Below are 144,179 nucleotides of genomic sequence, written 5' to 3' on the forward strand. Positions count from 1 at the left end.
TCAGGAGAGTAGAGAGTTTGGCCTACAAGGAATTCCATCATGAAGATGCCATAGAAGATCATTGGATGAATGCCACAAATGACTATGATCTCCACATAAGGGACTATTGTAGGATAACTTTTTATCTAGCAAAGAAGGCTCTCAAACTAGACATCCCAAAGGAAATAAGGCAATAGGATTCATGGGAGCCATCACATCCCTTGTTCAACTCAAACAAAATAGGAGAGAGGCCCATTATGAATGCCAAGGTTGATACAAAGGAGGGTAATGATATTAATCATTAGGCAAGGCACATAGTTAGAATGACTAAGGATTGGATAAAGAAGCCTTTTTAGCTTGATCTAATACCTAACACTGTTATCTTTCATGCTTAAGCTCGCCCTGAGAAAGGTAGAGGGAGGAAAGTTACAATTCCTACCTTTGTAGCCTAGTCTCCCATTAGGCCAGAGATAGTATACCAACTTGATCACTTGGTTTGATACTACCATCCTCTAGAGAGGAAGCAAAAGAACAAGAGGAAGAGAACCTCCCCTCAGAGGATTCAAACAAAACAAGGTGAAGCACAAGTACCTCTTCAACAATAGGAAGAGAGTGTACAAGGGTCTAAGGATACTGGTGTTTTCCAAGTCCAGGATGACCCTCAATTGCCTCCCTTTGTGCCTATCCAATCAGAAGAGGGAGAGGGTCAAAAAATTCCCATTTCTCCTTTGCAACAAGAGCCACCATCCCCTTCTACCTCCACAAAACCAAAGAGGATCAAGATTTGAAAGAAGAAAAGCCAAAGGGTGACATGGAGAATGGTGCCTTTTCCATCTATTCCTGAGACCATTCTATAAGGGGAAGAGGAGGAAGAAGAGGAGATAGATGAAGAAGAGTAGCTAGAAGAGAACCCAGCTAGCCAAAGTCATTGAGCAAGAAAGGAGAAGAAGTATCACGAGTACATCGCCATCCACCCTAGTAGGACCCCTAGAAGTTTCTTCTTCAAAAGATGAAGTACAAAAGTGGCTAGATGAGAAAATTGAAGAGGGTGATGACATTTTGAAAATATTCGATTTTGATTTTATGCCTATTGGTAGATAACTACTTGGGGATAAGATCAGGGATACTCCTATAGGTGAACCTCAACAAGAAGACTAGATGCAGATGCTACTAGATTCACAGGGTCCTGATCTTACTCCCCCATCTCCACCACAAGTTACATTGGTAGATAAGGGATTGGTTACCCCTCTGCCCCAAAGTTCAGAAGAGGAGTAGGTTTAGAAGGAACCATCACAAGGAGAGGAACCAAAACAAAGGGTCACTGATGAAGTGTCAAAGGAGACCCAAATGGTGGAATATTCTCAACCACCTTCCCAAGACACTGAGAAGCAAGATACAAGGTCTACTCAAATGGAGGCTACAAAAGAAGAATCCTCGTAGAGGGAAACAACTCCAAGGAGGAGTGATAAGGGGAAGGAGGTAGTAGAAAAAACCCCTTCATCCTCAAGAAGAAGGTCTTCAGATGAGCACATCCCAAGGTGGCTCCAAAAGGAAGTAATGAGGAGTACCAAACCTAAATTCCATGCTTTAGAGAAAGACATTTTTGAGATTGTAGAGATTTTGAATAAACTTGAGTCCCCATCACATGAGGCAATACCATTGGCATTTGTCACCAATACACAAAACCAGGAGTTGTTTGCACAAGCGATCGTTCCTCCTGAAGGAACAGATGTAGAAAGCCTTGGTCCCAAAGATTATCAACTCAATGAGACCATGCTTGGGAGACCTATATAGGATATAGCCTAATTAATGGTGACCATGGGGATTAAAGAAGTCTTCAAGAGAATGGGGTAGGATGAGGTCAAACTCCAAACACTTCAAAGGCAAATCGAGATCCTAAAGGGATACTTGGCCGAAGTGGTTGGTCCTCTTGATCTTAAGCATCCTAAGGACACATTGAATACCATTCTTAGAGAAGGGGGAGCAATGCATATTGATCCATTTTTGAATGCCTATTAGCAATGGTGAGAAAGTTTTAAGGAGAAAGGTATTTTAATTATCATGGGAAATTTGAAGTTACTGCATGCTACACAAGAGAATGTGAATAAAATCATAGCGATTATGAAGCAGGACTTCAGTATTATAAATGAAATAGGGCCTAGAGTAAGGATTTAAAAACTCAACAAGCCATAAAGGGTCAAAGGTATCAGATTTTGATTGATATATATATATATATATATATATATATATATATATATATAGGAGAAGAGTTAGATATGATTGATGATTGGATAGAGAAAATAGCGGATAGGTAACTGGTAACTGGTTCACCCCTTCCCTCTCAGTTACTCCTCTTACATTTCCATCAATTGGTATCAGAGATTTTGGTGCCTATAGAAAAGGTTTCAAGGACCTAAGCTAAAAGATCAAGATGTCTGAATGAAGAGAAATTCCCAAGCTGAACAAAGATAACTTTGAGGCATAGAAGGAACTTATCAAGTTTCACCTAGGAACCATTAGTGATTCAAGTTTGAAATATCTAGAAAATGATTACAAGGCTCGTACTAGAACATTAATTGTGGTGGACATTGCTGAAAAGAAAAATCATAAAATTATGATGATTGACATTGCATAAGCTCTTAACTATGTTGAATTTGATGAGGTCAAAGGATGTGCTAATACTCATGACATGTGAATGAAACTAAAGGATATCTATGGAGGTGACAATAATGTGAAAAGTTCTAAAGTAGAAAGATTGAGAGGTCAGTTTGATCAAATGAAAATGAGAGAGGATGAAAACATTGCAAAATATGTTGAGATAATCAAGGCTAGTGTCAGTGCAATCAGAGCCTTTGGAGGGACAATTGAAGATGTAACAGTGGTAAGAAAGGTACTCATAACCCTTCTTCCTATCTATGGAATTAGAGTGTCTATTATTCAATACATGAGATGTGATCCAAATAACAAGATAACTTTGGATGTTGTAGTTGGAAGATTGACTACATTTGAGCTAGATAACTATGATAATTATACTCCTAGTTCTAGAAATCTTGAGTCTACATTTGAGCCAAGTTATAAATCAAGAAGAAAGCTAAAAAGTCTTGTTTTATGGCTAAAGATTTAGATAGTAGTGATGATGATGAAATGGTCTATATTTCTATAAAAGATGAATCTGGTGATGAAGAATATAAAATGACACTTATCTCTCATGTTAGCAGAATGATATGTGGATTATTGTTAGTAGTTGCTCACATCATATGACTAGTGATAAGACAAAGTTTGAATGTTTTGAACATTATGATGGTTAAAGTGTAAGATTTGGGAATAATGAACCACGTTGAATAAAATGTAAAGGTTTTATCTCACTAACCAATGAACTTAGATGTGATAATGCTTAATTGGGTGGAAGGAATAAAGCGTAATATACTAAGTCTAGCATAGTTGAATAACATTGGATTCAAGGTAAAATTCATGAATGAGAAGGCCAAGTTACTAGATGGAAAAGGAAATCTAGTTGGGTCTAGCAACCAAACAAAAGGTAACTTATTCTACCAAGACCATTGCAAACATTCATGTGTTATTTCTCAAGTAGAAGAAAGATGGTTATGGCATAAAAGGTTATATCATGTGAACTTTAACAATTTGATCAAGATAGGAAAAAAAGAAAGAATGTGAGCCATTAATAGTTTGAGGAAACTTGATATGGGCCTATGCAAAAATTTTCAAATTGGTAAGATGGGCAAGAGAAGTTTCAAAAATAAGAACTATCATTCTGAAGAAATCTTGGAGCTAGTTCATACTGACTTATGTTGACCTATTGGAATTGAGATCTATAGTGGAGATAAGTACTTGATTCATTTTGTTGATGAATATTCTTGAATGATGATTGTAATGTATCTAAAAGATAATTTTGAAGCTTTTCAAAAGTTTAAGTGGTATTTGGCAAGAGTAGAAAAGGAAATAGGAAAGAAGTTGAAGTGTTTGAGATTAGATAGAGGTGGTGAATTAATTTCCAATGAATTTAATGAATTCTGCACTAAAAGAGGAATCAAAATACAAGTATCAGTCTGTAGTACACCACAATAGAATGGTATAGCTAAAAGAAGGAATAGATCCATCATGGATTATGCAAAAACTTTGATGATAAATAAGAATTTTGCAATCAAATACTAGAAGGAAGTAATTAGTACAACACTGCATACCTTGAACATAGTAAAATTGAAGAAAGACTCAAATCAAACTCCTTATGAACTATGGTATGGCTACAAACCTAATGTAAGTTACTTGAAAATATTTGGTAGAAAATGTTATATTTTGAAAGAGACTAGGAAAGGTAAAATTGATTTCTAAGGTGATGAAGGCATATTCCTAGGATACTCCAGCAGAAGTAAAGCATGTAAATATTTGAATTTGTCTACTCATAAGATCATAGAAAGTGCACATGTGAGGATTAATGATTTTATAGAAAAGAATGAAGAAGAGAGCAATAAAGAACCTAAGGATTATAGAAAATTTATTTACTATGAACCTAATACATTGCCAAATCTAATTGGAAGTCAGCAGACTTCATCTTTTGAGTCTCCAAAATCTCAAGAAGCACCTAAGTTGCATCTAGTGCAACCCAAGTCATAGTTTGATAAACCAAGTCATAGTCTAAAGGACTTAAGTTTCAATTAGAAGATGCAAAGTTGTAACTAGAGAAAATTGAGTCTGTAGGACTCAAACCATAAATAGTGGGACCCGATCTTGATAAAAAAGATCATGGAAAGGCTAGTGGAAGAAGTTCCATATCCAAAGTACCTATGTTGGAAAGATATGTCAAAAGGAAACATGCACCTGATTAGATCATTAGAGACAAGTTAGATGGTACAATGACAAGAAATAAATTGAAAAGTACATGTTTTCATATTGGATTTGAACCTAGATCGGCTAAAGATGCTTTGGATAATGAAAGTTGGATTGAAGAAATGAATGAAGAGATAGAATAGATAGAAAGGAATAAGACTTGGAATCTTGTTTGTAGACCTAATGATAAAAATGTAATTGGCACAAAGTGGGTTTTCAGAAATAGGCTAAGTGAAGATGGAGAAATTTCAAGAAAAAAAGAAAGGTTAGTATGCAAAGGTTGTTCTTAAGAGGAAGGTATTGACTATGGTAAAAAAATTCTCTTGTTGCAAGATTATAAGGTATTAGGACCTTACTTTCTTATGCTACATATACAAAATTTAAAGTTTATCAAATGGATGTGAAATCTACATTCCTAAATGGAATTCTTGAAGAGGAGGTCTACATAGAACAACTTGAAGGTTTTGTAGATCTAAACAAAAATGATACGGTTTGTAAACTACATAAAGCATTGTATGGTCTAAAGAAAGCTCATAGAACTTGGTATGAAAGACTTCATAACTATTTGATGAAGATTGGTTTTCAAAGGAAAAATGATAACAATAGCCTATACATCAAAGAAGGACCCAACAAGAAGATTCTCTTAGCAGAGATCTTTGTGGATGACACATAGTTTACTAGAAATGATGACTTTTGAAAATATTTTTTAGAAGAAATGAGTAAGGAATTTAATATGTCAAGGTTTGGAGAAATCAAATTCTTTTTTATCTTGTAGATTCAATAGAAGAAGGATGGTATCTATATTGCTCAACCTAAGTATATCAAGGAGATATTGAAGAAGTTTGGAAGGGAGGATTCAAGACTAGTTGGAACACTTATGTCTACTAGACATAAGCTTACTAAAAATAATGATTCCAAGGAAGTAGATCAAACCACATGTAGATCAATGATTGGAAAACTACAATATTTAGTGCATACAATGCCTGATATTGCATTAGCAGTTGGTATGGTAGCAAGATTCTTAGAAAATCCTAAAGAAAATCATATAATGGAAATAAAGAGAATCATGTGGTATCTAAAGGGTAATAGAGACTATGAATTATGGTATAAGAAAGGAAGCACTTTAGACTTGAAAGAATTTACTAATGTTGATTGGACACAAAGTGTTGATGATAGGAAGAGTACCAATAGTGGAGCATTCTTTCTTTGTAAAAGACTAGCATCTTGGAAAAGTAAGAAGCAAAATTGCATTTCTCAGTCTACAATAGAAGTAGAGTATCTTACAACATCTATTAATTGTTTCAACATTGTTCAGTTCAAGCAACTATTGCTAGGTATGAAGGTAGAGATCAAGGATCTAGTGGTTATCTTCTGTGATAACACCAATGCAATTGATATATCAAACAGTCCTATATTGCATTCCAAGACCAAACACATTACAATAAAATATCATTTTTTTAGAGAATTAATGCATGATAAAGAGGTAAGATTGGAATATGTGATTATTAAAGAAAAAATTATAGACAGATCCACTTAGTCATTACCCAAAGATGCATTTTTGCATCTAACAGGTAAGTTATGGGTTATTCCCCTATCTAAAGCTCACTAAATAAAGTATAGTGATGCATCAACCAATGCATGTTGAGGATCAATAAAGTTGATGTAGCATTGAAAGGGTAGATTGCATATAAATTTGTACATGAGATACATTAATATTCACCGATTATTGACTTTGGCATGAGATGTCAAAGAGGGAGAGTTTGACTATCATATGAAATAAATTTTCTAAAGATAGAGAGTTTGTATTTCACAAAATTTTTATTAAAGATTTCAAAGAGGAAGATCTTGGTTTGATATCAAAAAGGGAGTGCTTACTATCAAAAGAAGGCATTGAAGAAAAAATTTTGTAATAGAGGGAGAAAATGAAGTCAGAGGGAGTTCCCACTAATAGAGGGAGCTCTCATGGATGCGAATCAAAATGAAACTAAGGATATTTTCCTACCATAATTTTGTTCTAAAATTTTATTCTTTAATGACATGTTGTGTTCTCATCAGTGCCAAAGAGGGAGATGTTGAAAACAATTGATCAATTGTATATTTTCTTTGATGTTATACAAAATGTCATATCTTTACCAGTCATTTTATATCAAGCTCACTCGAGCAATGATGGCAATTTCCTATGTCTGTCAAGAATTCCAGTACTTGCCAAGTTCACAAGTCAATGTCTACCAAGTTGACTTAGGTTTCAGATAGAAGTTAGCAGAAGTTGAGTGTTAATTGAGCTCACTCAAGTAACAAAGGAAATTTGCATAGAACTAGTATTAATCAAGCTCACTCATCTACCAAAGGAAGTTTGTGAAGATATAGTGTGAATAGAGATCACTTGGTAAATAGAGGAAAATAATTTTTGAGTTAGTGTCTACCAAGCAAGATCAACTAATGAAGGATTTTCTAGTTTTGGTTTATTGAGTTAAATGGATTTGTTTGTTGGTTTCAGCTAACTAAGGAGATAAATATTGATTATTCTAAGATATATTCAAGCTGACTTAATAATGTGTATGATATAAGGTAAAGTTGAAGATTGAATGTATGAGTACATGGAAGAATAGAAGATGCTAAGAGGAAGCAAATTAGAAGGATAAGAAGAATATCCTTGAGGAGCTGTAAAGATACATTTGATCAAGAAGGATCAAGTATTTGAGCTAGAATTGGGATATGAAATCAAGTCATCTCATTATTACTCTCCAATCATTCTAGTAGTGATCTAAATCTCTTAATAGAGTTGGCTTAACAACTATTTGTAAATCCTCTAACAAGGTGACATTCCTAGATAAAGTGTCTAAAGACCTCTAAGAAGGCCACTCCTAATAGGGTGATTAAATCATCTAATAGGTCACACCTAACAACATGTTTTATAAACCTTTAATAGGGTTGGCTCCTAATAGGGCTCACTTTAGAAAACTAAAAATTAGTAAATAATTGCAATTGGTGGTCTTTCCCAAATTGGGTTTTCACATTAAATCTTGATATTATTTGTGTTCATGCTATTTCTTTTATGTGTATGCAACTAAGTTAATTAAGGTTAAACATAGATAATATCCTAAGATTTGCATGTTAAGCATTTTCCATGTTAATGTTTTTATTGCAATGGTTTCCAAGTTATAACATATTACCAGTATTAATTGAGTGCCTATGTGTTTACTGAGCTTAAGTGATTTTAGTAGAGTTTATGCTCTATGCTAACATCTAAAGGTTCTAGGATTTATTTTAGTGGTAACTGATTCATCCCTCCCATCTTAATTACTCCTCTTATATTTACAACAAGAACATCTTTTTATTATTATTAAGTTCTTAACCCAAGAAGAGTCATTTTTGTGATTGTTAGATCTTAGCAAATTGATGAGTGTCACTTTCTTGCTTTTTGAAGATGCATGAACTTTATCTAAAGAGAGGAAGCAATGACTTGACACTTGTCCCTGTGGCCCCTCTTTGGTTTCTAATAAATATAAAATTATGTATCTTTTGAGTTGTTGATCAGATGTAGATCAATGCTCATCACATTTTTTCTTGTTAGAGATGCACAAAGATTAGCCAAAGTGAGAATGCAAGGTAACGCCACATAGAAATTGTAGGGCCAACATATGAAATGAATTTCCAAAAGTCACTATCACTACAAGTCTCTAGATGGCAAGTTTTAATTTACTATGGATGCAAAAAGGTCATCAACAAAGTCAGTGCAACTTCATGGCTATTAAGGTTAAATGTCAAGTTTAAGTTATGAAGAGGCAAGAAGTTGATTGTAGGGTCATACTCTTACAAGTAAAGACAAAATTGAAGCCACAACCCTATTAAGAGCACAAGGATCTAATATGTGGGGTCTAATGGAGTCTTGTTTTAAGTGGTACCTAACCAAAAGTCATCCAAAGGTAGGACCAACACTAAAAGTAAGGAAGGAAAGATCTATGGCCCATGTTTTAGGTTGTTTTAGATTCAACAAGAAGCAAACATGTAGCATCCTTTGGTCAGAAATGTTAGCAATGGGACCTAATGAATTAGAAGTACCTACTTGATGATTGGTCCATGTTTGCAAGGTGTAAGAAGAGGCCCATAAATAAGAAAACATAGTAACTCATTTTAATAACCATTAGATGATAATGAATCAAATGGTATAAATCTTATTTTGGGCCTAAATGTTCAAGGAAAATAAGTTCTAGAGAAAATCTCTAAAATAATGACACATGTCAACATCCAAATGAAATTTAGGCTGATTTTAGCTAAAGAAGTCTTGTTTTCTCAAATTTCATGAAAATAAGACACATGGCATTCAGAGGTAGAGATAGTGACATTAGCCAATGAAAAATGGTGAAATCTCATGGATTTGCATGACTGGATGTTAGAAATGAGATAAAGCAAGGTAGTACCATATGGTGTTAGGGACTAGCTCAATGCTAATGGAGCAAGTGACAGGGATAAGGTGAGCCAATGAAAGAATTCCACATGGCACCCAAGTGGTGATGATAGTGTAGATACAGACCAATCCCATGGTGACACATGTCAAAGCGTATTCAAAATCGAGTTGACCTAGATGCAAAATTGGAGGAAAAGTTGAAAGGTCAAAAAATAGTACTATTTTATTCTTTTCTTTGTTTGAATGTAAAAACAATTTTAAATCAAAGAAAACTATACTATAAGCTTTTATCTTTAGGAAGAGTTAAACTTTTGCACAAATATAGACCTAAGAACCATGACTAAACTTGGTATTCAAATGGATGACCTAGGCATTTCTGTTAAGCTAGTATATGACTATCATATAATGATAGAAAGTTCTTGGAATGAACTTTCAAAATTTGCAATTTTTTTTTTGCATATGGAGAAGTATATGTGATCTATTATGGGTTTTGTCTAAGATTCTTTTTTTTAAACTATATTTTGGTATGGTGATTCAAACTTGGTTTTTGGTAAATTGGTGAAGTGGGTGTGTGCCAAAGTTAGTGGAGATGTAGTTGGTGATGTTTTTTTACTTACAAATTAGTCTAGTGAAGGATTTATCAATATTTTAGATGCATATTTGATATTTTTATCAGAGTAAGGTTTTCTCATCAATTAGAGGAGATATTTTGAGCTTGTTGAAGCTTAATGATGAGATTCCATTCATATTTTGATTGTAGAGAGAGGAAAAATGTTTTGCAGCAATAGGGGATGGAGATTCAAGTAGACATGTGTCACTTCTAGTTCACATCTAGGATTTCTTCCTCTCCTATATCTTTCTCCTTCCTTTCTTTCTTGGATGTTCAAGGTTCTTGGATATTTTTCCACTGCTATGATACCACATATTAGTTTGAATTTATTGGATATTTTAAATTCACTATTGTGATACCACCTAGGGCTGGTTCCCAAGTTTTGAGCAAGTTTTGAGCTAGGTTTCCATGATTCTTCAACATTCTCTCTTGTATGAACAACAATAATAAAGCTAATATAGATAGTTGTAGATCATGGAGTTATTTCTTTGTTATTTACATGCATGTTAATGTATTATTTCAAACAAATGAATATAAGGAACAAAAAACTTCTTAGTTTCATTCTGATTCTCATCTCCTATCTCTATTATCTACAATTTTTTGTGGTTTAGGAAAAAAGAACTTAAACCTGCTTACAACTTTTTTAAGTTGTATGCCTCAATATACTTTTTTGTTGGAACAAAAAGCCAAATAAATGGTTGATATATTTGATAGGATTCCAAGTTTTATGAGAACATATCATGAGTATGAGCATTTTTATGAACACTGATGTATGATTCACAAAGTGATATGATAGATCTAATTTCTTGATGTATGGGATATGTCACTAATATCAAGGATGTATGTTTGTGATCTGTGGAATTTCTCAATAAATAAGGCATTGATTAGTTACAAGATCAACATTTTATTGATGTTGTGTATTTGGGTTTTGATGATATCAAACTTAAATCAATTATCCACTTCCCTTTTCATTTAAGAGTTGTGTTGATGTAAATGCATATTTACTATTTAAAATTACTTAAGTTTACATAGGTTAGTACATTATTTTATTATATTGCATTATTTTATTATTTTATTTTGTGAGACACTTAGGAGTTTGTGCACCTTTTTGAGTTGTCATGTTGACAACACAGAAGTACGCAACTCTAATTCAGCACATGGTGTCTATAAAATTAGAGTTTGCATCATTCACTGAGTTGTCATGTAGACAACATAGTTATTCACACTCCCTTTTAGCACATATTGTCTACAACATTGATTTCCATGTTACACCCTTGTAGGCTTATCATCTTATCATTGCACTTACTTCCGTGCTTAATGGAGGGTAACCCATATCTAGTGGACATGTGCCTAGTTGTATGACTTATCATGTAGCTGATTCTGAGGCATTCTAAATGTATCTGAGATGCATTTATATATAGACACTCCTAGTGCACTCTTAGCGCATATTGAATTAAATACATTATTATTCTAATCATACTCCTTTCTGGTCTACAATTGTCCTTGTGTTTGAGTTCTTAGTTCTTGGGTGAAGTTTTCCCTGAGGAAAATTCTTAGATGGTACCAAAGCTAGGATATTTTCTCTTCACATAGCTATTCAAGTCCATTGTTGCTTCAATACCTCAGCCTGAATCTAGAGTATTGTAGAAATTAGGAGCGTCTAGAGCTAGATCTAACCTCACCATTGTGTCCAAAACATTTATTTAGTGAAGATTGACTATAAATTTGGCTACATTAGCCCAAAGTCAACCGTGAAACAATTTTTTTTTGCAAATTGGCACCTAGAGGCCTTGATTTGCAATTTGGGTATGGTCATTTGTAAATCTATTTGAGTAATTTTTCAGGTCTGTAATTTTTTCTTTGTATTTTTTGACTGTATTATTTTGAAAAAAAAAATTCCCTCTAGGAAAGTAGCAGAGAAATTTTTTGTAGGTATTGGGCCATCATATCCTAGCCCTGCATAGAGGAATATTTCTTCATCATTAACGAATTTAATTGGCAAGCATTATTTTCTGTCAAATTTCCTAAACTATGGCCAAGCTAAATCTAGCTTCAATATTCCACCACTGAATCCAACATTTCTAACCTTATTGGCCAACAAGTTTAACATAACTGGCAGACCCTCTCACACCAGTAGACTATTCTTTCTTTAAATACAATGTGGCCTTCTATATTTATAATGCATAGAGGCTCACCCCACCACCAATGTGGGATTAAACCCACAAAAAATTCTAGCACACGTGAAATTTATCTCCAGCCCACAGATAGTCTTCAATTTAGCATTGTTTTAGAAAAAGTTGATCATGATCTATTCCTCCCAATGATGCTTTTTAATTTTTGGCCACACTTTCCAACTTTTTTGGAACCACGCGGTGCTTCCTGTAGGCTTCCTACTCACCATAACAACTGTACAACCTAGACATGTGGTAGCTATAGTGTGAAGAACACACAACATGACCACTCCATGGTGGATAGTGACAAAAAACATAACCTATGGCCATGTCTTTGACACACAGACAAATCTGCAAACAACACTTTAGATATCCTACACATGGTGTACAATCAACTAAGTGCCATGTGGAGCCTAGCCAGCTACTGACTGTGCACTTCTATACTTCCATGTAGCTATCTTCATATGCCTACCACATCATCATATTTGTACAATGCCATGTGCCATGTATGTATTGTACGGACAGTCCAGTCACCCTGACATGTCACAAGACCACTAATTTTTTTCTGATGTTATCATTTCACTAGGTTAAATTTGATGACTATTTGACTATCATTCCTAGTCATTTTTCAACTACTGCAATGGTTGTTTGACCATCAATTTTAAGCTAGCAATTTTCCTTCCAGACCCCTCTCCACATTGCTTTTTGATTTGGTAGATTAACTTTGCGAGCCCATAACTCAATCATTTAGACTCCAATTTATTAGTCTTAGAATGGTTTTGACATTTGAGTGTCAACACATTTAACCACTTTCTACATTGAAGCTAAGTACACTATGTATGCTAAGCCACAAAAGGTGTCGACTCAGAATTCTAACAGGTGCCAAGTGATATATAGGTGTCGAGTCACAATTGATGCCAAGCAAGTCAGAATGCTTCATATACCAAGTGAGATAGAACTATACATGTGCCAAGCAAGAAAAAATGTAATAGGTGCTGAGAAAACCAGGATAGTATATGTGTCGAGTAACACATAATTAGCATATGAGTTTGTGCCCTCACAAACTTAGATGTAAACCATTTTTGGAGCTGACATAGAAGGATTTCAAAGGATGATAAGGAGAAGAACAAATCTTTTATATTTCCAATGCAATTAGCATGGAACCAATCAAAAAAATGGAGAAGGCATCCAACCAATGAGAAAAATGCAAGAAATGAGTGGGAATTCAAGATTCAATATGGGTCGTAGATCCATACCTAACCCTAAGTCTTTGCAATCTTTAGAAGGAGGATGAAAACCCCATTGTGTGTGTGGATGAGAATAGTGTATGGGTAAACTATAGTGAAATTTAGTGTGAAGTGTGAAAGACTTAGAGGAACAAAGCAACAATTACATATCTAGTTGATTAGAACAAAGCAAGGGATATAAATAGATATCAAATCAAGAAAGGATCACATCAAAGTGAGTAGATCAAGTTCCTAAAATCAGCAATTGAAGATTGTAAGCAATCAGGTCAAAGGATTTCTAATACTCTCTTACCATTGTATTAGGTAGTGAAAATCCTATGTTGATAGGTTAGCTTAACAACTATTTTGTAGATCCTTTGAAGAGGTGATTAAATCCTTTAATAGGGTGACACTTCATGTAAAGTGCTTGTAAATCTTCTAACCAGGTCACTATTGTCACAGTGTAAAGCCTTTAATAGTGCAGGCTTTTCACAAAGTAGACCATTAAAAGTGGTCAAATAATTATTGCTGCAATGATTTTTGTTGGTGTCATCCCCACCCTAGTTTTACCTTCTTATTCCTGGAGGATTTCTGGGTTACCAAATTCTAGTGTCATGTATTTACTTGCATGTGTTTACTTTATGGCTATTTGATATGTTTACATGCATGTAGTTTACTTTCAATTTTTTTTTTTATAAGGATTTTGAAAAGGATAAAGTGTTGTACTTTTGATTCACCCCCCCCCCCCCCCCCGCTCTCAGAAGTACTCTTCCCATTTTGAACATTCCAACAATTAGTATCAAAGAACTCAGTTCTCACACGAAAAAGCCTAATAGCTTAGAGAAAAGGTTTGAAGATGGAAGTCTTCAAACTTGGGAAGATCATAGACAATCAAGTGATTGATGTGCACCTCGCTCTACTCAAATTGGAAGAAGCTAGAGAAGAATTGAGAAAGTCCTTAAAAAGAAGGAAGGATATAGCCATAGCTAAAAATGACATGCACTACAAGGAGATTGATACCACACAAGTGTTTTCCAATGGAGATTCCAAGGAATTTGATGTAGCAATAGCTGAACTGATGGAGAAAAATAGAGCACAAGCTGAAGAAATCATAATACTTAAGCTTGAACAAGAGTCATAAGCCTTAATGATTTGTGAAGTGACTGAACAAAAGAAGAAAGCCATTGAAGACAAGGCCATGATAGAAGATGATAGGAGAACTCTTACTAATAGATTGGAGGAGAAGACAATTGAGTTTGAAAGAATCTCAAATATGTAGCTAGACACCTTAAGTTAGATGATGAATGCTCATCATGAACTAAACATGAAGGACATTGAGATCACTACATTGAAGATACAAAATGATCAACTACAAAATGAATTGAAAAGAGAGGAGATAGTAGAAAGCTTCAACAAACCCAATGAGGCTATCAAGTACTTTGAGAAACTATTGAAATCACCAAGGGCTACTAGTGATAGTTTAGGACTTGGTTGCAGTAGCACTAAGCAAGGAGAATCATCCAAGACTGCAAAAGAAAGGAGCAACAAAGGTAAGAACACTAAATCTACTTGTCATTCCTATGGTAAAAAGGGACATACCTCTAATATATGTAGGAGCAAGAATAGTCATTAACATGATAAGCCTAAAAATGCAAGTTTTTGTCATAAGTGCAAAAAGTAAGGACATCAAGCACATGAATGTAGAACTAAGACCATGAGGATACCAAGATTTGAAGGTCGCCGCTACAACTACAAGATGTATGGACATAGAGCATTTGAATGCAGATCAAAGACTATGTGGACACCTAATTAGCCTATAAAAGGAAACAACCATGCACATCACTACAACTAGGATTACAACACTAGGTATAGCTGTCACTACTGTTAGGAGTATGGACACATTCCTGAAAATTGCATGACACATTTTAGAGGAAATTACAGTAGATGGTTAAGTCAATATACATGTTTGTGTTGCTTGAAAATTGGTCATATCAGTAGGAATTACCCAACAAAGTCAAAAGAACCCAAGATAGAAGTCAACAAAGGAAAAGAGAAGGTTGATGTTGAACAAATAAGAGGAAAAATGAACAAGACTTGGATGAAGAAAGATGAGTGAAGCACATCAAATGGAGAGATCACTTCACCCAAGAGGTCAAGTGATCACATCTCATCCAACTAAGAAAGAACAGGTATATGGGACTAATATAAAAAGTTATTTCATACATCATTTCCAAGATAAAGAAGTACTGCAAGGAAGAAATTTGCATGAGAAAAGATGCCAAGTCAAATTTTAAAGTTTTTGCAAATACTGTTGAACTGTCCTCAGATGCCGAGTAAAGCTCCAATGGATCTCGAATTGCTAATAGTGACTGAGTTGATGGTAAAAAAAATACAATGGGAGCTAAGTCATGTTGAACCCTTCAAGTGTTGAGTTTACAGCTGTATGACACTAAGCATTTAATGTTAGATTTTGATAGGTATAAGGTCAAATTTTGATCATTTTCATGCCATTCAAATGTAGAGAAAAGATGAGAAAAGAGTAGGAGTGATCATACAACAACTTTGAAGCCATTTACATTGATCTCAATAATGATTTAACATATATTTTAATGATCTAAGGTATTTATCAAGTGCCAAGCTATGCAATGTTAAAGTTTTAATACATTAAAACCCTAGTTCAGTATAATGGATTCTAGTTCAAGAAACCCCAAAGGAAAGGAAGGTCATGAGGTCCAATTAATTAGCAATGAGGTAAAAAAATCCAAGTTTAGGCAAATCCCTAAAGTTACCTACAAAAATGATCCAGTTGGTGCATTATCCATAATCCCACCAAAATTTGTTATGGTACATTATGTGAGGAAGTGTTATAACTGTAAGATAGGAGTAGTAGGTGATCTTGAAATATTCTAAGCCTATGATAAACTATGTGAGAAAAAAATTTTAAAGGAAAAATTCTGAATTGTTGAGAAAAAGGGTTTGACCAATGCCCTAGTTTACCCTACTGCTTTCAAAATTGAATGGATACAAATTGTCTTGAGTAGAATTCATAATGGATGTTTTTGGTTGGAAACTAGACCAATAAAGATTACAAAAATAATAGTGCATAGGGCTATGGGTTTCCCAATCCTAGATTGGCCTAAGACCCTATGCAATGATTCCAAAGAGATTATTGAAAGGAATACATGAACCAAATGGAATAAGAGGGCTATGACTATTGACAATATAACTAATGCTCTTCCAGATTTTTCTATAAGAGTGATTTCACATAAATTCTATCAATCTAGCAAATTGAACAGTGTGCCATGTATAGCTTTTGATGTAGCATACAAACTGGTAAAGAAAGATCACACATATGATCTATCAAAACTAATGTTGCAACAAATAAATGAAAACATAGGAGCAATAAGGAGATCAAAAGGTGCTCAATGCAAATTTGGTTCAATTCTTATGTGTATATTCTTTTATGTCATGGAAGAGTTTCCTTATATTGGAAAGGTGAATTGGAACCCTAACAAAACTACAATTACACAAATTAATGAGTTCATTGATCAGATGGGTGATAACTTTGAAGCCCATATGACAAGCTCTTTTGAGGATTTTAAGAAATCTATGAAGTAAAGGATTAGAATACCAATTTCATCAGTGGAAAAAAACATGAATGACATATGCTTTTTGGTTGACATTGACAACACCTACATCCAAGAAGCAATACCAAGAGTAAGATGGCTAAGGCCATTGAGATATGAGCTTGATATAGATGAAGCCTTAGTAGCAATCACAAAATTACTTGTAGAAGAGATAGATAAGGCAACTCCTCACTTTGGCACATATCATGTTGTCAAATCAAAAGTTGAAACTGAACTAAAGATAGCCTCTATTATTAAGAGGAAAGATAAATTAGTAAAGAAGATAAAGAAGAAATTTGGAGCAAATATTGAAGGAGAAGCAGGTGGTGAAGAAGAAGAAGAGAAAGGGAAAGGCCCAATGGAGTTGATCCAGGGCTTAGGAGAAGACAAAGAGGAAGGTGCTAAGGAAGAAGAAGCCAAGGAAGCACCTACACTAGCCAAGCAAAAGAAAAGAAATGCAAAAACTTAGCCTCTAGCTTAGCCCAAATCCAAGAAGGTAACTAATCTTGTACAAGCCAAGCCAGCACCAGCAACAAGAGCTACTACAAGGGCATCTACACAAAAGGCCAAGGAACAATCAAAAGAGAAAAAGAAGGCTGGTAAATAGACTGAAGAATTGCCCAAAAAGAGAAGAAAATATGTGGCACAACCAGACATAGATGATGAGGAAAGAATAGAGTCAGAGGATATAAGCCAATTTAGAGTGGTAAGTCATCCTCCCAAATTTTCCTTAGACAAAATTTGTGAAAATGTTAGTAATGCAGATTTGAATGATTTGAAAAATCTTGATTTCAATAAGTTAAGTAGAGAAGAATAGAATAAAATAGAGGAATTTGTGTATGTCATGATGGCTAAATTTAAGAACACACCTCTAGAATTAGACAATACCATGCCTAAAGAGGTATATGAAATAATTGAGAGTAAATGGCACTATTGCCTAAAAATGGAAAAGGAGATCAGAGAATCTACCTTAGCTCAAGTAAAGCCTAACATGACAAGAGGTCAAATAAAAAAGGCTAATAAGAAACATAGTAGAAAAGTTGCATCTAAGTATAGAGCCTTTAGCATCTTACAAAATAAAATTAAAGATGTAGTAAATAAATCCACACAATTGTGGAAAACAATTTATAAGATAACTAATGAAAAGGATGAGGAGACAAATAAGGCAAAGACTAGTGCCAAGGAAAAGATAGAAGAAAATAAAATAGAAGAGAAGAAAGGAGAGGAAGAGAAGAAAAAGGAAGCAATAGCAAAAGAAGATGAAGAAGAAAACAAAGAAGAAGAAGATAAGGGAAATGGTGAGGAGGAAGAAACACAAAAAGGAGAAGAAATGGAAATAGCTAAACAGTACTAAGAAGAGGAATAGAGTTTGCAAGACACATAAATGCCACCTCCTAGCCCTCCTCATGTAACCATAACACCCAAAGAAACAATAATTATTAAGGATGTTTCTAACAATTCAGCTCAGAACATCAATCCCCTAACTATAGAGGATCTCTCCAAGATCTTTCACCAATCCACTATACAGGCATAGTTATGCACAAACCCTATATTGGTGAGTGTAGATGAGCTAAAAAAGGTAGTAGTAGAACCACAAAGAGAAAAGGTGAAACCAAAGGAACCACCTTTCACCTATACAACTACTAGCACTAAAATTTTGATGCTTCCACCACCTATAGCAGCATGTGATACTTTACAAAAGCCAAGCATAGAAGAAGGGAAATTTGATGAGAATGAGTAGGCCACTATAAAGACATTGGTAGAACTACCAAAGATAGGCACTCCTATAAAAACCCTTCAGAAGCTAAGCACTAAAGCCATTCCTTTGCAAATTTCAACTCCAGGCTCGAGTTCAACCAAAGTGGCCAGGGTACTTCACTATGGAGACCCTAAATTAGATGAAGATATTATAATACCTACCAAAGACTCCAAGACCATCACCATGGATCAAATAACTGAAATGAAAGATGCATTAAATAGAAGGAAGAGGTAGGAAATACTCAGAAAGGAGTACAAACCAAAGCAAGTACTACATGAGATTAAGGACATCTTTATGGATGCCTTTAGCTTGCAGTCACTAAATGACGCAAAGCCCATCATAGAACAACTATCTGATATAGTTGACTAGGTGACTAGTGAAGACTGGGATACAAATTTTAAACTTATGGAATGGTTTGAGAGAAATTTTTAGGGGAAAGTGAATGAGAAGATATCGAGTGGTATAGCACTTGAAGTGGTAGAGTTGGCCAAGAAAATTGAAAAGGTCAAAGCTGTACTTGGGAACATTTTCTCATTGTACAAGAAGCTATGTGATTTTTCCAACTTCACACAAAAAAAATCAAAGGATATTGAGCTTGGAAAGGAATTTTAAGATTTCTAGCATGCAATTGGCAAAGAATCCAGCTCAAAGTGAGAAGCATTTTGCTCAATTGCTTCACACTCAAAGAGAGTTAGCTACATTAGAAAGTGAAGAGGCAAATATAAAGGCCAAATTAATGCAGATTCAATCCTCCATAACCCCACACTTGGAGATCCTCCACAAGGAACAAGTCTATGTTGAAACTATCTTAAAGAAAGATCCAAATCTTTCTACATTGGATGGACTTGTACATCTTGCTACAAAGACTACCATCTAGCACAAGTCACTAAACATTGCTTTGGAAAATTGGGATGCAACTCTAAAAATAATAATGGAGGTAAACAACACATTTTTGGAAAAATATGGTATTACTCCTTAGAACCCTTTGACATAAGTATAAAAAAGGGGGAGATAGATATAATTTTTAAGGGAAGAAATAATGATATGGAAGATATTTCTAAAGGGGAGAATACAAAGTTTTGACTACATTCTTTCATGGGGAGAAATAATGTTTAAAGATAGAAATCAGCACACAAGTACAAATTATAGAAATAGGGAAAAGGAAAAGAATATTAGGGACATTCAACACAAAATTTTGGTTGCAAAGAATGTCAAGACACAATCAGCTCAGGGAGAGTAATGAGGTATTTTTTAACAACTTTTGAAATTTTGTACATATGCAAAATAGATTAGATAAGGTCATAAGGACAGATTAGTAATGTTTAGTTAAGTGTTTTTGAAACTCATGTAAAAGGGGGAGATTGTTAGTCTTAGAATGGTTTTGACATTTGAGTGTCAACACACTTAACCACTTTCTATATTGAAGCCAAGTACACTATGTATGCTGAGCCATAGAAGGTGCTGAGTGACTTTAAGTGCTGAGCATTATATAGATACTGAGTGATATATAGGTGCCAAGTCATAGTTGATGTGGAGTAAATTAGAATGCTTCATATGCTAAGTGAGCCAGAATTATACTTGTGCCAAAAAAGAAATAATGTAATAGGTGTCGAGCAAACTAAGATAATATATGTGTTGAGCACTAGTAGTCCAGTATGTGTCGAGTAACACAAAATCAACATATGAGTTTGTGCCCTCACAAACTCATCTTTAAACTAGTTTTGGAGCTGACATAGAAAGATTTTGAAGGATGATAAGGAGAAGAAAGAATCTTTTATATTTCCTATGCAATCAGTACGCAACCAATCAAAAAAATGAAGAAGGTATGCAACCGATGAGAAAAATGCAAGGAATGAGCAAGAATTCAAGATTCAATATGGATCATAGATCCATACCTAACCCTAAATTTTTGCAATCTCTAAAAGGAGGATGAAAACCCCATTGTGTGTGTGGATGAGAATAGTGTATGGGTAAACTATAGGAAAATTCAATGTGAAGTGTGAAAGACTTAGACGAATAGAGAAGCAATTACATATCCAATTGATTAGAACAAAGAAAAGGATATAAATAGATATCAGATTAAGCAAGGATCATATCAGAGTGAGTAGATCAAGTGCCTAAAATCAATAATGAAGATTGTAAGCAATCAGGTTAAAGGATTTCTAATACTCTCTTACCATTGTATTAGATAGTGAAAATCCTATGTTGATAGGCTAGCTTAACATCTATTTTGTAGATCCTTTGAAGAGGTGATTAAATCCTTTAATAGGGTGACACTTCATGTAAAGTGTTTGTAAATCCTCTAAACAAGTCACTATTAACATAGTGTAAAGCCTTTAATAGGGTAGACCATCAAAAGTGGCCAAATAATGATTGCTATAGTGATTTGTGGGTATCATCCCCACCCCAGTTATACCTTCTTATTCCTGGAGGGTTTTTGGGTTATCAAATTATGGTGTCATGTGTTTACTTTATGGCTATTTGATATGTTTACATGCATGCAATTTACTTTCAATTATTTGTTTTAAAAGGATTTTGAAAAGAATAAAGTGTGGTACTTCTGATTAACCCACCCCCCCCAGCCCCATTCAGAAGTACTCTTCCCATTTTGAACATTCCAACAAAATTTAGGTGCAATTTTTTTTGAAATTGGGTAGAATTTCTTGAAATTTTTAGTGGTGTGTTCTTTTCTAGTTTTGATGCAAGGATTTTTCAAAAATTATTTTTTTGTTGACTGTACCTACTTAATCTTGCATTCTGCAATTTCAAATGCTCCATTCGGGCATATCTGGTCACTTTTTTAGGTTCCATTTTTTTAAAAGTGTATTTTTTTGTCTACTTTCTAGATCTATAGTTAGATTCTAGGGTTATGTGGACAAAAATTTCACTTTTAGAACCAGGGCATTTTTTGCATTGTAAAGCTTTGATTACTTTTTAGAATTATACATCTAAGCTATAGTTCTTAGTGAGAGATTTGGGCCTTAAAAGGTAGTTGTAAAAGTAAAATTAGAACATCCACTTTGTTCATTTTGACAACTATCCCATTTTACACACACAAAAGTGCCAAAATAATCTTTTTTGGAAGGTTCTTTTGATTGAGTGAAAAGGGGGGGGGTCTGTAATGTGTTTTTGTGACTATCTTTTGTGCTCTTTTATTTTTTGCATCATGGGTTCATTTAAATTTCCACCTCTAACTTCATGAAATTATTCTACTTGGAAAGATATTGCATGGAGTAGATTAATGGAAAAAGGTTATAGTCTTTATTTTGATGGTACAATTACCAAACCTACTGATGCTAAAGAACTCATTGAATGGAAAAAACAAGACCAGCAAGCTTTAGGATTAGGACTTGTGTACATAGAGATCTCTTCTTTCAAATTACTAGTTTCATGGAATCTAAACCAGCTTGGGACAATATTGAATCATTATATGGTAAGGTGGATGAGGAAAAGGGATTTTAGATTGAGGACAATCTACTTCTCTTGGATCCAAAGGACTTTAACACAATTCAAGATTACATGAACAAAGCCAATGAATATAGGGCACTACTTTAAGATTGTGTAAATCTCATGAAGCATGAAAATTTGATTCATCACATCCTAAAGAGGCTACCTTTAGATTATTCTTCCTTTGTTTCGAGTTTTGATACTCATAGGTTGACCATGGGAACTACTTACCGAAAGCCTACATTTGATGCATTTGCAAAAATGTTGATTGTTGAACAAAATCACTTGATGGATTTAGGACTTCTCATGACATCAAAGACCTAAGCCTTGGTGGCTTGTGATGAGCACCAATCAAGTCAAGGAGGGAAATGTTCTAGCAAAAATAAGAAGAAGTAGTAGAATCATAAATCAGAATCTGAGACACAATAGTCCTCCTCATAGCAAGGGAATTCTTCTTCCAACAAGAAGAGAAGTAATGAAAAGAAGGAAAAAAAAATTTTGTGCATATTTCAAAAAGCCAAATCATGATGAGCATCATTGCAAGACTAAAAAAATCAATGAGTTGGAAAACCTACTCAGGAACAACAAGATTCAAGTGCTAGGTACTTCCAAGGATTCAACTCCAACCTCTTTGAAGGGAAAAGGGAAAGCACTTATGGCAAATACAAGTTCTTCTTTGGAATGGATACTTGACTCAAGTGCCTCCTATCATATGGGTTCTTCAAAGGGATATTTTTCTTCATTGAGTAGTCAAAGGTACCACACATCTTCTTGGGAGATGATACTAAAATGGAAGTTCAAGGAAAAGGACATGTGAAAATGGAAAATGGGGAATTCAAAGATGTTCTCTACATTAACCTTAGCTCGAATCTCCTCTTAGTTTACAAAATCACTCACCTTGTAGATGGTCACAAAGTTGAATTCTTTCTAGATTCAGTGATGGTACACAATCTAAGAGATGATTCATTGGTTGAAGTGGGGAAAGTCAATGATGAAAAGAGGCTTTATTCCTTTGCCCACTCTATGCCTAAGTCTCCTTCTCAAGCCTTCTTGACTCACTCACATTCACAAGTCAACTCATGGTATGAGTGGTTTGGTCATCTTGCCTTCTACAATCTTCAACAAATTTTTTGAAAACACATGGTCAAAGGTCTACCTAACATCAAATTTTCTAAGGGTGAGTGTTCATCATATTCAGTGGATATGCATCTTGAAGAGAAGTATGATAAAAGGAAGTCTTCTAGAGTACTAGTTGTTCTGCAATTGGTTTACGTGGTTTTAGCAAGTCCTTTTGCAGTGACTTCATTCATCCAAGGCTACTACATCCTTACTTTTGTTGATGACTTTTCATGATTCACATGGGTCCACTTCCTTCATCACAAGAATGAAGTGGTTGATAAGCTTCAAGCCTTTAAGACTCATGTTGAACACAAATCAAGAAATCCATCAAGGTTCTATGGATGGAAAATGAGAATAGTTATGCGGATTGAAGACTTAGGGACTTTTGCAAACTTGGGAATTGATCTTTAGAATCCACTAGAATTCAGTCTACACAAGATAGGTGTTGTAACTATGAGGATTAGGACTCTCAAGACCATGGAAAGTTGCATGATAAAAGCCAAGTCTCATGATTCAACACTTGAAGTTGAAGCCATTAGCAATGCTACTCACATACTTAATAGGTCTCCTCATAATGCCCTAGATGAGAAGACTCCTTTTGAGGCATGGTGTAGTAGAAAAATAATTGTGAGTCACCTTAGAGTCTTTAGTTTTCTAGCATGGACAAAACTATCTTCCAAGGGATGTGAGGTACTAGTACCTAGACCTTGTACTTTCATAGGATATGAAGACAATGTAAAGGCTTATAGACTTATGGATCCAGAGACTCATGAGATCTTTGTGGAGAAGGATGTTCACTTTGAGGAAAGTTCACCTAGTGTATCATATACTTCTCTTTGCACTTCATACATAGTGGGAACTAATAGTGACACCAATAATAGTGCTTCAACAAATTTAGACACATGGGGTTCTATCAATAGTTGCATCAAGAGATCATGTCATCAATAACGTCCACATGTTTACGTTGCCATAGTGAATGGTCCAACATAGCATGGTAAATGTTGTCTTCTAGCTCTAGCAATAGAAGACAACTACATGGCATACATTCTAGGTTTGTTCATGGAGTCACACACTACATATTTGGGAGACAACCTTAAGGACTTACATCTTCTCATTGATGTCAATGATCCTTCTACAACTGTTATGAGGGCCCACTCGGACCCTCATGTCCATTCTCTACATGATCAATCTTTACAGGTTGGCATTATTGTGGATCCTTATCAACAATAGTTGTTAGAGGTCTCTTTGTTAGTTGAGAAGACACATGGTTCATTGTAATAGGTTTAACATACATCCTAGCCAGATCTACATTTTTTCTTTTTAACACAATTGGAAGGGGAAACCACTAGCATCAACACAAGGATACTTGAGTAGGTTTTAGGACCACCATATATCTTTAGGATTGTACCTTTTCCATTGTTTCTTCCAAAGGGGAGGAACATCATTCTACACTCTTGGACCAACTTCTTCCTTGGAGCGGATTTCACTAACAAGCACTCTTAATTTTTTTTTTAATTCTTTCTTTTGGGGGGGGGGAGCTACCTTGTCTCTCTTCCTCTTAATTCTTATGGGGGTAACTTTTTCCTCTTATGAATTTTTGTCTCTCTCCTTCTTCACATTTGTAGATACTAGATGTATGTCATAATGGAGGTGTCTTAATTACTCCATCCATCCATGCATCCCTATTCATCTCTCTTTTTGGGGGAGGGATTTTCCCACGAGGTTTTCCCTCTTTCTCCACTTTATGAGAGATTAAATTTTCATTATGTACATGGGTACCTAACATGGCCTTATAGTTGGGACCCATCATGCATTTCATTCTAGTTTTCATAAGCTTAAGGGCATTCCCCTAAGTTGCACTTAAGGGGGGGTGTTGGCATAAATACATATTTACTATTTACACTTACTTAAGTTTACTTAGGTTAATGAATTATTTTATTATTTTATTTTGAGAGACACTTAGGAGTTTGCACACCTTTTTGAGTTGTCATGTTGACAACACAAAAGTATGTAGCTTTGATTATGCACATGGGGTCTACAACACTGGTAATGCATTATTTTATTTTGAGAGACACTTAGGAGTTTGTACATTTTTTTAAGTTGTCATGTTGACAATACAGAAGTATGCAACCCTAATTTAACACATGGTGTCTACAACATTGGAGTTTTCATCATTCACTGAGCTATCATATAGACAACATAGTTATTCATGTTCCCTTTTAGCATGTGTTGTCTACAACATTAATTTCTATGTTACACCCTTGTAGGTTTATACACTCATCATCACACTTACTTTTGTGCTTAATGGAGGATAACCCATTTTTGGTGGACATGTGTGTAGTTTTCTGACTTATCATGTAGTTGATTCTGAGGTATTCTAAATGTATCTCAAAGGCCTTTATACATAGGCACTCCTCGTGTACTCTTAGTGCATATTGAATTGAATACATTGTTATTCTAATCATACTCCTTTCTGGTCTATAGTTGTGCTTGTGTTTGAGTTCTTAGTTATTGGGTAAAATTTTCCCTAAGGAAAATTCTTACAAGTTGAAGGATTTACCCTCACTTAGCTTGGCAAGTTCATAGGTAATTTTATTGGTTGTTTCATGTCTATGTTATTTCCATAAGCAATAGAAGAATTGGGATTTCAATCTGCTTTATCCATATTCAAATATATGTTTTGGCAACTAGTGCCATATGAATGAATATGAGGTTCACCCACCTAGGTCTTATAGAACTTGAAGAAGAAGGAGTATAGCCTTATAGTTGGCACTAGTTTCTTGAATAGGTATGTTGAAGATGAGAATTAGCTACCCCTAGATGCATTTTCTCCTATCATTGGGTTACTGAAAAGATGTTAATTTAGGAGCCAAAAAAATGGCAACTCTATAGGGGAATATGTAAAGTAATTTATTGTTAAAAGTATTAGAATAATGTCTATGATGATGGTTGCAACTTTAGTAATATTAGTCCTAATAGCATCCAAAGGATGGTTAGGACTAACTGGTTTTAAGTTGTGTAGCTCTCTTTTGTGTATAATTGAACATGTGTTGTATAGTCATGATATGTCTAGCTTAGTTGTTTTGGTAGCTGGCTCAGTTTTGCTGATGGTCTTGTTAGCTTGAAAAACCATCTATAGATGTAGTTTTGGTAGCATCTAAATTTTGGTCTGATGTAATCTGAAGTTTTTTTATCCTCTATGATTTATATAAAAATAGTACTAGAATCTCTAGTATAAATTGCATATTTTAGTCATGTATCTTAGCTATGTTTTGACCATTCGATTCACCAAAAAAATGGTAACTCTATTGGGGAAGTATTGAATCTTAAAAGAGATTAAAAAAAACTAGAAGAAAGGCATGTGAAAAATTTTCTACAACAAAAAAGTTGTGAGGTGTTTTCAATCTCTTTGCTAAAGATTCATGTCTCCCAAGTATTCCTTATTCTTGACAGTAGTAACTTTGAAGATTGGTGATAAATGATTTTATAAAGACCACTTGTGAGCACTCATGTTTTAATCCAAGTGACCATAAAGTGATGATGTAGATTTATAAGTTAAGGAATATAAGTTTCCTTCTCTTTGTCAAGAGTATGAAATTCCAAGGTTGTATAATTTTTTTTAAATACCTCTTGTATGTTTTGAACCATTATGTATATTGTCCAAGCTGGGAAAATCTTCTCTCACTAAGTGAGTGGTGAATTGAAGTTATATTTCTATACTAGTGCATTGTGAGGTTGAAGGTATTGTGAAGGATAGAACAATTGGAATACAGATTTGAAGAAATGATCTCAAGTTCGTGACAATGGTTGAAAAGATTATGTGAGATGTTGTGTAAGAGTTACTAAATTGGGATAAGATTTGAATCTATTTTTTTTTGCAGCATTGAAGTGGTTTTCAGAACTCACATTTTAAGTTTTTTTCCACTTTCATGAGATTTATTTTCCATGAAAGTAAGTTCTAAACTTTTTTCTCTATCAGGTGATGTCTTTAGCACTAAATAGGAGAGTTGTTTGATGCATCTCAGCATAGTGTATGAAAGATAGATTCAAAAAATGTGTTTACATGTTGAAATATGTTGGAAATTGAATTGATAGAGTTTTCAGATATATTGCAAGTAATAAATTTTGAAAGTTGTTTTGGTGAGTGAGTTGTAAGCTTTCAGAGAAATGTCAAATTTCTTTTCACCTAGTATGTAGTCCATTGATAAAAATTGTAGACCTATCTCTGCCAAGAGGTACTTTCCATTATACTTTGATGGCATTCATGGTTTCCCAAATACCATGCCATATGATCTTAGAAAGAATTTGCCTAAGTTTAATGGGAACCAGTTGGATTCAACAAATCATCATGTTTAAATGTTTAGTGATTTGATTGGTGATTTAGAGATTTCTCATGAAGTTGTGCATATGAAATTATTTTCTCAAACCTTTTAAGGTGATGCTATTGATTAGTTTTCCCTTTTTCCAATATCTTCTATTTCATTTTGGGAGTGAATTGCATTCAACCTTCATGGAGAAATTTTGGGAAAGAATAAGCATATCTGATTCTTTTGAGAAGTCCTTGAAGATTCAAATTAGGAATGAAAAATTTATGCTTGAATTTAATATCAGATTTGCAAGAGCCTTGAATTGGTTTCCTAAAAAATGTAGACCAAATGATCAAGTGTGTTTGTATTTATCTTGATGCATTTGATGAAAAAATGAGCTATCTATTAAGGGATAAAGAACACAAGACTTTAGGTCAGGCATTCATGATAACAATAGGGATTAAAAAAAATATAAAGTATGGACTCACCAAGAGTCATTTGTCTAGAAAGCTTTGCTAAGAAGATGAAGTCACGAAGAGAAACCAATGTCATGTTGAGTGTTCAAATTCAAATCAACATGTAGGTACCTCTACTATTGTAAACAATCTTGTTGAAAATTCAGATTTAAAGACATGTGAAGATGAATTCTCTTTGTTGCAAAGGAGATATGATCCTATTCTTGCTAAACATAATGCATATGTTTTAGTATTACAACAATAGATGATAAAGTTGATTCACTTGATAGGTTACATATGCAAGAAGTAATTTCAGTTGCTCCTCCTATTGAGGATTTGCCTTATGTTGAGAATGTTACTAATCATGAAGTTGAAAGACATATATCTCAGTCTTATAGGAGTGAAGAAGCTGAAAGTTATGTTTTAAGTGATCAAAACAAGGTTGTTGATCTAGTATGTCACAAAGAAGCATCATGTGAAAAATATGATGAAAGTGATTGCTTGAGTCAAGGTGAGGACACTGATAATGAATACTCCTCTTCATATGATTCTAATGCAAATTGGGAAGGAGAGAGCAATGATCAAAGCGAGTACTCCTATGCAAGTAGAGGTATGAGTTCCCTTTCTAAAACTGAAAATTAAGTTTCATCTCTATGTTATATGAATCAACTCGAGGTTGAAAACTTTGAAGAGGGTATGTCTACACAATATGAGGATAAGGAGATCATTAATAAGGATAAATTACCTAGTTGTGTAGAAGAATATCATGAGGTTGCATGTAGTTGTAATCAGAATTATGAAAGTGATTCCAAAGCTAATGCATCAACACCTATTGATAAGTTTAGAGATGATTAGTGGTCAAGCCATATGAATCATTTTCAAGAAGACAATGCAAGTAACTTTGATCTATATTCCACATGCCTAATTGATGAAGTGGATGGTGTGTCTTCATGTAATGATTCTGATTTTTATTCTCCATATGTTGAAAGTGTTCATGACAATGATATTGGAAATGGTTTCAAGGTCTTCAGTAATCCATTATATGAAGAAGAGTTTGATGTTGATAAACACATCACTTGTTACAATTCTTACAAGGGAGCTTTGCATGGAATTATCAACCTGCTTTTTGAAGAGCACATGGCATTTTTAGTTTGGGATAATGTTGAACTTGATGACAACACATTTTCATACTAATGTAAGAGACCATATTTTTTTCCTTCTAGGTGTGAGAGTGATTGTGATGATGATGTTGCATCCTATGATGTTGATGATGAGGTGTTAGATGAAGTTATTGTTGAAAATCAGCTTGCATCTTGCGATGATTTTTAAGGTGAATTCTCTAATATGATGGCTAATTCATTCTTTGATTGCAAAAAGTTGTTGGAGAACCCCAAATTAGTTTCAAACATTGACATGGATGATATTTGTGAGTATAAATGGCATTTCTCATTTGAGTACAAACTAACTACACATGAAGATACACAATTCAAGGTATGTGTTTCTTTTCCCCCAAGTTGAATATGAAACTTTCATATTCAAGGTTGATAGAATGCATGATTCATCTAATGAAGAGGAGTCTTAGTTTAATTCTAATATGTCTGAGCATGCTAATCGATTTGTTTATAGTGATATTTTTGTTGAAATGGTTCCTAGTTTGTATACTCACTATGAACATGAGCATGTAGATTTTGTTTTGCCAAGCGAATTGATTCAAGATGCTAATCTAATTGGTGAAGTTGATGGAAGTGATACTACCATCTTACCTCATGAAAATGTATTTGAATGAAAATTAGATCTATAAAAGAGGTAAGAATTTTTGTTGAATTTTGGTAGCCTAGGGCCATTGTTTATACAATTTAGGAGTAGTTTCATTGCTTTCAATAAAGTTGTTTGAGAGAATATTTTGGAGTGGCCTACTTCTTCTAGAGATATAACTCCTTGCCACGATCACAAGAAATATGCATCCCTAGACAAAGCCACTATTGGCCTATTTTTTTACATGTTAAAATTTAGCAAATTTTTAGTAAAAAACCATTTGAAATTAGGGATTGTGTCTTTTAAACTGGTTATTCTCTAGAGAAAAATCCCTAATTATATTGCATTAATTCCATTTACACCCTAGGTCTCTAAAATTTGGTGTAGATTGTTTGTATTTTTCAAATTGTGTGCAAGAAGATTTTTATAAAGCCCTAAAACCTTTGAAAATAATTTTAACATGTTATTATCACCCGATCTTTTAAATTCTTTTGTGAAAATCCTTTTACCCTAGGGCTTGAGTCTTCTTTGACATAGGTTTTCCTATGGTTAGACCACCCTTTATTTTGTAGTTAAGTTCTTAACCTGGGAAGAGTTATTTTTGTCATTGTTAGATCTTAGTAGATCGACGATCATCACTTTCTCACTTTTTGAAGATGCATAAACTTTAGCTAAAGTGAGGAAGTGATGAGTTGACACCTATCCCTATGGGACCCTCTTTGGCTTCTAAGCAATATAGAATGTTGTATCTTTCAAGTCGTTGATCAAATGTAGATCGACACTCCTTGGATTCTTTCTTTATGAAGATGTAAGAATATTAGCCAAAGCAAGAATGCAAGGTAACACCACATGGAAATTGTACGGCCAAACCATGCTATGATTTGCCAAAAATTGTTCTCTATATGAGGTTCTAGATGGCAAGTTTTGATTTACTACGAATGCAAAACAATCATCAACATAGTTAGTAAGATTTTAAAGGTTAAATGTCAAGTTTAAGTTGCAAAAAGGTGAGAAGCTAATCACAGGGTCACACTATTAAAAGCAAAGAAAGAATTTAAGCTGCAACCCTATTAAGAGCCCAAGGATCTAACATGTGGAGTTTGATTGAGTCTTGTTTTAAGAGGGACTTGACCATTGCAATTAGGGACCTAAGATAAGATTGGACGATGTAGATGCTAACACATTTTAGTTACATGCTTTAGACTGGACATCAAGCTGACCACTATTTAATCTTTGGAAGATCAATGATTCCAAATAAATTTTGAGCCAAAGACTAAAAGGATCAAAACTTACTTGAAAAGTCATCTGAAGGTAGGACCAATGCAGAAAGTAAAGAAGGAAAGATATATGGTTCACGTTGCTTTACTTTACTAACATAGGTTTTTTTGATATTCAATGAGAAATAGACATGTGACATTCTTTGAGAAGCAACATTGGCAATGGGACATGATGAATCGGTAGGACCTAACTGATGATCTATCCATGTTTACAAGGTGTACGAAGAGGCCCATAAATAAGAAAACATAATACCTCATTTTAGAAATCATTAGATGATCACGAATTAGATAATATAAATCTTATTTTAGGCTTAAATTTTCAAGAACAATAAGTTTTAGAGAAAATCTTTGAAATAATGACACCTATCAACATCAAATTAATTTTAGGCTGACTTCAGCTAAAGTAGTCTTTCATTCTCAAATGTTATGGAAAGAAGACACATGACATTCAAAGGTAGAGATAGTGACATTATCCAATGACACATGGTGAAATCTCATGGATTTGCAAGACTCAATGTTAGAAATGAAATAAAGCGAGGTGGTGCCACATGGTGATAGAGGCTTGATGGATGTTGATGGAGGAAGTGATTGGGATAAGATGATCCAATCAAAGAGTTCCACGTGGCACCTAGGTGATGACAATGTAGTGATATACCAATCCAATGGCAACACGTGTCAAAGCTTGGTCAAATTTGGGTTGACCCAGATGCAAATTTGGAGGAAAAGATGAAAGGTTCAAAAATAATAATTTTAAATTTTTTTCTTGGTTTGAACATGCATACAATTTTAAATCAAACAAAATTATACTATAAAGTTAGAACAAGTTAGGAACAGTTAAATTTTTGCACAAATGTAGACTTGAGAACCATGTTTGAACCTAGTTTTTAGATGGATACCCTAGGCATTTCTATTAAGCTAGTATATGCCTATCATATACTGACATAAATATCTTAGAATGAACTTTCTTGATTTGTAGTTTAGTTTTCCACATGAAGCAATATATGTGAGATTCATGGTTTTGTCTGAGGTACTTATTTTTTAATTGTATTTTGGTATGGTAGTTCATACTTAGTTTTTGGTAAAATGGTGAAGTGGGTGTGCACCAAAGTTTGTGGAGATGTAGTTTGTGATGTCTTTTTACTTCCAATTTAGTCTAGGAAGGTATTTTTTATCGGCCAATATTTCTCAGTTGGCTAATTTTAGAAATTTTTGGATGATAATTTGCCTAATAATTTAAGATTTAATGCAACCTAAATCACCACATTTTTATAATGTTTAGCCCTAATATATTTAAAATCACTTAGTAATTTATTGTATTAAAAATTAAACTCAAAGATTCACCAAAATATTATATATTATTGGAGAAATTAAAATTAATTCACCAATAATTATCATAAATATTATTCACTTTAGGGATATATCACCAATATTTAGTTTTCACTATCATTTAAAAATATAATGTAATGATCCTCAAAATATTCCATTAGGTAAAGAATATTCAGTTTTAATTTATAATATTCTATTGTGATTAATGAGCTTCCTATTATTATTGAGATCTGCTAATGTTTTCTATACAAAAATTATGATTGCAAAATAATTGCCAATATAAATAATATTTAAAATGAAAAATTTAGAGATTTGCCAATAGAATTCATTTTTAAATTTTTTCAAAATAATGAAAGATTCGTCAATATTTTATATCTTTTTCTAAAGGGAGGTTTCTTAAAGATTATCCTACAATCTAGTGAAGGATTTATCAACATTTTAGATGCATATCTGATATTTTTATCAGAGTAAGGGTTTCTCATTAGTTGGAGGAGATATTTTGAGTTTTTTAAAGCTCAATGATGAGATTCCATTCAAATTTTAGTTGTAGAGAGAGGGAAAGGTTTTGTAGAAGTAGGGGATGGAGATTCAAGTGGACATGTTTTACTTTTAGATCAGATCTAGAATTTCTTTCCTCTCCTATATCTTTCTTCTTTCTTTCTCTCTTGGGAGGTTCAAGGTTTTGGAATTAGAAATGCAAAAATGATACCTACTAGTCAAGAAGAAGATCAAATGGCATATTTAGAAGAAGAATAGGAAGGAAGACACAAAAAAAATAAAGGGAGAGCTAAAAATGAAATGGTGAGTATACCAATGACTATTTTGACATCAAGAATCAAAGAAGCTAGGATAAACATAGTTGTAGAAGAGTCTTTTTGTCATTTTTAGCCTTATTTTTAAAATGAGAAAACATAAATAGTTTCTTATAATGAGTTTTTTAATGAGGATGTTTCATAATTTTTTGGTAACAAGGTATATGAATGTTTCCAAAGGTATTATGATAATTGTGGCAATGATGGATACCCTGATATATTATATGTTGAAGACATAAGTGGTGGTGGTAAAAAAGCATATGCAAAAGAAACATAATTTTTGATTCTAAAGCTTGAGAGGATTTTGAATAGAATATGGGTAAATAAAAATAAGAGGAAGAGGAATCTAGTAAAAATTGCAAAGTTGAAGGATAATCTATTACATAATTGGAAGACCATATAGAAGAAACAAACATGTATTTAAGAAGACTTGAATTTTATTTTATCTCGATAAACAAAACTCATATCTACTTAAGTGTGATGCATTAGATTAAAAGAAGAAGAGAAAGAAGCATGCATTAAAAAAAATACTTGCAGGAGCCATGTTTTCTCAATCAAGGGAGAATGATGCAAGAGCTTTTAGAGGCTTTTTGATGCAGGATCTTTTAGAAGTTTTTAAAAGATTTTAATGTTTTCTAGTTTTTAAGAAAGTTGATTTTTATTAATAAAGTCAAAATATTACTTCCAAATTTGAATGTTAGTTGGTAGTTCATATTATCTTAGTTTTAGGAAGCTTCATGCAAAAACTTCATCTTTTTTTGACTTGTTTTTAAAAAGTACCAAAAATGGCAAAAAAATAGTTTTACAAAAAAAATGCCAACAATGGAAATTTCATATTTGTATTTCCTCTCATTGTACGAGAAGAGAAGGATTTGGAAGAATAATAAAGAAGAATTTTAAATTTTGAAATATTTTCTTATTTTCTCTCTCTTATGTTTATGTTAATAGTTTAATGAATTCCAGCTGCATGAGACATAAAATTATCTCATCATATGAAGATTATAGAACTTTTAACCATCTATTAGCTATTTGGATTATAGGTCTATTTGGTACTTTTTTTATTGATAATGTATTATGTATGTATATATATATATATATATATATATATATATATATATATATATATATATATATATATATATATATATATATATATATATATATATATATATATATATATAAAGCTCATGAAAGATAGTGAATTTGTACATTACAAAGGTTTATTGAGTCAATGAAGTTAGCACACAACACATTAGGTTGTGCATGTATGCGTGAATATGTGGCCTCTGCTAACACACACACTTCAATACGGTCCTTATTTGCGGATAAATCCCAGAATGAACATTGGATATTTCATTTGAAAATCAGCCTGGAAAGTGACCTGTTGCTTTCTATCTAAAGGGAATTGCTTGTCAGATATCCTCAGATTCGAGGTGTTTAAGCAACTAGACCCTATAAGAACGAAGGATTTAAAAAGAAGATGTGACTAATCTATATGAGAATGTAGATTAATCTAGAATGGAGTATGCACATTTAATCTAAAAAAACATGTAAAAGAAAGCTATGCTAAAATGTATGCATATTAAATCTAGAAAATGAATATGAAAGTAGGGAGCTCAAATGAATGGACAATCCAACAACAATTCGATGCAAATTCTCATTCAACCTCCCAAAATGAAGAGATGAAAGTCTCTTAAATAGACTTTCCTAGAATCCATCAATGGTTGAGATCGATTTCAATCAACGGTCAGGATTAAAGGTGAAGTTCAATCATAAAGGGATATTCCCAAATTAAAGGGAGTTAACAGATTTAATTTGAGTAAAATAAGGAGTTAACTAATTCAATTTGAGTAGAAAAAGGAGTTAACTGATTTAACTCATTTTTGATCAATAGTGAACTGGAAATTTTCCTTTTTGAACTGAAGAGAGATTTTGGTGAAATATTTAATTTAATAAAATGAGATATGCTCTCATAATTACCTTTTCTATTTAATTAAATAATCTTTTAATTAATTTAGAGGCACTTTTCTTATTTAATTAAATAACTTCATTTAATTAATTAGGAATGGCTTCCCATTTAATTAAATAATTTTGTTTAATTAATTAGAAATAATGATGACGGGCCACACCACCCGTACCAACTCACAACCAAAAATGCAATAATATGGAGATAGAGAGATGAAAAAAATGCTTCATAAAGCATCCATTAATACTTGAAATCCATTAGAAGAGATTACATTTGAAGAGCTTCTATTTCTCCAACTTGATTACAAATGATAATAAGCCTTGCTTAAATAGGCACTTCTAACCCAAGACATTACAAACACAACCAATGTGGGATAAAAGGTAAATACAACTACCTTTAAATAAATATTAAATTCCCACCCAAATACAACCAAGCATCCAACAAATATTGAATACATGATTTAAGGATCTTTCCACAAACTTCTAAAATGCCACCTACACACCTCGATTGATGGAATGACAACTATTTTTATTATTTTTCTATTTATGCCACCTATGCACCCTGAAAATAGAAATTCCACTTTTCTCTTTTTTTCCTATTTTCTATTTGTAATTATTTTTCTTCTATATTCATCACTTTCTCTCTCCTCCACAATTTTTTTTTTCTCTTTTTTTTTTTTTTTTTTTTTTGAAATTTAATTTTCCCATGCAAGATGCTCCTGCATCAAACTCCCTTGGTAGATAGAAAAGTGTGTCCCACACTTTGACGCCAAAAAAAAATATACAACCATCTTCATCTTCACCACAAGCTTCCACCTCAATAGGGACAAGAAAACCAACGTGCAAATCTTCCACATTTTTTTTTGCTGATGCATGATGCTCTTGCATTCGACTCCCATGGTAGGAAAAATTTTGTGAATATGGATTCACAAAATGAAGTAGCCACTGTTGACAGATTTTTTTCCTCTTCCTCCAACACATAGTTGGAACAAGTATCCGATGCTGAAATTTCTCCTTTGCAATGAACTCTATCCAAGTATAAATCTGATCCTCATCCAATCTTGTTGAATTAATCACACCTGTAATATATCTAGCAACACCATACCAATCTTTCTTTGCATACCATACATCACGAACAAGATCCTCATGCAAACCATCATTAATATCTTTTAAACTCATATCAAAGACAACATCCCATGTTTCATAAGAATTTACCTGTTTGACATCTTCATCTTCTCTTGCCTCTTTTATGTCATCAACAATGCACGTAACTACTCCACTTGTTTGATCTCCAACTAAGGTACTATACTCTTCCTCCATTATTTTAGTCTTCCAATCACCTTCATCTACTTTTGGCATACAAATCTGTTTATCTTCATGCTCTTCCTCTTCTCTTTCATCTTCTTCAACTTCTGGTTCACAAATAATTTTCTCTTCATCCACTTGCTCTTCCACTGGATCATCTTCCTTTTCCACATCCAAGGAATTATCAACATCTCTTTTCTGGTGACATGTTCTTCATTTCCACAACTTAGCTTCTAATTCATTCACTTGCTTCTGCAAATTAACTAGCAATGATTGTTGATTTCTTGCTCTAAATTTCTCAAGTTGAGGAATCCTCAGAATCCATCCAATCACAAAAGTCATCTTCTTCTTTCTCTTCTCCATAATCAAGTCTTCAGAAGAAAAATCTTGTCCAAAACAAGAACCTCGTGCAAACTGCCTCACATTCAGTGCTCTGTCTACATAATCAAGAACTTCTTCACAAACTTCGCCCAACTCAAGGTCCTAGTGCAAACTACCTCACTTTCGATGATCTGTCCGCATGCTCAGGAACTCCCACTCTGATACCACTGATGATGGGCCACACCACCTGTACCAACTCACAACCAAAAATGCAACAATATGGAGATAGATAGATGACAAAAATGCTTCATAAAGAATCCATTAATACTTGAAATCCATTAGAAGAGATTACATTTGAAGAGCTTCACTTGAAGAGCTTCTATTTCTCCAACTTGATTACAAATGATAATAAGCCTTGCTTAAATAGGCACTTCTAAACCAAGACATTACAAACACAACCAATGTGGGATAAAAGGTAAATACAACTACCTTTAAATAAATATTAAATTTCCACCCAAATACAACTAAGCACCCAACAAATATTAAATACATGATTTAAGGATCTTTCCACAAACTTCTAAAATGCCACCTACACACCTCGATTGATGGAATGACAACTATTTTTATTATTTTTCTATTTACGCTACCTATGTACCTTGAAAATAGAAATTCCTCTTTTCTCTTTTTTTCCTATTTTCTATTTTTAATTATTTTTCTTCCATTTTCGTCACTTTCTCTCTCCTCCATAATTTTTTTTTTTTTTTTTTTCTCTCTTATTTTTTTTTTGAAATTTAATTTTCCCATGCAAGATGCTCCTGCATCAAAATGCATCAAATAAGTTCTCAATTTATTTAAATAATTTCATTTAATTAATTATAAATACCTTTCCCATTTAATTAAATAATTACATTTAATTAATCAAGATAGGCGTATTTATTAAATTAAATAAATTTAATTCCATAGTACATTAGCCTTAGGAGATAATTTAATTTAATAAAGTATAAATACTTTAAATTAAATTATAATTAAATCAAGTAGGTTTAATGTGACTAATATGAGTACGTACTATAGGAATTAAATAATAAGCATGATGAATGTAGATTAGAGTTTTCTGCATTTGACAATTAAGTCAAGTAGCGAATAGCAAAATAAGAATTGCCTATTAGAATAGGACTTTAGGATTGATTAGAAATAGACTAGAATTGGTTGAGATGGAAATGGGCCAATTTTGGGGTATTACATTTTGCCCCTCTTTGAATGAATGTGCGAGCAACACGTTCAATTCAAAGAAAAATCAAAAAATATGATTTGAAGATGAGATTGGTTCTGAAGTTAATGACACGAAGACCAATTGATAAGCTTTTAAGGACTATCTCTAGAACAGAGCTTAATCCTAAGGAATCCAAGTAGAGCACTTAGATACCTAAGATTGATAGCATTTAAAAGACTATCTCCAAAACAAAGCATAATCTTTAAGGATCCAGATAGAACATCTAGATGCCTGAAATTGATAGCATTTAGAAGATTATCTCCAGAATGAAGCTTAACCTTCAAGGATCCAGATAGAACACCTAGATACCTAAGATCGATAGCATTTAGAAGACTATCTCCAAAACGGAGCTTAACCTTCAAGGATCCAGATAGAACACCTAGATACCTAAGATTGATAAAAAGATAACAAGGTTCAATCATGAGTCATAGAATCATCCCCAAAATGAGGCTTGATCCTCAGGAGTCGAGGTTTAGACTGTCCCAATACCTGTCTATCAAACTCTAAGAAGAGTTTCTATAAGGTTGATCAATTGATGAAAAGATAAGATAGATGGCAAAGATGCCAGATAGAAGGGAACAAGATGCCCCAAGTGATGAGAACATAAGATGGGAACTAGATGCCCCGATCATTAAGTATTTAATGATGTAATGTGAATATGTGGCCTCTGCTAACACACACACTTCAACATGGTCCTTATTTGCAGATTCATCCCAAAATGAACATTGGATTGTTCATCCAAAAATTAGCCTGCAAAGCGACCTATTGCCTTCTATCTAAAGGGAATTTCTTTTTAGATATCCTCATATTCGAGGTGTTTAAGCAACCAAACCTTGTAAGAATGAAGGATTTGAATGCAATTTAAGCTATATGAATGTGCAAGTAATCTAGATGAAGTACAAGCAATTAATTTAAGAAATAAAAAACATTAAACTAAAAATGTATGCATTATTAAGCTAGATGAATTTAAACTAAGAATGCAAGATGTATGTAAAAATATGAGCAAATGTGAGTATGAATTCTAGCAGCAATTCAATGCAAATTCTCCGAATTCATCCTCCCAAAATGAAGAGATGAGAGTCTCTTAAATAGACTTTCCTGGAATCCATCAACGGTTGAGATCAATTTCAATCAACGGTCAGGATTAAAGGTGAAGTTCAATCATAAAGGGAGATTCCCAAATTAAAGGGAGTTAACAAATTTAATTTGAGTAAAATAAGGAGTTAACTAATTCAATTTGAGTAGAAAAAGGAGTTAACTAATTTAACTTATTTTTTGATCAATAGTGAACTGGAAATTTCCCTTTTTGAACTGAATAGAGATTTTGGTGAAATATTTAATTTAATAAAATGAGATATGCTCTCATAATTACCTTTTCTATTTAATTAAATAATCTTTTAATTAATTTAGAGGCACTTTTCTTATTTAATTAAATAACTTCATTTAATTAATTAGGAATGGCTTCCCATTTAATTAAATAATTTTCTTTACTTAATTAGAAGTAAGTTCTCCATTTAATTAAATAATTTTGTTTAATTAATTAGAAATACCTTTCCCATTTAATTAAATAATTACATTTAATTAATCAAGATAAGCATATTTATTAAATTAAATAAATTTAATTCCATAGTACATTAGCCTTAGGAGATAATTTAATTTAATAAAGTATAAATACTTTAAATTAAATTATAATTAAATCAAATAGGTTTAATGCGACTAATATGAGTATGTACTATAGGAATTAAACAATAAACATGATGAATGTAGATTAGGGTTTTTTGCATTTGACAATTAAGTCAAGTAGCGAATAGCAGAATAAGAATTGCCTATTAGAATAGGACTTCAGGATTGATAAGAAATAGACCAGAATTGGTTGAGATGGCAATGAGCCAATTTTGGGGTATTACATTTTGGCCCTCTTTGAATGAATGTGCGAGCAACACATTCAATTCAAAGAAAATCAAAAAGCATGATGCAAAGATGAGATTGGTTCTGAAGTTGATGACACAGAGACCAATTGATAAGCTTTTAAGGACTATCTCTAGAACAGAGCTTAATCCTAAGGAATCCAAGTAGAGCACTTAGATACCTAAGATGGATAGCATTTTAAAGACTATCTCCAGAACGAAGCGTAATCTTTAAGGATCTAGAAAGAACATCTAGATACCTAAAATTGATAGCATTTAGAAAATAATCTCCAAAATAGAGCTTAACCTTCAAGGATCTAGATAGAACACCTAGATACCTAAGATCGATAGCATTTAGAAGACTATCTCCAGAACGAAGCTTAACCTTCAAGGATCCAGATAGAACACCTAGATACCTAAGATTGATAAAAGATAACAAGGTCCAATCATGAGTCATAGAATCATCCCAAAAATGAGGCTTGATCCTCAGGAGTCAAGGTTTAGACTGTCCCAATGCCTGTCTATCGAACTTTGAGAAGATTTGTTATAAGGTTGATCAATTGATGTAAAGATAAGATAGATGGCAAAGATGCCAGATAGAAGGGAACAAGATTCCTTGAGTGATGAGATGCCCCAAGTGATGAGAACATAAGATGGGAACTAGATGCCCCGATCATTAAGTATTTAATGATGTAATCATCCTGCCCCCTCGGGAGTGAAATCGAAACATGACACACCAAAAATAGATGTGAAGCAATATAGCAATAGATACAGAAGAAATTTGAGATTCAATAGAATGTAGAAGAGATCAGAATGATCTAAACAATAAAGAAGAGATCAGAACGATCAGAAGAAATATGAAGAGATCAGAATGGTCAAAACAAATATGGAGAGATCAGAATGATCTGAAGAAATATGAAGAGATCAGAAAGAGTTGAAGAAATATGAAGAGATCGAAACGATCTGAAGAAATATGAAGAGATCAGAATGATTAGATGAATTATAAAGAGATCAAAATGATTTGAAGAAATATGAAGAGATCAGAATGATCTAAAGAAATTTGAAGATATTAGAGTGATCTAAAGAAATTTGGAGAGATCAAAATGATTTGAAGAAATATGCAGAGATCAGAATGATCTGAAGAAATATGAAGAGATCAGAATGATCTCAAGGTCCAAAAGACCAAGTTTGTGTTGAAAAGATTCCAAGAATCGCAAAGTATTAGAAAAAATTGTATTGCACAAAAAATTTCAAAATGCATTTTTGAGCCACTTAAGTGTGTCAGATTTTGAATTTGATCTTGAAAAAAATGGGTTTAGAGAAACCAAAGTAGCCAAGAGGGTGATTAATCAATCATTTGTGTAGTTCGTGAATGAATTTAATTCTTTGAAGTGATCAGCAATCCCTCATTAGAGAAGGTGAAAGTAGTTTTGCAATTGAATTGCATGCTTATGCAAGTGAAGTATGTAATGCAAGACTATGTTAAATGCAACCCTAGGTCTGGTTACCAAGCCTCGATATTTAATCATCACCGGATATAAAATAAAGCTCGTATGTTATACAATTCCCACTGACATTGAAATCATGAAAATATGAATATAACATATGTTATTGATTTTTCGGGATTAAATGTAAGCATTTGAGGCACAAGAAGCCAAAATGACCAAAATATTTGTCCCTTTTAATGTAGCAAGTTAACATAAGCATCAAAGCATAAATGCTAGGATGACCAAAATGTTGCTTGCATGATAGGCACACCAAACACACGAGAGATCCCTCTTATGCTAAGAATTTAGTATTCATTCTATCTGTAATGACCCTTACATTCATAACCTAAGATAGAAGTGTGCTAGATATACTCACAGTGATCCGTACGTTCACTTAGCAGGATGAGTATTAGTATTTACTGTAGCATGAAGAGTTCACTCCAACAAACAAGAAGCACCAACATTATTGATGTATTCTTATAAAAGGAGTCGAGGTACACCCGGCCATGCAATACAAGATGGAGGCTCTTATAGTGGGCACCCCTTTTATAGGAATGTATCAACTAATTGGAACTAAACTGCAAACAGAAAGAAAAGAAAAAGATCATGCCCCTAGTCATTGCTTCTCTAGTCGAAGATGACATCATTGAGTCGCTTGAGGAGATATGATAAAGAAAAACAAAGCAAACAAAGAAAATGCTCAACATATCCAAACAATTATATCATTTTTGAGTTCAATGTTTTCAGGATTGATGTCAAGTGTCAATGTCCAGAACATATTTGAAAGAAATCTCTTCAGTAGGGTGACGACAGTTGGCAGACGTAGTCAGAATGACTGGTGACTAAGGTCAAAGAGGAATCTTCATGATGAAGAACCTAAAGAGGACTAAGCAACAGTAGACAGACACAGCCAGGACAACTGGTGACTAATGCAAAAGAGATCTTCCATAAAAGAATCTTGAGACATGACTCGAGCAACGATAGGCAAACACATCTGAAACAACTGGTGACCATTGCGAAAGAGACTCTATGAGGAGAATCTCAAAAAGAGTGACACTAGTGATAGTAGGCAGATGTAGTTAGAACGATTGGTGACTGTCATGAAGGAGATTCTATGAGGAGAATCTCGAAAAGAGTGACACTAGCGATAGTAGGCAGACATAGTGAGGACAACTGGTGACTATCTCAAAGGAGATTCTATGAGGAGAATCTTGAAAAGAGTGACACTAGCAACAGTAGGAAAACACAGTGAGGACCACTGGTGACTGTCATGAAGGGGATTCTGTGAGAATCTTGAAAATAGTGACACTAGCGATAGTAGGCAAACACAGTGAGGACCACTAGTGACTATCACGAAGGAGATTCTATGAGAATCTTGAAAATAGTGACACTAAGGGGGAATGCCCCTGAGCTATGACAAGACTCAATCCATGGATACATGAGTAGAAAGCAGGAAAGTAGGAAAGCAAAAGCATGAAAGCGATTGTACTAAAACTTGAAGGTGTGTTGCAAGATGGAGCGTTGGGAACAAGAGGCACCTATTTACCAAGTTTTCACCTTCTTGCCAAGTTTTTCTTTTTTTTGCTACCATGATGCATGTTTCTAGGTTTTCACCAATGGCACTATTTTTGTTTTTTCAATTTTTTTGCATTTTTTGGAATTTTCAATTTATTTTGGTGTTACCAAGGTGCCTATTGCTAGGTTTTCACCAGGGTAACAATTTTTTTAGGACTTTTTCCAATTTTTAGGATTTGTCAAATTTTTAGAACTTTGTCAGAGATTACTAGCTCTTAAGAAGGATTACCTTGATTTTGTTCTAGTGTCTACCAAGGTGCAAGACAATATGTAGGATGAGATGTAGTAACAAGTTGGTGGATAAGTGGAGATGGATAGGCAAGGAGTATGAAGCAGTGAATGTTACCCTCAAGGAAAGCCTTCACAAGATTACCCAAGCTAGGGAAAAGGATATAACAATATAAGTTCATGGTGTAATGAAAGGTGTTACATAAGTAATCCAAGAAAATGACCATGTTAAGAGATTGCTAAGAACTAAGTTTTCTTCTTTATTTCATTGATCAAGACCAAAGGGTTAACTTAATAGGATAGAAAAGTTTGTTATGCAGGTTATGAGCAAATGACTTCAAGAATGAGGACATCTAAAGGATAAGCAAGATCATGATAGGATGTCATGGATGGAAGAATTACACATGACGCCTATTTACCAGGTTTTCATCATGGTACTTATCCAAGGTGCCACAAGAAGTGGTTTTCACCATAGGATGGATTTATTTTTCTTTAGTTTTGCTACCAAGGTGCCACAAGAAGTGATTTTCACCAAGGCACTTTTTCATTTTTCATTTTTTCATTTTTTCTTTTTTTTGGGATTTTCAGAGTTTTTGGAAAGAATTCAAGCATTCTTCAATTTGAATAGTGCTCCTATAAGAAAGATAAGTTATGATAAGCCAAGGCCACAACAAGGTACACTCAAAGATGTTGATAAGGTAATGTAAGGGAAATGAAAGGAAAATGAAAGGTAGATGGAGGATAAGGTTATTGGTTTTGGAAGACTGAAACAAGCAACGATGGCAAGCAGACATAAGATTTAGAGGATCTCATGAGGGTGAATGAGATATTAGGCAAGATCAATATTGACACACACCTTGAAGGGTAGTGGAATGATGGAGGAAATATGGATGAAATAGATTGAGGCTTAGATATATGAGGTAGCAAAGCCATTTTGGAGAGGGGTGTAGTAGAAGGTTTTGAAACCTTTTTAGGAAGATGTTGGGAAGGAGATGGAGTGGAAGCCTTTGGAAGCTTGAATGTCAACTTTGATTTGTTTTTGATATTCAAGTCCTTCAAAAGAAACTTGGGAATCCATATAGCTTTTTATTTTTCATTAGATGCTTTGGAATGCATTTCTTCAATAACAGATTTAAGAACCCATACTTTCTTTGGTTGAGCTCTTTGAATAGTGGACTTTTGCGGTCTCTTTTGTATATTTTCCTTCTTGACATTCACATGTTGATTAGAGGAGACATAGTGAAATTTTGAGGATAAATTCATGCACTTGTGTTTGAGTTGATCATCCAAATTGCTTCCAAAGGACTTAGGACTTGTGGATGAATGAGGCAAGTATGACTGGTTTAGATGGAAAGGTGAACATGAAGAGTTCAAGTATATGTATCTTTGTTGATCTTGGGGTAGGGTAGGAGGAACATGTAATGAGTTCAGAATGGAAGTAGGAGATAGAGGAACATAAGGTCCCAATATGGATGGAAGACTTGAAGGTTTTAACTTAGATGGATAAGGACCAAGAATAGATTTAGAAGATGTGAACGGACCATGAGTATGGATATCAGCATCTTTAGAGTGAGCAAAATGACCAAAGCCATCAATAGATTTATGAGGAACTGTTATAGGAGCAATACCTTTGACAAGAGTATTTAAAGCTTGAGCATAGTTTTGAAGTGAATGTAGTGAGGTTGAATAAGAGAGCGAGGGAACACTTTTCTTTTCAAAAGGAAATTTGGGTAACATAGGAAAAGTATCCTTCTCTTGATCTTTTGTAATCTCCTTAAGGATGGTGGAAGGAATATCTTGATCTTTTTTAGTAAAGGTGCATGACATGGGAGATGGAGGACTATGTGGCTCTTTAGATGGAGGCACAAGATCTTGGAAGACTTGAAAGGGGATGAAGGAATCTTGGTCTTGATCAACACTTTTTTCTTCATCATTTAAGTGGTCCTCTTGAAATGAAACCAAATCCAAGGATGAGGGAGTATATGAATCTATATTCAGATATATTTCTAGAGTCTTCATAATAGGCTCTTGAAGGGACAATGGAGGAATAGTTGGATTGGGGATAATAGGAGGAGCAACATATGGAGGTTTTGGATCTTTGCTTTCTGTAGTATGGGAGAGGTTTGTAGCTAAGTCAAGATTAGCTTGAGTTTCCTTTAAAGGTAGTCCTTGAGGGTACACATAGTCAACTGGGGGAGTAGTGAGTTCTTTTGGTGAATATGTGTTGGAAAGATTGGACAATTTAGGAGGTGGATGTATGTTGGAGGAAGTAGAAGTTGTTTTTGAACCATTACTAGACATGGTTTCGTGAGGTTGATCCTTCTTAAGAGTAGAATCTTTAGTAGTTGAGAGCTTATATTTTTGAAGTATGCCATTGTCAAAGAGATCTTGGATCTCATTTATCAGCTCCTTACAATGGGAAGTTATATGTAAATTATGTCTATGATAGGCACAATAGTTACTCATAAAGGAAACTCCTGCCAAAGTGACCTTAGGTAATACAATGAGTTTCTCTTCAAGAAGTTCTTCCAAGGTTAATTCATAAGATTTTCCCAAAGGTGTGAAATCACACTTTGGTTTAGGTTCCCAAGGTTTTTCTTCAAAGATATTTCTAGATTTCTTGGGTGTATGCAAGGTGTTCTCAGATGTCTTGGATTCAAGATCACAAGAATGTGAATTTTGGTTGTCATAGAAGGAAGGGAAAATTTATCTCAATGAGAATTTTTTTGATGATGTGTTTTCCTCTTCTTTTAGTCTGTGAAGTTGAGAGCCCGTTTATTGAATTTGTTTCTTCATGTTTGCAATAAGTAGCTTTTCTTCCCCACTAGGAATATTGGATTTAGCACAGTTGTTGTTAGCCATTTTGATGTACTATGTTTCAAGTAGTGATAGCCAAGTTTTAGAACATAAGTCAAGTTGCCACAGTCATAGATAATGACAAAAAGAAAAAGCTTAGACAAGGACCACACTAGAATATAGTCTTAGAAAAGCAAGATAAGAGTGTAGTATACTAAGGTATGAATAGTCTGATTTGAAGGCTAGAACAACCAAAGATTATGGCTATCATGACACAGAGTAAAAAAAGCACTAAAGGACAAGAGCAAGATAACTAAGAGACAAGACTAGTTAAAGTATGGATCACAAGTCATTAGCTAAGCAGGATGCCACTATTTGGGACTATTTGTAGACAAAGAGCTATAAAAGGATGCAGAAAAGGGCAGCGTGCAGATCGCAGATAGCTAAATCAGACAAAAAGTGGAAATGCTGACACAAGATCTTGCGCAAGAAACCTTTATGAGTTGCGCGAAGAAGTTTTACAAGTCACACAAAGAAGTTTCTATCTCGCACAAAGTTCAGTGACAGTTTTTAATTTCATGCGAGAAAGCTCACAGGGTCGCGCGAAGACTCATGAAAGAATTTTAATTTCGCATGAGGACAAAATGATTTCGCGTGAGGACCAAATGATTTTGCACAAGACTGAAAAAATTTTCACACAAGAAGGCATACTAGTTTTAGAATAGCGACTGATTTTGGCAAGATTTCTAGACTTTTTAGACAAATTGGACAGATTTTTGAGACAAGTTCAATTTAATAGACAGAAAATTTGATCATTTTAGTAAGCAAGCAAATAAACAGGCATGTAGAACAACAAGCAAGTGATATCAAGCATGTCTGAAAACAATGAGCAAGGGAAAAAGCAACCTTGTGCATGAACAATCAAGTGACTTAGTATGCACTGATTCTTAAGAGAGCTAATTGTGTATGTTTTCAAAGAGTTTTGTAATCATTGCACACATTCCTAGAAAGTAAAAAGTTGGCCTCTCTAAGGTTTTTAGTAATGGTTTGACTCTGCAATTTTTATGACTCACAGGGGTGACCTCCAATCTCGGCGCACCAAGGTTTTGACACAGTTTGAGAACTTAATCTTCAAGAGCTGCTAGGGAGATCTGACAACCCACAATGAACCACACCTGTGGAGATTTCTTCCACAAGGACATTTATATAGCGGTTGTCACTACCACCTCAAAAATGGCTATTACCGCTCAAGGTTTTGTCAACACAGTTTGCCCTGTAGAGAGATTGTCTACTATAGTTAACCCTCTCTAAAGGTGACTGACTCACAATATTGTACCACAAGGGGTCTTAGCTTCTAGATTCCAAGTTTTGACACCTTTTCACTTTTAGCCCAATCAAAGCAGACAGATTAATCCGACATGCTAAACTAAGAGTATCTCTTAAAGATCTATGATATCAACTCCCAGTGATCTATCAACCTCTCCAGAGAAAGGATGCCTCAATCAACAAGTTGAAGACTCATTTATCTGTGAGATGCTCAAAGTATCCTCCCCACCTACAAGGAATCTGTCTTAGAGAGGAGTTTCACTAGGAACCCACTCCCTCAAGATCCATGAATAGTGTTCATGGGGGCCTAATTACTATGTGTGTATAGATGTTAATTCCTGAAAACAAATCTATCCAAAAGGAATAAAAAAGCACAAGGTGGTACAATTAAGGCTTTAACTAATGTGAGGTGAGTCCAAAGATGTGGAACATTTAACCCCTCACACAAGCCAACACGAGTCCACAACTCAGAAACTAGTGAGTTCTAGAAAGCACAAAAGGGTTGCCTAGTGGAGCATTTAACGCTTCTTTCCTGTAGACCCCTCCCCTTTAATGTGGTGTTGATCTTGCAACCACAAAGTGGAATGAGGGGCTAGCGGATTAGCAAGTCCAATAACCCAAGATAGCTAATTAGATCTATCACTAATAGCTAAGCCAGCTAGATGAAACTAATAGAGATCACAACCTAGTATCAAACTATGCATGTGTTGTAAAATGAGAACATAGAAGGAAATACACACAAGTTTGACACAAGAGATGTTCGTTTTAACTCCAAATGAAGGGTTATCAGTCAAAAAGAATTACCAGGCAATCCTTGCAATGTGCATAGTAGATGTTTTACCTATTTTTTGCAACTTTATCACGCTTTTTCAATTGTCCCACAAACTGTTGTTATGCTACAAAAAAATCAAAAAAATGGAAATAACGATGCTTAAAATTTAACTTTTTTTCTTCATTTTTATACCCATAAAAGAGCTTAGAAAATGCTAAAACCTATGAAAACATCAAAAGTCAAAATTCGTTTTATACTCTCTCTTTTTTTTCAAATTTATTTATCTGAAAACAATGGTTAAGCTGCAAGAAATCTAAAGAAACCAAAACAAAAATAGATCAGATAAGTTGAAGATCAAAAATGCTCAAAAACTAAGCTACTATTATAGGATCTCACGTGAAATCTCTGACAGAGTCGTGCGAAACTATTTCAGACTCGCACGAAATTTTGTTACTGCGCACGCGAAATCTTTCACAGTGTCACGCAAAGAAACAAGTTTCGTGCGAAATTATTTCAGGCCCATGCGAAATTATTTTATGGCTTGTGTGAAGAAAAAAATGGCTACACAAAGTTTCACGTACTCAAGCACTTTCTCGCACGATACATAAAGAATATTTGTGCGAAGATTCTGGATCCTCGTGTGAAAATGAATAGTCTCGTACGAAGATTCTCGAATCTATACGGAAATGTATGGACAGAAAACACAAAAATGATTTTAAAATGTAGAAAGAGGCCAAAAATTTGATTTTCTCGGCCCCACGGTGGGCGCCAGAAATGTATGCATGAATATGTGGCCTCTGCTAACACACACACTTCAACACAGTCCTTATTTGCGGATTCATCTTGGAATGAACATTGGATTGTTCATTCGAAAATCAGCCTACAAAGCGACCTATTGCCTTCTATCTAAAGGGAATTGCTTGTCAGATATCCTCAGATTCGAGGTGTTTAAGCAACTAGACCCTGTAAGAACAAAGGATTTAAAAAGAAGATGCGACTAATCTATATGAGAATGCAGATTAATCTAGAATGGAGCATGCACGTTTAATCTAAAAAAGCATGTAAAAGAAAGCTATGCTCAAATGTATGCATATTAAATCTAGAAAATGAATATGAAAGTAGGGAGCTCAAATGAATGCACAATCCAGCAGCAATTCGATGCAAATTCTCATTCAACCTCCCAAAATGAAGAGATGAGAGTCTCTTAAATAGACTTTCCTAGAATCCATCAACGGTTGAGATTGATTTCAATCAACGTTCAGGATTAAAGGTGAAGTTCAGTCATAAAGGGAGATTCCCAAATTAAAGGGAGTTAACAGATTTAATTTGAGTAAAATAAGGAGTTAACTGATTCAGTTTGAGTAGAAAAAGGAGTTAACTGATTTAACTCATTTTTTATCAATAGTGAACTGGAAATTTCCCTTTTTGAACTAAAGAGAGATTTTGGTGAAATATTTAATTTAATAAAATGAGATATGCTCTCATAATTACCTTTTCTATTTAATTAAATAATCTTTTAATTAATTTAGAGGCACTTTTCTTATTTAATTAAATAACTTCATTTAATTAATTAGGAATGGCTTCCCATTTAATTAAATAATTTTGTTTAATTAATTAGAAGTAAGTTCTCCATTTAATTAAATAATTTTTTTTTATTAATTATAAATACCTTTCCCATTTAATTAAATAATTACATTTAATTAATCAAGATAGGCGTATTTATTAAATTAAATAAATTTAATTCCATAGTACATTAGCCTTAGGAGATAATTTAATTTAATAAAGTATAAATACTTTAAATTAAATTATAATTAAATCAAGTAGGTTTAATGCGACTAATATGAGTATGTACTATAGGAATTAAATAATAAGCATGATGAATGCAGATTAGGGTTTTCTACATCTGACAATTAAGTCAAGTAGCGAATAGTAGAATAAGAATTGCCTATTAGAATAGGACTTTAGGATTGATCAAAAATAGACCAGAATTGGTTGAGATGGCAATGAGCCAATTTTGGGGTATTACAGTGCAATCCTAGGATTATGCTCAAGGAGGGGTTTTGATGATAGATATATGTTCTCTTATGTTCACATTGAGTAGTAGATGAGTTACAATTTATTTAATGAAGACTAATAGTAGACTAATATGCAACATATTCTATCACATATAGTTGTTGGTAGATTTCTTGTATCTTATTATCCAAGTTGAATTAAGATGAGAAAGCTTGGATCATGGTTAAAGCAATATACATGCTTCTATCTATGTCCATGGTAGCTCATCTTGGATATTACTCTAGAGAGGTTGCATGTGCTAAATGTTTGATTACTGGTAATTTATGTTTATAATAAAACATGTTTGTCTTTGTTGTAATTTATGTTTATAATAAAACATATGGTAACACTATTCTAATAATTTTTATTGGAGCTTCAAAGTAATTGTATTAGCTATTGAGTTACAAAAAATGTTTAGTTTATCTATTGGTTTTTCCCCAAAAGATCTACTCTTCATTTTTTACTTGAAGTGATTTTGACAGTGGGTTCATTTGTCTTCCTACAAGCCCTTAATAAATTTTACACCTTATAACAAGGGTTTAATGTCTCCTGAATGAGATGTATTCTCTAACCATGAGTCTTATTTAGATGGCATTATATTTGGCTCTTAATTAGGCTATATCCTTTCATGAGGAACATTTATATTATTACACTATCTTGTGGGTCCCATCCCCACTAGGGGAGTCACTCTAAAGAAGGGTTTCCCTAGTCAAAAAATAATTTCAAGTTATTCTATAGGCTTTACATCTTGTTATGTTTTATTATTTTTGGTTATTGTTCAGTTCGATTTAATAAGTTGGATATAAGTTTAATTTTATCACAATTGATTCAACTCATACACACCTATGCCTCAATTATACAGGTAGACTTTTCCTTCTAACAATTGGTATGAGAGAATCAAGTCCTCTTTGATCATAAATCTTAGAAACTTGAGGAGAATCATTACATTCAGGAAATAATATTTGTAATTTGATGAAGATATTTGTGATGGTTAGAAGGACAAGATGAGAACTCATTTGATCTACATGAGGATTCATTATTGGTTGATTAAAAAAACTTAAAATCTAGTAAAAGAATAAAAGTATCTACCCTCATTTACTGAAGAAGAGGAAAATGTTCTTTATGTGTAATATGTTTGCTGGATAAACACTATTATGTGAACTTCTAGAAACATAATCTATTGAGGTAAAAAATTTAAAACTTTCTTTTCAAAATTTAGATACATTAGAAATAATCTATGAAGGTACAGAAATGAAAGAAGGTGAATGTGCTAGGTCATATATTCAAAGCATTGGTAAGGTTATGATAAGAATAAAATCTCTATGTTCAATAACATAAGATGAGGTATGCTATAAAATTTTGAGAGCTTTGACTCCTTATGATACTAAGGTAATTGGAATAAAAGAGGTTATTCCACTTATGAAAGACTTCAATACAAAAACTTTAATTGGAAAGTTTCAACCATTTGAATATAGTAGACTAAATGATAAATTACCAAGAATGTAGATGTCTTCAAAAGTAAGTGTGGACAATGATAAAATGGTACTAACTAAAAGTACAATTAGTAGTGGTGATTATGCTAGATGTTGTGTGGAAAGGTAGGAAGGAGAATGGAAAATTGCTAAACTTGTTTCACTGATTGTGAAGAGAGAAACTAAAGGTAAGAAATATTTTTCTTATTAAAATTACAAAGAATCTTATTAGTTTTTATGTTAGTTATCATTAAATAGAATTCGAGGAAATAAATTTCTTAGATAGTGATGATAAAGATGAGATAGGTTTTGTTGCTATTAAGGAAGAGTCTCATTTTAAAGAAGAAAAAATACTTGTGTAACATATTCAGAAGAATAAATTTGATTGGATATTAGATTGTTGGAAATATAAGAGGAGTAACTAAGAGGGGAGGGGTGAATCAATTACTACTAACATAAATCCCAAACCCCTTAGATATCAGTACAAAAATGCAAACTAAAAGTTGAATACATTTGAAGCTTGATAAACACACCCAAAATGTTGTGACTTAGTAATGACTGAATTATCTCAGTAAATGCTAAAAATATAAACTTTTAGATGTTTTATGTGATTACCATTACTTAACTAAGTTGCAAACACATAACAGAAAATAGCATGAACACATTTCATGCTAGGATTTAATATGGAAACCCAATTTCAAGGAAAAAACCACCAATTGAAACTATTTACTATTTTCACTCTTTTGAAGTGAGCCCTGGTAGGAGACAACCTTGTTAAAGGTTACAAAACACACTATTAGGTGTGTCCCTGAAAGATGATTTAATCACCCTATTAGGAGTGGCCTCATTAGAGGTCTTGAGACAATTCAATAGAATTGCCACCTTGTTAGAGGATTTGCAAATAGCTATTAAGCCAATTTATTAAGAGATTTAGATCACTTCTACAATGGTTAGATAGTAACAATGAGATGACTTGATTTGAATGCAATTGTTTTGCTAATTACAGATCTTTGTTTTGGCTTGTACTTGATCCTTCCTGATTGAATATAGCTTTGCTGCTCCACAAGGATATTCTTCTTTATCCTTAAAATTCACTTCCTCTTCTCATCATTAAATCTTCAATAACATCTTCATGAATTACACACTTTTAAATCACAACTTGATCTTATACTTATATCTTCCACTTTGTCAAGTCAGCTCAAATACAACTTAGAATCATTAATATTTATCACCTTAGTTGAATGAAATGAATAGATAAATCAATTAAGCCTAATATGCAAAAATAAGAAAATCCTTCATTAGCCGACCCAGCTCGGTAGACACTAAATCAAAAATGATTTCCTTTGTTAACCAACAGAAGCTTAGTTAACTTTGCAAACTTTCAAAAATCATTTGGCAACTGAGTAAGCTCGGTTCGCACTAGTTCCATCCAACTTTACTTGGTTAACTAAGTGAGCTCGGTTAACACTCACTTTCTGCAACTTCTCTTTTGATGCCCAAGTTAACTTGGTAGAAACTGCCTTCTAAACTAGGCAAACATAGGAATGCTTGGTAGACACTAAGAATTTTCTTCACTACCTAAGTGAGCTCAGAATATATTGACTGATAATGATTATGACATTTGTGTACCATCATAGACATCACACAATTAATCAATTGTATCCAACAATCCCCCTTTTTGGCATTGATGGCAACACAACATGTCATAGTACAACAAAATTTTGGTTTTGGACTTGAGAAATACCTCTGTCAGTATGAGCTCTTCCTTTCATTGGTTTCTATCTACAACAACTACTACCAAGTTTATTTAGAACATTCTCCCTCTTTCAACAAACTTCTTCTTTGGAAATCTTCTCCCTCTTTGGTTCCTTACTTTATTCTAGTTCCAAAAATTTCTCAGAGATACGACTGTAAACTTCTCCCTCTTTAACAACACATGCCAAAGACAATAATTATGTAAATGCAAATGTACCTTAATTACTAATTCATTTGCAATATACCCTTGCTAATTCTACACCAATTGATTGATATTCAACATGTTCTAGTTGATGTATTCACCAATATTTATTTACTGAATTTTAAATAGGGGAATTACCCCTAGCTTACCTCTTAGATACAAAAATGCATCCTTAGGTAATGGCTTGGTGACTATGTCTACAATCTATTCCTTTGTATTCACATATTCCAATCTGACTTCTTTTTCCTACACTAATTCTCTTAAGAAGTGATATTTTATAGTAGTGTGCTTTATTTTGGAATTCATTACTGGATTCTTTGATATGTTGATTGCACTGGTGTTATTACAATATATGATTTTTGGATCTTTGATTTCTACCCTCATTCCTTCCAATAGTTGTTTGAACCAAACAATGTTAGAATAATTGATTGTTGCTCCCACATATTCTACCTCTGTTGTGGATTGAGATGTACAATTTTTCTTCTTGCTTGTCCAAGATACTAGTCTTTTACCAAGAAACAATTCTCCACCACTAGTGCTTTTTCTATAATCAATACTTCCTACACAATGAACATTAGTAAACACTTTTAAGTCTAGATTGCCTCCAAGTTTGCACCATAAACCATAGTCTTTAGTACCTTTTAGATATCTCATGATTCTCTTGATTGTCATCATGTGATTTTCTCTAGTATTTGTAGAGAATCTTTCCACTATTCTAACTGCTAGAGTAATATCAAGTCTTGTGTGTACTACATACTACAAATTTTCCAATCATTGATCTGTATGTGGTCTTATCTACTTTTTTGGAATCATCATTTTTGGAGAGCTTATGTCTAGTAGACATATGGGTTCCAACTAGTCTTGAATTTTCCATTCTAAATTTCTTTAGTATCTCCTTGATATACTTAGTTTTAGTGATGTAGATACCATTTTTGTTCTACTATATCTGCAATCCAACAAAGAATTTTATCTCACCAAACATGGACATCTCAAATTCTTTACTCATTTATTCTAAAAATGCTTTGCACAAATCATCATTTCCTATAAATAGAGTATCATCAACAATTATTTCTACCAATACAATCTTCTTGCCTGGTCCTTTCTTGATATACAAACTATTGTTATCATTTGTCCTTTGAAAACCAATATGTACCAAGTAATTATGAAGTCTTTGATACCAAGCTTTGGAAGCTTTCTTGAGACCATATAATTCTTTGTGTAATTTGTAGACCATGTCCATTTTCTTACGATCTACAAAACCTTCTAGTTGATCAATTTAGACTTCTCCATCAAGAATTCCATTCAAGAATGCAAATTTGACATCCATTTGATATACTTTAAATCTTATATGTGCTACATATGCTAGTAAGGCTCTAACACCTTCTAGTCTTGCCACAAGAGAAAAAGTCTCACCATAGTCAATACCTTCTTCTTGAGAATAACCTTTGCACACCAATCTTGCTTTGTTTCTTGAAACTTTTCCATCTTCATTTAGCTTATTTCTAAATATCCACTTTGTACCAATTACATTTTTATCCTTGGGTCTAGGAACAAGAATCCAAGATTTATTCTTTTCTATCTATTGTATCTCTTCATTCATTACTTCAACCCAACTTTTTATTTTCTAGAGCATCCTTAACACTTCTAGGTTCAAATTCAGCAAGTAAACACGTACCTTTTAATTTTCCTCTTATCATTATTCCATTTGATTTGTCTCCAATGACCTGATCAAGTGCATGATTCCTTCTGACATATCTTGCTCACACTGCCTCTTTGGTCTTTGAATGAGTTTTATCATCTTCATCTTAAATTTTAGTTTCAAGCTTGAGTCCTTCTATCTTTGACTCAGGTCCATCAAGCTTGGTTTGAACTAGGTCGATAGCCTCTGATTGTGACTTGAGTCCTTTAGATTGTAGCTTGGGTTGCATTGTCTGCAACTCAATAACTATTGGAGTTTTTGGGGACTTGAGAGATGAAGCTTCTTTTCTTTCATATAGATTTGGTAGGGCATTAGGTTCATAGTAAATAAATATTTCATAATCTTCTAGCTCCTTTTTGCTTTCTTCTTCACTCTTTTTTGGAAACTCATCAATTCTAACATCTGCACTTTCTATAATTTTATGAGTAGAAAAATTCAAACATTTGTATGATTTACTTCTATAGGAGTATCCGAGAAATATTCCTTCATCACCTTTTACATCAAGTTTTCCTTTTCTAATTTCTTTCAATACATAACATTTGTTGCCAAATACTTTCAAGTAACTTACATTAGGTTTTTAGCCATACCATAGTTGATAAGGTGTTTTCTTTGAATCTTTCTTCAATTCTACTCTTTTTAAGGTATGAACTAAAATGTTGATAGCTTCCTTGGAGTATTTCAGAGCAACCTTCTTTTCAATCATTAGGGTTCTTGCACAATCCATGATAGATATGTTTCTTCTTTTAGCTATACCATTTTGTTGTGGTGTACCAGGGGCTAATACTTGTCTTTTGATTCCTCTTTCAATGTAAAAATTATTGAATTCATGGGAGATGAATTCATCACCTCAGTTTGATCTTAAGCATTTCAACCTCTTTCTAGTTTCCTTTTTTGCTCTTACAAGATACCACTTGAATTTTTGAAAGGCTTCTAATTTTTCTTTTAGATACATTACTGTCATCATTCTAGAGTAGTTATCAACAAAAAGAATGAAAATAATTTCTCCACTATAGCTTTCTATTCCAATAGGTCCACATAAATCTGTATGAACAATTTCCAAGACTTCTTCTGACTGATAGTTTTTTTCTTTTGAAGCTAGTCTTTCCCATCTTACCAATTTGGCAATTCTTGCATAGACCCATGTTAGGCTTCTTTAGACTAGGAATACCTCTTACTCTTCTATGTTTTCTTTGCTTAACTAGATTATCAAAGTTCACATGACATAGCCTTTTGTGCCATAACCAAATTTTCTCTACTTGAGCAATAAAACATACACAATCACTGAGATCAAGATAAAATAGATTACCTTTTGTTTGCTTGCTAGATCTAACCAGATTTCCTTTCTCATCTAGTAGTTTTGCCTGTCCATTAATTAATTCTACCTTGAATCCAATGTTATTCAACTGCACCACACTTAGTAGATTATTCTTTATTCCTTCAACCCAATAAGCATTGTCACATATAAGTTCTTTAGTCAATGAAATACATCCTTTTCCTTTTATGTTACAAGGTTAATTATTTCCAAATCTTACAATACCTCCATCATAATATTTCATGTGCTGAATTTTTATTTTGTCACTAGTCATATGATGTGAGTAACCACTATCAATAATTCATATATAATTTTTTCTAACATGAGAGATAAGTTCCATCTTATCTTCTTCATCATTATATTCATCTTTCACAACAATATATACCATTTCATCTTCACTATTATCAGAATCTTTAGCTATAAAACAAGATTTCTTACCTTTATCCCTGAAGTTCTTGTAGTTCTTGGAGTCCTTCTTGCCTTTATTCTTATTTCTTTCTTTTCATCCTTGATTTCCTTATTTGGACACCTAACAACAATGTGACCAACTTCTTAATAAGAAAAGAAGCTTAGACGAGCTTTACCTTTGTACTTTCCTCTTCCTTTGGAATACTTCCTTGCAAGTAGGGCTTCAACAACTTCAAGATCACTGTCTAAAATTTCTTCTAATGTTCCATATTCTTCACTTCCTGATTGACTATACTTTGATTTCTTACCATTTTCTTTGAGTGAGAGTTTAGCTTTAAATGTCTATTCAATATTCTTTGAAGCCGAAACATAGTTATCATAGTTGTCTAGTTCAAAAGCTGTCAATCTTCCAACTGTAGCATCTAAGCCTAATTTCTTATTTGGATCACATCTCATTTATTGAATAGAAAAAAATCTAATTGCATAAATAGGAAGAAGAGTTCTGAGCACATTACTTCCAATGGTTTCCTCCTTAATGTCTCCTCCAGCTGCTTTGATTGCACTTACACTGGCCTTGATTCTTTCCACATATTTTGCAATGTTTTCATCTTCTCTCATTCTCATTTGATCAAATTATCCTCTAAGACTTTTTTCTTTGGCCGTTCTTACATTTTCATCTCATCCATAGATATCTTTCTATTTGGTCCACATTGCATGAGCAATTTTGTAATCCTTTACCTCATCAAATTCACCATAACTAAGAGCAGATGCAATATCAATCATCATGATATTATGATTCTTCTTTTCAACAATATCTTCAATTGATAATGTTCCAGTGGGAGTCTTGTATTCAGCATCAAGATACTTGCAACCTAAATCAATAATGCTAGCTAGATGTAACCTCATAATTCCTTTCCATGTTGTAAAATTGTCTTTGTTCAACTTGGGAATCTCACTTTTGTAGGATATCCTAATCTTTAGCTTAGGTCCTTGAAACCTTCTTTGCAAGCAGTAAAAACTCTAATACCAATTGTTGGAAATATAATAGGAGTAACTGAGAGGGGAGGGGTAATTATTTACTACTAAAATAAATCCTAGATCCCTTAGATGTTAGTATATAAATGCAAACTGAAAACTGAATACATCTAAAGCTTGGTAAACGCACAGGATGTTGTGACTCAATAATGATTGAACTAGCTTGATAAATGATAAACATATAAAATTTTAGATGTTGTCTATGATTACCATTACTTTAACTAAGTTGCAAACACATAACAAAAAATAGCATGAACACACTTGACACTAGGATTCAACATGGAAACCCAATTTGGGAAAAACCACCATTTACAACTAGTTACTATTTTCACTCTTCTGAAGTGAGCCCTATTAGGAGCCAACCCTATTAAATGTTGCAAAAAACACTATTAAGTGTGATCCTATTAGAACATTTAATCACCCTATTAGGAGTGGCCTCGTTAGAGGTCTATAGATAATTCAATAGAATTGCCACCTTGTTAGAGGATTTGCAAACAACTGTTAAGACAACTCTATTAAGAGATTTAGATCACTGCTACAATGGTTAGATAGTAACAATGAGATGAATTTATTTGAATACAACTATTTTGCTCATTATAGATCTCTATTCTAGCTTGTACTTGATCCTTCCTAATCGAATATAGTTTTGTTGCTCTACAAGGATATTCTTCTTCATCCTTCAAATTTTCTTCCTCTCTCATCACCAAATCTTCAACACCATCTTCATGAATTAAACACTTTGAAATCACAACTTGACCTTATACTTATATCTTCAACTTTGTCAAGTTAGCTCAAATACAACTTAGAATCATTAATATTCATCACCTTAGTCGGCTAGAATCAATAGATAAATTAGTTAAGCCTAATATGCAAAGATAAGAAAATCCTTCATTAGCCAACCCAACTTGGTAGACACTAACTTAGAAATAATTTCCTTTGTTAACCAATAGAAGCTCGGTTAACACTATAAAATTGCAAAAATCCTTTGGTAATCGAGTGAGCTCGATTAGCACTGGTTCCATGCAAATTTCCTTTATTAACCAAGTGAGTTTGGTTAACACTCACTTTTTGCAACTTCTCTTTTGATGCCCAAGTTAACTTAGTAGAAGCTACCTTCTGAACTAGGAAAATATAGGAATGCTCTGTAGACACTAAGAACTATCTTCACTGCCTGATTGAGCTCGACATATACTGATTGATCATGATTATGACATTTGTGTAGCATCAAATACAACACACAATTAATCAATTATATCCAACATAAATAGTGGATGCTCACATCACATGATAGGTGATAGATACATTTTTTTTAGTTTAACAATTATGATGGTTGTGTACTAAGAGTTGGATATAATGCTTCATTTCATATTAAGGGAATGTGAACTCTTACACTTGTTGGTAAACCTAACATCGAGGATGCATATTTATTTTATGGATTAAAACATAACTTTTTGAGTTTTGGAAATATTGTTGATAAGGGCTATCAAGTGAAATTAATTGAGAAGTCATGTGATCAAAGACAAACATGGCTAATTAAGTGGAACACATGCAAGGACCAAAGATAACATTTGTCGATTGATTCCTATTGATATAATTTTTTTGGTTAATAAAGTTGATGATATTTGGTTATGAAATAGGAGCATTTGTTACATAAACTTTTTTAAAAAATTAAAGGTAAGTAATATTGATGTAGTAAGAGACATACCAAAGATTTTGAAACCTTCTAACATGATGTTCAAGGAATGTGTGATGGTTAAACAAAATAAGGGTTAGCTTCCTAGAGAAATATTTAGCAAATATTGGAGATTTTTCATATAGACTTGTGTGGACCTACAAATACAACACAATTCTATGGTGAAAAAAATTCAATTCTATTCATTAATAATTTTACAAGAATGATGTAGGTTTCATTTTTAAGAGAAAAATCAAAAGCTTTTGAAAATTTTAAGATATTCAAGGTTAAAGTTAAAAATTTATCTAGTATGGAAATCAAATGTTTGAGATCTGATAGATTAGGATAATTTACATCAAATTAGTTTAAGAAATTTTTTGTGAAGAAAATTGAATTAGAAGACACATTCTAGCTCCTAAAACTCCACAATAGAATGTGATAGAAGAAAGAAGGAATATAATAGTAGCTAAAACAACTAGAGTAATGATGCTAAAAAATAATGTAGCACATATCTATTTGAGAGAATAAATACCACAACAATATACACTATAACAAGGGATAAGTAAGACTCCACATTAGTTATCATTTTATCATACACTTACTATAAAATACTATTGGTAATATAAGAGGAGTAACTCAGAGGGGAGGGGTGAATTAGTTCCCACAAAAATGAATCCCAAATCCCTTAGATGTCAATACAAAACATAAACTCTTCTAAGACTTGTGTTACTTAGTTAACACATAGGCACTCAATTAACACTAACAATATGTTGTAACTCAAAAATAACTATAATATCAATTGTAACTTGAAAAATACTAAATATGCAAATCTTAAGACATTAATTGTGATTAACCTTAATTAACTTAGCTACATACAAATAAAATAAATAACATGAATGTAAGTTATACTAAGATTTAACATGGAAACCCAATTTGGAAAAAACCACCAATTGCAACTAGTTATTATTTTTCACTATACTGAAGTGAGCCCTACTACGAGCGAACCCTATTAAAGGTTACAATACATACTATTAGGTGTGACCCTATTAGAGGATTTAATCACCCTATTAGGAGTGGCCTTTTTAGAGGTCTTTAGACACTCCAATCTAGAAATGCCACCTTGTTAGAGGATTTGGAAAATAGTTGTTAGGCTTTAACTCTATTAAGAGATTTAATACACTACTACAATGGTTAGAGAGTAACAATGAAATGACCTTATTGCTAATTTTAGATCTCAATTTTGGCTCCTTTCTAATTAGATTGATTGCTTCCTCCCAACAAGGATATTTTTCTTATCCTTCCAATTTACCTCCTCTAAGCATCTTCTTATCCTCCAAAAATTCTCACTTGCATTCATTCTTTAACTTGACCTTATGCTTATATCATATACATTGTCAAGTTAGCTTGAATACAACTTATAACAATAATACTTCATCTCTTTAGTTGACTGAAACCAACAAACAAATCCACTAAAATCAATATACAAAAATAAGAAAATCCTTTGTTAGCCAACCTTGCTTGGTAGACACTAATTCTGAAATGATTTTCCTATGTTAACCAAGTGAACTTGGTTAATAGTATAACTTTATAAACTTCCTTTGGTAACCAAGTGAGCTCGGTTAACACTAGTTCCATCCAACTTTTCTTTTGGTAACCAAGTGATCTCAGTTATCCAAATTTTCCTTTGTTAACCAAGTGAGCTCAATTAACTCTCAACTTCTATGAACTTCTCTTCTATGACTAAGTGAATTTGGTAGAAACTATCTTCTGAACTTGGAAAACATTGGAATCTTTGGTAGACACAGGAAACTATCTTCATTGCCTGAGTGACCTCAACATACAATGACTGGCAAAGATATGAAATTTTGTGTAACATAAAATACAATATACAATTGATCATTTGTTTCAACAAATATTCTATTTTTAAGTTAATGTTATATTAAAAGATACGATGATAAAAATTTGATCCTAGAAGTGATGAAGGTATATTTCTTTTCTATTATAGTAATACAAAAGAATATATATGTTAAAATAAGAGGCCAAATGAAATAGTTGAGAGTGCAATTGTGAATGTTGATGAAAATTTTTAGGTAGGAAAAAGGAAGGTTGACAACGATTTAGATTAAAATCAAGATAGTACAAGTTAGAGACCTATGATGAATGTGTATGCAAAAAAAGAGTAATTATTTGAGATGGATAATGAGCTACAAGTACATATTGAAGAACCTAGAGAAGAGGACAAAACATCAAACAATATATTAAGGAATCATCCTAAAGATTATATTATTTGTATCAAATAATGGAGTAATGACAAGAAACGAGGTTAGTGATAAAATTTGTTTGATTTCACAACTCAAACCTAATAATATTGATGAAGCATGTAAAGATGAATTTTAGATAAATCCTTGTGAAAGAAGAACATGATTAGATAGAAAAGAACAAGACATGGAAGATGGTCCCTAGACCTAAAGATAAGAATTTTAATGGTACTAGATGATTATTCAAGAACAAGATGAATGAATAATGCAAAGTTGCAAGAAAGAAAGGTTAGTATGAAAAGGATATACACAATATGAAGGTATAAATTTTTAAGAGACCCTTTCTGCTGTTATAAGTAAGATTTTTTTCAGCATATGCATCTAATGAAAATTTCAAGGTATATGAAATGGATGTGAAGTCAACTTTCTTGAATGAAGAACTTGAGGAAGGGGCATCTATTGAAAAAAATTTGATAGTTTTGTATGTTTTGAAGACAAAGATGTAGTATGTAGACTAAAGAAAGAATTGTGTGGCTTAATAAAACAACCTAGAGATTAGTATGCAAGGTTGGACCAAAATTTATTTGATTTTGGATTCAAGAAAGGTAATATAGATAGTAAATTATATTTAATGAAAATTTCTAATTATTTTTTAATCATTATTGTATTTTTTTTATTACATAAAAACAAGTTTTTAAGGACCTGAAATCTTTAATAAAGTATCAAAGAAGTACAAACATAAAAGTTTAGATAATAGAGGGCCTCTAAGAAGACAAAGAAAAAGACATAGAAACAAAAGGCCAAAGTAAAACTATGCATAAAAAGATAGCGAAAGAAAAGAAAAAGGATAGCACTTAGACAACTAAGGATCTTCAACAAGTCTACAACTTGATCTGCCAGAATGTTCATATTTTTCAGAGAAGCTTTCATATCATCTACCTTTTTGGCTTCCACTCCTTCAATCTTCTTGGAGTTGGCCCTTGTGCATTTTCTTGGGCCCTAGTCCTCATTCATAACAGGAGAGTCTTGGCCTTTATTTTCTTCCATCTTATTTAGCAGGATATTGAAATTATCAGCCAAAGTCTTCAAAATAATACAATTTTAATCTACCAAATTCTTAACTATATTTTTGATGTTACTCACTGTAGCAACTAGACCATCCATCCTTTTTTTCATCTCTTTAGTTGAGTGATCAAGGTTCATATTTTTGGTTTCAATTGTTGGCACACACTTCATCAACTTTTTTACCTCTTTTACATTGCCAATAACCTCAGATAGCCTATCAATGTGTTGACCTAGTGTATGCTCCCCCCTTGCCATCTTGTTGAGCTGATCAAAGTCCCTTGAAATATCCTAATTTTCTATTTAAATGTGCCAATATCCTTCATAATTGATCTTGTGTTACCCATGATGCCCTTTAGGAACCCTTGTTCATCCTCTTCCCTTTTATCATAGAAGTCCTCCTACTCCCCCTATTTGTTTCTATCTAGGTCCACCTCCTTGAGATCATTCTCATCACTCACATTCTAAGAAACCACCTTTTCCCCTTTTCATTCCATCCTTGTAATTGAGGGTTCATCATTAGAGGGGAAAAAATCCCTTTCCATAACCTTTCCACTATTTGTCAAGACCATTCCCAAGGTTCCTCTCTTCTAAAAGCCCTTCCTCTGCTCCTCCTTGTAATCATTATCTTGATCTAATTCCCTCTCCTTTCCCTTCCTTTTCTTCTTGTATGAGCTTCCCAGATCCTCTTTCTTGTTCTTCTTTAAATCAACCTCATCCACCTCATCCTTGGTATCCATATCAAAGTCCTGCTCAGAATCACTACCCTCAATCTCATAATCAAGTGATTTCTTACTCTACCTAGGCCTATCCACCTTTTTTGACTTTAGTAGGTTCATTATTAAAACCATTATCCCCTCATGACATATGTGATCTCCCTTAGGATTATTTTGAAATGCAAGAATAGATTTACCCAGAGATTGTCTAAGATAAAAAGGAAAATTTATCCTAACTCTATGCCTAAAATGATCAACCAACATGAAATGTTGAGCATAAATCTTAGTGAAGCAGCCATCTAAAGTAAGATACTCAATAATCACAAATATCACAAATCTCCAAGGGCATGAAATAGAACAGGGGATGAAGTAAGAATTACCAATTTTCACCAGTCTCTTACATTCCTTAGCTCAATCTGAAAACTCATCAACCACCTAATCTGAGAGCTTCTTGTCCTGGTAGAGGTTGATACCCTCCATATCTAGCCTCATAGCTTCAGCTATGGTGTCTTTAGAGACCTTCATTCTTTGATTCCCCACCAAAACACTCTCATCTTCCCATGTCTTTATAACATGTTAGGTTATAGCAAGGTTGCTTCTTTTCAATTTTTCCATAAAACCAATACAATTCCCTTGCTCAAAAATGTCCTAGATTTCCTTCTTCTTTCTCCACTCTTTACAACTTGTAGGTTCAATTCTTTTTCTCCTTCCTCCCATCTTCTTGTCTCTAATATGAAGTTTCTTTCATCTTAGAAAAAACTCTCTGCAATAGAAAATCATAGTTGATATTGCAACCAAGGAAATTAGTGGAAAAAAGACCCACAATTTGTGTGGCATTGATTGGTAATAAACTTTCCTTCTCATAATAGTCTGTCACTTATCAATTCTACCCATATAATAATTATTCTTTTCTTGTGTATTTATCATTACTAAAACACTTTTTCTTACTTCTAGCTTTGTCATGCTCAATAAATAAACACCCCTCAATAGGTTTGGTATCCTTGTGGTTCCATATTAACTTGTCATAACTCTTGCATGCCACATTAGCGACCCAGTCAACAACTTGGTTCATTTCTCTATAGTTGTGAATGAAGACATAAATTTCAAAGGAACTTATAATCTCAAGGGCCTTACGTATAATATTATTAATAGTCCAAGAAGGAATGATAACTTTCTTAAGACAATTAATTATATTAAGTGAGTCACCCTCAAGCCATATCTTATTCAAATTCAAACTTTTTACATAGTTAAGACCATATAGGACTGCACTAGCTCCTACCACATGGTTTGTTTGAGCCCCAATAGGAATGTCCATTCCACCCACTCTATCCCCATTCATATACCTAATGATGATACCACAACCAACAATTCCTAGGTTGTCCTTTGAGACTCTATCAAAATTTATCTTATACTAGTCCATTGGGGGATGATCCCATCTAGCTAGATCCCTAAGATTAAACCACCTTGCACCAAATTGATACCATTTAAATTCTAGTTCTTAAGAATTGATTCTTCCCAATCATTCTAAGGTTGGTGTCCTTTTCCGCAGGATCTAATATTCTTAGTCACCAAATTCATAATCTAACAAAATACCTAATCTAGATAAGATTCTAAACCCCTAAACATCATATCATCACATTGCTTCCATATGCTCCAGCAAAGGAATGGGAGAATGAAACCCACAACCAAGGTCTTAGTAGAGGGAGCTTTTCGACAATTGAAAAAATCTTGAATTGCTTCAGAGAAAACCCAAGTAATATTCAGCAAACCACAAACCTTATCCCATAGCCTTCTAGAATAAGAATAGTGAATAGTCATATGGTTAACCATTTCAAAATCATTCTTATAGAGATAACATCTATTAAGTATTTTGAACCCTCTTTTCAATAAGTTATTCCTTGTCAAAATTTTATCTTGTACAAGAATCCAAAAAAATATGTTAAGTTTGGGAGTCATACCTTTAAACCAAGCTTTAGCCCAATAGGGCTCATGATGCTCTTCAAAAGCACTAGCATACATCAAGGATATAGGAAAAAACCATTTGGATTATATTTCCATATTAGAGAATCCTCCTCATGGCTTTAAAAGACAACATTCAGAATCTTGTTGAGAACATTTAGTTTTGTATCATTATTCTATTTGTTGATGATATTATTTTGGAGGAAATGATGAAGGTCGTAAGAAATTTCATGAAAACACAAAGAATGATTTTGAAATGTCTTTTATTAAAGAAATAAAATATTTCTTGGGATTGCAAATAACTTGAAGTAAATGTGACATTTTTGTATCTCAAGCTAAGTATCTTAACAATTACTTGGTAAAAATTGGTTTGGAAAATTGTAAGCTATTTTAAACACATATGTGGACTATATGAAAATTATCAAGCAAAGATGAGTCTCACACTACTATGAAAACTAAGTATCGATCAATGATTATATTATTGTAGTATTTGACACCAACAAGGCTAGATATAGAAAATATAGTTGGAGTAGTTGCAAGATTTCAAGAAGATCCTAAAGAAAAACATCTAGTAGAAACAAAAATGAAATTTAGATATTTGAAGGGAGCATCAAACTTTGGATTATTGTATGAAAAGTATAGTAATTTTAAATTATATGTATATAAAAATGTTGATTGTATAGGTAATTTTGATGATAGGAAGAAAAAAGTGGTAGTGATTTCTTTCTTTGAAGTATATTTGTCTCTTGGATAAATAAGAAAGAAGATTATATTTCACAATCCACACTAGAAGCAGAATACATTGTAGTAGAAAATAATTGTAATCAAAATATGTGTATGAAAAAAATGATGAACAATACTAGTATTGATTTTTAAGAAACTATAATTATTCATTGTGATAATAAAAGTACTACTCACTGTCATAGAGTTCAGTCTAACATTCAAACCCTAGCAATATTTCTATTAGCTATCAATTTTTTGAGAGATAAATTTGTAGAAAAGGAGATTATATTGGAATATGTAAGCGTAAAAGAATAGATAGAAAGTCATATTTACTAAACCACTAGCTAAAAATACCTTTGAGTATCTCAAAGTAATGCATAGAGGTAATGTCCCCACCCAATTTTAAGTATTTTTTTGTAATATTGCATTAGTCTAGTACAATAAGAGAACAATTCATACATCTGGTTGTATTTCTTAATGCCATTGCTAAGAGGGAGTGGTCATAGAGAGAAGATTTAACTGAAGAACTCTTATGTAATTGTTTTCCTATAAATTTTTTTGTTGGCATGTGATATTATTATTTTTTAGATTGACATGATCCAATGCATATCTCTCATATTGATGAATTGGCATATTGACACCTTTGTCATTAGTGTCAAAAGGGAAAAAGAGAAAAAATGAAAAACCTTGTGTATTCAAAAAGAGAGAAGTTGTAATGATTAATTTCAAAGGGAGAGATAACAAAAAAATTGATATCAGAGCATGTATAGGTTGTATATGTTGAGGAAATTTAGAAATTTGTATATAGATGGGAGATTGCTAGTGAAGTTGTATATATTAACACATTCAAAATATTATTTGGCATTCATGTTTATTTATCATATCTATCCATCAATGAATAAAGGGGGGGTATTTTTAGGACTCAATGCTTGGTTGAAACTTGGATGTAATGATGATGGATTTTATTTGTGATAGGTTTGTCATTGATCATAACATATATGTTTGAGCTCATGATAGATAAGGATTTTGTTCATTATAGAGGTTTACTGAGTCAAAAAATTAGAAAAGAATAGGTTAAGCTATGTGAATATAAGATTATATTTCTTGAAGAGCTTAGATGCTACATCCATGTCCACTTATATTCATATTGAGAATTGGATGAGTTATAGTTCATTTGGTGAAGACTAGTAAAAAATCCATGTGCATGAAATTTTATCAAAGATAGATGCTTGAAGATTGGTTGTATCTTATCAAGAAAGTTAAATTAAGATGAGTGAACTTGGACTAGAGTTAAATACATTCTCACAATACTACTTCTATGATATAATATCTTAGAGATTAATTTGAAGAGGTCACTAGTGCTAAACAAGAAATATTTTTTTACAAGTAGCTAATATTGATAGTGAAACACATTGATCTTTATTGGATATTTTTTAGTGTATTGTAAAATGTAGGAACACTATTTTAATAATTTTAATAATTGTTAAGAAGGCATCTATACCTTACCGAGGTTATATTTAACAATTATTTATTGGGAAAGTTTTATTAGGCTGACCTAATTATTATTACAACAAGGTATAAAGTAAAGATATATTCCTTTGGTGTAAGTGTGATTTGGTATTATGGCTATTGTGTAACATTTATGTATTATGGATGCAACTTGATCAACAAATAATAGAGATATATATTAGATGTTGGGTAGAACTTTAAAGGATTTGTATTATAAATTTAGTTGTGGTATTGGTCACTTAAGCTATTGGATTTTTTATGCCTGAGATATAATCTTCATTTTTCACTAAATAAATTTGTAAAGTGGGTTGATTTTTCTTCCTAAAATCTTTGAACATGGTTTGAACATTATAACAAGGGTTCAATATCTCCTAATAGAGATATATCCTCTAATATAGACTATTGTACTTATTGCATTGCATTTGGCTTCTAATGAAGGCAAAACATTTGAATTGGAAATTTTATATTATAACATTATCTTTGAGGTATCATCTCCACTTAGGTTTTCTTTCTCATGAAGGGTTTCCATAGTCAACAAATAATTGTGTCACTATGCATGGTTTACTTCTTGTTATAGTTCATTGTTTTGGTTATTGAAGTTGCATTTAATAATTTGGATATAAGTTTAAATTACTAAAAACTTATTCACCCCCCTCCCCCAACACCACCTCACCCATTTTGTTGGTAAACATTAGTTTCTAACATTATCATCAATTTAAAAAATTCATTCCTTCATAGATACTACATTTGAGGGAGCCACCCATAATGTTATGAACCACATTTTTGTAGGAGAGACATGGCTTAGAAGGAGACAAGATGGGTCACATGGATTACCTAGATTATGAACAATAGAAACACATATAAGGGCATAATATTTGTATCTATGGTCATCATTGCCAATGAATTATAATTTGAATCACAATTTTTCAATATAATTTTTAATTTTCCAATGTGATACAAGAGACTTAGAGGTGTCTCTATATAAGGGGTTGATGAATTTTACTATTAAGAGGGGTTTGAATGAATTAATTTTACAATATATAGTCCACCAATATAACTGAGAGGGAGGGGGTTGAATCATTTATCTAACCATTATCAAAGTTATCAACCTTAGTTAAAATTAACCATGTGAATAATATAATCAGAAACCACAACAAGATGCTCATACACAATAACAATAAATATGCTAACTAGGGAAACCCTTAATGAAAGGGAAAACTTTGGTGGGGATGGTACCCACAAGATGATGTACTAATATAAATATTCCTTGTTAAAGGATGGATCCTGTTAGGAATCTATAACAACATTCAATAGATATTAGTTCCTGTTAGGAGACTTTGAATCCCTATTAGGATATTCCAACCTTGTTAGTAGTTGTGCCACCCTATGGAAGGAACATGGCCCCATTGTCCAAACTGCTTCAAGGGAAAGACCAATGATCCCAATATCAAAATGATCTTTTTATTATTCCTTTTTGAATAATAGAATTGAATTGTGCTTCCTTCCCCTTTCTCTATCCTATCAATCAAACCTTTTCTCCTTCTGATATTGATACCAGATCACAAACTCTACATCTAATAATCCCTTGGATGACTCACCCGCATTCACCAATAAACTCTATTCTTTTTCGCACTCCCTCAAGATTACTTCCTATTCAATAATTGATCACACACTAACAAACAAGGAAAAAATCTTTCTTTTATACCCTATCTTCAAAATTATTCCTTGAGTTGGCTTTGAGGCTTTCCCATTTAATTATAGAAAGATAATTAATCTACAATTACAATATAAATATCGGCCTACAATCTATACTAAACTTTACACATGTGATACTAGGTCTTGCTCACTTGCTAACACTACCATCAGACTCTCCTTGATCATTGTCTAACTATACATCACCAACTTATATATTTGCTAGAGGATATAATAGGATCACCATAAATTTTTTTCCATACAGTCTATCATTGTACTATCTTCTTTAAATCACTTATAACTTTCATACATCTTCAAGTTAGACTCTGTGCATTTAACCTCATCATCAAGACACGTGGTACAACATGTCCTTAACTGTGCACTAGTAGCACATCAAAATGTTTTCTGTACAAGTATGATCTATGTCTTCTATTATGCCAGTTTTCTCACAATTATTGCTATGTTGGCTTCAATGAAAAACATAGTCATGAATGCAACATGCCAATACTCTCAAATGCTTAGCATACCCCCCAATAGAATACCATCAGCATTCATTCTAAGAAGTAAAACATGTGATAAGAACATTGTGGTCATAAAAAATATAATGAAGGCCATCATAACATAATTGGATCAATATGGTGTCAAGTTTTTAATAAAGCTTATACAGGATAACGTATAGCTTAATAGGTACTAATTGTTAATTAATGAGTTTTAGTGCTTAAGGGTGATGACATTGTTGTAAGATCATGTAAAATGGTAAGAACTATCATAGTTGTTGAGTTGAAAACTTGTTCATCAACTTGAGAAAATAATATGACTAAATTAGTGGTATGTTAGTAATTCTAGGACATTATAGTTATGACAATTAGTTTCGAAATAGTTACAATTGATTTAAAGGGATAGTTAGGTGGCTTGGATTGGTATTTAGAACATGTTGAGTCTATTTATGTTCTAGACACCCTATAGAATGTGTAAAGATAAATGTAAAAGAATTTTTCTATAAATAAATAATGGGTATTCTATGGTTTATATTTTTATGGTTACTTATAGATTATAAAAGTGAGTCTTTCTTTACTTAATTATTCTTTTTTAAAGGAACTATTTTGGGAAATGGATAAAATGTGAATACACATCATTTGGTGTTGGTATCTTTGTTCTTTATTCACTAATAATAGAGATATCTGTATTTACATTGAAATAGTGTAACCCTAATCTAGTCTAATTAGTGAGTGTTAAAATTAACAATAACTTTCTTGATAACATATGTTTAATCCCTAATTTGAATACAAAGATGCAAATTCTTGTATATTTCATGAATTTGGAGTTCTAGAGCACCATGAAAGGACTGGAACATCCATTGAACCAATGGAAGGTCTAAGAAGTTATCTAAGAAGTGATAGAGACAACAATAACATTGGTGAAATGTATTTTCCCACTAAAAAGTAGAAGATATGTCTTGAGTAAATGATAGGTGGATGGTATGAAGGCCCAGAAATGTATAGATGCAATTTTGGGTCCAAAGGAGCATAATGTTCCAATTAAATGTATGTTAGGACTATTACAGTGGATAGTCAATAGGTAATGTTATTTGTTTAAAGTTTAATGATATTGTGTAATGAGTTGAAGTTTTTGAGCTCCAATATGGAAAGCTCCAATATGGAAAGAACCTAAGGTGATCCAAGAAAGAGTCTTAATTCCTAGGATGAATGAGACACAAAGTTATGGGATTTATAGGTGACTATGTTTGTAACTATTAGAGGGACAATGAATAGGTTGTTATATTATTGTGAAAAAGTTTTTATAAGTTGTGGAGTGTCATGGACACTTCATGTAATGTATAAGAGTTTTCTTTAAATGATAAGGTTTAAGGAAATACAAAGTGAATTTTTCATATGAAGCTAGAGTCTATATGTGAATGATTTCAAGGGAAATTAGAATGAGGATAGTCTTAAAAGAGTGAGACATGATTAGAGAGATTGATCTAGTTGATAAAAAACGTGGATGGTAGGTCATATGTGGAATTTAGTGGACCTTAGGAGAAGTTTTATCATTAATAGGTTTCAGAGTGTGAGGAGATGTTTGGTGGATGTAGGAGTTTATCCATTTAGTAAAATTTGAAAGATATTGTTACAAAATAAATAAGTTAAAGAAGAATTTCCTAATGTGATTGGTTTGAATTCACTTTTTCTCTATAACATAGTGGTGTCAAAGTGAATAGGTCTAGAAGGAATGTCCAAAGATGATTTTTTAATGATTAGAAAGAGAACTATAAGAATTTAAATAATTTATGAGAAAGTAGAGGAAGAAAATATAGGAAGAAGAGAGAAGGAGAAAATAAGAAGAAAGATGACAAGAGCGAGAAGACTACATGAAATAGAAAAGATTTTACTAGAAGAGTTAATGATCTTAACGAAAGCTATTGAAGATAGTGAAGTGAAGTTGAAGAGACTTATAGATGAAAGAGAACATATGAAGAGGAAGAATAAGAAATGGGAAGCGAAATAAAGGCCATGGTTGAAAGGGTCATTGAAGGTAGCAAAGAGTTTGTATTTGAAGGTGAAGAGCAAGTTGGTTTGGCCTACTCAAAGGTTGACAACAACAAGAAAGAAGGCCAATGATAAAGCCATAAATATGAATGAAAATTTGAGATGACAAAGAGAATTGCATGACAACAGGAAGATAATATTGCAAAATATATAATAAAATAATATGATTTGTGGTAAGAGGGCTTATCCATTGTACAAGAATGGAAAAGAAATGGTGGTCTTGGTGAGGGTTATGATGAAGAATCCTTGAAGGAAAGGATTCACTTTGATATGAAGGGCCAAGAAGAAATTAAGTGATTAGTTATACTTTGAGCATGGAGATGGATTTGGATGGTATGAAGGAGTATCTTTGGAAGGAAAAATGGGTGATTTTGGAAAGGTATGTCATAGTAGAAATGGAGAACATGATGATAAAATTGTTGGTGCATAACAAGGAGAAGGAGGGGCCCATTTTTCCAAAAGAATCCAAGCCAAACATTAAACATATGGAGATATTACAAATTAAAGGAAATAAGGAACAAGCAAGGACAACATGGAATGTTAGAGCCATTCTTAAAGTAAAAGTTAAAATGCATCTTTTTTTTGCTTCTAATGTATTTTTTATGCATTTATTTCCAAGAGGACATGGAAATGTTTCAATTTTTTGGAGTATGGTTTAGAACCACTAGGGCTTGCAGTGTGATCAATGAGGTCACATGGATGAACATAAGAATCTTAATTATAAAACTTAAACCTATAAGGACCTAAATTATTGTATTTGAGGCCATTAAGCCAATGAATTGTAATTTGAATTAAGATAAATCAATATGTTTCAATTTTCTAATGTGAGGCAAGAAAATTAGAAGGGTCATTCTATAAGGGGTTGATGGTTTCTACTTTTAAGAGGGGTTTTAGGGGGTTAAAACATGTAATAAGACAATTATGTTTATACAATAATAAAATAAGGGCCAACATAACATAATGGGCTCAATATGGTGCCAAGTATTTAATAAAGCATATACAAGATAATGCATCGATTCATAGGGTCTAATGGATAATTAACAAGTTTTAGTTCTTTAAGTGTGATAGTATAGCTGTATGATCATGTGATATGCACAAAAAATTACATAATTGTTGATTTGAAAACATTATTATACTCTTGACAACATAACATGGCTTAAATAGTACTGTATGTCAACACTTGTAGGAAGTTATGTTTATGATAGATGGTTTGGGAATAGTTACAATCAATTTTAAGGTGTATTTAGGTTGTTTGGATTGGTCTTTGGGACATATTAAGACTTTTTAAGCCTATGATGCCCAAGAAAATGCATGTAGATCAATGTAAAAGAGATTTTGATATTAATAAAGAATTGATATTTAGCAATTTGTGTTTTGATGGTTATTGATGGACTTTAAAAGTGAGTATTTCATCAATTATTAGGGCGTGTATAAACTATGAATACACATCATTATTGGCTTGGTATAATTTTCTTTATTCCTTAATAATAGATATATTTGGATTTACATAGAAACCATCTAACCCTAATCAAAGTTAATCTGTATTTTTTTTAAATATTATAAATTGCTTGAGAATGTGTACTTAATACCTAACTTGGGAATGGATGTGGGGATACATGTATATAAGAAGCCTTTAGTGTTACATAGAACAACACAAGGATTTGTATGTGCATTGGATAAGTAGATGGTTTAAAAAACTATCTTGCTACTGACAAAGACAATGAAAATAATGATGAAGGGGCTCTATCCATAAAAAAAAATGGTGGACATGTATTGATTAGATGAAAAAGGGAAAGTATGTAAGTCATAGGAATTATTGGATGCAATTGTGGATCCAAGGATGGCTAGTCAAATAGTGTTGTAGTAGAATATATGTCATGATTATTACAATGGATAGTAAGAAGGTAACATGTCTTTGCTTAAAGTTTAGTTGTATTGTGTAATGACTTTTTGGTATGTAGGGAGTGTGGATAGAGAATAAAGTGAGATTATAACATTTTATCTCAATTCCTAGGATTAATGGGTTACAAAGTTATGTGGTTTATAGGTGAATTCTATACTAATGGTGTTGGTACTCTCAAAGGGACAATAAATAAGTTCCTATACTATTGTAAAGCAAGTTGGGTTTGTTGTCAAGTGCCTTGGTCACTTAATGTAATGTAAAAAGGTTCTACTCAAATGGTAGGCTTTAAGGAAATACAAATGGAATTACTGATCCCAAGCAAGGGTCTATAGGTGATTGAGTTCAAGGGAAAATTCAGAATGAGGACATTCACAAAATATTGAGTAATGATCAATGAGATTGATCTAGTTTAGATAAAAGGGTGATGGTAGTGGATATGTGGAGTTTAGTACACCATAGGTGAAATTTGACTATGTATGAGTTTAGTAGTGTGAGGGGATTTTGTGTGGATCTAGTAGTTCATCCATTTCATCAAGTTTGAAAGGTAACGTTACAAATTAAATAAGGGTTCAATACAAACACATGTCACCCTTTTACAAAGGAAAAGGGTAACACCATAAAAAATCTTAAAGTTCAAGGACATAGAAGTGATAGTTTTGTTTGGAATTTGAAGAAGGTGTAAAACAATAAAATATATATGAATGGATGAAGTTTATGCCTACTATTTAAAAAAAAATTCATATATTTATTTCAATTTTCACTGCCCATTTATTTTTTAATGGAGGTCATCCACAAACAAGGTTTAGGTAACCAATACAGGCCCATCCATGCCTGAAACCTCTTTGGCTAAGAGCCAAGGACTAAGGAGTATCCATGCTGCTGAATTCTCTTGGGGCACAACCATGGCCTCATCCCTTATGATATCTTTGAGCCTTGTACTCAGCAAAACTTGATTCCTAGTTGGCTCTTTGTGAGCTATTCAACTTCACCAGTAGACCAAGGGCTCATTCTCAATGATCATTTTTGAGTTGTTGAAGAATATTGCAAATCATAGGTACTAGTTTTCATTTAAAAAAATGTAAAATAAAATATTTTTCATATAATTAAAATATATATTTTAGATGGCATACATGTAGCTAGTATAATAAAAAGAAAGATTGGATTTTGATGCACATTTTATCTGTTATAGCTATTCAAATTTAGACTTGCCAAAAATTAACTATTTTTGGTGCCCACCATATTTCCCATATTAAATCTATGTCAACCAACAAATAAATTATTTATTAAAATAGATGACTCTATTTTTAAGTGCAATGTATAATTTTAAAAATTTTCTAATGTCACCTAGTACTTTTTTCCTTTTTCTTAATGAGCATCTTCTCGATTGTTAAAATTGCTACTTGTAATTTATATCATAATTCTAATATATTATATCTACTTAAAAGTTACATCAATAAAATGTATATGATAATAATTCTAATTCTAAACTCTACAAGAGGGCATTTTTTATTTTTTTAAGAAATCTAATTTTTTTTAAAGTTGTAATAGGTCATAGACTTAGTCTATGATATTGCATTTCTACACAATTTTAGAGAATTTCCTACCACATACCATGCCACATAAAAAATGCTTGTTAGACCTCTTTTGTTTCAAATAGTTTCAACTAATTCATATTCAACAAAATTACAACCAACCTAACTTGATCAAATGGACAACCATATGATTATGTTAAGCATTTAAAAAAATTAAAGTAGTAATTAGTTTAATCTTTAATTTTTTTTAAACATGTTTTATTTTAAAGTTACCTTAATTATTAAATTTTATTTAAAAAATAAATTTTTAAATTATTATTTTTTGTTTTGACCTGATCTTTTTATTTTATTTTTTAACTTTTTATTTAAATTGAAATCAATTATTTATAAAATTTAAAGTATGTATTATATGTTCATTTTTTGAGTTTAAAATAATTATATATATAATCATAATATATATATTATAAATTTTTTTGAACATTTAAATTGAAGAATTGATTTTAATTATTTTCTTGATTCATTTAACTTAGTTCCCAAATATCAAACAAATTATTTATTTATTTAAATTAATTACTTTCTTTAAATAAAAATAATAATTTGAATAATTGATTTAAATAAAAAAAAAATTCATAATATACTTTATGATTTTATTATATTTTGTGCTATATCTACTATTTAGTTTGTAGGTAAGTTGAAGTCTTCTATATGCAGGTGATTTGAAACAGTTAATTTTAGATTTTTGTAATCAGGAGTGTAGTGCCTCTCCCATTTGACTTCTATAAGTCATCATGATGGATGAAACCTTGTTGATCTTTTGTTATTATGGATCATGATTGTAATCATGAGTGGTCTACATTGTTGAGGTGACTGGATTTATGTTTTTGTATCAGTTGCTTTGATTATGCTTTGACTGATTTATGAGATTATGATGTGATTTATGGTTCACTAATGTTTGTGCCAGTGGTTACCAAGATCGATGTGGCATCATGAGGTTGTTTCATGATTACCTTGAGATGTGTGCAAAGATTGCACTATGTATTATTACGGTGCTACATTGGACTAGGTTCCTGTAACAATGGTTACTCATGTTTATGATTGTGGTTGATCATATCTTTTGAGTGCCTTCTTAATGTTGTGTAAACTACCATTATTAAATGCTTAAATTATTAGAAATGGATTGTCCATGTTGGATTCATTTGTTATGTGTTATAGATATTTACTCATGTTATGTTTTACACTTGAGATAACCTAAAGGTCAGATGATATACCTTTATTTTAGTATCATAGATGTTAGATTACTATGTTGTTTAGTTAATCATATTGCATGGTGATGTCATTTTTAGATGACAATGTGTTTTATGATTATATCTGGTTATTCGATATTTGGACATAACTTTGATTATGTTATGTGATGAATTTAATGCTATGGTTATTTACATCATTCTTTTGTTGTTATGCTTTATGTGAACATGAGTGATGTAAATAGATTATTTTGATATAATTAAATAAATGGTTAAATTAAGTGATTTAATGCATTTATTGCTTTGGCTATGTTATTATATACAACTACACTTGATCATGTTGTTTAGTGTGTAGGATTTAAATCCCTGACAGTGGCACATGGAGTTAGTGATTCAACCATTCATATTTTACCAATATCATCCCTATATGGTTGAAGTATCCTTATTTTAATTGTTTCATTAATCCTTTTGGTGATTATTAAATCCAAACTCATTTGCATCATGTGATTAGACTAGTGAGCATGTTTGTGCATTTAGAGTTTCACATTGTCGCGAAAGTTGTTAAGGAGATTTCTGTGTTTTTGGGTTTTCAAGCTTTTTAATTGATTTATTTTAATTTTTGATAGCTTTTCCATAGATGAATTCCTATTTATAGGAATAACCTAATTTCATTTAGGTCAATTTAGGGTTTAACTAGGTTGGCTAGTTATTTTTCCTAATCAATTATTCACTCAAAAAGTGAATAAGTATCCAAAAAGAAATTTAATTCCTCACTTCTTACTTTTGAATTAGAAAGTAGGAGAGTAAAACCCAAAATCCTCTTCATGAGGATTTACTATTTTGTTCATTGTGGGAGCTACAAGCATGGGATTGTTGCAAGATCGAGCTCATTGGATTCACCTCAAGGAAACCTTGGATTGAAATGATTTTCAACTACTTTTGTGGGCTATTTATTTTATGGTTTAGATTCTCATTTTTCCCTTTTGGCTACAAGGTAGGGCTTTCCTATTTTATTGTTTCGACTCCATATCTACTTCTATTTTTGGTAGCTATTTGTTTGGAGGCTAAGAACTAGTGTTCCTCTTTGTTTCTGTATGCTAGTTCTACCCGGTTGGGTGGGTATGAACTTTTTTTAATTTTTAGGATGATGATTTGGGGTTTTGCACTATTATGTTGACCATTTTTGCATACGGTGTCTGAATTTGTTTATTTTTAAATTTTTTGGTTTTTTGTACCCAAAGGTCAAATGGGTTTTAATTTTGAAGTTTTTCAAAATTTTGGGGTTTTTACCTCATTTTGTGTATCACTTTGTTTTCTCAAATTTTCTTGGTACAATGTGGGTCATGGACCTGGATGATCCATTTGGATATTAGTCAGACTACTATTGCACTTTTATGTTGCATTGGGATGTGTGTCACATCTATACTCTCGACTTTGTGTTCAGTTGAGTGATTTTATGCTTGATGTTATGGTATGTTACCTTTGTTCTTGTTTCATGGACATTAGGATTTGTGTAAAATCCATACTCCCGCATTGAGGTTGGTTGAGTGAGTTCATGATGTTGGGTCTTGTTGCATTATTAGGATTCATGTAGAATCCATACTCCTACTTTGAGGTCAGTTGAGTGATTTCATGATGTATGGTTTTATTGGCTTTGGGATTTATGTAGAATCTCTCCTCCCAATTTGTTTTTAGTTGAGTGATATTTTGTATTGTGTTCTCATCTAGTCCTTGTTTTATGATCTTCATGATGGTGGTGTGGCACACATTAGTACGTGTGCATACAGTTTTTGGAGGACTTGCGGGTCCCAATCTTCCATGGTACTTTTAGAAGTTATGATCTTTGGGGTTGGGATGGGAGTATGCATACCCATGGGCACTTGTCCTAGGATGAGCATGGGTAGGGTAGGGTAGCATATGGAGGGGCTTCTATCTCATAGCTTGGTGATTATTTCTTGGTTGGGAGAGGAAGTTTTATATAAGTGATAACTAAATATAATGTGTGTTTGGTAATAAAACTTAAGATAATTAAAAAGAGGAATTATGTGCCTACCGTTGGGAAGTTGATGTTGCTTGGAATTGTGCACCTTCCTTTGGGAAGTTGATTTTGCCAATAATAGCTTGGGCTTGACAATGTCAAGCGACTCTCCATGATGTCAGCCCCTACTTAGTAGCCTATTAAGTGTCTGACTAGGACCTATACTCCTTGTATTGTCTTAGGTTCTTGGTTACAACCATCATACTATTTGGCATGAGTGTTAGCCATGGATGTTATTTTTGTGTGTTTTTGGTTGGATCTTTATGTCCATCAGCACGACGGGTGTGGATCTATGGCTGCCACATGGTTGGGAGGTGTAGCTACCTTGATCACTGCTAGAGACTAGTGTATAGAGATGGTCTTTTGACCTAGTGCAACCATTGTTGGATGTTTTCACTTGATACTTTGGGTTCTGAAGTATGCTTTATTATAATTTATGCTTTCATTGGAATGCTTGGATATCATGTTTAGATGATGTTAGTTTATTTGACGCATTCCTAGATTGTGATGTTTAGCATATGATTAGATGATGTGAATTGCTTTGTTGGTGTACCTATTGCTTAGTGAAGTTTAGCATGTGATAAGTGATGTTATCTACTTTGTAGGATTATCTTATGCTTTACTTCTAGCATGTTAGATTTCCTTATGATTATGTTGTAGCATATTTTAGTAGTGGCGTCCCTATTAAAATAGTACTGATGATCTAATCAGTGGCTTGGGATGTTTCACATAGGAGATGGCTAGGATCCATGATGGTCTTATGATGCTATTGATGGTTGGGAAAACCCATGTACTTAGTTTGGTTGTTCAGTTATTACGATGTTATTTTTGTATATTGTGATGTTACTTCTATTCACTATGATGTTTTTTTCAGTATGTTCTTTATTGCTATGGTTTAGATGGATAGATGTTCCTCTTGCTTGTTGTTTTAGCACTTGAGTGTTCATTCCTCAATTTACGTGGATTTGGTACTCCCTGGTGTGGAGGTTTTCATGTTTTTATGCTATTTATTCTTGCTCTATTATCTCGCTGATGTGTTTTCTTGCATGGAAAAGCAATCCTCACATGAGAATGCACTTCCTCACATAGGGAAAGTAGAAGTTCGCAAAAAGAAATGCACTTTCTTACACGTAGTGATGCAAGGTCTCACACACAGTGATTCAAAGTCTCATGCAAAACCTGAGACCAGTGCACTTCCTCGCACGAGAAATAATGAGCAGTTAGGCTTCGTCAAAGAAGTTTTCAATGTTGGTTTTGGACACCTTATTGGATTTCACACATTTCCAATTCATAATAGTCTTTTGTAGGGGTTTAAAATATATCATTTAAGCATAAATTGATATTTTAATATATACAATGAATCTTTTAAGATAGGTTTCAGACCTTTTTGAGATAAGATAAAGATTCTAGGAAATTTTAGGGCCTTAGGATTTTAGAAAGCCAAATATTAGGATTCTACATTTTTACCCGAGCATGATGTTTTGTTGATGTGTGGTTGTTTCTTTGATCCCTCATCATGTGCACGATCATTGTTGGCCTCTATTTTTGTGTGTTAGTTTGGTAGTGGCATTTGAAGATTCATTGGTTGCTAAGATTGTGGCAAAGTCCTCCATTGTGATCTTTGTGATGATGATCCCTGTATGATGTTGTAATGTGCATTCATACTTGTAAAAAAAAAATATCTTGGCTTGAATTCAATCCTTATTCCAAGGATCTTTAGGTGGGGCATTACATCTAGTATCAGAGCCCATGTTCAAACATTGGGATCTCTATTTATATGTTGTCCATATGGTTGATGTTGTGTTGTGTGAGTGCGAGTGTCTTGGTGAGAGCTCATGATTTTTGTTGCATTGGTATCTAATTGTGATGGACTTGATTGTCTAATAGATGCAACTAGATCTATGTGAGGAGAAGGAAGTGAGTCTTCCCTTATTTTGTAGATGGAATCGATGTGCCTTGTTTGATTGGTTGCTTGTGTGACCCTTTTTGGATGAAACCATTGATTGATGTCCATGTGTTGGCTTGAGTGTCTCTTTTGTTTCTCCTTGTGGAGAAAGGTGCATTGTTTCCCTATTTTCTCCTAATTGCAAGTTATAAATGAATCTCATTTGTGATTCTGTATTCTATCATTTTAATAATGAAATGGTTCCCTTCATTAAAAAAATGAGAGTTTACTGTGAATCATTGCAATTAAATAGGTGTTGTATTAAGATCTTTTGGGTTAATGACTTAAGTCCCCAATCTGACTTGCTTCATAAGTAATGGAAACTATATTAAATTAATGGATATCTAATTGTTGCATTGCATGGAAAATAGTTAAGGAAAATTATTGTAGTCTACATATGCATGAGGTTACTAGTGGTATATTGCTTGATGTGTGTGAATGTGTTCTCTAACACTACTGGGATGATGCATTCCTTAGCATTGTGTACTAGTTTATCCCTCTTGTGTAGCTATCCTCAGTCATCACTTGTAATGTGATGTGATTGATTCTTGTGTGACTGTCCTAATCCATCACTTTTAATGTGATTTGATTGATGCCTTATTTTATTTGGCTGGAGGTACTTTCTTCATGTTGTTGGGCTAGCATTGGTTTTTAGTATTTTTCTCTCTTGGAATAGTCATCAAATTTTATCCATCGCTCTTTTTGTGATAGTTGTCACATTTGACTTATTGTTGAAATGTGCACTTTTTGTTATTTACTATTAGAATTGACAATTCCCCATTTGGGCTTTTTGTTTTGGTTCTTGATGACTATTTTGAATGTGTTTTAGCTATTGCCCAATTGTGTGTTGTGATTCTACCATGTTCATCTCAAACCTCTAGTAGTACATATAAGGGATAATATCATGGAGAACATGCTAGTGTGTCTTTGATAGATTTAAAGTTTTTAATGTAATTGGATGGTTTAAAAAATGAGTAAACCTAATGTTGTTCTTGAAAGAAATTGAAAGATATGCACTTGTTTTATGGTGACTCTTGAACCCTTGCTTTGAAAACCTTTCAGTTTCATTGTGCATTAGTGCTTATGTTATGTTTAATTAATGAAATTATGAAAGATAAGTGATGATGGTTTTTAGTGTGTGAATTACTTTTCGTTCCTTGTCTTATGTTGTTTTGGGCATGTGTGTTCTTGAATGGTTTTGGACATTTTGTTCGTCGCTTGTCTTGGTAACCAAGATTGATGTTTTTGCTTATGTTGTTTTGTCTTGAGTGGTGACTCAAAATCTTAGATCTTAGGACTCTCTAAGCTCGATCATGTTTTATTCCTCATCATTATCTTTCCAACAATTTTCAAATGGAGTCCATCTAACCCCCAAACGTAAAAGTTATGGCCTTCAAAGTTAAGGCAATTTTTTTGCGAGAAATTGGTGGTTTTGCACTTTCTCACCTAGTTTGTTGTAAAAATTTACACAAGATTGTGCTAATGCAATTTTTTTCCTAGGGAACAAGAAGTAACACTTTCACACTTCTAGAGTTGCTAATTGATGTTTTGAGTACCCTTTATCAAGTAGAGGCCAACTCAATCATGACATATCATATCTATGGCCATTGGAGAAGTTTAACTCTTCATGTTATTCATAATGGAAGAGTTATCTAGTCTTCATAGTCTACTAGGTACTTTTTGGGGTTTGTGCTTGGGTTTGTGTGTATCCTATTGCACTGACCCACCCTTGTGAGGTGAGGTTTTCTTGTGAGTATTATTTGTTTGAGGTTGATGTTGCCTTGTCATTTGGGAGTGACTCAATTCTTTGATGAGTCTAGATTCTCCTTTTTGGATGTTGACTTTGGTGCATCTTTGTATCCTTTTCTCTCTTGAGAGAGTAGGCTAGCATGCTTATGCCACTAGCTCAGTTAGTGTTTTCAAATGAGTATGTTGGTGGTTGGGGGAATTGTGAGCTCCCTAATGCATTTTGGGCTGATTTAGTGTAGAGGTTGAGAGAGAGACTCCCTCTCAGTCCTAATACTCTATAGTTTCTTTCTTGCTAAGATTGTTTCTTCAAGAGGATTATCTCAGTCAAGTTTTCTTATTGACCATTGAATTGAGGCTAGAGATTGAGTTTAGTGGTAGGTTGGGTGTGGTATTCCCAGCATGGCGCTAGAGGGACATGGTATCATTGGGCACTTGTTACTAGCTTATGAGTTGGTATACATATACTACATAGTTGTGTCCACTATTGAATTATTTGCAACCTTGTGGAAAGGTGATATCTTGTCTAGTTGGGTTGTGTAATCCTAGTTCCTAGTGGTAGTTGACCTTTTGTACCTCAGAGAGCCATTGTGCTCCTACGCATGGTGGTGAGTAGTCTTTTGGAGTGCGTAATTTTGTTGGTAAACTGTCATCCACTTTGTTCAAGGATGCTCATGTGTGACATGATAATATTATTGGGAATTTTGGGATGTTTATTCCCCATGGTTCCAACTCTTGTTAGAAGTGCATAGTGTTTTGAACAAATTTTGTGGTCACATGGTAGGTGCATGTCATAGTTAGGCACCTATTGACGAGGTATAGTGACGTTTTCCTTGCCTTGTATTGTCAACCTTTTGGCTAAATGGGTTTTTCCTAGCACCTAGAAGGTTCCTTCTTAGAGGGCCTTGTGTACGTGTGACACCTATTCTCTTGTGGTTGAATTATTTGGCAGTTGATGTGATGGTTTCTGTATGTTAGAGTGATTTGGGTTTGACTTGTGGTGAGTTGTTGAGTCATTCCTATTGCTCACTTTTGATTTTTCTCTTGGTGCATTTGGTTCTATTCTTGGATTATAGGCTTCCAGGAGTAAGCCTAGACATTAGGGGGGATGATGTAGTGCCTCTCCCATTTGACTTCTGTAAGTCATCCTGATGGATCATGATTGTGACCATGAGTGTCTATACTGTTGAGGTGATTGGATTTATGTTTCTGTGTTAGTTGCTTTGATTATGCTTTGACTGATTTATGAGATTATGGTGGATTTATGGCTCACTAAGGTTTGTGCCAGTGGTTACCAGGATCAATGTGGTATCATGAGGTTGTTCTATGATTACCTTAAGATGTGTACAAAGATTGCACTGTGTACTATTATCGTGCTACACTAGAATAGGTTCCTGTAGTAGTGGTTATTCATGTTTATGGTTGTGTTTGATTATATCTTTTAAGTTCCTTTTTAATGTTGTGTAAACTACCATTATTAAATGCTTAAATTATTAGGAATGGATTGTCCATGTTGGATTCATTGGTTATGTGCTGTAGATATTTACTCATGATATGTTTTACACTTGAGATGACCTAAGGGTCAAATGATATACCTTGATTTCAGTATCATAGATGTTAGATTACTATGTTGTTTAGTTAATCATATTGCATGGTAAAGCCATTTTGAGATGATAGTGTGTTCTATGATGATATCTAGTTATCCGGTATTTGGACATATCTTTGATTATGTTATGTGATGAATTTAATGCTATGGTCATTTACATCATTCCTGCATTGTTATGCTTTATGTGAAGGTGAGTGATGTAAATAGATTGTTTTGATATAATTAAATAAATGGTTAAATTAGGTGATTTAATGCATTTATTTCTTTGGCTATGTTATTATATATAATTGCACTTGATCGTGTTGTTTAGTGTACAGGATTTATGTCTGTGGTAGTGGCACATGGAGTTAGTGATTTAGCCATTCATATTTTACCAATATCGTCCCTATGTGGTCGATGTATCCTTATTTTAATTGTTTAATTAATCCTTTTGGTGATTATTAAATCTGAACTCATTTGCATCATGTGATTAGACCAGTGAGCATGTTTGTCCATTTAGAGTTTCACATTATCATAAAAGTTTTTAAGGACAGTTCTGTGTTTTTGGGTTTTCAGTCTTTTTAATTGATTTATTTTAATTTCTAGCAGTTTTTCCATAGATGAATTCCTATTTATAGGAATAACCTATTTTCATTTGGGTCAATTTGGGGTTTAACTAGGTTGGCTGGTTATTTGTCCTAATTGATTATTCACTCAAAAAGTGAATAAGTATCCAAAAAGAAATTTAATTCCTCACTTCTCACTTTTGAATTAGAAAGTTGGAGAGTAAAACCAAAAATCCTCTTCATGAGGATTTACTATTTTGTTTGTCGTGGGAGCTATGGGCATGGGATCATCATAAGATCAGGCTTGTTAGATCCAACTTGGGGAAACCTTGAATTGCTACAATTTTTGGCTACTTTTGTGGGCTATTTATTTTATGGTTTAGATTCTCATTTTTCCCTTTTGGCTATGAGGTAGGGCTTTCCTATTTTATTGTTTTGGCTTGATTTTTGCATCTATTTTTGGTAGCTATTTTTTTGGAGGCTGAGAACTAGTGTTCCCTTTTATTTTTGTATGCTAGTTCTACCCTATTTTTTGGGATGAGAGTTTGGGGTTTTGCACCGTTATGCTAGCCATTTTCGCATACGGTGTCCAAACTTTTTTATTTTTTGATTTTTGGAGTTTTTGTACCCAAAGGTCAAATGGGTTTTAATTTTGAAGTTTTCCAAAATTTTGGGGTTTTTACCTCATTTTGTGTGCCACCCTGTTTTCTCGAATTTTCTTGGTACAATATGGGTCATGGACCTGGATAATCCATTTGGATATTAGTTAGACCACTATTGCACTTTTATGTTGCATTGGGATGCATGTAACATCTGTACTCCTGACTTTGTGTTTGGTTGAGTGATTTTATGCTTGATGTTATGGTTTCTTTTGGACTTTTGTTCTTATTTTGTGGACATGAGTATTCGTGTAGAATCCATAGTCTTGCATTGAGGTTGGTTGAGTGAGTTCATGATGTTGGGTCTTGTTGCATCAATGGGATTCATCTAGAATCCATACTACTACATTGAGGTCAGTTGAGTGATTTCATGATGTATGGTTTTATTGGATTTGGGATTCATGTAGAATCCGTCCTCCCAAGTTGTTTTCAATTGAGTGATATTTTGCATTGTGTTCTAATCTAGTCCTTGTTTTATGATCTTCATGGTGGTGCTATGCCACACATGAGTACATGCACGTACATTTTTTAGAGGACTTGCGAGTCCCAATCTTTCGTGGTACTTCTGAAAGTTATGATCATTAGGGTTGGGATGGGAGTATGCATGCCCATGGGCACTTGTCATAGGATGAGCATGGGTAGGGTAGGGTAGCATATGGAGGGGCTTCTATCTCATAGCCTAGTGACTATTTCCTAGTTGGAAGAGGAAATTTTATATAAGTGATAACTAAATATAATGTGTGTTTGGTAATAAAACTTAAGATAATTAAAAAGAGGAATTGTGCACCTTTCATTGGGAAGTTAATGCTACCTAGAATTGTGCACCTTCTATTGGGAAGTTTATGCTACCTAGAATTGTGTGCCTTCTATTGGGAAGTTGATGTTGCCAATACTAGCTTGGGCTTGTCGATGCCAAACAAATCTCCATGATGTCAACCCCTACTTAGTAGCCTATTAAGTGTTTGACCAGGACCTATACTCCTTACATTGTCTTAGGTTATTGGTTACAACCATCATACTGTCTAGCATGAGTGTTAGCCATGGATGTTATTTTTGTGTGTTTGTGTTTGGATCTTTATCTCCATCAGCACGGTAGCTCTGGACCTACAGGTGCCACATGGTTGGGAGGCATAGGTACCTTCACCACTACTAAGGACTGGTGTACAAAGATGGTATTTTTACCTAGTGCGACCGTTGCTGGATGTTTTTACTTGATACTTCAAGTTTCAAAGTATGCTTTCATTGGAATGCTTGGCTATCATGTTTAGATGATGTTAGTTTATTTGACACATTTTTATATTATGATGTTTAGCATATGATTAGATGATGTGAATTGCTTTGTTGGTGGATCTATTGCTTATTGATGTTTAGCATGTGATAGGTGATGTTATCTACTTGGTAGGATTTTCTTATGCTTTACTTCTAGCATGTTAGATTTCCTTATGCTTATGTTGTAGCATGTTTTAGTAGTGGTGTCCCTATTACGATAGTACCAACAATCTGATTAGTGGCTTGGGATGTTACAAACAAGGGATGGCTAGGATCCATGATGGTCTTATGATGCTATTTATGGTTGGGAGCAATTGCATACTTAGTTTGGTTGTTCAGTTATTGCGATGTTATTTCTGTACATTGCAATGTTGCTTCTATTCACTACGATGTTGCTTTCAGTATGTTCTTTACTATTATGGTTTAGATGGATAGATGTTCCTCTTACTTGATTTTTAAGCACTTGGGTGTTCATTCTTCGATTTACGTGGATCCAGTACTCCCTAGTGTGGAGGTTTTCATGTTTTTATGCTATTTATTCTTACTCTATTGTCATGCTGATGTATTTTCTCATGTGGAAAAGTAGTTCCTCACACGAGAATGTACTTCCTTGTGCGAGAATGCACTTCCTTGCATAGGGAAAGCTGAAGTTCATGAGGAGAAATGCACTTTCTTGCACATAGTGATGCAAGGTCTCATGTACAATGTTGCAAAGTCTCGCACAAAACTTGAGAGAATTGCACCTCCTCATGCAAGAAAGAGGGAGTAGTTAGGCTTGGCCAAAGAAGTTTTGAAAGTTAGTTTTGGACACCTTATTGGATTTGACACCTTTCCAGTTCAAAACAGTATTTCTTAGGAGTTTAAAATATATCATTTAAGTATAATTTTAAAATATACTTAAGATATATTTTAATATATGTGAAAAATCTTTTGAGATAGGTTTCAAACTTCTCTGAGATAAGATAAAGATTCTATTGAATTTTAGGGCTTCAAGATTTCAAACTTAACCAAATTTCAAGATTCTACATTTTTACCCTAGCATGGTGTTTTTTTGATGAGTGGTTGTTTCTTTGATCCCTCATCATGTGTGTGGTCGTTGTTGGCCAATGTTTGTGTGTGTCAATTTGGTAGTGGTGTTTAGAGATTCGTTGGTTGCTAGGATTTTGGCGAAGTCTTTTCGTTGCAATATTTGTGATCCATGTATGATGTTGTCATGTGCATTCATACTTGCAAAAAAAATATCTTGACTTGAATTGAATCCTTGTTCCAAGGATCTCCAGGCGAGGCATTACAAGGAGTAAATAAAGAAGATCAAAATGATATGATTGAAAAGGAGATGACAAGAAGAAAGGATGAACAAAATGTAGTGTAGAGCCACCAATTGACAAACCATTGACTAAAGTTCAAGAAGATCCTATTAAAGTTTTAGGAAAGTAATAGGTGATCTATAAATAATTATTTTCTCTTGGAAAATTTAATTGAGATGGATGAAGAATCTCATTTTAGTCAAATTTCATTTTTAATACATTGTACCTAGAAGTCCAATTAAACTATATCTCAAAAACATGTGGGAGAAATATTTTGTAAAAAAAAATCTTCTTAGAAAAGAATAATTGTTTGCTAGGTTATTCAAGAAAAGAGAAATCACTCTTATTTTGGATTTGTTGGGTGTCAGTTTAATAAGGAAAGCTAAAGAGGTCATGTAAAAGAAATAGTAGTTCAAAATTTGACAGATCCATTAGATGTTATCAATAACATAAGTTGAGTAGCTAATTTAAGTGTTGTTGTAGAACATTGATAATGATGATTACTAAAATCTTGAACTTGTGACAAAGAAACCAAGTTTGAGCATTTTTGAATTACTTAATGTACTTAGAAGAATAGTTCATAGAAAAAGTAATAAAGTGTATCACACTTTAGTCCAACTTATCCACACAACTAAATTTAAGTATTTCAAAATAAAAATTAGGTTTGGTCAAACTTATGATCTAGCTATATTTATTCTATGCAAGTTAGATATGTATCTCAACATTTCAGAATTGAAAATGTCTATTGAATACATATTTTATAAAACTTTGGTCCAATTACAAGAAAATAAATTGTATAGAAAAAAGCCATGTTTCAACAACTCCTACTCCTTTTATGGATATTTTTTCAGAATAAAAAAATAAATCATTTTATAGATGTACAAGTCAACTTTTATAAAAGTAATATATTTTTAAAATTTAATTACTTTTTTTAGTTTATATTGAATTTTTATTGAAAGGAGTCATAAACAAAAAAATATATAGTTGCTTATATTCTAATGGAAAAATAGTGAAATTTATTCAATTTTTTTGGAAAAACATATGATATAGTAGAGGAAAGATTATATATAAGAATAATATAAAAACATTTCTATTTTGGATGAATAAATGAAATAAAATGTGAAGTTGAATAAACATATATATCTCTCTGTGTGTGTGTGTGTACACACACACACACACACACACACACACACACACACACACAGACATATTTCAAAACACAAAAATTTCTAAATTTATTGTTAAAAATAGATTTATACATACATTGAAAAGATGTGTACATGCACTAAGGATTCAAGTTATCTATAAATAGAAAAAATATATTCTATAAGAAAATGGAAAAATATTGTATATAGCTTTTTGAGAGATGCAACTATAATTTCAACACTTTATCAACAAAAAAATCATTTTTATTTTTGTTAAAATCCTTATTTCTATAATTTTAATTTATTACTTTCTAAAATAAACACAAACTACATAAAAAACTAAAAATTTCATTAGTTTAAATTATTTAAAAAATTAAAACATATATCTCACTTATTTATGATTGAATTTAAAATCTTGAATTGGTGTTGTCATAAAGGCAATTACCCACTATGCAATCCACACCTCACAATTTCATTAGAGGGGGCTCCATCCCAATAGAATAGTGGCACTATGAAGTGGAGTGGTTCTCGCTAGCCTTGCATAATTATGATTGTGGTGTGACTTATATATTGTATACGAGATAACAAAAAATCCTATATTAAGTCTTAGATTCAAGTCTTTCTATACCAGGGTTGGTTCCGTAGATATTTGGCAAAGCTCTTCCTCTTGATTGATCTTGGATGGCAGAACCAAAATGCTACAAATATAGAATCTATATGTCCAATTATCTTAGAATAGTAGGTGAGTTAAATTTCTTTTGACTTTCATTGGGGCTTTAATATGGTGGCCAATGCTCCAGTGTGGATCATTTGGTCTTGCTTCCACATAAAGACCTAGCAAGTTAATTATGACATGACTTTGTACTTGTTACATTAGTAGAATCTCACTTTTAAAAATAATAAAAGTAATGTATGATAAATTTAAAGCTTGCTATTCAAACCAAATTCTTTTCCCAAATTTAACTAGAAAAAGAATTTTTTTTAAAAAAATTAACAAGAAAAAGATGGTCTATTAAGATCATCCTAGTAATGGTACACCCACTAGTAAATATCATTTGTGCATTTTAGATTCTATCAATCAACCTACAAATAAATGTATCTTTCCCAAAAATAAAAAAGATATTATCATTGTAGTTAATTGATAGAGATCAGTCAATAAAGAAATATATAATGATGGATATATAATATCTGAGAGAGAACAAGTTGTAGAGTTTCTTGTATATTTCTTTCTCTAATGGTATTGAATCCTCTTATAATGCAATTAGAGGATGAGAATATAATTTTTTTCAATATTTGAAAAGCTAAAACTATTATCTATAACAAAATATCTTTGAAAAGTTGATACAACTTAAAATAATCTTACATAAAACATCTTTGAACATTGAATTCTTCTTGAGGGTATGTGTAGGATCATGGTCAACCAAACTATTGCCTTAAGTGGCAATCAAAAAATGATAAATCAGGGTTATGTCAACTTGACGTGCAATTTTTAACTTTTTATTAACTTTCTATCAAAAAGTTGAGACAAAGAATCTCTAAGAAATTGAATTTAGTTTCTAAACTACTAGGCCTTATCTAAAAAAATAAAAATTGATTGGTCAAAATTTTGAATTTTAATGCAATAGCACAAAAATTTGAGGAGAAAAAATAGAAGTAAATGTATCTTTGACCACCTTAATCAAAATCAAGTAATAATATTTTTTAATAAGATTCTGTATATAAGAAGTAGACTCATTCTCAGATGTGGCACTTTTTTTGGGTACTTTTATTCTAAATAAATAATTAATTATAAATTTTCTACTATAGTATTTCAAGAATAAAAGAATTCTCGTGTCTAACCACCTTAACTAATTCAAAACTCTGCAAAATTTAATTTTTCATTTTTTTCCCTCTATAGTAGTAGAAAAAGAGAATGTGATACATCTTTTGGATTTCAGAAATGTTGTACCATAAGAGAAATAAGGGTAGAGTGCAAAGGAAAGGTCACCCAAGATAGAGCAACATTGGAAGATGAGAGCATCTCCAAGATGCAACAAAAGAGGATCTATCAAGCAATGCATGCCACACATTTAGATCACTAGTTGAATTTTCTTTCTAACCATTGTATCTAATGTAAGCCTTTAATAGAGAACCCTTGTAATAAGTCTATGAAATCTTTTAACAAGGTGTCTCTCAGAAAGAGATCTAAATTCTATAATTAGGTAGTATTAACATATTGTTAATATAATCCTAACATGTTGTTAGAAATCCTAAGAGGATGCATTCTCAAAAGGAACTATGGTGAGCCTTTAATATAGGGATCTTTTCCTTGCAAGAAAAGGCTAGTGGGTACATTACTCCCATTGTGGTTTTCATCCTCACACTGAGGTTTTCTATTGAAAAATATATATTTCATTGGTGTGTTCTCCTATGTGGGATATTCTATGGTTTTATTGCATAACATTTATCATTTGTTTAACTATTTGTTGCCCAATTTTCAATTCCATTCCCCTTTTATCCAAGTCACAATCAAGTCAATGTCACATCTTGAGTTGGATTCTAGGTTACCTCTAGGAAGATCTTCTTTTCATTTACCGATCAAGAAAACCAAGCAGGAAATCGTGTAATCATGTGATTATTCAAGTGGCTAAGTGATCAGGGTTTGGGTGGAGTCAAGCTTTCCTTGATGAGAAGAGGCCTATAATTTCTATCAATCCATTGATCTATATTCTAAAGCATGTTGGAGATGAAGATTCACATTGGTCTATAGTTTAATGGTGAAAGATATGGTCAAAGGTAGTAAGAGTGAGTGTGAAAATCATATCAATGACCAAATATCCACATCACCCAAAGAAAAGCCAAGAAGAAAAAGAAAGAACATGATTGGTCAATTGAGAAGCCAAATGCACCATCTAGCATTTGGACCTACATAATTGTGATCATTGATCAAGAATCAGATTGATGATGCATCTTCATTTCAGAGAGTTTTCCTACAAGTACAAGTCCATCCATGAAAATCTCCAAAAAAGATGCCATGTGTTATCACATGTCAAAAGTGAAGGTAGGCCCAAGATGTTGTAGAAACATGAGATGATAATAGGTGTGTATAGATGGACCCGCGAAGAAATTCATAAAGGGAAAAGTAAGGAGGATTGCTAGGTTTTAATCGTGATCATTAATTCAAGATTGACAACTAGAATTCAAACTTGTTGTGGTCATTGAGATAAAAATTACATGGATTTGGCACCAAAAATAGAATATGAAGGGAATGAAGATTTTCACATAGTTTCTCAAGATGTCTAAAGATCAACAATCATTAGGTCTTCCCAAAAGTGCCACAAGATTAGGATCCTTGTTCGGGGAGAGGCCATAGGTCAATATCATATTACAGATTACATCTTTACATGTTTTAATGATAATTGTTTTCCATTAGATGACTATTGAATTACCAAGTGATGAATGGGTTTAACAACCAAGACTATAAAAAAAATTTCTTCTGATAATGTTGAGGTCAAGAAACTTGATGGTGAATTAGTCTTGTAGTTCCATCTACCTGCATTTATTGTTAAGCTTTTGTTGTTCCACTTAGTTTTATAGTAGTTTTTGCATGAAGAGTTGAAAGACAATTGTGTGTCGCTCTGTTATCTCCTTTTGAATTCCATTTCATCATAGTGTTAGCAATATAAGTAATTCCATTTACTATCCATATATGATTATGTTTCTTCTCTCCCTCTTATTGTTTTTCTTTGTTAGGTTAACAATCATGATTACATAAGTAGAGATAGATTGTAGTTGGAAGCTAGATAGAAGTGTTGCAAGATAATTCATGAGAAACATTCCATTGGTGGTTGTGAGTTATCCAAATCCATTTTTCCTAAGTTGTTTGTGTTTACAAGAAATTTGGTTAGCCTTCATTGCTCCCAATTTAAGAGCTTATTTTGTCATCAACTATTGATCTAAGAAAGACATATTCATTGCACATCATTGCAAGTCCTAAGGGAGTTGTACCTTATAATTCAGAGGGCAGTGATAGAACACATACACTAACCCATTTGTTGGGGACATCCTTTGGTTTCTCCAAACCTTGGGTATCAAAAGAGTCAAGTTGTAAACCACAATAGGAGAACAAACTATTAACCAACACTATTAAAGAGGTAGTAGCGAAGTGTGTGACAAAGTTCAGTCTATTAACTGGTAGATTTTGGAAAAGTGTGCATATTGATTCACCTTTGCCCCTCTCCCCCAACTCCTCTCCCCATCTCAATTATAGCTAGGACCAACAACATATTATAGGTTGACTCATATAATCAAATTCATTAAGACAAACATATCCATTATAGTGCATAAAATATCATACATCATCCATTAGTGGAGAACATTTATAATATGTCAGACATCCATAGAACAATGCACTCATATAGTTATCAAATAACTTTAATTTTATCTAGAATTTACATTTACAATGTCATTTCAGCTATAGATGATATATGAGCATGAGCCTTAGGTTGCACCTCTTTGGCTAAGGTAAAGGAGGGGTATTGAAGAAATTACATGTGAGATTGTCATAACACCTTGTACTCATATTCTAATTAGACAACTTTTTAATATGGGCTAAAGGGAGACTTGACCTTGTGATCTCATGTTTACCACATGAAGTAAGCTTTAGTCAAATGAATCATGCTCACAACTCTAATTTTTTGACAATCTTATTACTTACCAAATTTCACCTCTATTTTAAATTTTTGATGGATGTTGTACATTCACAAAGTCATTTGAGCTATGCAATATAGTATCATGAATCTTAGTCTACAACTCTTTGACTATAAACAAAGGATAATTCGCTATGCTAAATTTGCTTGACACATGACCCCAATTTTATAAAATATTTTAATGTTAAAATATTATAATAAGAAATACTTTATTCTTTATAGACTCATTAAAAATCTTCATTTTCACCAATAGACTAAAAAACCTCTTTTTCCATGTCAATTTTAACTTGTCTATGTTAACACTCATCCTACTGCATACTCTTAATAAATTCTTGAAAGTGTATCTACGTAGAACGAGAAAATTGATACTTTCCAGTTGAAAAGTGAAAATTAAATATATTCAAGTTGCGTATGCATTCCAACTAGAGTGAGCTATAAAAATTGAAATATTTGTTTCTGTCGAGACATTCTCTTGTGCACACCTCTCCCGGTGCAATATAATATCTTTCCATATGGATGTAGTAATATTCCCAAAGGCTGTCAATTATTTTACAGCAATATACCAAATTATTCCTTGTGAGATTACTCCAAACCTTTCTAGATTTAAAAATATGAATATTCTCTAAGAAGCACAACTGTATATTGAATATAGATGGCAGACATTATTGTCTGCATGCGGCCCATTTTGGATTTTAGTTAAACAAATGCTTAGAATTCCAATCAGAAATTCCTTCGGTTGCTTCCAACCCAAGTTTCTCTTTATGCATAGTTGAAAACATGTTCTTGTCCCTTGCTCAAGTTATTCCTTTCCTCAGCAATCTTTTCATGGTCCATATCCTCCCCACAGTACTCAAGTCGATGTATAGTTCATTTGGGTGGGATGTTCTTTTGCTTTTCTCCATGGAATTTGTTCTTTGAAAGGACAATGTGTTTGAAAGGATAAGGATTGAACTATTTGTATCTTGAATGAGACAGTTGTGTGTCAACGCCTAGTTTTTTGGTTTTTAGTTTTATATACAGTTTTGGTGAATAAACTTGCATCGTTTTCCCTCTTTTGTCCACCAGCTGTGTTGTATGGATAGTGCAGAATTTCTGCTAAAAGTGAAAGAGGAACCAATCTGAGGGCCCAATTTCCAAAATACAATAGAATACTCGTCCATAGTATCCTACCCAATAACTCGTACATGTAATGCGAAAAAATTAGCATTTAACTTTTTTATGGTGTCTTTACATTGATAAGCTCAAAAAAAAAAAGGTTTAATCACTATACAATTATACTAGAACTATAAAATTTATATTGTTTATAATAGTTTTGTAAATTTTTGGCATTTGGTTGTATAGCTTTTATCAATGCCTGTTGATTGGATCAAACTATCATTCATCATTACAACAAAAGATAAGAATGAAAGTTAGATGAGAAAAAAGTAAAGATATTAGCAGATCAAGATGACTAAATAGATTCTTCTTTTCAACTATCTCTGTGCTTTGCTTCTTATTTTGAAACAAATCAAAGAACCAATAAATAGTTTATCTTGACTAACTCACACGAACAGATCGAAATCCAATCAGCATTCCAAAATTTCAGTTATTATTTCTTTGACCCTTTGTTTGCTCATTGGTAAGGTTTCATGATCTTCTATCTAAATTCAAGAAACTAATAACCAATTGATGTGTTTATGCATTTCAATTTCAATTAGTTCATTCTTATGAAGTTAGAAATTTTCCTTCCTAAAAACTTATTTTTTTAGAAAACACTTTTTCTTTTCTTTTCTTTTTTTCTTTCTTTTTGGAAAAAGGGGTAAAAGCTTTATTGAAAATTAGAATCACAGATTACAAAGTAGCAAAGGGCCAAAGCTTCAAAGACCACCAAAGACAACAAAAAGGCAAGAGCCATATCAACCCTCCTCAATACCACTTACATCATCTGCAAGAGTCCTCTCCAAATCCTAACATAACTCATAGGGCATCTGCTCCCGCTCATCAATCTTTCCGCCATCTATGTTTTTTGACACCCATTTTTCCAAACAATTAGTCGCCCTATTCCACTCTCTTGGAATATGGGCATAAGACACTGAATCCATCAAAGAATTAACCTGTAATATTTGTTGCACTATCGTGGACAACTGCCAACTAACATCACAAATTTTTCTCTCAAGGAGTAAATTGACTAGGACCTGAGAGTTCACCTCACAAATCACCTTATGCCACCCAAGAGCATAAGCCCTCTTCAAAGCATATAGGATAGCCAAGTCTTCCATCCTATTAACAGTCTACACCCCTTTATTGGCCAAGAAAATAAAAACCACGAATCTAGAAGAATCCCTACCAATCCCACCAATCCCAGTTGAACCTAGATTACCCTTGGAAGAACCATCCATATTAATTTTCAAAAAACCAGTGGGAGGGGGTAGTCATCTCCCTATCCTTTGAAATTTTTCCTTCACACCTCTACCTCTCCTGACAAAAGCTAAGGCTAGAGAAATCCCCTATATACCAAGCCTATCCACCATCTTAGCATCACCTTTCACAAGCGGCAACACAATCTCACTCTTAGCTTCAATGATTTCTTGTATCATTCCCATTATTCTACTCCAAACCTGTTGGATCCCCAATTTTTCACCCTGAAAGATTCTTTGAATCCTTTCCAACTAGCCTTGTCATAGCAAAAATATAGGGCTAGCATACTAGATGTCCTGGAAGAAGGTGGTGGGCCTTCCCAATCTCATCCAAAACTCCACCAGGGAAGAGGCATGAATGCACAAACACTTCCAAACATTCCACCAGAAATGCCATAGTTGTAGGGTGAAGGAATTTTAGAAGAATAAATGTGGAGAGTCTTCCTCCCCCCCACTATAGAGAACACACCTCAAAAGGCCAAGAAAGCCCCTCTTCCAAGTATTGTCCCAAGTCAAACATCTATTCCAAACTAGAGTCCAAACAAAGCAATTACACTTTGGCCAAGAAAACTTACTTCAGACTCTCTTCCACCAAGGAACCTCCTCCTCCACAAAATGTTGGTAGAGCAACACTTGGTACCCAAAAGAAACAGTATAGGCACCATTAAGATTAGGGGACCAGGCCAACACATCACTATCCATAAGAGCACTATAGTTATGTTAAGAAAGAATGTAATGAAGCTTAGCATACTCCACCTACAACCCAAAAATGGGCCATTCCTCTGGGTGCTTCCATTCCACTTCCACCAACTACCCTAGATAGGAAAAGGACTTAAAGTCACACACCCTTGTCCATCTAGCTTCATAAAACCTCTGGTCCAATATACCTAAATGTGGATATTGGACCACCATGGGAGGGTAGCCATCCCAAGAATCATGCCAAAAATATGCCTCTTTCCCACTCTTATAGATCCAAAATAGGCCACCCTTAATGAGCGCAACCCGTTTCTTGAGAGTAGTCCAAATCATCAAACTTTTCCCTATTAAGCTATACTAAGTGATATCTTTTTGGGGGATCCCAAAAAAGTACTTATGGGACAAAATTTTTGCCCACACCCATTCTTGTTCCACACACCATTGCTAATACAATTTAGCTACCAGAGTAGTACTAGATAGCAAAGATTATCGTAATCCAAGACCACCAAGTTGTTTTGGGCTACAAACAACCTCCCATTTGATAAGGCTCTACTTAGTTGATGATAAATTTCCAACCCATAAAAACTATCATGCTAAGAGTCAAGGTCCCTAACAAAACTCTTTGGTGCCACCTAAATCATACACCTATAGAGAGGAAGAGCTTGCACCATAGATTGAAGTAGCTGAACCCGACCAACAAAGGATAGCCAACGATGGGTCCAATGATTAACTTTAACCTAGAGCTTATTTAGAATAACCTGCCATGAGTCCTTGGACTGTCTACTAGCTAAGATGGGAATCCCAAGGTAAAGAAAAGGAAGATTCCCAATTTGGAATCTTAGAATATGAGCAACTCTCTATTGAATGGAGGGTGGAGTGTTGAAGAAAAAAATGGATGAGTTTCCTTCATTAATTAACTAGCCTGAAGCAGCAAGATAAACATCCAACACCTTGCACGTATTAGAAGCCTCCCTAATAGTAGCCATGCCCATCAAAGTTGTATCATCCACAAATTGTAAGTGAGATTGTACAGGAAGGCCTCCTCTAGATTGCCAACCCTGAATAAAGCCCCCTTCAACACTCCTTTTTATCAAACTTCACAAACCTTCCACGAAAAGAAGAAACAAGTAGGGAGAGAGGGGGTCGCCTTGCTGCAAATTGCAAGAGGCCCCAAAGATATTAGAATGCTCCCCATTAATCAACACTAAAAAAGAAGTCAAATTCACCCAACTCATAACCTAGTGAATCCAATCTTCCTCGAAACCAAAGGCACTCAAAACCTTCTAGAGGAAGGACCAACAAACTCTATCATAAGCCTTGGCCATGTCCAGCTTGATGAACATAGGATTTTCTCTAGAATTGGCCATGGAATGAATAGTCTCAGTAGCCACAACCACCCCATCCAAAATCTACCAACTTGCCACAAAGCCACTTTATTCTTTAGAGATTAGCAATGGAAGCCACCTTTTAACCTTTCATCAATCAACTTACATATAATTTTATAAGTTACATTACAGAGAGAGATAGGGTGGAATTGACTTATCTGATCAGCCCCCTCCCCCTTGGCAATGAGAGTAAGGAAAGTAGAGTTCAAGGCCCAAAGAATTTTCTTATTCTTCTAGGATTCATGAACAACTGCCAATAAATCTAATTTGATAATGTCCCAAAATTCCTGGAAGAACTCAATCAGAAAGCCATATGGACTAGGAACCTTTCCTTTTTTCATCTAGAAAACAATTTTCTCTAACTCCTCCAAAGATATGATGCTCATAAGATGTTCTTTCATTTCCTGAGAAACCAAAGAAGGAATGCAAGATAGAACTTAAGCCTCTACAACTGAGTCCCCCTATGATTCCTCCCTATATAAAGAGGCAAAATACTACATAGCTTCATTAGAGATATCTTGAGTAGAAGATAAAACCTTGTAAGGAAACTTGGCAACAAAGAATATAACCGTTTCCACATAACCCATAATAGATCTGAAATTAAACACGGAATTAAAATCCACATGCAAGAGAATAGACAACATACCCACAAAATTGTGACACAAGATATACCCTGGGAAACCCTCAATTTAGGGAAAAACCCAGCCTCCAAAAGCATCCATCATCATGTATTATTCAGCAAAATAACCATTGCCATACAACCATGGAAGCCTTCATGGCCATAGCCAAAACCGAGCAAACTATGTAAACAAGCATGAATCCACACATCCCATGCCATGCTTTCAACCTTCACAAATGCTCCCTTGGCTAACCTATCAAGCCTTGTCCCGCTCGACTCTTGCCTTTTGTCTTCTCCTTGTCACTCTTTTTTCTCTATACAACAACTACCCTTGTGGCTACTTATATAGTAGCAAGTCCCACAAAACCACTAAGTGGTATTACATAAACCATGTGCTAAAACCATGTGCTACCTAACCCACTGACCCCACATTTAATATTGGGCATTTAATTCTTTTCCCCAATATTAAATAATTACATCAAATATTATCAAAATGTTACAATACAACTCATCAAGAATATTCCATGGGAATCTTTACATGTTGCACGTCCATCTAGGCACAACATTACATAATAAAATAAAATAATAAAATAACAATATTATGCAATGTGTGCAATACCCATTATCTCAACAATCTCCCACTTGTTGTATACATTGCATAGGGTCAATCTGTAGCCACATAAATGAACAAGGGAACAATCCCTCCTAGCACATCCACCATCATGGATCAAAATACACCAAGTGCTCCATCCTGGTACCCGCAACAAAATCAAAGTATCCAACATCTCAAACATGAATGATCTCACCTCCTATTATGCCACTCCCACTGGACACACATAGAAGCCATCCAAAGAGAAAACCACCCAACCTATCACATTAGAAGATCATAAAATCCTGTACCAACTGAAATTCCAAGCACAAAAAACTTGATCCAAAGGTAATCACATGTATCTGTAGTTGTCAAAATATCCATAGCTGAAATAGCACCCACAACAAAGTGTCAAACCCATCCAACTATCCATACCTCTAAGGTATAACAAGTGAATCTTATATCATTGACATATCCAATCTGCAACCTGCAATCACAAGCCTCAAGAGCAATACCTGCCACATATATATCAAGAAGCTCCCACTGCAAAAGATAATGTCAAATCTATAACCAATCCACTCACAACATCTCAAAGAAGTGAATCCATGTAGTATCAAGGACATCCATAATACATAATCCAATATCCTGCAAGAATAACTCTCATAACAAGTCTCCAATAGTCTCCAAGTTCTCCACAACCAATAGAGGAAAGAGATAAAAAAATAACCATGCCATCTCTCACATGACATACATGAGCACAAACCAGTGATCATAATCTCCAACCAATCTCAAATCCAATGTAGGCAAAATTGAACATCCGAGAAGATAACCAAGACCAGAGAAACCATGCAAATCATAACCTGTATCATGTCCTTCTACACACACCTCTAGATGTAAATTGTGCAAGTATGATCTCCTCCATAAAACCCCAACAAGAAGCCTCAACAACACCCAAACCATACCATATAAGTAATCATGGATGTAAGCCTCTCACAAGAAGATCAAACTCAATAAACCATTCCTAAACCAAGAAATAACCATTCCTAATCCAAGGAAAATGCCCAATATAAAACCATCTCCCAAACTCAATCATCATAACAACATATGCACATGGAGATAACCAATGCTAAACCATCTCTCAAATGAACCCTCCAGAACTAACTCATGTACCATAGCTCAAGATCCATATCCATGAAAGACAAGCATAAATATAATGCAACTGAGAGAAATAATGAGCTATAACTCTCAAATAGCAAACCGCCGAGTAGACCAAGAGTGGGGAATGAGAATGCTCATCAAGATACCCAAGTCTCCAACCAAGAATCATCTAAGAACAATCTCCTCTCAAGTCCATATCAGGTGACTGACCCTCGGACTTCCTGTTGAAACCATCAACCGTCCCAACAAATACTTCTCTAATCCAAGAGAAATCAGCATCACCACCGTCTCTAAGTATCCATGAGCACCTGTAACCAATCAATCCATGCCAAATCCAAATGCAACATAGCAATATCATGAAGTATCCAGCTTATGATCAGTGTACTCAATACCAAGAAACTAAACCAAGATCAATGTCAAAGTTCCAACCATGGCCTCAGGAACATAAACATGACAACATGATCTTACCATCTCAACCAAAGAGATAATATGCTCCACATGAACATACCATAACATGTCACAACTCTAAACGCGTATCAAGAGTATACCATGACATAATAATGAAATCATCCTCATACCAAGGATAACATGCCAAATAAAAGCATAAACCACACCTTTTCCAAGAACCCTATCAGTCCTCAAGATGCAACCATCTCCACACACCATGAAGAAACCATCTCCACATACTAGGAAGAACCATCTCCACATACCATGAAGATAACCAAGAACTCCATGAGTCCTCAAGATCTAACCGTCTTCAAACACCATGAAGATAACAAGTGCACCATGCAAATGTCAAAGACGCTTCTGCAGCAACAGGATCTAAGACAAACCTCCAACATCTACAAACACTCAATAAATATATCAATGCCAACAACTCCCACTCAACCGTGGTACCAAGTCACCTCTAGCATCATAAAATCCATCTTCTATATGAAGATCCAAACCAAACTAGGAACTAATCCTGCACTGTCACCCCATCACTGTCACAAGCTCCCACTAAACCATGTATCCAAGCTATCCATGACATCATGATGAAAAAACCATCCTCTAACCATGAGAATCAACCAAGGCATCAAACCATCAAAGAACTCAAAGTGCACATCATGAGCTCCTCAAAAGAAACCAAATAAAACCATGATCCTCAACCAAGAAGATATACCACCATAACCAAATCAGAAAATCCAAGCTAATGAACATCAAGGATGTACCTGTATATCCAATCATGTCATGCCAAAATCCATGACACCATGATCACATCCATGAACCGAGCATCTGGCTCTCAATATGTCCAACCTATCAGCATAGTCAACCACAATCTTCCACCATGACTATACCTGGTAACATCTCATTCCTTCTACATGAAGAATAAAATCAGCAAATCATGTGACTCAGGGCATAAACAACCCAAATCCAAGTCACCAATCTGAATATGCATCAATAATGAAAGATCAATGGGCAAAGAAAACCCATAACCAAGCTATAAATGCAACCTGTAAGTATAGACCGCTTACAACACTGCACAACTTGTAGACCCAACAAGTCATCATGCATATCCAAACCAAACACTAATAACCATATCATCATGAGACCAAACTTGAGTATACAATGACATCAAATCTTAAATCTCCAATGCCATAAACTCACAAGTTACCATAGTCAAAATATACCTATAAACTATTCAAATTAATATATCAACAAATAAATCATGCCAAACCTGCACCAAATCTAAACCAATGTGTAGAGCTCTCCAAGAGCTTTCTGTTGACTACTTGAAGTCCAAAATCCGACTCCGTATGCCCAAGTTATGCCCTAATCTGTGCTCAAAATAAATAACATCTGATTTTAGGGCTCTCAAAACCTGACAAAATCTCAAAATCATGGAACAAAACCTACACCATGTTGTAGTGCTCTGAATTAGCTTTCCAACGCCTGTAAGAACTCTGAAATCCGATATTCTGAGAGAAAGTTATGGCCGTTTTACTAAGACAGTCTTTTTACCATTTTCAGTACGATTTTTTTTTTTTTTTTTTGTGACAAAAATTCCGACGGGATTAAATTTGACGGCCATCATGGGCTGAAACTAAAAAACTCTTTCATTTTCTCTGAACATGGCCAAACTAGGGCATATTACATATCAAAACTTATGGAAATGTTGACCCGGATCCAATGGTGAGGTCTGTTTTTACCCAGGAGGTCATTTCTGCAAGCTACCCCCCAAAACCCTCATTTAAATGAAACATCCAAAAAATCTTTTGTCCAACAATTTCACATGCCCAAATCTTTTAACATCCCATCATAACAGCAAACCCAAAACCCTTAGATCTGCAATAAATCATTCATATATCTTGCCCTTTCTTTTATCCTTTCATGCATTCCCATGGATTCAATCTAGGGTTACAAATAATAAAACCATAGCTCTGATACCACTTGTAAGGAAACTTGGCAACAAAGAATATAACCATTTCCACATAACCCATAATAGATCTGAAATTAAACACGGAATTAAAATCCACATGCAAGAGAATAGACAACATACCCACAAAATTGTGACACAAGATATACCCTGGGAAACCCTCAATTTAGGAAAAAACCCAGCCTCCAAAAGCATCCATCATCATGTATTATTTAGCAAAATAACCATTGCCATACAACCATGGAAGCCTTCATGGCCATAGCCACAACCGAGCAAACTATGTAAACAAGCATGAATCCACACATCCCATGCCATGCTTTCAACCTTCACAAATGCTCCCTTGGCTAACCTGTCAAGCCTTGTCCCGCTCGACTCTTGCCTTTTGTCTTCTCCTTGTCACTCTTTTTTCTCTATACAACAACTACCCTTGTGGCTGCTTATATAGTAGCAAGTCCCACAAAACCACTAAGTGGTATTACATAAACCATGTGCTAAAACCATGTGCTACCTAACCCACTGACCCCACATTTAATATTGGGCATTTAATTCTTTTCCCCAATATTAAATAATTACATCAAATATTATCAAAATGTTACAATACAACTCATCAAGAATATTCCATGGGAATCTTTACATGTTGCACGTCCATCTAGGCACAACATTACATAATAAAATAAAATAATAAAATAACAATATTATGCAATGTGTGCAACACCCATTATCTCAACAAACCTACCCCCTATCATTCACCAAAGTTGATATAGAATTTCCATGCCATCTTGCCTTCACTGAATTGAAGAATAAGGTAGTATTCTTGTCACCCTCTTGAAGCCACTAAATCCAAGCTTTTTGTTTCCAAAAGATTTCCTCCCTCAACTCCCAATCCTCCAAGGTTTTTAAAGCTCTAGCTTCCTCTCCCAACAAATACATAGACATCCCTTCCTCCCTAATCAACATAGTAATATCATTCAACTCCACCTAAGCCTCATTTTTTGCATGGTAATTTTTTTTGAAGCAATGTTGGTTCCATCACTTAAGCTGATACTTAACATATTGGAGGAGCTTAGCAAAAATATACATTGTTGTACCAAAAGCAAGCCTCCCATCCTTCCACCAATTAGCAATACATTCATAAAGGTTCAAGTTCCTTAACCACATGAGCTAGAACTTGAAAGGTGGCTTCTGAGGCAATCAGACTAAAGAAATGACAAGCTTTATAGGCCAGTGATCTGAACCTCTCCAATCTAATATCTCAGAACTAAAAGACCACAATCCACTCACATAAAAATAGGAAACCAAAAAGTGATCTAATCTTTCATCAACGCAATTGTTTCCCACCCTTCTATTGTTCCAAGTGAATTGACCATTGCTAGGCTTGATATCCACTAGATTGAGTGCCGATATATTATCTTGGAGCAAGATAGAAGAAGGCTCAAGTCTTGCATTACCTCCCTATTTTTAAGTTAAATCTAGAATAGCATTAAAGTCTCTAGCATTAATCCATGTCAAGTAAGAAAATAAGCTATGAACCAAATGAATATTATTCCAAACAAGAAGTTTACCTTGGATCTCAACGGAAGCATAGATATTAGAAAAGAGAACATATTCTCCTACTTTAGGGCACAAACAAGCCATGGATAAGGAGGACTTGAAGGAAATCCACAAGACAAGTTGGACCTTTCATGGGTTCTAGAGACATGCCACACCCCTAGAAGATCCCTGAGCTCCAATGTACTAACATTGACCATTCCTCCACAATTTAGGTGCTATACTCATAATACCTTCCATAGAAACCTTGGTCTCCTAAAGAAAAAGAACATCAAAGAGTGACTTCTAACTAATTCTTGAACAACTTTTTGTCTAGGGCAGTTGTTCAAGCCCCTTACATTCTAAGAAATAATGATCATTTTGGAGGAGTCAAAAAATGGGAATCCAAGGTCTTAATAGATCCTAATCTTCTCCAAGTCCTTGCATCCAATTGTAACACCTTTCTCTAAAACCCCCTTCTTGACATCCTTTTGAAGAATGCCTAAATGAGGAGAATATTTACCTCGCTTATCCATATCCAAAACTACAGTCCATGCATGAAGAGCAATGCCCTTAACTACCTAACCCAAATCAAAATTTTGCCCTAATATCATCTAAGCCCCAATTTTCCCATCCATGACCATAGGCATGGCTGATTCCATATGATAAGCAGGAGGAGGAATGGGAGAGGTATTCTCCAGTCCAAACTCCACCACAAAATGATCTACACTAACTAATCTAGGATTAACTTCTTGCTGACCCAATTCATCCAATACTCCAAACCTATCAAAAGTATCTTCAACTTGTCTCTAATAGAGTCCTCTTCTGACTCCTATTATGATTTTGAGCCTTAACCTGAACAAAACCCTCAGCATCCATGACCTTGCCTACAACAGGCTTTTTCCCTTTATCCACACCAGGATTGTTGCGAGGAGGAGGCGGAGGCTGCTGCTCCACTAACTTAGCCTTCAAACATCTACATGCTAGGTGGCCATATTCATGAAAAAGGTAGCAATGGAAAGGAAGGGTCTCATAATCTAGTTGCTACACCTTAAAGTGTGAGTTCATACACATTTCCACCACATCTAGCAATAGTCTACTTAAATCAATTTTCACACAAATTTGAGCAAAAGTCATAACTTTCTTACCCAAGGTTTGTGTTGAAGGCCCCACTAGCTTTCTGAGCATCGATGCAAGCATATGAAAAACCTTCTCACAACAAAATTTTAGTAGAAATCTAGGTAACCAAACCCATACTAGAACATGATTTGGAAGCTCCTCGGAAGGATTAAATCTTACATGCCATGGTTTGATGAATAGCCCTACCAAGTTGTAGAAATAGGGCCCACCCTCAGAAACCCTATTTCAATCAGCCATGCAAATAAATGTAACCATGAAAAAGTTGTTTGCAAGCAAAGTGACCTCCATTTCACCCTCTAGTTCCCAAATTCTTTGAGCCTAATTTTCCAAAAATTGAAAAGAAACTCTTAATCCCAAGAATTTGCAATACAACAAGTGCTTAGAATAGAATTTGACATCATCAACAATCATTTCAAAAGGAATTACCAATTTGGGTCTTTCTTTATGATGCTTGAGGCAGCCATTAATCTTCATGATCTAAGATCCCCCAGGTGGGCTCGAATTCATAGCATCTATAATTAGAGAAAAAAGGGCATTATCAATAACCCTCATCTCATGTCTCCATGGATTCATCCCTCTTGCAGCATGAAAAACCTCATCTAGTGTAGCCCTAGATGGCTCACCCATTGCCATAGCCCACACCGCCCTAGAGAATCCACAACAAAGGGATCCATCTAGGCATAATCACAACATCAAGCCACCAAAATGCAGACCAAGATCCATCAAGGCACAAACACCAAGTTGAGCCACCCAAGCATAGTTTGGCATCTACGAAAGAGGCTATCACTACCTACACCAATGATAACCACTACTCCCCACCGCTTCATAGCAACTAGTCACCCCTCTCCTTCGCATGCACAAGATAGAAGATACAAGCTAGGACATAGCTACCCTAGCTTGACAACAAATTGTAGAGCCTCATCATCATCCTCTTCACATTTCCCATCTCATCTGCAAACACATTTTCTTAATTGTAAGATATTTAATTTATTTTATTTTTCATACTTTTTTTTCTTTATCTTTTAGTAATGTATCAATGAAATTGAATTTGACTTCTTTACTAAAACACACCTTTTATTCATAACAACAACATTCAAAATATTTTAATAGTTACCATTTCTATGACTTCTTTGACTTCTTTACTAAAACACTCCTTTTATTCATAAGAACAACATTCAAAATATTTTAATAGTTACCATTTCTTAATTGTAAGATATTTAATTTTTCATACGTTTGTTAATAGTTACCATTTCTCTAACTTCTTTACTAAAACACACCTTTTATTCATAACAACAACATTCAAAATATTTTAATAGTTACCATATTAATAGTTCATAGTTACGATTTCTTAATTGTAAGATATTTATTTTATTTTATTTTTCATACTTTTTTTGCTTTATCTTTTAGTAATGTATCAATGAAATTGGATTTGACTTCTTTAGTAAAACACACCTTTTATTCATAACACAACATTCAAAATATTTTAATAGTTACCATTTCTATGACTTCATTCTTTGCTGTTTTTTTTTCCATATTTTTTTCATACAGTCTCTTGTTCTTATAGGATTTGGTTATTTCTTGCATGACTACAAGACTCAACAAAGATGTAACTTTCCTAAAACCCAAAGGGACAAGGCTAAAAGATACTATGTTTGGTGGATAACCTTTTTTTAAACACCTTTTGCTTCCTAAGTGTACTTAATTATAGATGTAACATTCCTAATAGATTCCCTAATATTGTCATTATTTTCCAAATTCAAGAGTTATGTTTACTCATCCAACTCAACAAGTATTTCTTAATTATTTCTCATTTAACTTTCTCTAACATTTCCTTAAATTAATTCACCTATTAGTTTATGTTTTTTAATAGTTTATTTCTTGATTTAGTATTCAATATTTGTATATTTTTATCACATTTAAGTCTTAGATCTTGTTCAACAGTCGATTGGCACAATGCTAATGGAAAAAATTCTCATGAATCTCTCTCTTGAGAACATTATTGATTACCAACTCCAAGGTTCTAGATGACTATTTTCAACCCGCTAGGTAGCTCAATTGAGGATAAATGTGAGTGTTCACAAGGAGGCATTTTCTATTATCTATCAATTTTGCACAACTATGGTGAAATGTAACCAAAAAACCAATGTATTTTTGTATTTTCCATTTTATGATTAATGCAATTTCTAACTAATGCAACTACATGAATTCCTATATTTAACCACATGTTTAAAAAACAAATAATGAAGATAGAGTAATGAGAAATAAAGCAAGTTACTAAAAGAGAAATTCATAATAGGCATAAGCTAAAGCAACAACATGTTTGCAAATTAAATTATCAAAATGACCTAGTAGAAAACCAATGAAATTAGGAGAAGTTCTTCTTCAACTCTGCTGATACAATCTTCGATGGGAACTTTAATGAAAATAAAAATATATATTTCATGATTCATCAAATAATATAGCCATAGAAAGTGCACACACACGAGACAAAACACTATGCAAGAAAAATCATGATCCTTTCTCCAATTCATCACAACAATATATTTTGTTAACACAAGGAAAACACCAAAACTAAAAGATTGCCCAATCATCATAACACAATAAACCATTGGCTCTATTACTATTCACAACTATAAATTTATAAAAAATAACACAAACTAACAAGATTTACTACACTTAGAATGAGAGCACCAATAGCATTTATTATTGCATCAAAATATTGACCTAAAGTACATTTTACATCCATGTATTTATAAGAAACCCTCTCCTTGCTTTTTGTTAGGATAGAGAACTCTTATAATGAAAACATTATGTTAAAAATGAATAAAATAAGGCTAATTCTATCCAAACTAACTCTCTAAATAGTGCTAAGTAGGTCTTCAGCCTTGTTTATATCAATTAATTGGTACATGATCCTTTACATGACTTAAAAAAATAAAAGAAGAAGAAGATAAGAAGAGAACCCATGAGATGATTTGGAAGTCACTAGAGCTTCAAAAAATGCAAGCTCACCCTTCTCTAAGCATTTCTAGGAGTTAAACTACTGTCAAAATGGACTTTGAGTGCATGGAATGCTCAAATATAAAAACTAGCAATTAACTGTTGGTGCCACCACAACTGATCAAAACCATTGATGCACTTTAATTTTTGGCACACCTTGGTGAAAAAAGCACATTTTCAAAAGTGCACCTATAGGTGGTAGGACCAAAATTTAGAGAAATTTTTGAAGTGTCAAAATTTCAATTTCTAGGATTTAGGTTTTGTGACCATCATACCAAAATGATGTCTAGGTGGACCACTTTGAGCTATTAAATTATAGGTGTGATTTTGAGGGTATTTGATAAGTACAATGGTTCATGCTTAGTTCTTATTTTTTGATGATACTTGTTGACCTCTTGCTTGATCTCCACAAAATCCTCCAATCTAGAGTCTGACTGAATGAGTACTACCTTAGTTCTCAAAACATGTCTAACATCATCTTCTAAGGATGCTATCTCAAATAAATCTTTGAATTTTTGAACCATTGCTTCACTCGAACATAATCAAGTCCTAGATTCATTTTCAAAGATCTCTAGACTGGTTCTACTATAATTCTTATTAGCTTCTAAAATTTGATCTAGGGCTCTATTCTTTACATCATGAATATCTTCATACATCCTAATCATCACCCTATTTCCTATCACTATCTTCTCAATCTAGTCATCTACTTTATCTAACTCTTTTGCAAAATAAATTTCTAGCAGCATCTAATACCTCTAGCCCTTAATTATTTGTAGTGCCTCTAGGTCCTTGGTCTATATAGCCACATTGTCCATTAATCTAAAATTTTGGTCTACTATTGTAAGTGGTCTATTTACATTGGGTAAAAGCACAAACTTGTGTCACCTTTTATGAAGAAATGGGATATTAGAATGTGATAGTTCAACATTAATGACAAAAAAAATGGTATTTTTGTTTAGAATTTGAAGATGATGTAAACTAATAAAATTTGTAGAATTGGATGAATTTTATGCCTATCATTTTTCTTTTAATTTTTTTGAGTAAGAATTTATTCATTTCTTTTATTTTGAAGTTCCTTTTTTAACTATAAAAAATATAAGGTGTAGTTCCCATAAAAAAAATATATGTGAATCATCTTTTTTTGTTTTGATTTGAAAATATCTTATAGATGACATGTATATCTAGGGAACAAAAAATAAATAATTATTTTTATCTATATTTTCTTTGTATAAATACTCAAGCTCGACCTTCTCAGAAGCCAAGAATTTTTTCCTCCTATCAAAACTTCCCAATCAAATCTACACCTTCTTGAAAAACAGTTACATATTCATGAAGAGGACTCTCTCCTCTAAAGAAAAATATAATTTTTTAGTTTTTTTTATATGATTTACTTTTCTTTTTTTCCTTTTTAAAGTGAGCATCTCCTGAAATGTTGAAATATTGACTTATAATAGTTTGAAATTATAACATATTATAACTAATCAAAACACTCAAAAATTTATATATTGATGATATTGAATCTAAGATCTATAAAAGGATATTTTTAGTTTTTGAAAAAAATTGAGTTTTGATAGAGAAATGTTCATTTGACCAAAATAGGTTTTGGTATCATGAACGGTGACACAAATCTATGCTTTTACCCCATTGTTTTGTATTACTAGCAGTGCATCCATGTTGGACTCAATAATATCCACTCCTTTGTCCTTAAAATTATGATGCCACTTTTGCCATACATCCAAAAATGAATCTCCATGTCCTTTGGTTAGAGCTCATTTATCAAGGGTAGTTGCTAGAGTGACCTTAGGATTGTTAGGTTCCAATGAACCAGCTACCTCCTTTACATAATCCTAGACTAGATCATTCTTCTTTTTTAATTCTAAAATTTCAATCTCATCTTCATCCAGATGTTGAAACACTTGTTTAAGGCCTCTTGTGGTAAAAAATTTAGCTATGTCCTAGACGACCTTTATGAGTACTACCTCCTGCATGTGGTAGTCCTTGGGGGAAATATCTTCAATATGCACATGTGGAAGAGGAATAGCTATAAGTTCCATTAAGTCAATTCTCTAATTTCTTATGATGAAGGCTAGTTGCTTTGGATCACTCTAAATAGGTGTTGGTGTCTTCACTACCTTTGGCAATGCCTCTAACCCCTCATCCTTTTTATACTTTAGATATCTTCTCTAGCGAGTCAAGAACTCTCACTTTAGCCATGCTAGAGTGGTAGATATCAGTTACATGTAATGGCATGAAGATGAGGTCATCTCAGAGATTGGCATTTTGTCCTTGTCACTCCTTTCTGGGATCTTTTCTATCCTTAGAGGCTTGACTAATGGAGTGGTCATTATTCTCCTCAAAGGAGAAGCTTACAACCCTTCCATGAGTAGTGTATTCTCTCTCTCTCTCTCTCTCTCCAAAAATTTTTTCCCCTCCTATAAAACTTCATCAGTATGTAACTATTGAAAATCATCCCCACCAACCATTTGACTATCTGATTGACTGACTAGCAAAGGCATAGGGATGCCTTCTTTCTCTGGTGGGGGAGGTGTAGATGAAGGTGGCTTTCATAGTGGTAGGGTTGGTTCACCCACTGGTCCTTACAATAGTAGAGGCAATTGGTTCTAGTCACCACATAGGGATTCTCTTTGAGGCATTTCCCTTACTATTGTACTCTCTAAATGCATCCCAATTGGCATAAAATCAAAATCTAAGAGGTCAAAGATAACATATTCATCTCCTTCTATGGACTCTATCCATCCCTCCTAGTGTGTAGACACCTTGAGTCAGATTGGATGTTTTGGACTAGAAGGAGGGGTCTTGGTTCCACTCTTGCATCTTTCCTCTTTCATTGCCCTAACTGATGGGGTTCTCTTATTAAGTGAGAGATATTCAATCTTGTCCCCTTTCTCTTCCTCTTTCACCTTTGATATAGTCTCCAACATCTCAAGGGATGATGTGCTCTTTTTATTCTTTAGCTTCCTCCACTTCTCCCCTACCATCATATTCTTGGTCCTAGCCCTCTTGGGCACTAATAGAGAGGCTTTTTTTTGGGCCAAGCTTTTTGTAAGTAGAGCCTAAGCTTATTCTTCCTAAACTAAAACTTCTTCACTTTGAACCTCCTTTTGTTAGGCTTCCTCTTCTTACACTTCCCTCTTTCTCTTCTCTTCTTTGATCATGTCACTACATAAGTAGGCCACCTCCCACTCATATTTGTAGACTATTTTCAAATATATAGGGGACTTGTCTTGGTAAGTTGAGATAGTGAATTTGGTCCCTTTTCCTTTATTGGGTCTACTTGAAGCCTGTAATGTTGGTGCATTAGGAACTATCTCCATGTGAAAAGGATTCCTTACCTAATCTCTAGTCATATGAATGACATGCCTTGCCCTATGTTGTATATCATCATTCTCCTCCTAACCAATCTTAGTATTCATTGTGGGTCTCCAAAAGACTATATCCATGTTATACAATAGATTCAACACATCTATAATATCTTCATTACCTGTCTTGAATGATATTTTCACATTGATGACTCTCTCTTCTATATATAGTTTCATCGTAAAATAGTTCCTAATCCCAAAATTGTAGTTATCTATGCCATTCATCCAGTGATCTTCTATCATGGCATCAAGTATGAATTTCTTCCCTATGAGATGTTGTACCATCCAATAGTGTCAAACTAGGGACAAGATACTTGGTAATCATCCATGGGTAGGGATCTCATTGTAGCTCATCTATAGCTATATCTAGGGGATAAGGAAGTGTGATGACTATGCAGATGTTTGAAGATGCAAATGCACAGTTCCAAATGGAAGAAAATGAAAAATGGTCTTGATGGGATGGGTTTACTATATTTATAGATGCAAGGGCTTTGATGGTGTGCACATGTGCATGTGCACTATTGTCACTGAGGTTTGCACCCTTTTCTAAAGCCTATGCATGAGGACAACCTAGTGAAACATGGAAACAACCTCCAAGCGGTGGAACTTGAACTACGAGGTTGAGTCTCTAGAGAAGGTCGACTTCCTCTTACTATCAAGATGCACCTAATTACTCTTGGAGAGGAAAAGGGAGAATGAGAGCATGAAATAAAATCTACCTAATCTAATCTAAAGAGGTGATGCACCAAAATAGAGTGTTCAGACCAATCTCTGCTCATATATGCACTATTGAACTAGAATGAAACTAAGGATATACACATTCAGATTTGCTTTAATCTAATAATCACATGTAGATCAGAAGACCAAGATGAATGACACAAGGAAAGAGAGATTCACTTATATTATCATTCATAGGCCAAGGAGATACAGTCATGCCAATCATAGATCTCTACAAAACACCAGTAAGAGGCAAAGAGTTCTTGCACTTTCATACCAATGGATGAAGGAGATAAAACAACATGTCATGTAGTTTAGAGGCATAGGGGAATTTATATTGAGAATTTGCAGAGCAGTAACAGAGAAAACAGAGAAAGGTCGACCCTACAAAATTCATAAAAATTTTCCTTTATAGCTCAGGCATAACTGGGATGTCCTCCAACTATAATTACTTCACAAAAATTTTCCATTAAGTCCTATAGAGAACAATCATGGAGAAAATCTAATCTAGATATGGATCCAGATGCAATGATATCTAATCTTCTGTGTCAAATAATGCCTTGAGAGGATGGAAATGACACCATTGATTGTCCTGATCAAGTAGATGGATCAACTGGGGGGTGGTGGAATGCCCCTCTTGTTCTGCACTTATTCTAAGGTGGTTGGGATCGATCATAAATATGAAATCGTGCAAAAAACTTGACCTCTTATCATTTTTTGGTGCATGAATCAGCAAAGTCAGCAAGTCAGCCAAATCTCACAATGAAAATGCACCATGTGGACCAATAGTCTCATTTCTTTATGCCACCTTGCAGGTCTCCCCGAATTTGACCAGATATTCAAACTGACCACGCCACCTTGCAAACCCTGACCATGATGGTCACATTAACTATCGGCTGCTAACTGTTAATACCTCCACTGGACCCACTAGGCCACATGTCACCGAGGTGCTATGTCACTATGCATATCCTCCGAGCAATTTCCCATAGTGAGATAGCACCCACCATGGATCCAGACTGATCTGATGATCGTGAAGACTCATCGTATTACTACGCTCTGCCCTTAAAACTTTTGGGCCCACAAACTGACATCAACACACTTGGCATCTGACTTAGCTCAATCTAGTACCATCCCTACAATTTCATAACACTCAGCCCCACCTTGCCATGCATCATCGAGGCGCTATGTCACTATGGATAATATCCTCACAGGTTTCCATAGCAAGATAGCGCCCATCATTGATTTTTGAGATCTGGTGGCAAGCAAGATGTATCCAACCTATCAGCATACCAGCTAATAAGAAATTTTCCACGTGCCAACCTGCCTGATAAGTCCTCATAGTTTCATCTCACAGGAAAGCACCGATCATTGATCTCCACGAGATCAACAATCGTGGAAGATCCTCATAATACCGTTCTTGCCTCCTCAAAATTATGGGCCCATGAAGCACTTTGCAACCACCTGGCACAACCTGGCACCCTCATCTTGTCAAGACCTGGCCCCACTGATCTACATGGCACAATGGCACTATGTCGCTATGGGTATCCTCCGAGCGATTTCCCATAGCGAGATAGCACCTATCATTAATTTCCTTACATCTATGGTGATCAACAAAATTGTACAACTGCACACCAAGTTGGTTGAGTGGACCAATGGAAAATCACCACTATACTATGAACCACCTGACAACTACCATCAAGGATGAGCTGTAATATTACTTTGGAGAAGGGTAGGCCCATTATGTCATTTGTACCATGCATCATTGAGGTGCTATGCCTCTATGGATAATATCCTTGTAGCTTTCCATAGCGAGATAGTGCCTATCGTCGATCTAGACTGATCCGAGGGTGAGGAAATCTTCATGCATTCGAAAGGGGCATGGGTCCAGGTAACTACTGACATCAACAAACTACCTAGAGGTGACGAATCAAAACCTCATTTCAAGCACAGTCATCCTTCCACATTGCTTGGGGTCCCATCATGTTTTCCAAATTTCATCACTGATATCCGACGGGGCATACTTGGGACCCACCTTCCTTTTGATGTCGTCGTAGTAACACTTTTTTTTTGGGCGCTATACAACTAACAGCGAGGAACACAAATTTTTTGATAGCGTCATAGTGCCCTCTGGGGATCTATCAAAACTAGGTACCGAAGAAATAACAAGGAAAGGGAGGACCCACCTAATACATGGCCAAAATTTGCTATGTTTCTATGGCAAAACAATGTGCAACTTCCCATAGTGAGATAGCGCCAACCGTTGATCTATCTCAATTCGACGATGGGGACCTGCGAGCCAGCAAAAACATTAAAATGTGCAGGGAAAGAGATATAATAAGGTTATCATAAAGTATTTTGTGCTTGTTTTGAATATTTGGATATTTAAAACTTGTGAACATTACTTTGTTGAATTCAAATGTGGTGATTCTAGCAGGAAGGAAAAAATGACCAATAAATCTGGCGACTCAGCGGGGACGCAAGCTAGCTATGTGTAGACCAGTGACCTCATGCATCCATTGGGCTACAGAGTCAAAAAGATGTGGATCTTGTGTATACTATGAAACCCTAACCCTACCTTTGAGAGGAAAAAACCCTAAAACCCCTATCTCTGTAACTGGAACTAGAGACCAAAACCTCCGTTTGCAACCTTCAAAATTTCAAAACTTGTTGTCTCATGGAGACAATCCTGTGCTCATTCACTTCTTGGAAAAGTAGGCAACAAACTGGAAATGAAACTAAGCTAACTATGTACATGGAATCTCAAACTCTCAGAAACATCGCTTGAGATAGATCTCATTGATTGGGATAGGCAGAATCTCACCATCAAGCTTGCTTAACTAGAAAGCATTGGCCTGCTTGCAATTAACAATTAGATAACCACTCCATAATGCATCAAACTTTGAGTGTCTTCCTAGTTTTGCCCTATTTGCATCCCATTTTAGAACCAAATCTCCCTCTCAGAAGATTTTGACCCTATCCTTCCTATCAAAACTCTTTTTTACTTGCTATTGGTGTGTCTCTAGGGTTTGCATGGCTTTATTTCTCTTCTCTTCCAACTCCATCAGCTCTGCCATTCTTACTGTCATGGCATCATCTTCAATCAACTCTAGCTGATGAGCTAGCTCTACGGATGGGAACTCCAATGAAATTGGAAGCCTTGCTTCTTTGCCATAGACTAACACAAATGGTGAATTCCCTATTGACCTTTTAGGTGTTATTCTGTCAGCCCACAGTGCAATCTTTAGTTTTTTATGCCAACACCTTTGGTTATCTTCTATTGTCCTTTTCATGATTGTGATCAATTTCTTGTTGGAGGACTCAGCCAAACCATTAACCTAAGGATAGTAATTTGAGGATGTCCTCAAATAGATATTATGATCCACTGCCCATGCACAAATCTGAGCTCCAACAAAAGACTTTGCATTATCTGAAATAATTGTTGAAGGGGCACCAAACCTAGTCACATTTCCATCAAGGAACTCAACAACTGAAGATTTAGTGGCATCCTTCAATGCAACTACCTCTTTCCATCTGGTGAAGTAATCTATAGTAGCTAAAATCCATTTGTGACCTAAATTAGAAGGAGGATTGATAAGGCCTATGAAATCCAACCCCCATTGAGCAAAAGGTTGGTCCACCTGGATAGGATGAAGGGGAAGAGCTGCAAGTCTTTGTTTGCCAGAGAAGAAGGCACATTTTTCACACTTCCTCACATACTTATGACAATCATGAAACAGTGATGGCCAGTAATAACCAGCCCTCATGATCTTCATTATAGTTGTCCTTGCTAAGAAATGACCACCATCAGGACTATCATGAAGTTCTTTGATCATTCTTTTAGCCTGGTTTGTATCAAGGCATCTTAATAGGGCTCCATTAAAATCTTTTCTAAAGAGGACACCATCAACTATGACATAAGGAATTGACTGTAATCTATACTGTCTCCTTTTAGTTCTATCTAATCCTTGAGGGTATCAATTGCCTAATAAGAAATTCATCATATCATCTATCCAACTTCTTGGGTCGCTATTTCTTACCTCTTGTCACTCTATCAGTATCATAGCAACTTCCTCATTAGGTTCTTGAGATGATAACATCTATTTACACAACCCCCTCCCTCTTACCAGCTTGGTAATCTGAATGTCAATATCATTTTCCATCACTCTAGTAATCTAGCCAACTCTTTTCTCACTAATATCTTTGCTCAAAAGAAAATCCTTCACACTAGCATGGGGTACTAACAAATGAATCTTATTATGATACAGGAGGTGAATAAATTTATTTAAAGCTCTAATGAGTGCAAGGGCTTGATTCTCTACATAGCTGTATTTATCTTCATACTCTTTAAGCCCTTCACTAAACAAAGCTATGGGCTACTTGTCACATTTATCATTTCTTTGAGTCAGGATAGTAGAAATGCTTGACTCACCACCTAGGGTATAAATGATGAAATCTTTCTCAAAATTTGGATTCATGAGAGTAGGGGCTGAGGCTATGGCTGTCTTGATCTCTTCAAAACTTTCCTTCCCTTCTTTGGTCCATGTGAAGACCATACCTTTCTTGAGCATAGCAGTAAGAGGTTTCACCATGGTAGCAAGATTTGGAATAAATATTCTCACAAAATTTATCCTGCCTAGGAAACTTTGCAGCCCTTTCTTGTGTTTAGGAAGAGGGAGGGCAAGTATTTCTTTTGTCCTCTCTAGATCAATGGTTAAGCCATCCTTAGATACAATATGTCCTAATAATTTTCCTTGGTTAGTAGCAAAGACACACTTAATTGGGTTAAGGGAAACCCCGAACTCTCTACATCTTAGAAATACCTACTTGAGATGACCAAAATGATCATCTACATTCTTTGAATACACTGTGATATCATCAAGGTAAACTAGCACAAACCTTTCAATCATATTCTTGAAGGCCATCTCCATTGCTTTCTAAAATGTAGCACCTGCATTGGTTAGCCCAAATGGCATCTTACAATAAGCATAGGTACCCCATTTAGTGGTAAATGCAGTCTTGTATCTATCAAACTCTTTAACCAACACTTGATTGTAGCTAGAAAATCCATCAAAAAATGAAAATCTCTTTGAACCACTGACCTTGGACAAAATATGCTCCATAGAAGGGAGAGGATGGTGATCTTTAAGGGAAACTTGGTTAAGGTCCCTAAAGTCCACACACAGTCTAATTTCTCCATTCTTCTTCCTAACAGGTACAAGGTTTGCTACCCATGATAAGTTCTTGATAGGGAAAATTATGTTGGCCTCAATCAATTTGGATAGCTCCTTTCTCATTAGGGGTTCAATTTTAGGATTCACTAGTCTTTATTTTTGTCTTACTGGTTTTACATCATTAATTAAATCTATGGTATGCTAAAACAACCTTGGGTCAAAGCCCTTTAAGTCATCATATGTCCAAGAAAATACATCATTAAACTCTTGACATAGATGAATAAAATTTTCTTGTTCAATTTCAGAACATACCTTCCCCATGTTTAAGGACTTTCCATCAGCAACCATGACTAGAGTATAGTCATCTTCATCAGTAGCTAGGTTCATGGCCCTACCTCTTGCTTGATCATCAAGATTAAAAACACTCTCTAGGGTAATGAGACCCTTAGGCAATTTGTTAGAACTAAGATGAATGATTTGGTCACCATATTGATCCTATAGTCTTGACTAATTTCTCTCTGAAAATTCTACCTCATTCTGCAAGACGCTGACAATTTTCTCATCAAATTCAAACACCTACCAATGGATGTTGTTATCAAGGATAGTAGGCCTTACTACCACTCTGATTTGTTGCTCCTTTTTTTCTTCAAGATTCCTTGGTACATCATAAGATGCACCTATTGCTACAAGTCTATCAACATGTTTGTTTTCTTTTCTAGGGATGCTTTGAATATTAAATGCATTAAAACCCTCAAGAAAATCCCATGCCCTATGTTTATAAGACTTGAACAAACCATTCTTGGTGGTATTATGATTTCTCACTTGATTAACCACTAACTCACTGTCTCCATACACCCTTAAAGCTTGAATTCCTCTTTTTTGAGCAAGTAAGAGACCTTGAATCAAGGATTCGTACTCGGCCACATTATTAGTGCAATTGAAATAGAGCCTAAAGGAGAAATAGTACCTTGTGCAAGAGAAATTAACATCACACTAGCCCCTAATCCATTTTTATTCTTTGATCCATCAAAGTACATACTCCATATCCCACTCATATCTTCTTTAGTCTCCATAAGATTGGGAACTAGAGCATCTTTCTCCAATATACAATATGTAGTGAGACCTGTCTCAAGGGTTTCTAGAATAAGATCAAATTGATATGTGTTAGCCCACTCATCCAAGAAAAAATTAGGTATCTCTGCTAGGGAAGTGGTGGGCTCATTCACTATGTCATTCTCATCCATCTCTAGGATAGGGCAATTCATGTTGATGGAATTAGGGGTGTAAGATTCAGTATGATGGAGGGCTTGAGGCTCTGCTCTGATTGAAGCATTGGCTCCATATCTCATTTTAAAAGACATATATGACCAATCAGAAGATATGAAACCACCTATTTGGGCAGTAAAGTCTCTTGATAGACAGATGGTAAAATATGGCTTGACCTCAGCAAAAGAGATATCTTGGGTTACAGTACAACCAGGGCATGCATGTAAGGCCATCTCCACATTCCTAAGGATCCCTAAAATCTTGATAGTACTACCATATAACTATAATACATCCCTAACAATGGGCTCATATTTCATTCCCACAGCATCAGCAACACACTTAGGCATCACTGAACTACTAGCCCCTAAATCAGTCATGCAATTATGGACTAGTTTGCCCCCTATAATTAGAGAATCATAGAATGGAGGAGGTCTAACCTTTTTACTTGTTTCTACCTCCCTTGATGGTTGTACTAGGCTTGTGGCACTTTCCATGCTGAGTGTTTGATCCTTTGATTCAATTCTTTCCAGCTCTTGCTATAGCAACTTCTTTTGCATGGGTATAGTAGCAACAGGATCCCACATGGAGGTATTCACATTTGTCTTCTTCATTTTCTCTACCACACTAAATGGCATAGCAGGTGCTTTGGTAGAATCTTTGGGAGCTGCAATTGTATGAGGTTGAGATGGAATAACCTGAGGATCACTTGCATCCTTTCTGCCATGATTTTGCCTTTGCTGCTAAAAAGTATTTGTTGATTATTTGCTGCTTGCTCATAAGATATTACATTTGAAGTTGAGGCTTGATTGGGAGGAGGAAGGACAACATCTTCCATAGCTATTCTTTTGCTTCTAGTGTTATGAGCAATGTAATCCTAGTTTACATTACAATGATCCTCCATCTTGTTGGTCTGACTTTTTATGTAGTAAAAATTTTCAGTTAAATCATAGAAAAGTCAAATGTTCTATGCCTAAGTGAAACATAGGGTTTTGGATAAACCATCTATAAGAAATAATCGCCATATAAACCCTATATTCATCCCTATTCATAAATTGTCGGGCGCAAAATTTTGAATTTTCAAAAGAGACAAATATGTTGTCATATTCTTTTTCCTTTCTCCCTGGTTACCTTTCTTCCTATTTGTCCCAACCGTCGGATCCGATTAGATCTACTGTTGGCGTTACCTCGCTATTAAGAGTTGCATGCTCATTAAGTATAGCGAGATAACAAGTATTGAGTATTTTAAGCGGTGGGACCATAAAGTGAAGATGCTATAGAAGATTTATGTTGGCCATATCTGTTCAAGGGATGTGTTTATCAATTCGGTAAGATTTACGTATATGTTTGAGGATTTAGAGATGAGAATCAAAATGAAACTAAGAATAATTCTCATACAATTGTTCCATCTTTGAACCATCCCCGGGTACACCCACCCTGGTTTTTACAGAGCCAAAAGAGTAGAAAACCGTCTAAGGTTTTGTTGGAGTTGGGTCCTAGTACTTTGCATATGCAAGTGATAATGAGAATTGGCTATTCTTTAGGTTGTGTATGTACTGATATCTAGGTATTAAGCCTTTTGTTGCCTAGTAGTTTTAGCACTATTAACATCAAAATAAAACAACAACAAAATGGCAACTCTGCTGGGGACTGTCTAACACATCTGTAAAAAGTACTGCAGTTGTCTTTAGTCTTACTAAGTAAGTATGTGTCGTGTGATCTTTATTTTGCCCGTAGCTATAAGGGAATCTTTAGTGTCAAAACTTGAGGATTTAAAGAAGATATAACCCAAGTACCATTGCTACACACTGACGCATCCAGCTTATCCGAGTGTCTTATCTAACAAGCAAGAGTTGCAGTCTTACAACATCAGTGATTGGTCTCTTTGTGCCGTATTTTTGTCCCTACTTGTGTATTGTTTTCTTTCTGTCAGTAAGAGTGTTATTATATTTTCCCGAAAGAGGGTGGCGACTCAGTCAAGGTTTTGAAGCTAGTGCTTATTGTAACAAAAGAAGAATATGGCTGACAAGAAAAAAAACACAAGGGCTTACATGAGAGCCAATCCCGATGTATCAATGTATACTGATTTACCCCAAGGTGGTAGGAAAAACCAAAATAAGAAAAGAATAGATCCAAATCCTACTTGGAAGCCTAGAGGTAATGCCTCCATAAATTCCCATTATCAATCGATAATAGCAAGAGAGTCATCTTCGCTTAGTTCTGAATCTGAAAATACAAGACTCTTAGGAGGTATTTTCAGTACCCCATTACCAGATCAGAGAGTTTTTCAAGACAAAGACATATCTACTATGGGAATTGCTTCACCAAGACCAGGGCCTGTAGTAGATATAAATTGTAGGCTAGGATTTAGGAGTTCATCTGATACCCCTTTTAATCCCAGAGTAGCCCCATATATGGAACCAAACCTTATAGATCTAGATGACCCTACTGATTTCGAGGCAACCTCTGCTGATTCTAAAGAAGTGCAATCTAAAATAGGATTTTTGAAGAAATGGATTACTGAGGAAGAAGCTAAATGCATCTGTCTTGAAAAGGAAAGGGAGCGAGCCACTTTGGATGCAATAATAGAAAGAGATACTCTGCTAAGAAGGATGGTTGCTTTGAAAGAGCAAAATAAAAAATTAGAAGAGAATACCCCCACTCTCCATCAAGATGTCTTTGGAGATGTTGATAATCTAAGAGCTAAAGTTCAACAATAGGAGAAACTCCTAAATCAAAGGCAAGAACCAATTATTGCTCAAGTTCAAGCTTATAAACCCATTCAAGTTGATCCAATAGAGCCCACTAGAATAGTTCCAGATAAAGGGAAAGGCAAGGCTATAGGAATCCAAATAAATGAGCCTCAAGCCATACCGAGCAAACCTATACAACCCTCCATATCAAAATTAGATCTAGAACTAGAGAAGGCTCGAAAGGAGAGGGAAGACCTTGCAAAAGAACTTGAGAAGGTTGAAAATGAAGCTCAGGCTGCAAAAACCAGAAGGAAAATCCAATTCATAAAGTCTAATTCTACATTAAATTCATGGCCTAGTTTGTCTATCCCACCTACAAATCCTGCACCAGTTACTGGTCCCATAATCCCGACTCAGAAAGTACCCCAATCTGCTCCTACCTCATCTTCCAATATTGGCACTCAAGTCCCATTTGTCCCACCACAGCTGTCCCGAGCTGCTCTCCTAAGTCAAGCTAATGCAGCTAGTACCTCTAACGTTCCTGGTTTCCAGAAGAAACCTATATACCTCAAAAAATATAGACAAATATCATTTGCCAGTATTCCTGGTGCCCCCCATCCCATATCTTTTGATTTAAGGGATAAAGTGGTTAAGTTTTCTGGAAATAATGCTGTTACTGGTGAAGAACATTTGAGAATTTTCATTGACATGCTCAATGATTATGAAGTTGAACATGAGGACATGGTGATGAAATTATTTGTGCATTCACTCATAGAGGATGCAAGGGATTAGTTTAGGAGGTTGCCTGATGATAGTATTACTTCATGGAGTGATTTGGAGAAATTGTTCAAAGAACAATATGGGGACAATACTAATGCAGGATTCATGTTGAATGAGTTCAACAATATCAAGAAGAATCCAAATGAATCCACATTTGATTTCAATGTGAGATTTCAGAAAGGGATGTACAAACTATTTCAGTTTATGTGGTTAAATGAAGATGTCTGTCTTACAACCTATTTCAATGCCTTTGATAGCAAAATCGCCTACCAACTGAGAGATAAGGATCCTAAAACTTTAAGAGATGCCTATAGAGTTGCAGTGAATATAGAAAATAATAGAAAGGCCTCTGGAAAATTAGGGAGGAGGGATGATCCTAAGCTTTTCAATCCTAAGAATAATAATAAAAGGGAGGGTGACAAAACTCCCATAGGAAAAAAGCCTGAAGAACCTACTATAGGCCATGTTTTAGAAATGCTCAAGAAGATGAATCCCACTATTTGCAATAAGACAAATGTTAATGAGAGAACCCTTGTGAATAACAACAATTTCAATAGACGGCCTAGGATGCAGAATTACCCTTACACCACCTAGTGGAAAGATGGTAAACCAGTTCCCAACCAGACCCAAAATATGAAAGATAAGGGTACCCCAGACCCCCTGCAAAGGAACACTGTAAATATGAATGATGATGTACCTTGGTGCATTATATGCCAATCACCTCATTCTTCTGATTATTGTGTTGTTGCCCAGTCGTTCGCCCAAGCTCAAGGAGTGCAAGCAGAAGAAGAATCAGAAGAAAAAAACCATGATGATATAAGCTGCAATATGGCGAACACATCTGATGATTTGATAGATTCTGATTCAGAAGAACCTAAGAATGATGTTACCAGCCAGAGAATTGCTTACGAGTTACATCATCAGTAGATATTTTTAGATGATGAAAAGAATGATACAGATAAGGTATGCAATACATTTTCTGAAGTAGGTTTCACAAACCTAAGAATCCCCTCCAAGGAGGAAATTGATAGAATTACAGCCGAGATGATTTCACAAGTCCATAGTAATTATAATTTGAGAAATAGAGCAATAAATAATGAGGCAGGAAGGCCATCTAGTGTGTTCATCAAAGACACCACTCATAAGACAAATGATCAACACAAGAAAGTTAGTATAGATGTGCCTAAGATCAAGGAGAACAAGGGCTAGAAATGGGAACCAAAAAAGAAGGTTCAATTTCAGATAGGTGAAGCAACAAAGATAGTAGTGCAACCAGAGAAATCAGAACCGGATGTTGTCAAGCAAAAAGTGGTGCCCACTACTCAAAAGACTCCGATTCCAGGTACTATTGTAAAACCTATTGTGGTTGAACCTGTTGATATGATTGCCATGTTATCTCAAATTACTGTGAAAGTACCCTTGTCTGAGCTTTTTAGAATTGAAGAGCATAAGAATAAGGCTTTGTCATAGTTGGGTGGAATAGCAAACAACAATAGTATTGATGATCAAGCTGTAGCCCAACAGACCCCATTAATAATAGAGGACAATGGTATTATATCCTAGATTCCTCAGATGTTTTTAGATGATTCATCAGTTGCGTTCATACAAGATATTGATCCTTTTTTCCTTAGTCTAATCATAAAAGGGAAAACCTTGAAAATTTGTATGATAGATTCTGGAGCTTCCAACACTATAATGCCTTTCAAAGTAATGGAAGCCCTAGGATTGAAGGTGGATACTAAGCAAGGTAGATGCCGAGGGATGGATGCTAGAGAGGTTCCAGTAATAGGTACTATAAATGCCTTACCATTCAAACTGGCTGCATTTCCTGAGGTATAATTAACCATGTCTGTCCTTGTGGTGGATATACCCCCACACTACGGGATGCTACTTTCCAGAAAATGGAGTGCCGCCGTGGGGGGAAGCCTACAATGCAACCTTACTTATGCCACCTTCCATATAGGGGACAAAGCTGTCAGGGTAAATAGGGAATCAAGGGTTAACCACATCTTAGGTGAAGAAATTGACAAAGATACCACTTGTTTCCTAGACACTGGGATTAATGCTTTCACGGCTGAATTAATTATTCAAGAAGTGGAAAACTTTCCTGATATCATTGAAAATGAGGTTGAATGTTGCATGAATTCACCAAAATTATGGACAATGTTCTTTGATGGGGCTAGTTCTAAAGAGGGTGCAGGGGCAGGTGTAGTCTTTGTGTCCCCTGAAAATAACACCTTCAGGTATTCATTCACCTTGAAGTTTGCTTGCACTAATAACATCGCTGAATATGAAGCATTTCTGCTAGGACTCAAAGTGGCCACACACCACAAAATTAAGAAATTATGTGTCATAGGGGATTCTGAATTGATCATCTCTCAGATCAAAGGAACCTACTCTTCAAAAAATAGGAGATTAAAACAATATAGAAACGCAGTCTGGGATCAAATAGAATTCTTTGATGCATTTGGGATCTCATGGAGAGATAGGACCCAGAATAAAATGGCTGATCTTCTGGCCAATGTAGCTATCAAACCAAAAGAAATATCATTTGCAGGAATCTCCCAGATTGAGGCCCAAAACAGACCTTCTATACCTAACAACATTGAAAATTGGCAGGTGTTTGAAGATGACAAAGATATTACAAATTTTTTGTTAAATGAAGACAAATACCATGGTCAGGAGATGGACTGCAATGGACTGATTGAAACCATAAATGGGAAAGAAACCATTTTTGGTCAAGAAATCATGCAATTAAAAACAAATAAGATGCCTAAGGGGTTGGTAGTCTTGGAGAATATTTTTGATAACCAAGACAGAGTAAAATCGGGAGTAAATGACCCCAAACCGTAGGAGCTAGAAGAAATGAATTTGGGAACGGATGAATTCCCTAAAAGGGTTTACATTGGCCAAGATTTGCCTATTCAAATCAGAAAAGCATTGATTGACCTACTTAGAAAGTACAGGTATGTTTTTGTTTGGTCATATGATGACCTTAAAGCTTATAGGGAGGACCTTTTCCAGCATGTCATACCGTTGAAAGAAAATGTAAAACCTTTTAGGCAAAAACAGAGGCCAATCAATCCTACCCTTGCCCCAAAAATTGCAGGAAGAACTGACAAAACTGAGAGATGGTGGAATAATCAAACCAATTAGGCATTCCACTTGGGTTTCAAACCTTGTTCCTGTAAGAAAAAAGAATGGAGATATTAGGCTTTGTGTGGATTTTAGAAATCTAAACATTGCATCTCTAAAAGATAATTATGGCTTACCTAATATGGAAGCCATGTTACAACAAGTGACCGGCTCTGAATTGATGTCAATGATGGATGGCTTTTCTGCATATAATCAACTTCTGGTAAAAGAAAGTGAACAGTTCAAAATAGCTTTCACAACCCCTTGGGGAACATATGTTTATGTGAGGATGCCTTTTGGCTTGATTAATGCAGGAGCTACTTTCCAAAGAGCCATGGATGTAGCATTTCATGAGTATATTAACAAATTTATGGTTGTGTACTAGGATGATCTTACAACGTATTCTAACAAGGTTGAAGATCACTGCAAACACTTGGAATTTTTTTTAATAAAAGCCTTGGAATATTGGGTATCTCTAAACCCAAAGAAATGCTCGTTTGGGGTCACAGAAGGAAAGTTATTAGGACACATAGTGTCTAAGGATGGGGTAAAAATAGACCCAGAAAGGGTAATAGCTATTGATAAAGTCCCCAAACCTAAAAACGTGAAAGGTATACAGTCCTTTTTTGGCCAGGTTAATTTTCTGAGGAGGTTTGTTAACAATTTCGCTGAAATTAGTAGACCCATTTCAAAAATGCTCAAGAAAGGAGTTGTTATAGATTGGAATGGTGAACCTTCACAGGCATTCTAGGATATAAAAAATGCGATAAAAAATGCTCCAGTGTTGAGGACCCCAGATTATACTAAACCCATGCATATTTTTTCTTTTGCATCATTCCATACTGTAGCTGCAGTTTTACTATAGAAAAACCAAGAAGGGTATGAGCAGCCTATTGCCTTTTTTAGCAAATCCCTGCAGCATGCTGAACTGAAGTATGAAATAAATGAAAAACAAGCATATGCTTTGGTAAAGGCTGTAAAAGCATTCAGAAGTTATTTGGTAGGCGCTACTATTATTGCCTTTGTACCTAGTGCTGCAGTTAAAGATATTTTCTCTCAGCAGGAAGTGTCAGGAAGGAGATGTAGATGGATCAATAGAATCCAAGAATTTAACATTGATATGCAGATAACTAAGTTAGTAAGAGGTCAAGGTTTGGCCAAACTTATGGCCGAAACTAACCTGGAAGCTAATCAAATAAACCTAGTAAATGATGATTTCAGAACTGATTTCTGCGACATGGACCAGTGTGACTGGTACATCAATGTTATACATTACTTGCAACATATGGAAGTTCCTCCCCATCTGCCTGATAATGAAAAAAAGAATATTAAATTGCAAGCCATCAGGTCTGTAATTGTTCAAAATAACTTATGGTGGAGAAAATTTGAAGGAGTTCTGTTGAAATGTGTTGACAAAGAAAGGGCAAAAGAAATTTTGAAAGAAATGCATGCTGGAGTATGTGGAGGACATTACATGGCCAAAACTACTGCGCATAAGATAATGAGGGCTAGTTTCTAGTGGCCTACTTTGTTCAAAGATGCTCAAGTTATGGTTAAGAAATGTGATCCTTGTCAGAGATTTTCTGGAAAGCTGAAATTCTCAAGAAATACTCCACTGAAGCCAGTTGAAACTAAAGCACCTTTTCAACAATGGGGTCTGGACTTCATAGGAGAAATTTTTCCCAAGTCTAGTACTGGCTATTCTTGGATTCTAGTTGCTACTGACTACTTTACAAAATGGGTAGAGGCTATCCCTACCAGAAATGCAACGAATAAATTGGTAAATAATTTCCTATTGAATAATATCATTTCCAAGTTTGGATGTCCACAGAAAGTTGTTACAGATAATGCTATGTGTTTTAGGTCTGAGAAATTCATCAAGTTTTGTGATAAATATGAAATGACAAGAACATCATCTGCTCCATATCATCCACAAGGGAATGGGCAAGCTGAGTCCATAAATAAAAGCCTATTGAAAATCATTAAGAGAACCTTGGACGATAATAAAACGGCATGGGATTCCAAGTTACAGTTGGCAATATGGGCTAACAAAGTAACTGTAAAGAAGGCAATTGGGGTGGCTCCATTTGATTTAGTGTATGAAATTCAAGCTAGAATGCCCTAGAACAACTTGATGGGATTATACAATTACATCTAGTTATATGATGAAGATACTACTGATGAAATGAAAGAAAGAATGAATGAATTGGTAGGATTGACCGAAGCCAGAAGAGAAGCATCTCTGAGGAATCAAAAATTGCAGTTACAAGTCAAAACACTCTATGATAAAAGAACTGTAAACAAGAAATTTGAAAATGGAGACCTAGTCTTAATGTGGAACGCTAGAATTGAAGATAAAGGAAAACATGGCAAATTTGATCCCATTTGGTTAGGCCCATATCTCATTGAGAATGCTTGGGGTAAAGATTCTTACATAATCAAAGATATATTTGATAATATTCTTGAATTGCCAGTTCATGGACAGTTCTTGAAGAGGTATTTTTCTTGAAAAAATACTTATTTTCTTCCATGAAAAATAGTTTTAGGGTTTCCTGTCGTCCTATTTTCTGTAAATCCTTGTATAGTCTGAGTTTTTTGTTTTTGTGTGTTGCTCTGTGCTCTCTGAAGAAGTTGTCACTTTACCGGATGTGTGCTCTGCTCTCCCATAGATTCTGAATCCTTGCATAGACTCAAGTAGTTTATCATCCCCAGACAGAGCCACTGTTGGTCTGACTTTTTATGTAGTAAAAATTTTCAGTTAAATCATAGAAAATTCAAATGTTCTATGCCGAAGTGAAACATAGGGTTTTGGATAAACCATCTATAAGAAATAATCGCCATATAAACCCTATATTCATCCCTATTCATAAATTGTCGGGCGTGAAATTTTGAATTTTCAAAAGAGACAAATATGCTGTCATATTCTTTTTCCTTTCTCCCGGGTTACCTTTCTTCCTATTTGTCCCAACCGTCGGATCCGATTAGATCTACTGTTGGCGTTACCTCGCTATTGAGATTTGCATTCTCATTAAGTATAGCGAGATAACGAGTATTGAGTATTTTAAGCGGTGGGACCATAAAGTGAAGATGCGGCGATCGAAGATTTGCTTATTAAATATTTTATTGTGCAGGTACACTTTGAAATTCACCATCCAAAAAAAAAAAAAGGATAGGGACCCACTAGAATATCTGACATTAGAGTCGGAATGTTGATTTTTTTGGAAGTTCCGCCACCTTGCTATCGGAAAATTCAGACACTTCACCGTTAGCGAAGTAGCGAGGCCACGTGAAAATCTAAAAATGATGACATTGCATCTTGCTTGTATCATAATTACACCAGGTGGCATGACCAGTCATAAATACCGTTGTTAGAATCATTTTTAATTAACAAAAGTAATTACTGGGTAACCCTTGCATATTTCGGCACGAAATTCTTTTAAGTGCCGGAGCTCGCTACCTCGCTATCAAAAAATTCAGGTGCTTCACCGTTAGTGAGTTAGCGAGGCCCCGTAAAATGGCAAAAGATCAGCAAGATCTTTGATGACGTGTAATGACAGATGACTGTGATAAATTTTGACATGTGCCAACTATGTAGAGATCTGATTCTCATTAATACCTATCTGACTGAATGTGCAAGAAATCTTGAATGTCAGCTTCAAGTGGATCAACGGAGCTCGCTACCTCGCTATGAAGAGTTGCAAGGAAGATAATTATAGTGACATAGCGAGTTAGGCCCGCCGCCTTCTTTCTTAAGAAGTCCTGTAGCGTATCTTTCAATCATTTCTTGATCTGATCAACGATTGTCGCCGCTTCGCCATGGCAAGGTGCTTGTTCTTTATGCATAACAAAGTAGCGACATGCTGACACGTGTTCTCCATCATCAGTGGGTCTAAATATAAGCGCCATCAAAAGAAAGAATTCTGTACGTGGAAAGTTCTCATTGGGTATACTAACTGACATGGCAAATATAACTCCTAGTTTTTCTCTTTGTACCGCATGATCGTAGGATCTTTGAAGATCGACGGTGCAGTTTTAAATGAAAATGTAGTGCCACTCTCTGTATTAATTAGACAAGAAAGCTTCGTTCGTGAGGAAAAATAGAGTATAATATAGAGAGATTTCATCAGTTTCATTTCATGTGAGAAAATATTGGAAGCCATTCTTATGCAGAAGCCATTACTGAAAGAAAAGCGTGCCAAGGTTTGATAAAAAAATTGTCAAGTTGTCTGTTCGCGAAAAATTTGCAGGAATCCAAAGGAGAATTGAGACAGAATTCAACTAAGTAAAACTACCATCATCTTCGTGAGCTTTCAAGTTTTAAAAAGATAGCCCAAGATGCCTCCTAAGAAGGGATTTATAGGTGCAATAAACTACCTGGATAGAAATGTGCATGATGATTTGCTTGAGTTACTTCCTGAATCTACTGTAGAAACGGTGCAAGTTAAGAGGATAACCTCACTGAACCCTAGGCTAAGGATAGCTGATGGATTGTATGATAAGGGTAATTGGGTCCGGGATGCTCAAACTTCTCAAACTGGTTTGAGTTTATTCAAAAAATGGTTTGCGGAAAGGAAGTTATATGCCCCTCATGCCAATATATGGAATTTTGATCTTGGGAAGCTTGTTGTCCCCAGCGTGTTTATGGATTTTGACCTGCTTGAAGCTATAGCAAAAAACTATGACCAAGCCACTAACGTAGTGAGAAGAATGGATGGTGAGGCTTTAGTTACCATCAGTCCTGAGGAGATTAGGACGGTTTTCAGTCTGGGACCCCTCACCATGTATCATGTGCCCATTAATTTGATAGATTTAGAAAAAGAATATATATCCAAGAGGGATGTAGTTAGACAGGGTGCACTGAAAGCCCACATAGGCCGGATTGGAGGCCTCCCAACCATAACATCATCTTCTAAAGAACCATTCAAGAAATCATGCTTTAATGCCAGGGCAGTGGAGATATATAGGACCTTGTGCAGAGTCTTCGGAGAGGGCGAAGAAGATTTTATTCCGGTGAGCTTCATGTATATGATCACCCAAATCTCTTCTTTTGGTGTGGAAATAATTTTTGATTTTGCATCTTACTTGGCAAATGAGATTCATCAGGGATTGGTGGGGATTGCACAGGGCAAGGTGGAAAAGGTTTGGGGTCAGTATTCCTTATTGATGCATATGTTTCTTTTTAAAGCGGCCACTTATTTTGGTAAAGAAATGGTTTTAAATAGAGAACAAGAAGGGGAGGCACTGCCAGTCCAATTATGGAGTGCAGACATGACCTAGGAAGCAGAAAATGCTAGCTTCATTAGATTTGATAGGAACTTTGCCTCCAAACTAAGGTGCCTCATATTGAGTGATAATCCCAAAATCCCTAAAGCATTAATGCACCTTGTTAGGCCTATGGACAAAACCCATAATCTAAAAGTTTCACATAATTGGGGAGATATTATCCCATATTCAGTCTCAACTGTCGTCAGGGTCTATGGATTCAAAGGAACACCCCATGTGTTACCCTATCAAGTACCTTTAAAGGTAGGGATAGCTGAATTTTTGTGGCAGTTAGGAGGAGTGGAGGAGGCCTTTTTGCACAAAAGGGGGACAGGATCAATTTTTCCTACTTGTACTATAGCCCACTAGTTTGTGATAACTAAAGAAGGGTGGGTCTTTCTCCATAAAATTTTGGATCAATATAAGATGGCAGTGTAAAACTCTTGTTTTTATGATACAGAAGGTTTCTTTAACTTTGCCCTTAGATTTAGAATCAAGCTTCGTCCAGTTCAGCATGAATTCTATTTTCCTGAAGATATAATAAGAAATGAATACTCTCTCCATGAGCAAGAAATAAAGAAAGAAAAATGGAGAGTCTATTCAAAAGTTTTGTAATTCATTAATTGTTTTGACAAAGATTTCAGTCCTCTTAGTAATGCTGCACCCAATGCAGATAAAATACATAAGCTCATGAGTACTTTCTCTAAGATAATGGAAGTAATGAATGAGAAGAAACAACATTTTATTAATTCTTTTCTAGATAAAGCCAGAGAAATTATGAGAAAATTGGGTTTCACCCCCAACATTGGAATAGGTCCACTGGTGGTACGAAAGACGACAGGATATACTATTGTCCGACAGTAGCTGCCCATTGTACATAAAGAAAAATAGATAGTTGAATCCACCAGCATTGTCCTAGAAGAAAGACACCCTGAACCTTCTCCCAAAAGAAGAAGAATGATAAGGGAGGAAGAATCCCCTGATGAAAGTTGTTCACCTTCTCAAACCCCAATAAGAATTGAGGAAGAACAACTCACCAATGAGCAATTCAAACAAATGGGGTCACAAGGAGAAATTTTTGTTACACAAGCAGAAATTGATGAAGGGAACCCCCAGGAAACCCCTGTGCCAAGTTTTGAATTAACTATAGCAGATTTCAGAGGAAGGGAATTGGACCCTATTTTGGAACAAGCCAGTCAGCATTTTTTATCCGATAAGAATTTTGTAAGATCTAGGGCTTTCCATCAATTTGTGTGGAGGGTAAACATGCACATTTTTGAGCAAAGGTGTAAGAATATGAAAACAGAACATCCAGAAATGGATGAGACCTCCATTCAAAACCTAATAAAGGAACAAATGGTGCAAGAGTTCCAAAATATAACCCCTGATGAGGGAAGATAGATGGTAAAAAATGCGAATGTTTTATTATTGCCCAATTGGGACATTGCTTACGCATTAATTTTTAATTCTGTTTCAAATAATTTAGGACTCCAGGATCCAAATAAAGAGGAATTCTTGGGTACAACATTCAGCAATGATCAAGGTGCCCTTGTTATGTGGTCCCTGAGAAGAGGATCTAGAACTACATCATCATAGCCTGATGATTCAGGATTAACAGGGAGTATCATTGTAAGGAGAGTTGCTGATACTTCAAATGTACAGGCAGCCCACATGAATGTGGATTATTCTAAATTTTCCTTGGCTACTATGGAAAGAGGAGAGAGGTAAATGATTGATATGCATAATAAATATGAAATAGTGGTGGATGCCTATAACCAAGAGGTAAAAAGGAGAATTGAGTTAGAAAATAGGGTATCTCAATTAGAAAAGGTACTTGGAAAGAGGAAAGTGGGAGAATCCAGTACACTGAGAATTGCATATCCCCCACAGTCATCTGTGGGATTAACCCCTATTATTGAGATACCTGACACCTCTGAAAGACCTCAATTCTATACTGCAGAGGAATTTGAAGCAGAAAAAACCAAATTACATGAGTGACAGATAGAATTTAGAAATCAGCAGGAAGAGAAATGGAGGCAGGGTGTGACATATTTGAGGGATAAAATACAATGGTCAACTTTTTATGATCAGTTGACAAGGATTGTAACCCTCATGGATGAGTTAAATAAAGAAAAGGATGGACTAGATTCTCTTGCACAGAAATGGAGACAGAGAAACAATGATGTTACAATTATTTGTATATCTACAGTCCAAATGCCTTATCATCAGGTTGAAAGGATTTTTGATTTATTGAATCAATTAGATAATTTTGAGAATAAAAGAGATTCTTTACAGAGAAAATTGATACTCTATTTTTCAAAATATCTTGCTGAAAAATTCATGCTATTTCCTTGTGCTTTAGAATCTGTTGATACAGTAAAGGAAAAAGAAAAATGGAAAAAGGAAATGGATGAATTATTCAATAACAGAATAACAAACATCATCAGTGAGACTGGCCATTGGTTTTGGGCAAAGACGAATGAGGAGCTGGTAAAAATACAATTATATTACGCTGATATGAGAAAAGAATTCAATGATTTAGAGGAAAATGCCAATTCTTTAATAAAGATACAAAGAGAAACCCTCAGTTTTGATTGGCCAGATGATGATACTTTTAACAGATGGAAAAATCAGTTTAGTGAGCAGATGTCAGGAGACAATGACGAAGAAGATGTAAGAGTAATAGTTACTTTTGTAATCAGCAATGATGACATAGAAAATCCCTAGGTTAAAGTGAGTTTGCATGTAACAGAAGATGATACATCACTTACAGACCTTATGGGTATGTACTCTGAAGATGAAGAATGATTGTGAGATCAAATCATAACAACCAAGAAGCATAACAGAAAGGGACCCGCCAAGAATTGTTGTTGTAATTAACCTTTCTGTTATTCTTGTTTTTGTTTTTTCTAAAGAAGGACACCTGTCACCCTCTTTAGCCTGAAGCTTGTTGCATCTCACATTATTTAAGTGAGATCCCAAGGCTAAAGAAGGGTCTGAATTTAGTTTTTACTAAGTATTGTGCTTAGTTCTGTTTTTGGTCCAAAACATTTTGGGAAGGAAATTTATAGTATACTTTTCTGTTAAAATTTCTTAGATATAGATGAATGTAGAAAGAACTATGCTTCTTCTTGAAGGTCTTTCTGGGTCTATTGTAAAGGATATACCATTTTCAAAAGAAATGAATACAAATTATGAACTGTCGCCATATCTGTTCTTTTCTGAATTTTGTCTCCTTTTAAATACTTAGCTACCTTGATGTTGTGTGAGTAAAAGCTTATGCAATTGATTGCAATATAGTAAGGCTGTACATCCATTTGTGATTGATGTTAATTCAATGGATTAAATAAAGGCTCTGATGAATGTGATGAGGTTGCTTGGGTGTTAATAAGGATTTTTGAATGATAAATTCTGGTAAGAATTGCTGATGAAAATTTGTTGCAAAACAACAAATTAGATCTAAGAATTTACTTGACTCTGAATCCCCAATGGATTAGGCACTGATCGAAAGTATTTCAGCCAAAAGAGAAGTATATTATGACTGGCCTTTTCAAAGTACATCATAAAATCAATTTTTACTTATATTTCCTGTAAGATATTCAAAGTTGGCCAGCACTTGCCTGCATGGATTGTTTTAGCTTCATTTAGCCATTGCTGTTGGAAACATCTGCAGAGCTATAGAAGATTTCTTGGCCATATCTCTTCAAGGGATGTGTTTATCAATTCGGTAAGATTTACGTATATGTTTGAAGATTTAGAGATGAGAATCAAAATGAAACTAAGAATAATTCTCATACAATTGTTCCATCTTTGAACCATCCCCGAGTACACCTGCCCTAGTTTTTACAGAGCCAAAAGAGTAGAAAACCGTCTAAGGTTTTGTTGGAGTTGGGTCCTAGTACTTTGCATATGCAAGTGATAATGAGAATTGGCTATTCTTTAGGTTGTGTATGTACTGATATCTAGGTATTAAGCCTTTTGTCGCCTAGTAGTTTTAGCACTGTTAACATCAAAATAAAACACCAACAAAATGGCGACTCTGTTGGGGACTGTCTAACACATCTGTAAAAAGTACTGCAGTTGTCTTTAGTCTTACTAAGTAAGTATGTGTCATGTGATCTTTATTTTTCTCGTAGCTATAAGGGAATCTTTAGTGTCAAAACTTGAGGATTTAAAGAAGATATAACCCAAGTACCATTGCTACACACTGACGTATCCAGCTTATCCGAGTGTCTTATCTAACAAGCAAGAGTTGCAGTCTTACAACATCAGTGATTGGTCTCTTTGTGCTGTATTTTTGTCCCTACTTGTGTATTGTTTTCTTTCTATCAGTAAGAGTGTTATTATATTTTCTCGAAAGAGGGTGGTGATCAAGTCAAGGTTTTGAAGCTAGTGCTTATTGTAACAAAAGAAGAATATGGCTGACAAGAAAAAAAACACAAGGGCTTACATGAGAGCCAATCCCAATGTATCAATGTATACTAATTTACCCCAAGGTGGTAGGAAGAACCAAAATAAGAAAAGAATAGATCCAAATCCTACTTGGAAGCCTAGAGGTAATGCCTCCATAAATTCCCATTATCAACCGATAATAGCAAGAGAGTCATCTTCGCTTAGTTCTGAATCCGAAAATGCAAGACTCTTAGGTGGTATTTTAAGTACCCCATTACCAGATCAGAGAGTTTTTCAAGACAAAGAAGTATCTACTATGGGAATTGCTTCACCAATACCAAGGCCTGTAGTAGATATAAATTGTAGGCTAGGATTTAGGAGTTCATCTGATACCCCTTTTAATCCCAGAGTAGCCCCATATATGGAACCAAACCTTATAGATCTAGATGACCCTGCTAATTCTGAGGCAACCTCTACTGATTCTAAAGAAGTGCAATCTGAAATAGGATTTTTGAAGAAATGGATTGCTGAGGAAGAAGCTAAATGCATCCGTCTTGAAAAGGAAAGGGAGCGAGCCACTTTGGATGCAATAATAGAAAGAGATACTCTGCTAAGAAGGATGGCTGCTTTGAAAGAGAAAAATAAAAAATTAGAAGAGAATACCCCCACTCTCCATCAAGATGTCTTTGGAGATGTTGATAATCTAAGAGCTAAAGTTCAACAACAGGAGAAACTCTTAAATCAAAGGCAAGAACCAATTATTGCTCAAGTTCAAGCTTATAAACCCATTCAAGTTGATCCAATAGAGCCCACTGGAACAGTTCCAGATAAAGGGAAAGGCAAGGCTATAGGAATCCAAATAAATGAGCCTCAAGCCATACTGAGCAAAACTATACAACCCTCCATATCAAAATTAGATCTAGAACTAGAGAAGGCTCGAAAGGAGAGGGAAGACCTTGCAAAAGAACTTGAGAAGGTTGAAAATGAAGCTCATCCTGCAGAAACCAGACGGAAAATCCAATTCATAAAGTCTAATTCTGCCTTGAATTCATGGCCTAGTTTGTCTATCCCACCTACAAATCCTGCACCAGTTAGTGGTCCCATAATCCTGACTCAAAAAGTACCCCAATCTGCTCCTACCTCATCTTCCAATATTGGCACTCAAGTCCCATTTGTCCCACCACAGCTGTCCCAAGCTGCTCTCCTAAGTCAAGCTAATGCAGCTAGTACCTCTAACGTTCCTGGTTTCCAGAAGAAACCTATATACCTCAAAAAATATAGACAAATATCATTTTCCAGTATTCCTAGTGCCCCCCATCCCATATCTTTTGATTTAAGTGATAAAGTGGTTAAGTTTTCTGGAAATAATGCTGTTACTGGTGAAGAACATTTGAGAATTTTCATTGACATGCTCAATGATTATGAAGTTGAACATGAGGACATGGTGATGAAATTATTTGTGCATTCACCCATAGAGGATGCAAGGGATTGGTTTAGGAGGTTGCCTGCTGATAGTATTACTTCATGGAGTGATTTGGAGAAATTGTTCAAAGAACAATATGGGGACAATACTAATGCAGGATTCATGTTGAATGAGTTCAACAATATCAAGAAGAATCCAAATGAATCCACATTTGATTTCAATGTGAGATTTCAGAAAGGGATGTACAAACTATTTCAGTTTATGTGATTAAATGAAGATGTCTGTCTTACAACCTATTTCAATGCCTTTGATAGCAAAATGGCCTACCAACTGAGAGATAAGGATCCTAAAACTTTAAGAGATGCCTATAGAGTTGCAGTGAATATAGAAAATAATAGAAAGGCCTCTGGCAAATTAGGGAGGAGGGATGATCCTAAGCTTTTCAATCCTAAGAATAATAATAAAAGGGAGGGTGACAAAACTCCCATAGGAAAAAAGCCTGAAGAACCTACTATAGGCCATGTTTTAGAAATGCTCAAGAAGATGAATCCCACTATTTTCAATAAGACAAATGTTACTGAGAGAACCCTTGTGAATAACAACAATTTCAATAGATAGCCTAGGATGCAGAATTACCCTTACACCACCCAGTGGAAAGATGGTAAACCAGTTCCTAACCAGACCCAAAATATGAAAGATAAGGGTACCTTAGACCCCCTGCAAAGGAACACTGTAAATATGAATGATGATGTACCTTGGTGCATTATATGCCAATCACCTCATTCTGCTGATTATTGTGATGTTGCCCAGTCGTTCGCCCAAGCTCAAGGAGTGCAAGCAGAAGAAGAATCAGAAGAAAAAAACCATGATGATATAAGCTGCAATATGGCAAACACATCTGATGATTTGATAGATTCTGATTCAGAAGAACCTAAGAATGATGTTACCAGCCAGAGAATTGCTTACCAGTTACATCATCAGCAAATATTTTCAGATGATGAAAAGAATGATACAGATAAGGTATGCAATACATTTTCTGAAGTAGGTTTCACAAACCTAAGAATCCCCTCCAAGGAGGAAATTGATAGAATTACAGCCGAGATGATTTCACAAGTCCATAGTAATTACAATTTGAGAAATAGAGCAATAAATAATGAGGCAAGAAGGCCATCTAGTGTGTTCATCAAAGACACCACTCATAAGACAAATGATCAACACAAGAAAGTTAGTATAGATGTGCCTAATATCAAGGAGAACAAGGGCAAGAAATGGGAACCAAAAAAGAAGGTTCAATTTCAGATAGGTGAAGCAACAAAGACAGTAGTGCAACCAGAGAAATCAGAACCGGATGTTGTCAAGCAAAAAGTGGTGCCCACTACTCAAAAGACTCCGATTCCAGGTACTATTGTAAAACCTACTGTGGTTGAACCTATTGATATGATTGCCATGTTATCTCAAATTACTATGAAAGTACCCTTGTCTGAGCTTTTTAGAATTGAAGAGCATAAGAATAAGGCTTTGTCATAGTTGGGTGGAATAGCAAACAGCAATAGTATTGATGATCAAGCTGTAGCCCAACAGACCCCATTAATAATAGAGGACAATGGTATTATATTCCAGATTCCTAAGATGTTTTTAGATGATTCATCAGTTGCGTTCATACAAGATATTGATCCTTTTTTCCTTAGTCTAATCATAAAAGGGAAAACCTTGAAAAATTGTATGATAGATTCTGGAGCTTCCAACACTATAATGCCTTTCAAAGTAATGGAAGCCCTAGGATTGAAGGTGGATACTAAGCAAGGTAGATGCCGAGGGATGGATGCTAGAGAGGTTCCAGTAATAGGTACTATAAATGCCTTACCATTCAAACTGGCTGCATTTCCTGAAGTAGAATTAACCATGTATGTCCTTGTGGTGGATATACCCCCACACTATGGGATGCTACTTTCCAGAAAATGGAGTGTCGCCATGGGGGGAAGCCTACAATGTGACCTTACTTATGCCACCTTCCATATAGGGGACAAAGCTGTCAGGGTAAATAGGGAACCAAGGGTTAACCACATCTTAGGTGAAGAAATTGACAAAGATACCACTTGTTTCCTAGACACTGGGATTAATGCTTTCAGGGCTGAATTAATTATTCAGGAAGTGGAAAACTTGCCTGATATCATTGAAAATGAGGCTGAATGTTGCATGAATTCACCAAAATTATGGACAATGTTCTTTGATGGGGCTAGTTCTAAAGAGGGTGCAAGGGCAGGTGTAGTCTTTGTGTCCCCTGAAAATAACACCTTCAGGTATTCATTCACCTTGAAGTTTGCTTGCACTAATAACATCGCTGAATATGAAGCATTGCTGCTAGGACTCAAAGTGGCCACACACCACAAAATTAAGAAATTGTGTGTCATAGGGGATTCTGAATTGATCATCTCTCAGATCAAAGGAACTTACTCCTCAAAAAATAGGAGATTAAAACAATATAGAAACGCAGTTTGGGATCAAATAGAATTCTTTGATGCATTTGGGATCTCATGGAGAGATAGGACCCAGAATAAAATGGCTGATCTTCTGGCCAATGTAGCTATCAAACCAAAAGAAATATCATTTGTAGGAATCTCCCAGATTGAGGCCCAAAATAGACCTTCTATACCTGACAACATTGAAAATTGCCAGGTGTTTGAAGATGACAAAAATATTACAAATTTTTTGCTAAATGAAGACAAATACCATGGTCAGGAGATGGACTGCAATGGACTAATTGAAACCATAAATGGGAAAGAAACCATTTTTGGTCAAGAAATCATGCAATTAAAAACAAATAAGATGCCTAAGGGGTTGGTAGTCTTGGAGAATATTTTTGATAACCAAGACAGAGTAAAATCGGGAGTAAATGACCCCAAACCGTAGGAGCTAGAAGAAATGAATTTGGGAACGGATGAATTCCCTAAAAGGGTTTACATTGGCCAAGATTTGCCTGTTCAAATCAGAAAAGCATTGATTGACCTACTTAGAAAGTACAGGTATGTTTTTGTTTGGTCATATGATGACCTTAAAGCTTATAGGGAGGACCTTTTCCAACATGTCATACCGTTGAAAGAAAATGTAAAACCTTTTAGGCAAAAACAGAGGCCAATCAATCCTACCCTTGCCCCAAAAATGCAGGAAGAACTGACAAAACTGAGAGATGGTGGAATAATCAAACCAATTAGGCATTCCACTTGGGTTTCAAACCTTGTTCCTGTAAGAAAAAAGAATGGAGATATTAGGCTTTGTGTGGATTTTAGAAATCTAAACATTGCATCTCTAAAAGATAATTATGGCTTACCTAATATGGAAGCCATGTTACAACAAGTGACCGGCTCTGAATTGATGTCAATGATGGATGGCTTTTCTGGATATAATCAACTTCTGGTAAAAGAAAGTGAACAGTTCAAAATAGCTTTCACAACCCCTTGGGGAACATATGTGTATGTGAGGATGCCTTTTGGCTTGATTAATGCAAGAGCTACTTTCCAAAGAGCCATGGATGTAGCATTTCATGAGTATATTGACAAATTTATGGTTGTGTACCAGGATGATCTTACAGCGTATTCTAACAAGGCTGAAGATCACTGCAAACACTTGGAAATTTTTTTTATAAAAGCCCTGGAATATGGGGTATCTCTAAACCCAAAGAAATGCTCGTTTGGGGTCACAGAAGGAAAGTTATTAGGACACATAGTGTCTAAGGATGGGGTATAAATAGACCCAGAAAGGGTAATAGCTATTGATAAAGTCCCCAAACCTAAAAACGTGAAAGGTATACAGTCCTTTTTTGGCCAGGTTAATTTTCTGAGGAGGTTTGTTACCAATTTCGCTGAAATTAGCAGACCCATTTCAAAAATGCTCAAGAAAGGAGCTATTATAGATTGGAATGGTGAACCTTCACAGGCATTCTAGGATATAAAAACTATGATAAAAAATGCTCTAGTGTTGAGGACCCCAGGTTATACTAGACCCATGCATATTTTTTCTTTTGCATCATTCCATACTGTAGCTACAGTTTTATTACAGAAAAACCAAGAAGGGTATGAGCAGCCTATTGCCTTTTTTAGCAAATCCCTGCAGCATACTGAACTGAAGTATGAAATAAATGAAAAACAAGCATATGCTTTGGTAAAGGCTGTAAAAGCATTCAGAAGTTATTTGGTAGGCGCTACTATTATTGCCTTTGTACCTAGTGTTGTAGTTAAAGATATTTTCTCTCAGCAGGAAGTGTCAGGAAGGAGATGTAGATGGATCAATAGAATCCAAGAATTTAACATTGATATGCAGATAACTAAGTTAGTAAGAGGTCAAGGTTTGGCCAAACTTATGACCAAAACTAACCTGGAAGCTAATCAAATAAACCTAGTAAATGATGATTTCAGAACTGATTTCTGTGACATGGACCAGTGTGACTGGTACATCAATGTTATACATTACTTGCAACATATGGAAGTTCCTCCCCATCTGCCTGATAATGAAAAAAGGAATATTAAATTGCAAGCCATCAGGTATGTAATTGTTCAAAATAACTAATGGTGGAGAAACTTTGAAGGAGTTCTGTTGAAATGTGTTGACAAAGAAAGGGCAAAAGAAATTTTGAAAGAAATGCATGCTGGAGTATGTGGAGGACATTACATGGCCAAAACTACTGCACATAAGATAATGAGGGCTTGTTTCTGGTGGCCTACTTTGTTCAAAGATGCTCAAGTTATGGTTAAGAAATGTGATCCTTGTCAGAGATTTTCTGGAAAGCTGAAATTCTCAGGAAATACTCCACTGAAGCCAGTTGAAACTAAAGCACCTTTTCAACAATGGGGTCTGGACTTCATAGGAGAAATTTTTCCCAAGTCTAGTACTGGCTATTCTTGGATTCTGGTTGCTACTGATTACTTTACAAAATGGGTAGAGGCTATCCCTACCAGAAATGCAACGAGTAAATTGGTAAATAATTTCCTATTGAATAATATCATTTCCAGGTTTGGATGTCCATAGAAAGTTGTTATAGATAATGCTATGTGTTTTAGGTCTGAGGAATTCATCAAGTTTTGTGATAAATATGGAATGACAAGAACATCATCTGCTCCATATCATCCACAAGGGAATGGGCAAGCTGAGTCCACAAATAAAAGCCTATTGAAAATCATTAAGAGAACCTTGGACGATAATAAAAGGGCATGGGATTCCAAGTTACAGTTGGCAATATGGGCTGATAGAGTAACTGTAAAGAAGGAAATTGGGGTGGCTCCATTTGATTTAGTGTATGGAATTCAAGCTAGAATGCCCCAGAACAACTTGATTGGATTATACAATTACATCCAATTATATGATGAAGATACTACTGATGAAATGAAAGAAAGAATGAATGAATTGGTAGGATTGACCGAAGTCAGAAGAGAAGCATCTCTGAGGAATCAAAAATTGCAGTTACAAGTCAAAACACTCTATGATAAAAGAACTGTAAACAAGAAATTTGAAAATGGAGACCTAGTCTTAATGTGGAATGCCAGAATTGAAGATAAAGGAAAACATGGCAAATTTGATCCCATTTGGTTAGGCCCATATCTCATTGAGAATGCTTGGGGTAAATATTCTTACATAATCAAAGATATATTTGATAATATTCTTGAATTTCCAGTTCATGGACAGTTCTTGAAGAGGTATTTTTCTTGAAAAAATACTTATTTTCTTCCATGAACAATAGTTTTAGGGTTTCCTGTCGTCCTATTTTCTGTAAATCCTTGTACAGTCTGAGTTTTTTGTTTTTGTGTGTTGCTCTATGCTCTCTGAAGAAGTTGTCACTTTACCGGATGTGTGGTCTACTCTCCCATAGATTCTGAATCCTTGCATAGACTCAAGTAGTTTATCATCCCCAGACAGAGCCACTGTTGGTCTGACTTTTTATGTAGTAAAAATTTTCAGTTAAATCATAGAAAATTCAAATGTTCTATGCCTAAGTGAAACATAGGGTTTTGGATAAACCATCTATAAGAAATAAACACCATATAAACCCTATATTCATCCCTATTCATAAATTGTCGGGCACAAAATTTTGAATTTTCAAAAGAGACGAATATGCTGTCATATTCTTTTTCCTTTCTCTCGGGTTACCTTTCTTCCTATTTGTCCCAGCCGTCGGATCCGATTAGATCTACCGTTGGCGTTACCTCGCTATTGAGAGTTGCATGCTCATTAAGTATAGCGAGATAACGAGTATTGAGTATTTTAAGCGGTGGGACCATAAAGTGAAGATGCGGCGATCGGAGATTTGCTTATTAAATATTTTATTGTGCAGGTACACTTTGCAATTCACCATCCAAAAGAAAAAAAAGGATAGGGACCCAGTAGAATATCTGACATTAGAGCCGGAATGTTGATTTTTCCGAAAGTTCTGCCACCTCGCTATCGGAAAATTCAGACACTTCACCATTAGCGAAGTAGCGAGGCCACGTGAAAATCTAAAAATGATGACATTGCATCTTGCTTGTATCATAATTACACCAGGTGGCATGACTAGTCATAAATACCGTTGTTAGAATCAGTTTTAATTAACAGAAGTAATTACTGGGTAACCCTTGCATTTTCTGACATGAAATCCTTTTAAGTGCCGGAGCTCACTACCTCGCTATCAGAAAATTTAGGTGCTTCACCGTTAGTGAGTTAGTGAGGCCCCGTAAAATGGCAAAAGATCGGCAAGATCTTTGATGACGTGTAATGACAGATGACTGTGATAAATTTTGACATGTGCCAACTATGTAGAGATCCGATTCTCATTAATACCTATCTGACTAAATGTGCAAGAAATCTTGAACGTCAACTTGAAGTGGATAAACGGAGCTCACTACCTCACTATGAAGAGTTGCAAGGAAGATAATTATAGTGACATAGCGAGTTGGGCCCACCGCCTTCTTTCTTAAGAAGTCCTGTAGCATATCTTTCGATCATTTCTTGATCTGATCAAAGATTTTCGCCGCTTCGCCATGGCAAGGTGCTTGTTCTTTATGCATAATGAAGTAGTGACATGCTGACACATGTTCTCCATCGTCAGTGGGTCTAAATATAAGCGCCATCAAAAGAAAGAATTCTGTACGTGGCAAGTTCTTATTGGGTAGACTAACTGACATGGAAAATATAAATCCTAGTTGTTCTCTCTATACCGCATGATCGTAGGATCTTTGAAGATCGACGGTGCAGTTTTAAATGAAAATGTAGTGCCACTCTCTGTATTAATTAGTCAAGA

The sequence above is a fragment of the Cupressus sempervirens genome, chromosome 8, assembly GCF_028749045.1.
Source record: "Cupressus sempervirens isolate cs-2001-9-10 chromosome 8, ASM2874904v1, whole genome shotgun sequence".
Taxonomy (NCBI): Eukaryota; Viridiplantae; Streptophyta; class Pinopsida; order Cupressales; family Cupressaceae; genus Cupressus; species Cupressus sempervirens.